The sequence below is a fragment of the Maniola jurtina genome, chromosome 3 (assembly GCF_905333055.1).
Source record: "Maniola jurtina chromosome 3, ilManJurt1.1, whole genome shotgun sequence".
Lineage (NCBI taxonomy): Eukaryota > Metazoa > Arthropoda > Insecta > Lepidoptera > Nymphalidae > Maniola > Maniola jurtina.
In genome coordinates, this window is record NC_060031.1 from 12,151,993 (window position 1) to 12,296,171 (window position 144,179).

At 35.5% G+C, this 144,179-nt stretch overlaps 6 protein-coding genes across 11 annotated transcripts in view; 4 read left to right on the forward strand and 2 right to left on the reverse strand.

Moving 5' to 3' along the window:
* Nucleotides 1-24,210: 24,210 nt before the first annotated feature.
* On the reverse strand, nt 24,211-74,730 carry LOC123879619 (laccase-2-like). Of its 2 annotated transcripts, XR_006799047.1 has the most exons (7): nt 74,397-74,730; nt 73,341-73,440; nt 72,182-73,251; nt 54,280-54,459; nt 27,110-27,393; nt 25,578-25,955; nt 24,211-24,226 (listed from the first exon to the last, which is right to left on the reverse strand). XR_006799047.1 is itself a non-coding variant. In XM_045927421.1 (6 exons), exons 1-6 carry the CDS (start codon nt 74,539-74,541, stop codon nt 25,869-25,871), a joined length of 1,866 nt encoding a protein of 621 aa, XP_045783377.1. In that variant the 5' UTR covers nt 74,542-74,730; the 3' UTR covers nt 24,272-25,868. The 2 variants fall into 2 exon arrangements, 1 of the variants encoding a protein (XP_045783377.1); XM_045927421.1 differs by lacking the exon at nt 24,211-24,226 and having other exon boundaries at nt 24,272-25,955.
* Nucleotides 74,731-76,707: 1,977 nt separating this feature from the next.
* Nucleotides 76,708-90,477, forward strand: LOC123880172 (pre-piRNA 3'-exonuclease trimmer-like). The gene is made up of 12 exons (XM_045928146.1): nt 76,708-76,779; nt 76,860-76,994; nt 77,478-77,712; nt 78,688-78,839; nt 79,360-79,495; nt 80,052-80,380; nt 81,213-81,340; nt 82,147-82,289; nt 84,911-84,997; nt 89,035-89,123; nt 89,757-89,855; nt 90,265-90,477. Exons 2-12 carry the CDS (start codon nt 76,867-76,869, stop codon nt 90,326-90,328), a joined length of 1,590 nt encoding a protein of 529 aa, XP_045784102.1. The 5' UTR covers nt 76,708-76,779; nt 76,860-76,866; the 3' UTR covers nt 90,329-90,477.
* Nucleotides 90,478-115,471: 24,994 nt separating this feature from the next.
* LOC123880934 (calcium-transporting ATPase sarcoplasmic/endoplasmic reticulum type) overlaps nt 115,472-144,179 on the forward strand; it is a 41,710-nt gene continuing 13,002 nt past the window's right edge. For 3 of the 5 annotated variants that reach the window (XM_045929361.1, XM_045929362.1, XM_045929358.1), the window contains exons 1-2: nt 115,472-115,641; nt 124,856-125,000. In XM_045929361.1, coding sequence (XP_045785317.1) covers nt 124,883-125,000 — 118 coding nt within the window. In that variant the 5' untranslated portion in view covers nt 115,472-115,641; nt 124,856-124,882. Of the gene's footprint in view, nt 115,642-123,700; nt 123,835-124,301; nt 124,467-124,855; nt 125,001-144,179 lie in introns of those variants that run through there. The other 2 variants (XM_045929359.1, XM_045929360.1) reach the window with 2 other exon arrangements.
* LOC123880948 (protein ANTAGONIST OF LIKE HETEROCHROMATIN PROTEIN 1-like) lies at nt 134,934-136,648 on the forward strand. Its single transcript, XM_045929390.1, has 2 exons — nt 134,934-135,188; nt 135,728-136,648. Exons 1-2 carry the CDS (start codon nt 134,934-134,936, stop codon nt 136,544-136,546), a joined length of 1,074 nt encoding a protein of 357 aa, XP_045785346.1. The 3' UTR covers nt 136,547-136,648.
* LOC123880952 lies at nt 135,190-137,313 on the reverse strand. Its single transcript, XM_045929396.1, has 3 exons — nt 137,073-137,313; nt 136,645-136,736; nt 135,190-135,705 (listed from the first exon to the last, which is right to left on the reverse strand). Exons 1-3 carry the CDS (start codon nt 137,311-137,313, stop codon nt 135,211-135,213), a joined length of 828 nt encoding a protein of 275 aa, XP_045785352.1. The 3' UTR covers nt 135,190-135,210.
* The window catches only part of LOC123880957, a 25,072-nt gene continuing 21,207 nt past the window's right edge, over nt 140,315-144,179 (forward strand). The window contains exons 1-2 of the mRNA XM_045929403.1: nt 140,315-140,321; nt 140,777-140,778. The gene's annotated coding sequence lies outside the window, so the exon portion shown is untranslated. The remainder of the gene's footprint in view (nt 140,322-140,776; nt 140,779-144,179) is intronic.

The window sequence follows — 144,179 nt, forward strand, 5'->3', positions numbered from 1 at the left end:
AATTTGTTGGTTTACGCGCAAAATTATATTGTTTACTTTCTGAGAAAAAAACTATCAGTAAAGCAAAGGGTATCACGAAGCCTGTGACAAAAAAATTAAACTTTGAGAAATATAAGAAAGCCTTATTTTGCAATGAAAATATAAGAGATGATATGTTTGTCATACGATCAAAAAATCATCAGGTTTTTACTCAGAAAATTAATAAATTAGTATTAAATAGTGATGATAATAAAAGGCAAATAATGGAAAATGATTTTAAAACTTTGCCTTGGGGGCATTACAGCACGATTCTTTAGTAAAAATATTATGCTAAGTACCTATGTATTTTACAAATTTTTATGTGTCTAATTTTAATATTAGTTTTAATGGTAATTTAGCATTTAATAAATTTGATTAAGTTTACCACAGTGTTTTATTTCAAATAAAATCACAACATATTTTATATTCCCTTTATTAATTCAACCAATTATTTACATTACTTCATAAACTTAGTACTTAACATAAGATTAACGTATTATAAAAACTTACTACTTAATGGAAAATATTCGGACTACAACTTACTTGCATGATATGAAAATATAAAATATACTTTATACTTTAATTAGAACTCATTTATGCTTTTTATTTTTACAATCGCAAAATAACAATAAAATAATATTAAATTTAACTATTCAGGCACACTTAGCTTTTGTATAATCCTATTAATTAAATCTTCTGTAGCATCCATCATATTGTCATAATTATCACTCACTATGTACTGTACACTCAAATTAGTCTTTGCACTGTTCTCCTGTTCTTTACTATCAATTTCAAGTATTTCAATTTTTATAATGTGGCTTCCCTTTGCTTTATTTTTCCGTATAACAAAAGATGAATCTGGAGCTGGTGAAATCACATGATCTATTTTTGGAAGCTTCTTTTTTAAAGACAATTTATTTTTCTTTTTTATGGTTTTCAAACTGGTGTTATTTTCAAGTGTTTCATTATTTTTTTGCTCACGTAAAGCTTTCAATCTATTCTCTTCTTCTCTTTCTAAAATAGCATCCAAGTCTTGAGCTCCATAAAATGGATTATTCATACTTGTGTTTCTTTCGTCATCCGTGAAATAAAAGTCCGACATGATGCTGTAACAAAATACAAAATTTTATAAATATAACAATAAAACAACATTTATAAAAATATCAATAAACAAATTCTAAAATAGAAAAGAATACAGTCAAAATATTATATAAGTAATTTTTTTCACTAACCAGAAGCGAGTGAGTTCCTTGCGTGAGAAGATCTGGGAATGAAAATTGTTTAGTAACAAATCTATGGAGTCAAGTTTTCAAAACAATTGTATATACTTGTATGACATTCGTCCGCATTATGCAATCTCTAGCGACATGTTAGAACCTGTTTAGTATTAAGTTCTTACGAATTTCAATTTCATACTATTATCACAAGGTTTAAATTAAAATGTATACCTACATTTTAATATAATCATCGACAAATAATAGTGCGCTAGACAAGTGCGAAGTGAAACACGAATGTGATACCTACAAGCAATACCTTAAAATTTAAATCAACTAGCAATAATATGAAGTTATTTAATAAGTTGCATTTTTAAAATTATCATCAATCAGTAATATGAAGTTGATAAAACAGGCTGAATCATTAAAAATAAATTATATAGATGTTGAAACACCACCACCATGCTTTAGCCGACATAGTAAACTTCTACCAAACATAATTCGATGCATAATTTGCGGACCCTCCAACTGTGGGAAAACAAATATTATGATAAACTTATTATTGCACGAAAATGGACTTAAATTCCAAAATGTTTATATTTACTCAAAGTCCACTTTTCAATCTAAATATTGTTTCCTACAAAAAGTTTTTCAAAATACTCCAGATGTTAAATTTATTATGTTCAAAAATAGTGAAGAAGTTATTTCGCCAACTGAAGCCTTAAGAAATTCTATTTTCATTTTTGACGACGTGACTTGTGAAAATCAAGTTAATATTCGAAATTATTTTTCGATGGGCAGACACAAACAAATTGATTGCTTTTACTTGACCCAAACATATTCAAAAATTCCTAAGCAATTAATACGTGACAATGTTAACTTTTTAATTATTTTCAAGCAAGATGATATAAACTTAAAACATATATATAAGGAACATGTTAATTCTGATATGAGCTGGCATGTCTTTAAACAATTGTGTGCAAGTATTTGGAAAGATCCGTTTATGTTTTTATCAATCAACAAAGATTGCGAACTAAATAACGGTCGGTACAGAAAAACATTTGACATATTCGTGAAATTCGACTAACAATTTTACAATTATATACCACATACGAGACACAAATTTAGTCAGTCAAATGAGAGCACTGGTAAGAATACCTACCCATATTTAATTTAAAAATGGAAGCCGTTGTAAAGAAACAATTAATTAAATCAATTGAAACCATCAAAAAGAAAGCAAAACAAATGCGTGAAGAAGAAGATGATTTAGAACTAAAAAGGCGCAAACTTTTTAAATCCATAACGGATCCATTAGAATCCATAGTATTGCAAAAAAAAGAAAATAAAAACAATAGTCACCATGATTTACCAGATACATGTTCACCTTCAACTTCTGATAAAATTAAAAACATAGAAAATGATGATAAAAATTATGTAACACCAAAACCAATAACTTCTACCCAAAATTTTGAAGAAATCGAAGAATTCTATACTCCATCTCCAACGCCTGAAAAAAGCAATGAAATCTATAATTTGAATGTACCTTTTGGTGTACGTAATGAAAATAGTAATTTAATGATTGGAAATACAAAAGTAACATTTTCAGATGGTGATGCTCATAGCAAAAATATGATGGCTAAAATAGGAAATAGATCCTATGAAGTAACCCCAGGTTTGGCAGAATTATTATTTCAGAGTAAACCAGATGTAAAGATTGTATCTGATCAAGATAAATTAGTATATAAAGATATTTTATGCAATACTAGTGCACATAGGAGAGATTATAACCCTACGAATCAGATTAAAGGCGATAAAGGGACAAAATATACTAAAATTGTGAAACCTCTCTTTACTGATAGTGAATTAAAAGAAAAAAAACAAGGTGGTTTTATGCCAACTCTTAAAACTTTGAAAAAAAATACAGATTTCATATACTGGGATGATCCGAATGAGTTAGTAGATAGATTGAAAATTTTAATTGCTTCAAAAGATGCTGGCAACACTAGTCATGACAATGAGATTATATCAATAATTGAAGAACTTAAAGAAGCTGGTATAATAAAATAAGTATATAAAAATAAAACCTGGTTACATTTTTGCTTAGTTCTATAAACACTGTTGAACATGAATGTCAACAAGTTTGGTCATCATGTACACAAGAAACTGAAAATGGATAGCTCTGCCTTAGAAAATATCTTTGATGCTCAACATAAAATCATCAAACATGTTGGTACACCCATTGACCCAAACGACTGTGCTACTAAACTATATGTTGACAAATTCTTAGATGGGCTCTATATACGATTAAAAACAGTAGAGGAAACATTGTTGCAGTTAAAATCAGAAATAAATAGTCTAAAAAGGAATATAGAAGGTGTAAGTCGTAAATTCAAAAAATGAGCAAAGATAGTGTAGTAAATGAAATACATAAAAATGTTAGGAAAAATTTTCCTCGAAGACATGTTATACTTAAAGACATTGATGATGTATGGCAGGCCGATTTAGTTGATATGCAATCATTCTCAAAAGATAATTCACAATATAAATATATTTTAACAGTCATCGATGCTTTTTCAAAGTATGCATGGGCATATCCGCTTAAACTTAAAAATAAAGAAACTGTGACTGAAGCATTTAGTAAGTTACTAGAAAAAGGTCGTGTTCCCAAAAATCTACAAACTGATTTAGGAACAGAATTTTATAATAGTTGTTTCAAAAAATTATTACAAAAATACGGTATAAATCATTATTCCACTTATTCCACTAAAAAGGCGTCAATAGTAGAAAGATTTATAAGAACGTTGAAAACTAAAATGTACAAGCAATTTAGCTTGCAAGGGAATTACAAATGGAATGATGGAACCCTCGAGCACATCATGAAAAAATATAACTCCACATTTCACAGAACAATTGGTACAGCTCCAGATAAAGTTAATGAAAAGAATAAACAAAATATACTAAAAAGATACAGACTACTACAATTATCAGCACCATCGCAGAAACGTTCAAAATTCAAAATTGGAGATTATGTAAGAATAAGCAAATACAAAGGAACTTTTGACAAAGGATATACTCCCAACTGGTCAACTGAAATTTTTAATATAGCTCAAGTTCAAAACACTCATCCAATTACTTACCTTCTAAAAGATGCAAGACAGCGACCTATTTTAGGATCATTCTATACTGAAGAATTACAAAAAACAAAACATCCTGATATATATCTTATTGAAAAGGTTTTAAAAACAAAAGGAAATAAATTATATGTCAAATGGTTAGGTCTGCCGCCTAGTGAAAACAGTTGGATAGATAAACTAAATCTTTTATAAACACATTTTATGTTAACAACTTTCAGTCTCTTATTATCTACGATACTGAGCAGAGTTCTCTTTTATTAAAAATGGAGAAACAACCATCCAAGCGTAAAATGACTTTGAGAAGAAAATCTAACAATTTGAAAACAAGTAATTCTGGTGCTGGTTTTAAGAAAAGCTTTAAGGATATTGTATCTCGCGCGAAAAAACATATCCATAAATTGAAACCTAAATGCAAAAAAGCTGCAATCGAATTAGCTCTTGCTGCTGCTAAGGAATTAGCAGCGACATCTTCAGTTAATGTACCGCGTATAATACCCATACCAAAGACAGGTGGGGTTTTGCCACTAGTCCCCATATTTGCAGGATTGTCTGCCGCGGGCAGCTTAGCGGGTGGTACTGCTAGTATAGTGAAAGCAGTCAATGCTATTAATTTAATGAAAAAAAAATTTCAAGAACTAAAGAGACATAACGAGAAGATGGAAACATTGTGTATCGGAAAAGGATTATTTATAAAGCCCTATGGTAATGGTTTGGGAATATACACAGCAAAGGAAAAAAACTGATTCGGCGGCTACATAATCGTGCTCTAAGTAACTTGGATATTCTAAAAATTTCAAAAAATATTCCTTATTTCAGAGGTGTATTTATGAGAAATGAACTTCCAAAATATCCTTTTAAAAAAGAGTGTGGTATCATCAACTTAGATAGCTCTGAAAATCCTGGAACTCATTGGGTAGCCTATGCAAAAATAAATAATTACATTGAATACTTTGATAGTTATGGTAATTTGAAACCGCCTAAAGAATTTGTAAAATATGTGGGAGCGAATATTAATTATAATTATGACAATTATCAAGGATCTAATTCTTATAACTGTGGCCATCTATGTATCAAATTTCTTATTAATTTTTGGAATAAAAATTGAAAATAAATAGATGATACAAAAATATGTAAGCTCATTTAACCATCATGTCTATTACACTCACGATCGTGGGTGAAAAATCTATTCTAGAATCATTTTACGCCCCTCCTCTTATTTTGGAAGACGAATATGAGTGTGGCTTAGTATATTTTTCTGCATTTAATTCAATTCCAAATGTAGACTATAATAATAATGTGTTTGAATATGGAGAAGAGAAAAAAAGAATTCTTATTCAACCAGGTGCTTACGATTTACAAGATTTGTATGAATACCTAAAAGAAAGAGTTGAAAATTGTGAATTACAAATAAAATCTAACATCAATACAATGACATGCTCTTTGTACTGTACTGAAACTATAAACTTTAATTCAGAAAATAGTATTGGACCTATGCTAGGTTTTTCTAACGAAAAACTAAAAGCAAATAAATGGCATGAATCTACAGAATCCGTTAACATTCTACCACTGTCTGTCATAAGGATCGAATGTGATCTTGTACAGAGTTCGTACACTAACGGTTCTCCTTCACATATTATTTATGAGTTTGTGCCAAACATTCCTCCAGGTCATAGATTTATAGAATCTCCAAGTAATGTGATATATTTTCCGGTCAAAAGAAAGATAATTTCATCAATAACAATAAAAATTTTGGATTTGGAAGGCAATAATATAAATTTTAAGGGCGAAACTATTGTTTTGTGTCTTCATTTGAAAAAGTCAAAATGATCGTATTTAACAAAAGTAATTATTATAAAGAGTATAACCCAACTATTAAGAAAGTTATTACCAAGGAAAGTGTAAAACAAAGAAGACGTGTTAGAGTATATAAAAAAATTCATCAGAGTAATAAACAATTTCTTAAAGCCCTCGGCTTCAAAGTATGAGCCTCCTTCAGATCAACGAATTACCTGAATTCGATAACTCTATCGAGAGTTATGAGGTTCATACATATAATCCATACAATAACAGTTTCAATGAAAATGATGAAATTCGGATACCTATTCACCAGCAAGATATTTACGTGTTACCATCAGCCAGTTCCATTTACATTGAAGGAAAAGTTTCGGTGACTCATAAAGATCAAGCTGGCAAAGTTCAAAAGAAAAGTGTTGACTTCAGTAATAATGCAATTGCATTTCTTTTTCAAGATATCCGATACGAAATGAATGGTGTTGAAATCGATCGTATTAGAAATGCTGGAATAACTACAACCATAAAATCTTTCATTTCAATGAATAGCGGTGACAGTAAAGCGGCTGCTGCTTGGGGTTGGAATATAGACGGATTTAAAAATCAAAATGGAAATTTTAATGCTTTGATACCCTTAAATAAGATTTTAGGTTTTGCTGAAGACTACAATAAAATAATAATAAACTGTAAACATGAACTCATACTTAACAGAGGTAGTACTAACATAAATAGTGTTGTCATGGGTAGCGATGATATTGTAGACATTGATATACAGAGAATCCAATGGCGAGTACCACATATTAAAGTATCAGATCAGCAAAGATTAATACTTTTAAGGAAATTAGAAAAAGATAATCCCGTACAAATAGCATTTAGAAATTGGGATTTGTATGAATATCCATTATTGCCAAAAACTACCAAACATTCATGGGCGTTAAAGACTGCTTCTCAATTAGAAAAACCTCGATATGTTATATTTGGTTTGCAAACTAATAGAAAAAATGTTAAAAACAGAGACAGCACAATATTCGATCATTGTACATTAACCAATGTCACATTATTCCTGAATTCCCACTATTATCCGTATGATGCTTTAAATCTCAAGTTTGAGGAAAATAAATACAGTATATTATACGACATGTACACCAAGTTTCGTCAGTCGTTTTACAACCTTCCTATTGATCCACTGCTTGATCTTCATACATTTAAAGAAATAGCGCCTTTATTTGTCATAGATTGTTCCAGACAAAATGAAAATTTAAAAACTGGTCCAGTTGATGTTCGTCTGGAAATAGAAACGTCTCAGGAAATTCCAAGCAATACCAGCGCTTACTGTTTAATCATAAACGATCGTCTTGTGGAGTATAGGCCGCTGAGTAACATTGTTCGAAAACTATCATGAAAATTATTGTGGACGTTCAAGGTTTTAAAAATGATCAAAATTACTTTCTGCCTAAAGAGATTGCTATAGTGTATAGTGATCGAGTTCAAGTTTTGTTAATAAAACCACCATATCCCTATGAATGGCTAACAGACACAGAAAAGAAACAAGTTAAATGGATTGAAAAGAATAGAAAAATATTATGGAGCGAGGGAATCGTGCCTTACGAGACCTATAAATACCATCTAATAGATATTTTAAAAAATAATGATATTTATTGTAAAGGCCTTGAAAAGCAGTTATGGTTAAAAGATATATTAAGTAATCCTAACGTACATAATTTAGAAGATAAAGGATGTCCTCGTTTATTAACATTGTATGAGTTGTATAATTCACATTCTGACATATATAGTTGTGTTTATCATCCGACCATCTGTGCGCTGAAAAATGTAACTTGTTTAAAAAAGTGGTGTATGAATAATAAAGTTTTAGATGATTAAATATGCTTGTTTAATTTCCATATACCTGCTTCTTTTATTTAATTTACTGATTATACTCGTATTGAAAACACAATATTTGGTGTAGGTTGTTATAGCCAAATAGTTGTTTTTCATGTTGTAAAAATATTACATTTGAAGAGTAATTTTAAAATTCAAGGTTTCTTAGTACCTATCTAGTTTTATCAACATATTTGCTCGTGCAAATAGAATGAATATTTCGTTCTTAAACCATGTGAATAGTTTGTTCAAAATACGGATAGTTGATTAATTTTTGCTTGGATTTAGCTACACTCCATTTATTTAATGTGTTGTTGAGGACAGTAGTTTAGAATTGGGGAATTCTGTATCAAAATTGGTGGCGATTTTGGATCACGGCGAGCGAAGCGAGCGAGCGTAGCGAGAGTGATCCAAAATCCCCACCAATTTTGATACAGAATCCCCAATTCAACACTACTATCACCACATTTGCCATGCAATGGCGTTGTAAACATATTTTACCCAACATTAAATAAAACAAACAAACTTCATTACATTGTCGACAATACGAGTACATATTAATAATCATATTATTTAATGTTGAAACGTTAATTAAGAGGAATTCGCTCGACGGTCGCCGGTAAATTTGATATTATTAAGTATATTATTTACATTTTACTGAATTACCGCTATGCTTTAACCTAAATCCTTAACATTACTTTGTAATCCGAGCTATCGAAAGGTAAGTAAGTACACAGACAATGTTTTAAGCAAAAAGGTTGCACATCACACAATGTAATTTAATACTCTCGCTCAGATTTTTACCCAAACCCGAACATAAAATGATGTCAATCATACTGTATGAGTTTTTCAGATTATTCATAACAGATAAAATACGTAAAATTATTAGATTGCTTGAGACGAAACTTTAGCAGTTTTAATGGTCAGACTTAAATACTGCTCCACTTTTTCCCTATACCTATAGATTGAATGTGAGTGTAATTTTACAGAAGAATGGAAGGATATTATAAGAAATAAAACACATGAAAAAGAATTGTAGCGCGTTGGGAAAGAATTGGAAAAAGATGCTCCAAAATATTAAAAAGAGGGATTAGAGTAATTGGGTTTTACACTTGATCCTAAGTATGACTTACTACATTTCATTATCCAGAGCAAGACACAAGACAGAGGGAGCGTGGGACGAACAAGGACATGACTGGCTGAAGAATCTGTTCAATCTTTACTGCAGTTGAGCTGCAGTGCCCAAAGTTCAAGTTATCAATATACCTTCGATAGAAAAGCTTAAAAGGCACCAAAAAAGATCTATCGAGCAGTAGAAACATCTTGATCCGAATTTCCAAAGGCTACTGCCTATTTTTTATCCCAACACTTTGCATAAGCTTTTCATTCATATAGGTATCTCTCAAATATCATATTTCCACATTGTGAGGCTCAGTAAAATACAACAATACGGACCTTTGCCATTATACTTTTTATTCAGTTAGGCCTACGTCGATACTCATAATAAGACCAGGGCCCATGCGTCCGTACTCCGTAGGGATCAATTTAGATAAGTAGGTCCTGAGAACGCGTTGGGCCACTTTAACGTCACAGGGAATTTTGTATTAAATTCAAAACGAAGAAAGAGGTACTCCATTCTGGTGGATCTTTTATATAATATCACTTCGATTGGCAACGTAATTTACGAAACAATATGAAAGCTGATTTTTACAGAGTAAAAAGGCATAAGAGATTACCCGATAAGAAATGATTTTTTTTTATCAAATCGACTTATAGATAGGTAGGTATAATACTTACGCAATATTTGGTATCTGAAAGATGTTTCAGTAATTAAGCTCAAATTCCATATTTCTATTGATTCTTTTTAGTTACTTACTAAAAAGTTGGTTAGGTCTTAGTTAGGAGGTAGATACCACAATAGTGCAATAGGTAGTTGAAACCCCATTATCACTTCAGTCCACTCCTTGACCGTTGAGACAAATGCTCTAATTTAGAACCTACCTTGCTGAAGCGATTGGCTTACTCTATAGATATCTACAACAAGTTCTAAAGGTAAACCACAGAAAATCAGAGACGTAAGTCCATTACTTCAGCAACATGGCAGGTTTCCACGCGAACTTGGCATTACGGTTTATTATACAAATTAGCGAATTTCGTTAGAGCTTACTAACTTTTACTCTTATTTCGTTTGGAAACCTAAACTAAACCTACAGACTGTTCGAATAGCTTCTAATTTATTCTTTATCTAATAGATGCTAAGCGTTGTCTGCGAGTTTGTCCGCAAATATATCTATTTTTTGGGCTAACATATTTCACACAGTAGAATGTATTAAGAGAAGAAAATAAAAACAACGATCAACTTGGGAAAAAATATTTATTATGGTAATGAACACGGTGACTCCGTTCATGTGGATTTAAAATTTTAAAAATCCCGTTGACACTTTGATTTCCCCAGATAAAATGAAGATCCTATGTCAAATATCTTCAAGATCAACGGCAAAGCGGTTGAGCTGTGAATGAGATAACCTAGACAGACACACAGACACTTACACTTTCGCATTTGTAATATTTGTACGTATTGAACAGGGGATTGAAGGAATTTAACAAGCCTACTGGCAAAATTTTCTCAAATTGGTATTTGATATCCGAGAGCAGTTTACCTTTACTTTAGATGTGAAAATGCCTAGATTTTGATGAGAATTGGAAAACGTTTCACACACTGGCAACCTAAATCTAATAAAGATATAAGCGCCTGTAAAAGTAAGCCAAGCTAGGTAGGTACATCTACATAAAAGAAATTATTTGATTTGTAAGAAATATGAAAAGAACAATGTACCAACGAATATCGTCGGCATATAGGTGTAAATTAGAGTAATTTTTGTGTTACCAAAATAAAATTATTATTTAAACGGAGGAGGTAACTGATACTTGTATCACTTTTTTAGGGTTCCGTAGCCAAATGGCAAAAAATGGAACCCTTATGGATTCGTCATGTCTGTCTGTCTGTCTGTCCGTCCGTATGTCACAGCCACTTTTTTCCGAAACTATAAGAACTATACTGTTGAAACTTGATAAGTAGATGTATTCTGTGAACTGCATTAAGATTTCCACACAAAATAGAAAAAAAAACAATAAATTTTGGGGGTTCCCTATACTTAGAACTGAAACTCTAAAATTTTTTTTCATCAAACCCATTCGTGTGGGATATCTATGGATAGGTCTTCAAAAATGATATTGAGGTTTCTAATACAATTTTTTTTTAACTGAATAGTTTGCGCGAGCGACACTTCCAAAGTAACTTCTAAAATAAGAGAATGATAAAACTAAACAAAAAAAAATATATGATGTACATTACCATGCAAACTTCCACCGAAAATTGGTTTGAACGAGATCTAGTAAGTAGGTTTTTTTAATACGTCATAAATCGTAAACCGCAATTTACCTTTCATTATAATGTTTACTTATCAATCACTTAATTAAAAAAAAATACAATATTATTAAAACATCGATGAAAGCTACAACGAACTACAAGAACTTTTATATGATGTTACTTGCTGCTACGGAACCCTTCATGGGCGAGTCCGACTCGCACTTGGCTTTTTTACATTAAAATGATTGCCTAGCGCCGTTAAATAAACATGTTATTACGTTGTTGCCATAGAAAACTTCGTCTAAAACTTCACCCGCGTAATTACCCTGACTTTCGAGGTTAATATACACCCTGCTTGATACGTATAGCCCTCTGAATAATAGATTTGGGAGTCCTGTCTTAATTACGAAAATAATGTAGAGAGTTCTCGGACCTTCTCTGTATTACGTAGTAATAGTTAGTATTCTGTGATATTACCGTCATAATTAAGTCATGAAAGGAACTGAATATTCTGAACTAATTTGAGGAAGAAAATGCGTTGCTCGATTATATTCCTGTTGGGGATGTCATATTAAAGAAAAGATAAGTTATAGTCACAGTCATTTATTGTTCATATAATCACAATAATTCAAATTCATTTTTTTATAATGACATGTCATAATTTTTCTTAGAAATATACAATACTATTATACAATATTACTTAGATATTCTTCGTAAATATAATTAGGCAAGCTTATTCGCGTGGAGAGGTCCCGGGTTCGCGAACTGGGTCGGGCCAAAGAAGTAAGCGCAGAGTGGAGTGGATCCGAGATGCGGCCTCTTTCTTGAAAACAACTCGTTTTAACTCTGTAAAGTTTGAGCAAAGTCAAATTATAGTATAGTTTTCTTTTGACCCAAGCCATTTACCTTTCTTACTTCACGATCGTCTCCCCTCCTCGCTCAGTAAGTAATACATATTGTGATCATTTTAGCGGAAGGAAAAGGGATAATTGTATCAACAGAGCCTGCGATAAAACAGACGCCTAAGCCGAAGCAAGTCATAATGTATCATAAAGAACCGAGGGACATAAGTCTCTTAATAATAAGGACATTATTTTTATAGGAAAGGAAATTGTGATGACAATATGTTCTAAACACGTCGTATTTTTGTAATGTATTTCAGAGACAAGTGTAAACTAAAACTTTGTAACACCCCCGACAAGGGAAGGTTACTGTAACTAGAAAAGAGCTGATAACTTTCAAACGGCTAAACCGATTTTCTTGGATTATAGCTAAGAACACTCTCGATCAAGCCACCTTTCAAACAAAAAAAAAAACTAAATTAAAATCGATACACAGATACACACGGCAAACTTATAACACCCCTCTTTTTGGGTCGGGGGTTTAAAACAAGAGTTCATTGTTTATTAATTATGAAAATATCAACGTTGCTTTTGTTTTGCCCTGCTTATTTCGAATTTTAAAGCCGCATTACTTCCTTTCGCTTCTCCGACTTGTGATTTTCTTGGTATTGTGTTTTCCAAATATTTTGATATATACTTTTCTATGTTTTTTTAAAACTGACGATGGATTTCTCACGGATGGACTTCAACTTTACCCTTTTTCTATTTCGAAACGATAATGTACGGACTTTAGCTGAAAATGTGCCAACCTTACGAGTACTTACTCGTACGTTACTCAATGGTCTGTTTGCTCAGCATCAACAATTGGACGAATTTAACATTAGTCTTAATGAATTTTGGTAAATTATGTGATTTCTGACTCGGTATACAATTTGGCATCGTCGCTTTAAGCATGCATGGCTTATATAATATGATTATGGCCTACCTAATGTCCACATAAACCGTGTAGTCAAATCATTTATCAACATCGATTAATTTCAATATACCTACAAGCGAAAGTAAGCAAACGAATCCTCAGACAAACTTAGCTAAGAAATAACCGCTTATACTAAAAAAGGGAAAACAAATAATACCGCTCCGTCGTTCGTTGGTAAGAAAATAGAGGCTTAAGTTTCTTTGAGGCCGCTTGTGCCATAATGAGCTCAGGGGAAAACGATTTTATTATTTTTATACGAGAGGGAAATACTGAGAGAAATACTATCGAAAAGCCCAATTACATAGGGTTGAGTTAACAGCTTGTTTATTTCCTACTGAGACAAAAATAACTAGGTTTATAAATGATTTTCAATTCAAAAATAAACTCGCAGGCTTAGAATTCAAAACATCAAACCACTAGACACGTGAATGAGTAATCGCCATAATTTTATAGCGAAGTAATTGCCGATCGATACAGAGCTTCCTGAATAAAACATGTTATGAGGAAGAAGTGTCTTATTTATGACCCATATACGGTACGATAACGGTCGTTATTAGTAAGTATCGTTAGTATAGACTGTAGAGATGTGGGTCCTAATCCTGGAAATTAAAAAGTTTGAAACTCTCTATTGCTATTATTATATTACAGGCATTTTATCTTGTCAGTTACAAACACTGAAATTACCATGTCTACTGCAGCTAAAAGAAGATTTGAGAGAAAAACGATATTCTATTGTAATTTACGAAACATATCTCTTCTCTTCTCCTCCAACCTCCGCTATGGTGAATACCAGATCTGATTCACCACTGTACTCAGAGTCAAAATCAATTAGTACAAATCGGATAGAATTAATGAAAAGTAGATAGGTACTACTAGATAGTCTAAATAAAAAATAGCACGTGAGTTAAATGACATCCAGAGGAATCTCTAGTAGTGTGACTGATCTAATTAATCAAAAAAGGAGATAGGTATTTATAGATTGTCGATAAATTATTCACAGTGAGACACTTACTTCACACTATTAATTTTTATTGAGCGACCTATTATTTCGTTTATCTTGAAAAATAAAATAAACCCACAATGGCAATAGCAAGTCAATATAGGTTCGAGTAAGTAACTGCGTTGTTTTGTTCGAGTTGAGAATAAAGAAAGATTGATGTCTTCAAGTCTTTGATAGTGAAATTAATTTACGCAATTTGTTCGTTTTTGTTTGTCGATAAATTTAATGAGGCTTGAATTTAGATAATTACCTATATTGATGTGGTTGCATTTGTCTTCGTCAATCATGTGCTATAGAAAGTTCATTTAGAATTTCGATGCTATGCATAATATCATTGAACACTAACTAGAAAAAAATTGCAACTAGGAACAAACAGTGGCAGATCTAGGTTGCTAGGTGTAGCAACTATGAACGGGTGCAAACCTAACTTTGTCGCTGACCCTACACTTTTTCTACATAATCATTTATTTAGATAAAGGGCTATTCACACAATCCATAAATGATCTGTTTTTGATTCGGTATGAGGATATAAAACATGCCACATAACACGCCACAAAATTCTAATTACAGTGACATAGGTGTATATACTATATAGGCATAATTACAGTATTTATCTAATATCGCTCGGTACTAACAAAGTGCTGGTGTTGTGTTGTTACTAGTACATCCACACTAATCACAGGTGTAATTAATTTAAGGCGCTCTTACACGTCGATAAGAGTTCTACGATTATTAACTTTCATTTTGAAAAACTTTCAGATATCAGGACGAGAATAAAGTACTAAATAGAAACTAGAAATAGAGTTATCAACTCAGCGCACTATTACAGTAATAGGTAGGTAGTATAATTTAAATCCGGCAAAAAATAAAATTAGGGAATCTATCCATACATAAAATATCAATAAATAAAATAGGGAATTAGGGAATCGGGCAATAAATAATTACCCACCTATTTTATATAATTAATTATAAAAACTTATACCATTTAAATTCTAAAACAAATATTAACTACTAGGCATTACAATATTTTAGTCTGTAGTTGTACCTACCTCTATTGGCACTGTAAAAAAGTTATCTCTAGGCTTTTGATCCCACTTCTGCACTCGATAGGTACCCATACTTATATCAGACAAGAAACATTTTACGAAAAGTTTAAATAATATAAGTACATATTTTAGTTTCACTACGGAACGGTACGGAATACTAGTTACCATAATATACCATAATGACCGCGTTCGTCTCATTTCGTTCGTCGCTAATAAGGGGGTGCTGTTATGTCACAGGTGTAATTAAAGTTCCCACGTAGGTACTGTACCTTTAAGGGGCCCTTACACTATCCCACCCCTGTTCTAAATAAGATTGTAACATCTTTTAAGTGGCATGAAAGTTGGTGTAAATCTGTAATTTTATAAAGTCAGCTAAATGATGAGATTTGAAAACTCCAACATAACTATGGCTAGGAACAGGTTTCAATTGTTATGTTGCTAATCACAGGTCTAATATGACTCGGGTCATCATCATCATCATGATCAATCTATTTCCGGCCCACAACTGAGCTCAGGACCCTCGGCTCTCAGAATAAGGCTTAGTCCAAAGTCCATTAAGCATGCTTATACAAATAGTGCGTATTGGAAAACTTCACAAACGCGCATAACTCCGAAAATTTAGAGGTCCCCGTACCCCCGACCTCTCGAGTAGGAGGCAGACGTCTTAACCACGAGGCTATAACGGCTCTTACATAATATAATATTACATAATTATATCAACCTAACTTTGTCTATCATAGAAAGTCTGTAAGTAGGCTAATAATGATTACTCCTATTCACCTTGCAATCGATATAAATCGGTTTTATTACAGAGAATTTATATTAGGAGTAAAAGCAGTAAAATCTATCACAACTAAGTTAATTATGATAAAATTCCACTTTCCCTTACCCAGTTTCGAAACCCGATGTAATTCTGTAGATTTCCAAGTCTTCATACAAAAGATGGTACCTACCTGCCTATAGCGAAAATGTTGATTTCAGAGCGTTTCGACCTATGAAAACATTTTGCGTGATACGAAATTGAAAGATAACATCGTTTATAGTCAAAATTAAAAATTAATTTTGGCTATCCGAAGTTATCCACACCACGCAAAATGTAAAACCGAATATGTAATTTTTACTCCAGCTATATTTTTATTTGAGGTGACAGCTTTTTTTTTGTCGGGGGGAAATCTTCTCAATATACCCGATTTCTTTGAGGAGTGATCGGGTTATGTGGGATTTCTACCCACTAAAACCCCCTCGGTGGCCATCGTCATCGCCGGCGGAGTTCCCAGAGCCTCTTAATATGCGGCTCTGGGAACTCCGCCGGCGAACGTGCGCCGCTACCTCTCGTACGCGATGCCCAGTTGGCTCATCCTGGAGGATGCACTCCACTGGCCTCATGCACTTTACATGTATGCACGAGAGGTGATAGCCTATTAGTTAAGACGTCAGCCTTCAATTCGGGAGGTCGGGGGTTCAATCACGGGCACCTCTAAGTTTTCAGTGCATTTTAAGCAATTCATCAACAATATCACTTGCTTTAGCGTTGAAGGGAACATTGTGAGGGAACCTGAATGGCTGAGAGTTCTCCATAGTGTTCGCAAAGGCGTGTGAAGTCTGCCAATACGCATTTGACCTAAGCCATTCTCATTCTGAGAGCTGAGCATCCCGAGCTGAGTATACCTGCTTGGATAAGTTTTGATACTATCCACAATTCCACAAACCAATACTAGAATAATTGAATAAATTAAAATCCTAGCGTTATCTTGAAACGTTTTGATAAAACTTCTCTCAAATGGGTACTTCCTCTTAATGATTATACAGCTTGAATAATGCTTTGAATATTTAAAATGGAAAGTAAAGGTCACTACACACTATTGATGTTAATGCATCATATTGTCATGTCTCTCCTTATGAATATGCATGTAACGACTGTACACAATGAAGCAGTGTTTCTGTTGCGCTGAATTAAACGAGTGACAATAGTATTGATCGATTTAGATAAAACTTTCACACGCAGGTAGAAAACCTTGAAAAATATGCAAGGAGTGACTTAGGCAACTCACCAACTAAAGAAAACTAAAAACCAAGCGCTTGATGTTCCAGAAGAAAGCTAATTAACTAAATATTCTTTTTCTTAGCGCTTAGACCACTTTTTTGACCAAATAACAATTATTTTTTTAATAAAGAATACTAGTCCTGCTAATCATGACTAATACTCCCCTTTCCCCTCCAATTAAGCGTAAAGCTTGTGCCAGGAGTGGGTACGACAATATTGCAACGGGTGGGGTTTGAACCGCCGACCTTTCGGAATTCAGTCCGCTCCTGAACCGTTGAGCTTCTTCTTCTTCTCTCTGGGCTGGTTTCCGCACTTAAAAACCGTTGAGCTATCGAGGCTCTATGTAACGAAGTCGGTATGTAACTTATCGATAGGTTATGAATACTTAGATTGATTTTGAGTTTTAGTCATTATCTAGTAGGTAAGTTGGCTACCTAGTTTCCGTTGAGGCTGACCACCGCGCCGCCGCCATGAATGAAATTCGGTTACAAGGAACTTACATAATATAAGTTTTCGTAATCGGTTACGTTGTATATTCTCTACATTTAGAGCAAAATGGCCAAATCGCGTGTTGGACACTAACCGACTAACCCATTGAAAGCGTCAATTACATGTCTGTACCTGTACTTAAACAAGCTTAATTCCTAGTAATTAACTTTAAATTCATATTAATAATTATGCAGAGTCATGTCGCGATTTAAAACCTAACAATGATACTTACCTACCTGACCTGGTAATGTTATGATACATACCACTTATAGTTCTTAATTATATGACCACCACTGTATATAATTTTTAATATTTACCTGTAGCTATGCCCTTGATTTACATTGGTAGTAAGTGATGATGCAGTCTAAGATAGAAGCGGACAACTCGGAATGGATATGACAGTTTCTAAAACCCATACATGCCTTACTTACCGGTCTCTACACGGCAACGTACCGAAACGCTAAATCGCTTGCCGGCACGGCTTGGCCGGTAGGCTGCAGGTACCTAGCCACGGCCGTAGCCTCCCACCAGAAACACATACCGAATAGAACTTATCTATAGTATACATAAAGGAGAAACTGACTGACTGACATATCTATTTTAATAAACTTTCTAGTAGGCAACAGACAACAGTAGTACTTACGTACGTAATAAAACAATCCTCTATGAGCACCTATAGATACTTGAAAAAATCTCAGTTATTTGTTGCTTAGATAGGTTGGTACCTACTTAATAACTTTACTAGTATTGTAAAGTGGTAATTGATGTCCGCAACTTCCATTGCACTTAATAAAAGAGAAAGTATTTTCCAAATCAAATAACTGATTTGATATGGGATGGTAGTACTTACCTACCCTATACCCGTCTTCAGCCCGGCTAGCATGGGCAGTAGATAAAAATTATATCCCCCGATTAAATCCAGTGATGTCATAGAAATCAGTGGATATAATTTTTATCTACTGCCCATGCTAGCCGGGCAGGATGCAAGAATTATCTCTGTATCAAATGCATAATGCATGCGACTTTATCCACGTGGAGTTAGGTTGCTAAAAATCCCATGGGAAAATTTTTGGGACAAAAAGTAGCTTATGCCCGTCCTTGGAATGCAAGCTATCTCTGTACCAAATTTCGACAGGAAAAAGTAGCAGGCAGACAGACAGGCAGACACACTTTCGCATTATATACGAGTAATAACCAACAATATAAATATAATAATAATCAACAAACAATGTCCAAAGAGATCATACATATCGATAAAACCTTGAACAATTTGAATTGTGAATAGAAAAGTTCTACACCAAAGGATTCATTTGAATGTGAACAATGGAAAGGGCAGGTACTAAAAATTTATTAGAGCATCGGGGCCAGGAACCGTACTATATCGCGGTTACAGGTCACGTATACCGAATTTATACATTCCCCGTCCACATACAAACACATTTGCACGCAAATGTCTGTTGTAGCGCTAGTGTTTCAAAATACGCGTAAAGCCTGAATTTAGAGTGAATTCCGTATACTCTATCTATGAAAGACGTGTGAAATAACTTGGAACTCAAAGATTTTGATAGATACATAGATTGACGAAGTGGTGGAGCCATTGGCAGGTACTTTTCATCTATACTTAATATTATAAATGCGAAAGTGTGTCTGTCTGTCTGTCTGTCTGTCTGCTACGTTTTCACGGCCCAACCGCTGGACCGATTTTAATGAAATTTGGTACAGACTTAGGATACATCCCGGGGAAGGACATAGGCTACTTTTTATCCCAGAAAATCAAAGAGTTCCTACGGGATTTAAAAATCGAAATCCACGCGGGCGAAGCCGCGGGCATTCCCTAGTTCGTTATAAGTGGGAGATCCCAAGCTCTATACGGGCTAAATAATTACAGTGTTACGTCTTGTCTCGTGCCTCTATAAAGAAGATAGACTCTGCCGGGGTCGTGTCTAGCCGCCATGCTGATGAAGAAGGTAAAACGTAAGATATTAAAAAAATAAAATTAATCGAAGCGCCAGTATAATGCTAGATACTTTTATAAAACAATCAATACAAATAAATAAATAAATAATAAGTGTAATTTTTATACATAAAATATCTTAATTTAAATCAAGTAGGTATTTTTGAGATAGATACAAATTTTTATCTTAAAAAAATATTAAACCAGTTCTAGCATTGTTTTCAATGTCGGCAACGCTCTTTGCGTCGAACTGTTTATTTATTTTTAAATAAAAATAGCGAGCAAACGAGCAGGTGGGTCACCTGTACCCTCAGTATGAGATTTTACTTCTCACCGATTTTGATAGTATTCGAGAGTCGAAACAAAATAGCGTCAAAGTAAAATGGACTTAAAAATTCTTGATTAAAGTCAAAAATCCAGTACCATTGATTTTAATTTCGCAACGTGACCGCTTGGAGCGCTGGCTGTAAATATATGTACAAACTTGAGCATTAATACAAGGTAGTTAAGGGCCATTTTACTTTAACGTTAAAGTGTTTCGACTCTCAAATACTATCAACGTTGGGGATAAGTAAAATCTTATACTAAGGGTACTGATGTTAAGTGATTACCGCCGCCCATGAATATTTACAGTAATATTTACAGTAATAAAAATAGCGAGCAAACGAGCAGGTGGGTCACCTGATGTTAAGTGATTACCGCCGCCCATGAATATTTACAGTACCAGAGAAACCGCCAATGCGTTTCCGGCCTTTCAGGAATTTGTTGGTTCGCCCCTTGTATAACCCCATGTTGTAATCTAATGGAAACAAAGCAGAAGGTATTGTGAGATTTTAGTTCAGACATAAAATAAGTTCAATGTTACATCTAGCAATAATGTCAATAATAAGGGTATATGTATTATGTATAAAACCGATCTCTGGGAGACTATTTTCAGTAGATATCTTCACAAGTTTTTGGTAAGTAAAAATATATCGTAAAGGGCTAAAAGGAAAGGGACAAAGATCAAGACATCGTGTCACGTAAAGGATGTCGGTACTTCTTCGGCGTCATGTTAGGGATGTAGACCCTCGTCAACTTTTAAAAATATACTCACCTCTTTAGTGCCTCTATACCTTCCAACTCCTTCATATTTTATTTTTGGGGACGCTTATTTTTCTATAACCAGGATATTATCGTTAGTAAGTCGTTTAGTTAGAAAAAAGTCCTGTTGTGAAATTGAATTGTTAAATGGTATTGAGTTATTTTAAGCTGATCTGTAGGTAAACAAAAATGTGGAAGGGAGAAAGAGTTTATGGAAGAAAGAGTTGAAGTCGAAAGCGAAAGAGAGAGCCAGGGTCTGACAAGGATGAAAGTGGCTACATCACAAAGAGCAAATATCATTATTTACCTACTTATTTAGTTAGTCACTGTCCCGATACCAAAAAACTGAAACATAAGAAAAAGACGTACAAAAAAGCAATGGATGACTTCGGTCGCAGGATCGTCTACCGGTAAAGCCGCTAAGCGGTAAGCGTTGTGGTACGATGTCACGTAGGGGTAACTTATAGGGGTTGGAAACTGGTTGGCTGAACTGGTTGGGTTTACTGCCTCACCATGGGTTAGCTCGGTTCGATCTTAGGCTACCTACAGCATCACTCTTACCAAGACCAACATCGTATCCGAGCTGCAGTTTTGCCGCCGGATTTCAGTCCAATTATGCAGATAATCTGTATAGACCCTAATCGAACCTAGGATATGTGAAGCGGTGTTCGCATTTCTGCGCCTGAGGGGTCTCGAACTGACTTAACAGCTAGACACTTTCATCCGGGAAAAGTTATAGGCCAAAGTTAGTAAGATATTTTACAACTTTTTGATTGTTTGTTGATACAACGCAGATTGATGTAATTATCACTTGAGATTGAGTTTTCGTTTATCTTTTTATCTTGGCGCTTTGAATCATTGGTGTTAAGTGAAGCCATTAAAAACACAAAATGATTATCAAGTATACTAGCGTTGTGCTTCGTATCTGTTTCTACATGGTGGCCCTCGGGGCCTCGAATTTATTTTAATGAATATCTTTAGACTGCATCATCACTTGCCAGCAGGTTTAATTGTAGCCAAGCGCTAGTGTATAAAAGACTTTTTACTTGTACGTGGTCTTCACTTTAGGACTTTCCGACTGCCACTGCAACTTACTGGTTTGGGTTATGTCAGTGATCTTTGTTCTCCTGCAGATGGTTCAGCAAAGTGTGACACCCACCAGCAGGATGGATTGACGACATAGAGAAGAAAGTGGCAGGCCTTAAAAGCTAAAAATCAAACGCAATGCATTTTCGAATATAATAGCGAAATATTACAATTACAAACAGAATCAACATGACCTTTGCATTATTACACGCAGAATGCAGATGTACTTACCAACAATATAAAAAATGAAATCATTGATCAAGCGCCTTTTATAAGTGAAAGCAAGCCACAGGCGTTTTAAACAAGTTTCGTTTTGGCAGTGTAAACTTTATATTACTTACCATGCCTACTTGCGAAACGTTAATGGACAATCATTAAATTGGAACCGGTCGAGTGCAAATGTGCATCATGAAAAGAGGTTCCGTACCATTTTACCACAAGGTTTATAAGACGTGACAAGCTTATACAACTCCAAAAGGAAAATAAATAAATTGATTAGCTGACGAGGAACGGTGCAGATAATTGCACAATATACCTAAAATTTTATAAGAGGAGCAAAAAACTGAATTTAATAACATAAAAGGCGCTTAGCAAAAGCAAAAGCTGTTTTCTTTAGAGTCAGTTATTAGCAGCAGATATAGATTTTATATCTATCATTTTGTTATTATTATTAGATAGCACGTGGGAGATCATAATTTTATCCTGAGGACCCCAAAAACTACAAGTTCTCAAAAGTGCCATCATTAACATGCCATTATTCATGTTTCAGCGAAAAAGACCTGTGGCCTAGTTAGTTTACGAGCGTAATCTTTTAAAATATGCACTGTTGTTAAACATTGTAATCTATACATATAATAAAATTGTAGAAAAGTGGTGTCTGTACAATGGAAATATATTAAAAAAAAAGTAGCAGGGGTTGTTATTATATCGGTGCCGAATTGTGTTTATTTCATGTCAATCGGTTCATAAATAAAAAAGTTATGTCAATTTAAAGAATCATGGCGAACATTTTTAACGTACAGAGTACGTACTACACGCCTCGCGCCTGAGCGTCCGTGGCTATATAAAGCACGCTGAAAGTCTATTCCACGCGAACGAAGTCGCGGGCACAGCTAGTATATTAATACTTATTGTGTACGATTATTTTATTGAAATATATGAAGATCGTAGGTTCCAAATTAACTTATTCAGGCTGGTTGTTCTTTAGGCCGTAACTTTCAAGCTAGATTACAATTATTAACAGTTGCCTATTATCAAAATTGTTGAGAATTCGGTGTGAATTATTGCTCCTTGTATTAAGGTGTTAAATCTCTGTATAAGGGGCTACGGGCGCGTTAACACCATGCCCTGAGGACCAATAGATTATAAGGAGCCTACCTATTGTTAGGATAACTTTATCCTTTTCCGAGGCAAAAATGTTTATCTCTGATTCTTTCTATGCCCTGAAATAAAATGAAAAATTCTAATACTAAATTATTTTTGAAGCAAAAAGTTTCAATGTAAAGAGATACATAACGATTTCCTTAAGTTTGACCTTTCACCTTTTCGTTAACACGAACACAAAGGTGTAAACGGGCGGTCTGGTTGAGTAATATTTACATTAATTTTTTTTTAATTTTAGTTTTTATATATTTTCTATTATGTTGAACATAACATACTGTAACGTTTTATTTTTACGTCGAAACTATATGCTCATATGAAATAAAATTCGAATTTATTGTAAAACTCGATGGAAAGTGCAATGCTCTCAATATAGGAATCAAGTACAAGAAGTCTAAAATAAGTTTTAAAAAACTGTTCCGTTATAGATACTTTCACATTGAATCAATGATGGTACCTGGTCAATCTATGGTCTTGCCTTTTGTATTGTATTTCATTACACTGTGGCATTACCTACTTGAAACCTAAGTCGTTGTTTTAGTCGCTGTCCAAATGTACAAAGTATCGACTCAATTGGATGAATACCTACTGATAACAATACAAATAGCTTACTGATATAGGTAGGACAAGATTGAGGTTTAACAGGGCTCTCTCCGTCACTTACGCCATACAATCGTAATTCTAATTTCATTTGAATATTAAGCAACCAAAGTCATTTTGCAGAACATATGTGCCTGTGGTGTTTTAGATTTTTAAGACCGCGTAATTTTGAAACCGAATATTTTAACAGAAATCTGGAAAACCACAGGCACAGATTTTAGTTTCTAGAATATGTCTGCAAAATTTCATGGACTTTGGTTGGTTAATATTCAAATGAAATTGGAACTACGTGTGTATGGAGCGAGTGACGGAGAGACCCCTCTTAAGGGTGGTACCTACCAGGAAATTGGGAAATAAAAGGCTTGCTTGGAAAAAATATGAATATATTTACATCAATAGAATCAATCCAGTTCTATAGTCTTCAATTTCGTACAAAATAATGTTTCCAATAGCTACCTGTTTCCATTACCCCTATACAGTATACAGCTTCTGAAATTGCTAGTTAATAATATTGTCAATGCTATCCTAATCCAAATGGATTATCACATAATCCTATTAAGATATTATGAACATTTACAATAACTATTTGTCATGATATTGCTATTAACCCCGTTGGATACTTCAGTTACATTTATTTAAATAAACTTGTATAAACCTTCGTTTCAAAAAGTAGGTACCCCAGTTTGATGAACTTCGCCTTTCCAAAACCAGACTTTTAAGTACCTATATTGTTGTAAGGCTTGGTCTTCACTCGCGTGCGAATCGCGGCGTGAAAGCCCTTGAATATCTTGTGAACCGCGAACGCGAGCAAAACAACCATCCACACTAACTCTATTAGTATTTAGGTTTATTATATACACCACCTCCCAGGAGCCACTGTCCATTTGTTCGTTTCCTCCCTAGCATTAAAGTTGTCTGGAAGAGATCGGCTATTTAGCGATTAGACCGCCTTTTTGTACCTACATTTTAAGATTTCTTTTTGTGTTTTGTGGTTCAATAAAGTATATACATTCATACATACATACTAACGGTTTTGCGCCACTTATGAACAACAGCCAAAAAGTAGCAAGGCGTAAACTTTAAAAGCCTGGACAATCAGTGAACATGAAGGTAGTAACATCAGATTTTACAAGGAACTGTATGAAGTGTAGGTATGCCATACTGCAGAGTTGCTGGTGTTACAATTCCTAGGAGCCACGTCATGAAAATATACGCCGCGATGGCCCATAGACAGCCCCATGAACGGTGCAAAACAGCCATTTCATTTATACAACTTTGAGGTTACTCGTTAATTTACGGAACTTAAGATTCGCACCGTTCACGAACTTTTGTGCCGAGACTCGCACGTGAATGCATAAGAAGTGAAGTCTTGACCATTTAATGTTAATGTTTTAATTACTATAGTACTTAATTATTTTTATTTTTTACAGTACAGTACACAGTGTTTATAAACATGCATACAAATCTGTAAATTAGCTATTTATGAATAATTCATGTGTCTAGTATATGTAGTATTATTACAAGAATACTAAACTATTAAGATTGCTTTGTTCCGCCAGAAAATATGTACTAGAATTACATAAATGGAAGTAACATTATTTTAATTAACTGAAAATGGCATCCTCAATCAGAAACTCATATTATACTGAGCATACTTATCTACTTCACGAACATTAAAAGTAACTTTAGCGATTGTCAAAAATCTCGTAAAAATGTGAACCTTGAACTCAGTAACAATTAACTCAGTTCAAAAACAGTCAGACCAACAAAATACGTGTTAAAATAAAGTTCACAGGACTATAAAATAAAAGTGATATTAAAAACAAAATATGCACAATTTATACCTAGATTACCTAGATATCTTATCAAAACTTGGTTACTATCGAAGCAATCACATAATCATATCACATACCAATAAATAAACCGAGCTTAACAGTAATGGTAACATATCAGTCTAGACGAATTATATCAAGAAATATTCAGGCCCTACATAGGAACCACATTTAGGAAAGTCTACCGGCGCTTGCACAAAGTCCCTCTGCTCACCGACCTATGGACAAAGAAAAACATTGACTTATTATTATTACTTCGTAGAAAAACCAGTATTTTTAAAAAGAATTTATTTGCATAATGTATAAAACACTACAGCATAGTAGGTTAAAAAAATAACATTACTAATCGGGTTTAGTAAAATACCTATTTACACACAATGGAAATTTGTTATTTGCGACGCAATCACTTGTGTTTTAGGGTCCCGTACCCGAAAGGTGGCAAAGGGACCTTATTACTAAGCATCCGCTGTCCGTCAGCGGGATGTGAGTGTTTATTTCTTTTGCCGCTATAACAACATATTATAATAAATCCCAAGAATTCCAAAATGGCCACCACGCAAATTTAAAAAATGTAAAAAGTAGTAGGATAGTATTATATTTTGTAAGGAATGGAACCCTTCGTGTGTGAGGACGTTTCGCACTTGAGAGGTTTTCCTGAACTAAGCCATTACAAAATAAGTCGTCGTTTTTAACCCCCGGCCCAAAAATAGGGGTGTTATAAGTTTGACGTGTCTGTCTGTGTATCTATCTGTGGCATTGTAGCTCCTAAACTAATGAACCGATATTAATTTTTTTATTTGAAAGGTGGCTTCGTCGAGAGTGTTTTTAGCTATAATCCAAGAAAATCGGTTCAGCCATTTGAAAGTTATCAGCTCTTTTCTAGTTACTGTAACCTTCACTTGTCGGAGGTGTTTTAAATTTTTAATTTACACTTGTTCATGAAAGTTTTGTGAAAAAGGACATATACAAACGTCTTTTTCTTTTTCAGTTTTTGGGTCCTTGCCCGTCGTCTGGACGTTCGTCCTTATTTCTTCGTATTATTAGACCTAAATATATCTTCAGATCATCAGGGCACATTTTCAAAATGGAGACGAATTACTTTTACAAATCAACTGAAACTCAGCTACATGAAACAACAGATAATAACAACATTTGGTTGCATTTGTAATGAATATAAACAAAACACAACTCCAAAAACAAAAATCCAATTTATCCAATTATAACCGTATCTTTAACTAAATATAGCTGAGTTTTAGTTATCTAAAAGTCCATTCGACTGTGTTCTGCAAGTGTGCCCTGAGAGAACAATATACATGTAATTGGTACCATTGTTATATCGCCATAAAACAATTACAGAGAAACATATACTAACCTTTAGTACAAAATCTAATCCTCTCGTCCAGTGGGCTGATCTTTCATCCCTCATCATCCAATACCCTGGATTATCAGCTTTAAACCGTAAAGCTACTGCACCAAACTTAGGTACCACTATAGTGTCTTTTTTTACTGGGTCTTCGAGATTTTTGTTCGGGAATAGTATCCCCTCTTCATGCATCTTGATCATGGTTTCTTTGTCCATGCTCTTGTTGAACTGTCGGATGCCAACTACGTAGAAGCTGTAGCCATGTAGGTGGAAAATATGGTCAGATTCACCTCCTGTAAACAAAAAAGTACTTGCTGAGATATTTTTAGGAACAAGCCATTTAATTTTTACCATATAGATATAATTTTTGGGTTTAAACATAAGTAGGTACATCGCTTAGTAAAATTTTGAATGATTAAATAGGTACCCAGTGTAAATCGCGTAAGTAACGATCTAAGTAAGGAAAATATTGAGATGGGGAAGACGCATACCCCTAGTCAGGTTGTCCACGGTCGATAGCGATGATAAAGCCCTTTAGCAACTAGATGTCAAAAGTTTACGTATAAGGAGGTCCAACTCCTATTGAAATGGACCTGGGCAAAAAGGCCTAAGTTGGGAAAATGTACCTATAAAATTATAGATCGATGAACTCAAAAATTTAAACTCTTTCTTCATAGAAAAAGGATAATAGGTCTGTATGTCAAGAAATTGAGGCACCTATCCAGGCATAGGTTTTCATACGAGTAAAATAATAAACAACAAAAATTTTTGTTTATGACTAGTAAACATTTTGTCTAGTGAGGCAATAACCATTACGATAGTAATATACTGTGGTAAAGTTGCATGTCATACTACTTAATATCAAGAGAAACTTAAATGTCTTATTACCTAGTCCAGCCTACTTTCTGAGAGCTACAATAACCTACAAACACATAATATTTACTGTATACTATGGAAAATTGCTATTACTATTTGACTAAGCATTTCCTTTATTGTGAAATCTTTCTTTACAATGCCTTGTGGTTTGCCTCATTCTTCGTCTCTTAATGTTTTCTTTGAAACGCAAAACAAGATTTACTCTAGAGTGTCTAAAGTCATCAATCATCTCAAGTCATCAGGCATCAATACTTAAATTGTAAGTATAACCCGAAATACTTACGAAAAATACAACCACAATTTAGAACCTTAATTTACCATAGTGCCCTATTTTGCATCCTCTACGTTAATATTATTTTATACTACCTGTAGTAATCTATATTATAATATACTAAACTTATTTATTTTGTGACCAAGATTCAAAGAATCATCATCCACACTATAAATCCGTATGTTTATTTATCATTTATTTAGTAACGCCTCAAAAACTCAAGCGTTCCGAACAAAAATAGGCACAGGGTTGGCTTACATCCTGCAGTAAATTTTTATCATATAAGGTTCCGACGATGAAGTACTAAAACCACGCTGACGAAGTCGTCGACAAAATCTAGGTAAGTAATAATTATGCTATTAGGCCTCTACGACTTGTGGTAACGAGGAAATGTTACAATCGGAATTAAAATGTGATGCAATTGACATGCTTCGAGGTTTTACGCCAGTTACACAAAATGCTCGTTTCTAGAAATACCGCAATATTTGTGGAGGCCAACCTTTTCTACCTGTGTATGTTGTATTTGTTATGGATGTACATAGAAATAAATAGGGAAAAAAATCGTCCTATAATAAACTGGTGTAGTGGACCTAAAGTGTTTGGAATAGCGATTTCGTAACGAAAAGCGCAGTGCACAGCGCTAAGACTGGCAGCTAGGGGATCAGACCAAATCAAAGAAATTGCAGAGAACCGCTAGATACAAGCGACATAAAAGTGCGATGAGTGCAAGACCCTACAGCAGACGTCAGTCCAGCAGTAGACATCCCAGTAGACGATGACGAATGTTTTTCACGCACCCTACTACGTACGTTACGTTACGTACGTACCTTACTTTATGGTATTCCATACTTCCAGGAATCTTCACGAAATAAGTGAAGTAAGAAGAAACGTATCTACAACAGCTGTCAAAATTTTCAACTCAATCGGATACGTTTATAAATGGCATAATATTGTATATCAAATCTTTGAAAAGAGCAACTGCCGAGTTTCTTGCTGGTTCTTCTCGGTAGGAAAGGTATTCCGAACCAATGGTAGATGCTTTTGACGATTCAAAAGAACTTGTAAAAGTCTAAAGTCTAAGTGTAAAGAATATAAATATTTTGAATTTGAATTTGAATTATGATACGCGACGAACTAATGAACGAACGCACAAAAATACCTATGTAGTATGTATTTTTATAACATTATGGATAATAATCTAAAATTGAATTGAATAAAAAGAAAAATAAATACGGGGAAAAATATCTTTTTTGTGCTTTTTGTGTTTAACTATAATATAATAATATTAACTATTATGTAAAAGTAAATAAAGCTGAGTTTCAGTTCTTATATTTTAAAAGGCTGCTTCAAAGTTAGTAGGTAGGTACATAATAATTCAATACCTCAAATCCACTTTGTGAGGTGCCCTGACAGGCCTCCAAAATGTTAAATTGCGTGATTAATTGTAAATATTTAAAACAGTACACAATTCCACCTCAGTTAACGACGTCGTTTGGGGCATTTACATTAATTTAAATAATAAATGTTTCAAATAAAATAAAACCTGACCAATACCTTGTGCAGATGGAGTGGGAAATGGGTTTTTTCCACAAAATGAGGTCAATATAAAACCTTTTAAAAAGCTCACAATCAATTTTATATTCTACATAATTTTTTTTAAGGTAAAACTTATATAGACGAGTAGGGGATTTATTTATGGATAAGAACTTCAAGGTCGCGTCACCGACATGCGACAATAGTGCTGGGAGTGCCGGTAGATGTATAAACTTTTTTTTATTCATATAAGTACAAGTTTAGTTAGCCTTTGACTGCAATCTCACTAATGTTAATAGTTTTAATTTACAAATTACGATACTCTACAATTAATTGGGTAATCTACTGTTATTTCATAGTTTTAAAGTTTCACTTTTGTCGGTTTTCTTAACTGAAAGCCAATTTTTTTTTATTGGCGTGGTAGGTATCATCGATTAGGTTAGGACATTCATTAGACTACAATGCAACTTTCTAGCTTAGACTAATAATAATTCTATGCTTTCTAGCAAATGAGATTGTACCCACGTCATTAACACCACATTATTAATAGAAGTGTATCTGTGTATCTGTCTGTGGCATCGTAGCTCTTAAACTAATGAACCGATTTTAATTTAGTTTTTTTTTGTTTGAAAGGTGGCTTGATCGAGATCGTTCTTAGCTATAATCTAAAAAAATCGGTTCAGCCGTTTGGAAGTTATCAGCTCTTTTAATCAAATTTTTAGTTTACATTTGTTGGTTAGCTGATAGTGTAATTTGAATTTTTGGTCTTTCGCAAAAAGTATTAAAATAATGACACACTTAATATATGGAGAGAAAGCAAACTGAAATCAATACGGAAATCTTCGATTACAAGAAATTTAATATTTATAATTTTGCACCTAGTCATAGATAGTCGGCTGTTAGAAACCACATCCGTGTTAGATTTGTGTAACGGAAACTGTATCGATCTAGATTTTAGAGGATAGAATAAAATTTACTTACAAAAGCAAATGGATCTTATTATACAATATGCAAATATTATTACACAACTAAGTACAGGATGATACAAAATATTCTAAAAACACGAAATAATCCGATATTTCGTGTTTTTAGAATATTTTGTATAAAGACCTAAGTAGGTAGCGTCTTAAAGAGAAAAGTTTAATTTTTAATGTGTTGAAAACGATTTCCTTTCCTTTTAGTTAAAGGACATGTGTGTTAGTGGAAACGCGTACTTAAGGAGTAATTTTCTTAGAAGCATAAAAGCTCTATCTCAGCAATAACCGTTATAACGCGAAAGGATAATGTGCAGTAAACACGGCACCCGATTCTTTAACTATTACTCGAAGAATTTCTAGTGTTGCAACCAGAGAAATCTAAATAAGTTTATAGAAATGGCATCTCTGCTCTCTTTTACCGACACAGCCCCCCAATTGTCTAAGAAAAACGTATTCATGGTTATCGTAATCGCTAACAATTTCTGCCCCTTGATTGGCTGTGAAAAAAGGTAACGTCGAATCAACCAATCAAAGGGCAGAATTCGCTGTCGTTAACAGAGCTCTCTCCGTCACTTACTCCATACAATCGTAGTTCCCATTTCATTTGAATATTAAGCAACCAAAGTCCATGAAATTTTGCAGACATAGTCTAGAAACTAATATCTGTGTCTGTGGTGTTTTAGATTTTTCTAAAAATATGTAGTTTTAAAATTACAGGGGCTCAAAGATTTGTATTTTTCTTTAAAAAAAGGCCCAACTTTGTGCTCGTTTTTCTAGACAACGAAGCAATTTAATGAAATTTGGAAAAACCACAGACCTAGAAAATTTAATGAATATTATGTAGTAAAAAAAATATCGTTATATATTTTATATTGTTATAATTATGTGGGAACTACGAAAACCAGAAATTACACCCAGAAATCTTGAAAATTTCGTGCTGTCTCGATTTGTGCAAGCGGGGTGGTGAAGTGCGGGGGACGACACGTGAAACTGACAGAAACGGACAGTCTAAACACACGGGCCACATTTAGACTGCACCCGACTCCAAACTTGTCGATAGGTCTAACTAAATACATTTCAACTTGCGTTAGACGTATGCGTTACCTACTCAGACGTTGCCTGTAGATAAAAATATGTCTCATGTTTGCTGGCAATAGCGCATGCATCAAACCCTGCAAGTTGCAACTCTCTTGCAACCTATTCCTCACGCAATACGCACAGCTTTAAGGGGACGGTATATTCCAGGTATAATTTCAAATCTAGAGATGGCGATACACATTGTATCGGCATCTCTCTTAGACGCCCCTGAACCGGTTGCGCATCGCCACAGTGTAGATTATTATTTTCACATCGCTCCTGCATTTAATCATTACGTCACCCCACTTCAGTGTTTACGATGGAGTAAAAAGTCAAGTTATGTATAAGTTTAAAATTCAAAGTTATAGTGATAAAAAATATTTATTATGAAATAATTAAAAATTTATTTAAAAAAATTAATCTGTAGGTATCATCAGAATCGATTACATTCGACTTCGCTGGGTTACTTTATTGTAATATATAACATCTATAAAAAATATGTGTACAAGTTAAATATTGTTTTATATACTACTAGAGGATCCCTGCGGCTTCGCCTGCGTTGATTTCGGTTTTTTTGAATCCCGTAGGAACTCTTCATTTTTCCGGGATAAAAAGTAGCCTATGTCCTTCTCCGGGATGTATTCCAAGTCTGTACCAAATTTCATTAAAATCGGTTCAGTGGTTGGGCCGTGAAAACGTAGCAGACAGACAGACACACTTTCGCATTTATAATATTTAATGCACACTGTTGCCAAGTTACTATCATTAGTTAGTAAACAGTCACTGATAAAAAAAAAACAACAATATTATAATGTACTTTTATTGTTTTGTCAACAACGAGAAATAATGAATGAGATCTATTTACAATCATGCTAATAGGTGTCTTTTTCAACCTGTATGCTTATTATAGTAGGAGATTTAACATTTCACCAACTTTCATAGAATAAGATCACACACACACAGTAACATTAAATTAAAATGGGCCTAAATAACCTTGACTTAAGGTCCTAAATTCAATTACACCGATTTTAATTTCTGGTTCTGTCTGACTGGCTATACATGAATGGATTAATTTGAGCTATAAAACAAGGCGGTTAAGGTCTATTTTACGTTAACGTTCTCATTATAAACCCCTATCTGCCAGTTTTGGTCATTACTATGGTGACCATTACATTTGGCCTTGAAAGAAGATACTTCACATGGATAAAAGATTATAGCATGGACAAGTCCAAGTTTCTGAAATTTTCACTTATTGATAATGATAATACTGTCATTCCTAATTACTTACATTTATAGGTAAATCTTATATTTTCTATATCTTATTGCTATTATAGATGCTGAGATTATAGAAATTACACTCAACTGAAATTCAATGAAAATATAGTTAGCACGGACATTACACAAGTAACTATTTATTGCATTTCACTAATTACCGAGATCGTAAAATCCTATTTTTTCATATTATCAAAACGTTTACAGTAAAAAAATATCACACGCGCTAGGCGTGCAAAAACACCTGAAAGAGATTATATGCACCTGCAGCCATAACAGGATAACATTATAATATATTTCGTGTTGTATAAAAAGCTGTTTTGTTTATAATCCTTGTTTTTGTTTATTCAATATGGTTACAGTCAAACCGGCCCGCTCGGAGCTAATAGCCATAAAAGTTAACTAATTAGGTGAAATATTCCAAAAGAGCATAAGTAGGTATGTACACATTCAATACGCTAACTTAACTGTTTACGTTAAGGTTCAAAGTCAAAGCGCTGGAGAAATGTTTTTATATGATACTGAACAAAGTCAAGACAGAGATTAAAATATTTTATAGCTTTTTTGTTATATTCAGATTCGGGCCATTGATTCAAATTTTAAATTTGTAGTAATTATTTTCTCTAATTCAGAAGCTGAGCTCTTTTTCTGGATGCCTCTCATTAGGCATCCAGAAAAAGAGGTCATTACCTTTTCGCTAAAAGACAATTTTACGTTGACTGACATGAAAGCAAAGTGCCTAGTAAGCCAATAGACAATTCAGCTAGATGACATCAAAGCAGATTACCCAGTCAGCAGAGAGTCAACTTAGCTGTACGCCATAAAAACAGAATGCACAAGTAGCAAAACGTCTGGAAATGTGAATAGTCTGTATGATTAGAACACCTCATTAGCCAGACGTCAAATTACATAGTTGGATGACATAAACGCTGAATGAGATAGTATCTAAAACGTCTGGAAAAGTAAATAGTCTAAATGGTCTGTTGCTTGCTCCTTTTTTAATTTTTAACCAACTTCCAAAAAGAAGGTGGTTCTCAATTCAGCCTGTTTTTTTACCCCATTGCGGCAAAGCCTAAAGGAAGAGTTATGATTTTAGCAGTCTGTATATGTATGTGTGTGTGTTTGTATCCAGATTCTGTGTGTTCCACCGTAGCGCCGAAACTACTGGGCTGATTTTGATGAATGAGGTGTAAATCCGGGTAACATAGGCTACATTTTATACGAAAAAAATTGACCTAACGGATGTAATATGAAAAAAAGTGGGGGTGAAAAGGTACTAGCACTAACTAACAATTGTGCCAGGACTGGTCCTGATGGGATTTTGAAGTTTGAAAAGGTGCAGTTGGTTCTCTATATAACGTAGACCCGCACTAAGACAGGATTTTGAGAAATTTGATCTGTAAATTGACCAAATTATCATACAACAATACTACTTCTCACGAACCTATAAAAGCTACAAACAAACGATTTCAGTAGTTACATTTTATTACTGTTCTTACCTTTCGATTCAAAACAAGAAAAATTGATACACTGATTTGGCATTCCAAAACGAAGCAACTCTCGTCCTAATAACAATTTAATGTATACTTTAAGAATAACTACATAAGGTAAGTTTTACAACGAATATTTTAACATCGATATTTTAATGTTAGTATACGTGAGTGAGAACACAAAAGCCACAAAGATCCTTTGTATTGACAAAGGCAAACACAATAGGATCTTTCATTTCTTGTAAATTGAACTAGTTTTATGAGAAAAAGTATTAAGTACGTATGAAATTTTGTTTTGCACATTTTCAACTTTTAAGCTGTGACAATAAGGTCTAAGTTGAAGGAATATTTAATAGTATGATTATTTTTTTGATCTATAAAACATTTATGACACTGCAATTTTTAGTCAAACTTATTATTGACTACTTAGTGACGTATATACATAAAAAAACCAGCCAAGTGCGAGTCAGACTCGCGCACCAAGTTTCCGTATCCGTACTCAGGTATTTTTCCGACATTTTGCAAGATAAATCAAAAACTATTATGCTTAAAAATAAATTAAAATCAGTTTTAGAATGTTCAGGTAAAACCCTTTTATATGATACCCCACTTGGTATAGTTATCTTACTTTGAAAATTGAAACACATTGTTTTTTAATGAACCCATAAATTCATGGTTTTTGCCAATTTTCATGATTCTAGGTCAACGGGAAGTACCCTATAGGTTTTCCTGACAGACACAACACACATGGACAAAACAGACTGACAGGCGGACAGATAGACAGACATACAGTTAGATAGACAGACAAACAGACAGCAAATTGATCCTATAAGCGTTCCGCTTTTCTTTTTGAGGTACGGAACCCTAATAAATGATATCATTGCATAGCAAGTGAAGAAACTAAAAATTATAACACCTTGGATAAACATCTCGGACTTGAAAGTGGATGTCATTTTCATAATAATCATGATCATCATCATCATCATTATGAGCCCGTGGATGTCCACTGTTGGACATGGGCCTTCCCTAAAGAGCGCCAGCCGCTTTATATCATCAGTCCATCGTGCTGGAGGACGTCCTACACTACGCTTGCTTATACGCGGTCTCCTCTCATCCTATTTTCATAATAATTAGTACTTTCCCCTAAAAACCTTTAAATTGATATCAATAAAGTTTTTTTTCCATCTTATCTTCTAATACTTATGCATTTTACAAGTTTGGTTTTTGATCTTTGAGCTACCGGGATAGAGCACTCAGATTAATTAATTTTTATTTTCAAATTATAAGTCCTGGTCTATAATGACCTAATATTAGCTTCACTACACTGCAATGTACTGTTTACTGCATTCTTTTTAAAATAATTACTTTTTTAATGTAATAAATGCACAATATAAACTTATCTTAAAATCTAGAAAAATCCTAAATAAAAATACTTTATAACATAGTACTGAATTTACTACTCTATGGCATTCTGTACAATTACAGTATGACAAAATGCTTATGAAACCCGAAACAGGTCCTGCCGCGCTGAGGCGACGGGTATGACTGACAAGATAACGTAATTACGGCCCATAAGACTCAACAATAGGGTCGAAAATTCTTTGTACTCGCTCTGTACGCGATTTGAAGAGAATAAGCGAGGAAGCGTGAAATCAAATAATTTAGAATATAATTTGAAATATAGCACTTACTGTGAAATGATCGGACCGAATTATTTATTTGATTGTTTTACACCTATGGTGAAAGTTACGTCTTTAAGAGCTTTGTCATTAAAGAGAAAAACCCAAAAGTCTAAGGTTTTAGACCAAACTTCTGATTTTTTTTCTATCGAGGAAAGTTTGTCCAATCATGTTTTAATCGGACCAAATCCAAGGGGATATAATGAAAAATATTATATATTAATTTCAAATTTTTCGATCCATGCGTTCCTAACTTAATTCCATTTTAGTAAACTTTAGTATCGACGAAAACGGAGACCGCCGCGTTAATATTATAATTTTTGACAATGTATACTATATGTAATGCCATATCACAGGTCACTCTCTGATTTATTGCTAACAATTTACTTCCAAATGCAAAGAAATCTAAGTGTGTTGAATTCACACTGCCCAATACCAGGACCTTAAATGACATAAATTCATTGATAAATAATCATATGTTGAAAATAAAGGAGAACCCCGTGTTTCTCAGTATAATGTTAGATGCAAAGCTTCTATGGAACACCCACATATCAACACTTGATGGTAAACTCAGCTCTGCTGCTTACACTGTTAGAAAAATTCGACAGGTACTGACGTGGAAACTGCAAAAATTGTATATTTTGACTATTTTCACTGTATTATGTCTTACAGACTCTTGCTATGAGATAAAGCGGTAGATATTGAGAAAAAAATGTATTACAGAAAAGGACAGGACGTGCAATTTATAATTTAAAACCGCGCGCTGCCATACATTAAAAATATAAGGATATAAGTACCTTATCTATTATCTTATAGTAGCTTCTAAACATATTTACAACTAGCTAATGCCCGCAGCTTCGCTCGCGTGGATTTAGGTTTTTAAAAATCCCGATCCTTTCATTTCCCAGAACAAAAGTTGCCTCTCCGTAATAGCCCGTCCCCGGGATGCAACTTGTTTCTGTATCACGTAAGAATATTTAAACGGATGATCCTTTTCAAATCCCGAGAGATCACCAGGATTTAGGAATGCAATTTCTTACAGCATCAGGGTTGAGGTCAACGACAAAGTGTTTACTTGGTATAGATACCTTCAATATCAATTAATAATCGACACTTTTTAAATCCCATTAGCTTTAGTAGTCAGGTCCCCTGCAACATCAGGATTGAGGAGTTGGAATCCAAATTTTTTATTGAACAATGTCGCAAACTTTCTTTATCGATTAAAAAAACTACCCAAAATTACGCAGTTAGGTTACCTGCCAAATTTCATGGTTTTGAGTCAACGGGAAGTACCCTAGAGGTTTTCTTGACACACACGACAGACAGAGAGATAGACAACAAAGTGATCCTATAAGAGTTCCGTTTTTCATTTTGAGGTACGAAACCCTAGAAAACGTAGGAACGGCATTCCGAACCAGTGGTAAATTTTTCTGACCATCCAAAAACACTTTGAAGTTTACCTAAAAGTTTACAGGAATAAAAATTTATCATTGTATTCCATTCCATTTCATTCTATTCCATTCTGTTCAAAGATAAATAGATAATAAAAATATTTGTCACCGAAACAATAATTTACGATACGAGTACATCGACCAATATCAATTTTACTGATGACAATCTGACTATTACCAAAGTGAAAGACTACTATAATATCTATTATATACGACTAACATAATATGTATTATAAATTGTGTGCCGTTTGCATTCTCACTAGGTTCTCATTAAGTTTGTTTTATTTGGTTAAACTTTCTGGCATTTATATTGTTATGACGTTTAATTGGCAAACAGTCTGTTTATTGGCTGAAACTCAAAAATTCAGCCAATCACAACAAAGAAAATATTGTAATAATGATTGATGCAGCTTTCTGTAATTGAAAACAAAATATTTGACATTAACTTGAATGTGACAGTGTTTTCCGAATAGGGTTGCCAGAGGCCCCGTATTTTACTGGTTACCCCGTATGTCAGGATAGAGAAACCGGTAATTATGAAAATAAAATACGGGGCAAATAAAACTAAATATTTTTAGGGTTCCGTAACTCAAAAGCAAAAAGAACTCTTATAGGATCACTTCGTTGTCTATCAGTCTGTCTGTCTTTCCGTCTGTCCGTCTGTCCATCTGTCCTTCTATCCGTCTGTCATGTGTTCATGAACAAATATTAGTATTTTCAATTTTCAAAGTAAGATAACTACATATATCAAGTGGGTTATCATATGAAAGGGCTTTACCTGTTCATTCTAAAACAGATTTTTATTTATTTTTATGCATATTTTTTTTAATGCATAACAGTTTTTGATTTCTCGTGTAAAATGTCGAAAAAAATACCCGAATCGGAACCCTCGGTGCGTGAGTCTGACTCGCACTTGGCTGGCGAAACCGAACACTGACGTTATGTCCAGTAGAAAGAATATTTTCCTTTTGCGGCAATGCGTAGCCGAAACCCACTCGATATTGATCATGGTCGTAGCCAAGGCGGCGGGGCTTGGTTTGAGGATGTTAGCCTTTTTTTATACAAGTTAGCCCGTGACTTTAATCTTTTCTAGTGGTAAGTGATGATGCAGTCTAATTTCTTGGCCGTTAGGGCCATACTAACCATATAACTAGCCATGACCGAAGCCTCCCACCAGACCAGAAATTTTGAAATGGCGACTGCGCCTGGGAAGCCGTCAAAAACCTAAGCCTAAAATAATACTTACACTATTTCTTGCATTTGCTTACCAATTTTTTTTTGGAAATATATCAAACATTTCGCGCTCACTTCACTCGCGCTTTGAATTTGTATTACTTGGTGTAAGCCCCGCAATTTCGTTTGCATGAATTTAGAGTTTTAAAAATTCCGTGGGGGATTTTCCGGGCTAAAAAGTTTATGTCTGGGATGCAAGTTACCTCTGAAGTACCAAAATTTTGGTAAAGAAGATGGGCCGTGAAAGGGTAACAAATAGATAGGCAAATAGATATACTGTCGTATTTGTAATATTAGTATGGATAGGGAGCTTTAAAAATAAAATCTTGCTATGGCTAAACTCGTTTCCCTTTCACTTTAATTCTTTCTGTAATTGAACCAAAAACACTTACGCTCACTGCGCTCGCGCTTTTTTATTGTTGTATTTTATCTCATTGTCAAATTGAAAGGCGATATTCCACTAACCAGGTAATTAGCCCATAAAGTTGAGCGAATGTTTTTTTCCTCATGACAGGATTCAGTTCCGGCCCTGATAAAACCTCTCCCGAAATCGATTCCTGGCTACGGCCATAGTATTGATACTGTGAAGGTGGAATTACAAGTTAAATGTAAATTTAAGTTAAAATGCAAAGATTGTATGCATGAAATGTATAACATTTTGCTTTACAAAACTAGAGTTTTTAAAAGCTATTTAAATAAATAAATCTTTTATTTAAAATCACATTGCAAACACAGTTCACCAATCAAGACACGGCAACATACAGAGAAAAAATACAAAACTTACAAATAAACTGAAATATCTAAATAGGCTTTCCATGCATTTCAGAGAGAACCACCGCCTATTTCTTCAAATACTTCAAATTTTTAAATTTCTTCAAATCTAAACCCCGTATTTTTGATGGTGGTAGCCTGTAAATCAAAAAGAGGCAGGTGGCAACCCTACTTGCCACATGACATTACAGAATGAAAAATTGTTTTCATTACTCGGTAAGCCTACTGCCATAGTTTCACAGAAAGTGTGACGGTAGTTGTGACCTCTGATTGGTCGACTCTCTTTCACTATTTGCTAAAATTGATGATTGCAACAACAATTTTTTCTTTTTTGTAATCAAAAACAGAACACGGACGTCATACAGGTTGACTAATTGCAATCATTTCTGACCGGCTAACATTGTTCCGCTAGTGGCTCAAACTCACTGTCGCAGCAAGAACATGGTAAATTCAGCCAATCACAGCAATTAGAATTGGTTATCACAAATGCACCGATCTAGGAACCGAGAATACACGAACCAGGGCAGATAGAGATGAGAACAATAATATCATACGTAGGAAATCGACGGGGGATCGTTGACAATGATAATACGTTTTTCTTACACAATCGGGGGGCAGGTGTCGCCAATTACCAGCAAATCACTCATTTAAAAAAATTCTATGGAATACTTCCAAAACACACTGGAACACTATGCAAATATGTAAATCCGTATTTACAATAACGGGCACTGTTGCTTTAAAACACATAAGCGGCGATAATAATGTACCTTTACCATTTCTAGAGCTGTTCTGAATTTTGTAGTTCAACTAAGGACTTTTTAAACAATAAAAGCATTTAAATTATGTTAACTATTTTGCTCCATTAGTAAATTACTAGAATGCTAGAATTTAATTTTCTAATTTAGCCTTTAATTTACTCCGTGTGGATTTAAGTTTAAAATAAAATCCCTTGGAAAGCCTTAATTTTTCTTGGATAAAAAATTGATTTAATTAATTTTAAAGTAACTCTTTAGGTGTTTGATTATATATCAATGCAAAAAATTCACGATGCATGATCCGTTGCTCAGTCACTGAAGAACAAAGTAATAAACAAACACACTTTGGATTTTTACACTTTGGTTACCTATATGACAAATGTGAAAGTGTGTTTGTTTGTTGGTTTATTGGTTTGTTCCTCAATCACGTCGCGACGGAGCAACAGATCGACGTAATTTTTTAGGCTACCTGTGCGTAGTGTTGCGAAATTAAAAATATGCTTTTAAAAAATGCTTTTCATATTATACAATCGAAGATTATGTAAATGATAAAAAGTCTCGATTTGCAGCTCGCTCCAGTAAAGCGGATGCAATTACTTAATTAGATATACAAGACGTGTTAGCAACACTGGCTAAAATACTGTTTATTATCAGCAACACTGACCAAATTACTATTGCTAGCAACACTGGCTAAAATACTGTTTATTATCAGCAACACTGACCAAATTACTATTGCTAGCAACACTGGCTAAAATACTGTTTATTACCAGCAACACTGACCAAATTACTATATATAACGAGAGTCGGGCCAGCCCGCGCAGTCAGTGTATTTTTGTACTCCAATCGAGAAGGTGTGAAGTGGAATATTGTCGAGTGTTAAGTGTTAAAGTGGCAAATTGTAAAGACAAGTGGTAAAGTATAAGAAATACAGCATTAATTATGAGTAAGTTATGTTTTATTTCACTACTATTAAATAATAATAAAATTAAAATCCTGAGATCACAAAATGTAGGTATCTGTTGGCGCGATCTGAGCTAGCGCCAACATTTCAGAAGTGGGTAGAATTAACGCAAAATCCACTAAGATATACAACATTTAAACTTTAAAATTTCTTTTTATCAAAATAAAATAAAATGAAACACACATTTTGTGATTATTTCATTTTGTGATACTAGTTACCAACAAATAAGAACCGTAAACTTGTCATTTATTTTTAAAATACCCATATTTTGTTAAATTGAAATTGATGCTAGTCACGTGACAAATAAAATACCGCATGCTATTCGTTTTTGTTTCAAGTTTTCTTCTTCTGCAGTGATAAGGCGATGCTAACAGGAGGTTGATGAATCATCAAGGCAAATCCTTGATATAATTGACTTCTTGTGGGTATTGCATAAACATTAAAATTAATTCTCATTAGTTTCTCTGAGTGACTTACTCGTACGTCCTCACGGTGATAGTCAAGGAGAATATAGTCGCGTAATGATCAGAAAAATATCAATATCTGTATTTATAATTGAATAAAACTAATATGTTCCACATGCATAGAACCTCATATTTTTTTCGAACTTTTATTGCCTCCCGTATCTGGTATGGCTTACAGCGAACCCTCCCGAACAAGATGGTGTCTACGTCTCAATCCACCGAGATGGTGCGGCATCGCGGAAGGAGGCGAAACGCTCCAGGATCTCGGTGGCCGCGCCAGCCGGCGCTCACGCAGCCGTTGCTCGGGCAGCCGCGCCAGCCGACGCTCACGCAGCCGGCGCACACAGCCGGCGCCCACACAGCCGGTGCTCGCAGCCGGCGTCCACACGGCCGGCGGTCGCAGCCGCGCCAGCCGGTGCTCACGCAGTCGACGCTCGGGCAGGCGCGCCAGCCGGCGCCCGTGCAGCCGGCGCCCACACAGGTGGTGCTTGCAGTCGCGCCAGCCGGCGCTCACGCAGCCGGCGCTCGGGCAGCCGCGCCAGCCGGCGCCCTTGCAGCCGGCGCCAACACAGCCGGCGCTCGCAGCCGCGCCGGCCGGCGCTCACGCAGTCGACGCTCGGGTAAGCCGTACCAGCCGGCGCCCATGCAGCCGGTGCTCGCGCAGCAGCGACAGCCGGCGCCCGCACAGCCAGCGCTCGGGTGGCCGCGCTAGCTGGCGCTCACGCAGCCATTGCTCGGGCGGCCGCGCCAGCCGGCACTCACGCAGTCGGCAGTTGGGCAGCCGTGCCAGACGGTGCCCGTGCAGCCGGCGATCGCAAAAATGAGTATTTTCAAATATTTTTACGAAACTTTTAGGTGCCTTGAAACCTAGGATACGCTCAGATACTCATCTAGTGGGTGAGAATGGCAAGCTAAATTGTTAACTGCATTTCTTTCTGACGAAAATTACGATCGGATGCCATGATAACCGATGATAGCTAACCTTTCCCAATTTGGGGATTCGCTGGAGACATTCTACTAGGGTAAAATTGCTTTAATAAATATTTGTCATATGGATTATGACACAAACTGAAGTAAACCATTAAAAGCGCAGTCCTCAGTTAAAACTATAAATATGCAGTCCAAACAGAGCCTGAAGAGCTCTCGTAGTTGTAAATATAAGCTCGAGGGTCACAAACAGACGGGTCGAGGGTCTTGACAGAGCCTTAGTCCAATAAAAAAAAAAAAAAAAAAACGAATGTGTCACGAACTTTGTGTGAGTGTGTGGCAAGTGTGACGTTGCCACGGAACCAAGCAGTACTAGTTCAAGCTACTAGCTTATTTTTTATTATTTCTCTTGCATTCATGTCTTACGAGTAAATCATAAAATGTTACAACATGAAGCCCCGTCAGGGCGTTCCACAGTATAACATTGGTAATTATAATATGTTACAAGTATTATTTCAATTCTATTAAGTGTTAACATTATTGAAAATCATAAAGTATGAATAACAATTAGTAAATAATCATAAAGTATGACTGACAATTAGTAAGGAACAAGAAGTAAATAAATGAAAATAAAATATGACTTATAAATAAACGTTATAGGAGCGGTCATATCGTTAATCAAAAAAGAACTTAAGTATAAAAAAAAAAGTGCATACATACAAAATCACTATCGTATTATACCCGGTCAGTCAAAGAGAAAAAAAATAACGGTTATGATAGTTTCAATTAATAATCACTTATCGTTTTTTTTTTATATTAACATCATAAGACTGTCAGAATAAATCAAATTTCGTTCAAGGCTTTCATTGATTTTGGCAGCGAATATTGCATAATTAGATATTACGATTTAAATAAAATCCGTAGTAACTAATATACTGACAAAGATTTGAGAATACTGTGGTACACACAGTAAAATAGTTATATTTGCACCCGTCCAGTGTCGCGTAACACACACAAGCATATATATAGCACACGTAAATATTGAAGTTACAACTACTAAGAACGCCCACATATGTAAACAAAACCAGTTTAGTCAATGCGCATCACGTTGCATTGGTTAAGTTGGAAAGAATTCTTAATAAATAGAGCAATGAGGATAATATTAATCACTCTACGGATTTAAGGTATCGTCATTCGGGCTAACACGCTTTGCACTTGTGGTGTAACAGGTAGGCCCACGATTAGAGGTTATGAGTTCAAATCTCTCTTGTACATTGTCTTTGATGTTTTGTTATTCGTAGTTTAAAAAAAAAAAAAACAAAAATGCTAATGTCAGCATCGATAAAATGTCTCAAAAAAAAAACCAATAGAACAGCTGTTAACAAATTAATAGTAAGGGAGTTAGCTTCCATACTGGAATTGAGATCCCTGTTCTTTTCACTAAAGCTAATAAAAGTGCCATATTTACAAGTTAATCGAACAGTTACAGTTATAGACATATTTCTTTCTTTTGTACTTTTTATTATTTGAATAATTACATAGGTCTAAAGACCTAAAAACAAAATCAGTTCTTATACATATTAAACTTATTTAACATATTATAAACTAAAAGTAAGAAGATAAAAAAAAAAGGGGTGTACGTACTCTTCGATAATATTTATAAATTGCTTATGCAGTTTTGCAATACATATGAATTTTATTGAAATGGATGAGCTTTACATTTTATTAACAATATTAACTAAATGAGCCGTTGGTGTCATGAATTAACATGATTAAATGAATGAATTAATGAATTAAATAAATAAAATCTCTATTGTTTCTAATGTTGCACCTAAAAATTAGTTTGAGCTTCTGATGACCAAACTAAGCTTTATTTAACACTGATGCACTATCTATAACTAGAATTAAAATAAAAAATAAAAAATATTTTTGAATAATTTAAATGTAGGCTTAACCTTTTTATAACTCTAGTTTTTATCTTTTTTTTAATCTTAAAATAAATAAACCCGTGTTATAGGTAACAGTGCTCTCGCCTTACAGACTAGAACTAGAACAATAAAGAAATTACACAGATAATTTAATTCAAGATTAGGTGACGTTAGACTGTGTACATTTTAATACACACACCTACATATATACAAACTAGATCACTTTTCTGGAGAGCCCCTCTCTGTTAGTATGAGATATGAGGATCTCTAATCTCATTAACAATAATTGTGAAATATTTCTGGCTGGACAGTCACTAAAGTGGAACCATTGTATAACCGTTATACAGTTCACCCTTGCAGACAAATATACAAATTTACTTTATGGCAAAACATAACTAATCTTCCTTCATAATATAATTAAGGTTAATTAAATAAACACATATAATACAAAATACAAAAATATTTATTTCAGTAAAAAAAAAAAAAAAAACAAGTTCAAATATATTTTAAATATAACATAGAAATTGGGACCGTCCCAGTAAGTAACTGGTATTAAACTAGTACTTGTGGCGGGCGACCCCGCTCTTCCATAACATATTCTGTTATAATTGAAATAAATAAGTAGTTTCTAATAGTAATAAATTATATAGAATAATATATAGAATCTCTTTAATTTTCAATCTATATTTTAAAAATTTGGGTATACTGCTCTTACCAATATCATTAAGTGTCGTGTGACCTCACTAATGGGTAGGTTTTGTCCAAACAAAACAAATATATTTGCAACATCGTTAGATTTTTCATAGTTGTTAGACTTGTTTACGTAGAAGAGACACAAAATCACGGCATACAAAATTAAGTCGTAATTTCACAGAATTCCGTCTTAAGTAGGTGCGATATAACGGTATTTAAATAGTTTTTGTAATGATTTTGAATTGTCAAAATAATATAAAATTATAAATTTATCTGATGAAGGTAGTTAGATAAAATCGATATTTGGCTTATTCGATCTCATACAATCTATTACTAGAAGGCCAACAACATAAACTTTAAACAAAGAACTTTCATAAACATGGGAGTTTTGAAGGTTTTAGTTTAGTCTCCATCTGAGATTCGGAGCGATATCGCATATTTTCGGTATTTGTATTGTGAACTGGATAATTAGATGTTGTGATAGCAATCACGCTCTAATTAAATTATTAATTTTGCCATTAATTTTTAAAAATTAAAACTCTTGAATAAACTCTTCGCATTGAACCTGTGTTTACGTAGGTTTTGGGAGGACATTTCGATAATTCGATAGTATTTAAATAATACCTGCTTTTCTGAGTGACGCTTATAATAAGTTTATATTATTGGTTGAGGGCAGCTCACTTCTTATGCTAAATGCGTGAGATGTGTATTATATACTTTTACGTATAAGTTTCACTTATATGTGCGGGTTAAGGAATTTACAGTTATATCGTTGGTAATATCACACGTGGATGCGTGTTGGTATGCCTTGCAAACTTTTGTTGTTTGTACATCCTTATGCAAATAATATTAAACACAAGAAAAAAGTGTTATATATGCCCGTTACAGACTTTGAAACCATCCAACCAATGAGCCTAAAATCAGTGTCATTAGAAAGTTAATAATGCGAAGATTGTCGTAGACTACTAAACCAATGCGTTAGGCACATTTCTTCTAGCATAGTACCATACGCTAGGTTATACGCTGGTGTGTTGTAAAAGCACTGCGTTTGTATTAAAGTTGACGAAACAAAAGTAGAACTGTTCAAAGTGTTGCACATTACAATCGTATACCAGTCATGGTAGGACAGTCCTCAACGGAACAGTCTCATATTGTTATTTAGGATATATGATAGATTGCATATGTCGCAGGACAGTAGTGAAGCTATTTTCAATAGACCACATGAACACTGCTTAATGTCTTCCAGTGAATCCTCAGAAAGGGACCCGTAATTGGCTAAACATCTAATTGAAATAAATATCACAACAGTTGATGAATTAACAATTAAAACGTAATCGATTTCATTCGAATCGGATAGTAATTGCATACAAAAGATAGTTCACAATCATATAAAATGCTAAGTAACTAATGGATATGGTTATAGGTTATGGACAACCCTGGTCCTAAATGAAAATAAAAGGGTCATTCAAAAATATTTTCGTGTTGGAAATAAATGACAATAAGATTAAAGTTTTGTTAAATTTTATAAATGTAACACCAAATAAAAGAGAAAGAACTAGATTTTTATCAATGGAAAACAACCATTTTTAAATGGCAATCACTAACTTTAAATTCGCTTAATCTGGAGCTAAAATTTCAATCATCAAAATTAACTTTGCAGTAACGGATCGTAAATTTGCCTTTCCAGATAGCCTCATAAGAAAAAGTCAGTGAGGGTTAACCCTGGACTCCTCGGTGGCTAATTAACGTCGTCTCAATTACGCTCTTACTGTAGAATTCGAGTCAGTTGACAGGGTTATCGGGATTTATTTCCTGTACGGCAACAGCTTTATTAGGATGCAAGTGTAATGCCTTGTAATAATCGGCAGAACTGTAATTTATTCAAATTTAGAGTTTTTGGGACCAAACGCATTATAGTCTTATATTAGCTGAGACAGATGGACATATAGTAGACGGTTTTCCCCGTTCTTGAAGTTCTTATGCAACCCGGTTTTTTTTGGCCGGCATTGTTTTTCCAGTCCCCTCTTGTGGACCCAATTGAATTTTCACTTAGAACATTTTTTTTACCAACATTAAATTAAAATATTTTATTGAGACGCCCAGTATTTAAAAAAAATCCTGATCCTTGTAAAAAAAAAAAAAAAACCTGTAGACCTTTCCTCACCCTCTTGTAACCTGCGTATGACAGACTACAGACAAAACAGAAACGAAAATATTTCTGAATCACCCTTTAAGGGACAGCCCTGGTCCTAGAATAAAATATGCTGGGACAACCCTGGTCCAATATTTATTTTAAGGACCACCATGGTCTGTGACTATGTTTATAGTTAAGATAGAATTTGTTAATTTGAAATTATTAATTAGAGGCCTGGTGGCATACGAACAACGTTGGTCTTAGCATTTAACATTGGACAACCTGGTCCAATATTTATTTCGAGGACAACCATGGTCCATGATTACGTAAATACTTAAAATAGAATTTGTTTATTTGAAATTATTAATTATATTTATAGAAAGTTAGAAATTATTAGTGACACAATAACGTAAATCTGCCATGTTCTGTTGCTTGTCGCTCGAGGTCGACGACCCAATTTGGATGGCCGACTGTTAGCAACACTGGCTAAAATACTGTTTATTATCAGCAACACTGACCAAATTACTATTGCTAGCAACACTGGCTAAAATACTGTTTATTATCAGCAACACTGACCAAATTACTATTGCTAGCAACACTGGCTAAAATACTGTTTATTACCAGCAACACTGACCAAATTACTATATATAACGAGAGTCGGGCCAGCCCGCGCAGTCAGTGTATTTTTGTACTCCAATCGAGAAGGTGTGAAGTGGAATATTGTCGAGTGTTAAGTGTTAAAGTGGCAAATTGTAAAGACAAGTGGTAAAGTATAAGAAATACAGCATTAATTATGAGTAAGTTATGTTTTATTTCACTACTATTAAATAATAATAAAATTAAAATCCTGAGATCACAAAATGTAGGTATCTGTTGGCGCGATCTGAGCTAGCGCCAACAGACGTAATACTGTAAATTGATTTTATTTGAAAGTTCCTCTTGCGGGTTCTTGGTTCGGTAGGGAGGGCATTCCGAACCAGTGTGTAAATGGCAATAGGGGAGGGTACGGCTGGATTGCCATTTCACAGCACAGTACGAAGCGGACGAAGCGTCAGTATCGTCTAGTGCCGGCTTTAGTCCTTAACATTTCTTATCTTTTGCATTTATCAGCTACCCCATAAACCTACATTTAGTGACAGGTCTTCAGAATTCAATAACTCCAAGATCGAAACGAGAGTCACGTGATTTGTGTACCACATAAATAATGTTGCAATCAACGTCTTGAGAAAGTAACCGATTGATGATCGTGATTGGCTGTCATACCTACTTGTCAAACATTATTTGATAGTTCCAGAGCTGGTGCGCAATTTTCTCAAAGCCTTTCATCCAATTTTACATTTTTCCATTCTAGATGCCTGTAGCGTCCACTGCTGGACATAGGCCTTTCCAAGAGTGCGCCACCAAACACGGTCCTCCGCCTTTCTCATCCACCCGCTCCTCGCTACCTTCTTCAGACCTCCAACCCGCTGGACGGATGACCAATTGTACATGTTAAATAGAATTATTTAACACTAGTTTATGCCCGCGACTTCGTCCGCGTGGACAGCACCAATTTAAAACTCCTGAGTGGTTTAATTTTCAAGAAGCCTTTCTAAGCGGATGTCTACGTCATAATTAGCTATCTGCATGCCAATTTTCAGCCCGATCCGTCCAGTAGTTTGAACTTTGCGTTGATAGAATATCAGTCACTTAGCTTCTCCTTTTATAATATGAAGTTTTCTCACATAATAAAAATATTTTATGCCATAGTCCACCACACTGGCTGTCCCGAGTGCGGATTGGCAGGCAGAATTTACCATTTGGTAAGAAGAAATTATTGTACAACTATTTTTTTAAATGTAGCATAAATATTATTTTTTATAGACTCATTCTATAGGTACTTAAATAATTGAATTTTTTTAGGTTAAGTATACAATATCGTAAAATGAATTTACTAAACTGATATAAGAAACTTTGTGCAATTGGTAACGTGCTCTTAGTTTATAAGCATAAACAAAATGAATAAGTACTCATATAGGCTTGAATGCGTGTTTTATTTAGTTAAGATTGTAACAACATACTTAAGAGATTAAATCGTACCATGCATTTAAAAAAAACAAAATGGCATGAATGGGTGTTTTGTTTAGATAATATTATATCAACATACTTAAGAGATTAAATCCTACAATGTATTAAAAAAAAATGAAATGGCATGGATGGGTGTTTTATTTAGTTAAGAGGGCTCTCTCCGTCACTCGTTTCATACAATCGTAGTTCCAATTTCATTTGAATACTAAGCAACCAAAGTCCATGAAATGCAGACATATTCTAGAAAATAATATCTATGTCTGTGATTTTCCAGATTTCTGTTAAAATATTCGGTTTCAAAGTTACGCAGTCTTAACAAATTTCATACAAATCTTTGAGCCCCTGTAATCTTAAAACTACATATTTTTAGAAAAATCTAAAACACCACAGACACAGATATTAGTTTCTAGAATATCTCTGCAAAATTTCATGGACTTTGGTTGCTTAATATTCAAATGAAATTGGAACTACGATTGTATGAAACGAGTGACGGAGAGAGCCCTGTTAAGGTTGTACTAACATACCTACTCATGAGGTAAAATCCTCCCAGGTATTAAAAAAGCAAAATGTGTTCACACAGCCGTAGACAGCGTATTCGAAATTTAAGCAGAAGAAAAAAGATACCAATATACCTAGCAGATACCCACCTCAATATTATTTTCCTTGAAACTTTGCTAATATTTTAACCAAACGCTTTGTAGAGAAAGCAACCGAACTATAATACAGCTTATTTAAGTTTAATATACATACCAAAACGCGTTCATCCTATGCGGTTTAGCCCTGTACAAAATACCCCAGAATTTCGCATTATTAAGTGAATCTATTCTACACGAGACTTCGTACTAAAAGCCAATGTGAATGTTTAAGAGGGGTCTCTCCGTCACTCGCTCCATACAAACGTAGTTCCAATTTCATTTGAATATTATGCAACCAAAGTTCATGAAATTTTGCAGACATATTCTAGAAACTAAAATTTATGCTTATTGTTTTCCAGATTTCCGTTAAAATATTCGGTTTCAAAGTTACGCGGTTTTAAAAATTCACATACAAATCTTTGAGCCCTTGTAATTTTAAAACTACATATTTTTAGAAAAATCTAAAACACCACAGGCACAGATATTAGTTTCTAGAATGTCTGCAAAATTTCATGGACTTTGGTTGCTTGATATTCAAACGAAATTAGGACTACGGTTGTATGGAGTAAGTGACGGAGAGCGCCCTGTTAATACTTAGTCTAAGTAATAATAATAAACGTAGATGTTTATGCCGCTATTTACCTCAGAGGCCTGTTAATTTACTTTTATGAGTGTTTCACCGAGATTGGATATCTAAACCCTTTTCGAGCGGGTTGATATTGATTACTTTGATATTTGATTGGCTTCCAAATAGCCCATCCCTCATGAAGCTTATACGAATTTTATTACTCTATGAATATAACTTCAATTTATTTTTATCTATACTAATATTTGCCAGCGACATTTTATTACTAACTAGAGGATGCCCGCGGCTTCGCCCGCGTGGATTTAGATTTTTCGAAATCCCGTGGGAACTCTTTGATTTTCCGGGATAAAAAGTAGCCTATGTGCTAATCCAGGATATTATCTATCTCCATTCCAAATTTCAGCCAAATCCGTCCAGTAGTTTTTGCGTGAAGGAGTAACAAACATACACACACACACACACGCACACACACATACAAACTTTTGACTTTATAATATTAGTGTGATTTTTACTAACAATACAACTACTGAATTTGTAACTATATACTCTGAATATTGTAACCTCTTCATAAAAGCAAATGCTTACTATTGAACCCTCAAAATAAGCTTTCAAAACTCCCACCTAAAAGTGGGAAAACTCCTTCGAAAGCTCCCGAGCGCGCCCCATACAAAGGAAGTTTGATCTTATTTTAATAGATTTGTATGAAGTTTCAAAGATTTGTATGGAAAACTTGAGCTTGTGTAAGTTAGAAACTACCTATGTACATATTTTTACACAAAAATCTAGTTAGAGTCTAGTTATTTTAATGTGGTCTTCCAAAATTACTATACCAATGTTATGGTTCCGGATTCAACCATGACTCGGACAAGTCGGTTCATCTGTAAACAGCTTAAATCTAGTCTAGAAATCTCAAAGCAGCCTGTGTTCACCTTTCGGAACGGCAATAAATATTAGTAAATTTCCTGTATCCGTATAAGGCACCGGAACCTCGCACTCGCAAGAATGTAAACATATTTAACGCGTTTCCTATCCATTTCTAGCGATTTCTGAACTCTGCTGGCGTTGTTTTCATTTGTACTAAGTAAGTATGTGAATATTTATTTAAAGTTTAAACATGATTTAAACACCTTCCGTTGACTTAAGAGTCGGTTTGTCTAGAATAGGCAGCTCACAGACGAGCTTTTAAGTGGTTTTTACGACTAGGTAGTTGAAATTACCTAAAGGTAAAACTACCGTTTAAGTTCCGTAATCTTTACGATTAGGAAATTACCTAAAAGTATATTTTTTTTTGTGTTACGCTGATAATAATACATAATTAATATAATCTTTCGACGGAGATTTTTGTTATTTATTTTACCGTACTGGTTTTAATTTTACATAAAACAGGTTTTATCAAAGGTTTATATAGTCAAAAAATACGTCAGTTTTATTAGACACTTTGCTACTCGTACATTTAATATATTAAATTCGTTAAGTTTTTCTGCGTGATGGGCTGAATAAAAATCTTCCTATCAACTTTTTATATCGGCTGTTACTGACTATAATATTATAATAAATTATGATATTAAGGAGGATTATATGATGTAGAATCAAAGAGGATTTAAAAATAAGAAATATTAGGCGCATTACACATTGCCTATTTGTACATGCGCACGCGAATTACGCAAATGTACAATGTACGCAGGTATTACAATAAAATATGCGCCTCTTCAAGTATCATTCAAGTCTTTGATGAGTCTTAGCTTAAGTGGAAGACATATGTTATACCCAGCTTTCCAAGGAAAGTTAAATCTCTTAAGCTTAAGAGGAATCTTATTCGCAAAGGAACACTACACTTTATTTAAGCGAAAGCGCAAACTCATTTGCTACGTGGTAGTGCCATCTTGCTTTTAACCAACTTTTAACATATTGTATTCATCTCCAAGGAATTGTTAATTAAGTAAGTTAAGTTGGTCTTAAATAAGTTAGGTAGGTATATCTATTTTTATTATAGTAGGTATGTATGTACAAGTTTTATATGATATTTCTTAGCGAACAGCCTGCGCTTACTTAATTCCAATCTATTCATCATACAAAAAACTTGTCCTGATTTATATATTTATTGTTAGATTTTATTCTATCAACGCACAGCCTAAACACTGGGGTCAGACAAGTGAAAAGGCTTTTTTCTGCCTAATAAAAATAGGTAGACCAGATAAAGCTAATATTCAAAGCCCTTTAGACAGTAGGCACTGTATAATAGCTAAGGTATATTGTAATGAATGTATCCTAAGGTGCTAAAATGACGACCTCGCGCCACGATGAAAGGCACAGCGTTGGCAGACCCCTCATTAGAACAGACAACATCAAACCAATCGCAATGAAGCCGCTGAATTTAGGAGGACCGTGGCGTGTGGAATCCTCAATGAGTCCTATGTGAGCAGTGGACATGGATAATGGATGAACAAGTGTAAATTAAAAATTTATAACACCCCCGACGATCCAAAGTATTTGAGTTTTCCAAAACATCATTTTCAAATAAATAATTATGGCAACGTCCATCTTGACAGCTTGACATTTGTCTATTGACATAATAATTTATGAACCTAACGGTTATCTAACCTTCTTTTCTACAAGAAAACTAGAAAAGAGCTGATAACTCTTAAACGGCTGAACCAATTTTTTTAGATTATAGCTAAGAACACTCTCCATCAAGCCACCTTTCAAACAAAAAAAAGTAAATTAAAATCGGTTCATTCGTTTAGGCGCTACGATGCCACAGACAGATACACAGATACACAGACACACAGATACACAGATACACACGTCAAACTTATAACACCCCTCTTTTTGGGTCGGGGGTTAAAAATAAAACGTAATATATAAGCTAAATGTTTGATTAACTTACATATTTACATAAATGTGTTTGCATCAATAGACGAAAGCAAACATTTACGAAATTCCCACGCCTCTGTCCAAAGCAAATGTTGGGAAAGCTTTCGACACCCGTGTGCTAATAAATTCGGCAAACACTAAGGACGCATTAAGTTAATAAAGTTATTAAACTAGTCGGTCGCCCTAGCTGCGTCTGAAGTTTTTTTTGAAAAAATGACAGTTAAGTTATTTACCACCGCAATCAATTTCACCCTAACCATCTGGGTACCTTGCCTGGTGCACTGCGACCGCCCGTTGTGCCAGATCCTTTTTTCCACGCACATGCAAACTGTGGAACCAACTCCCATCGGCAGTGTTCCCACTAGATTACAACGTGGGGCTATTCAAGGGGAGGACAAATTCCTGAAAGGCCGGCAATGCATCGGGGCACCTCTGGTGCTGCAAATGTTCATGGGCCACGGTAATCACTTAACATCAGGTGATTCGCCTGGTTTCTGGCTATTTTATTATTAAAAAAAAAATTACCCTGATCCAACATGACGAGTTCCACAGTGGAGTGAAGAGGCACATGTTTGACATGAACACACTCCTCGCCAAGTCCAGACTCCTTAGGGCACATCGATTCAGGAGTCACATCAGCGCCTTGCGTCAGTAGTGGCGACGCGGGGTACGTGAAGCGGTGCCCGTCAGTCTGACCCCAGCTTTCTGTGGAACAAAATTTACTCCGTTATAAACATAACTAACTAATCTATGTAAAGCCAGATGAGAGAAAAAAAAGAAGATAACTAATACAAACCAAAAAAAAAAAAAAAATTGTCCAATCAAATTGAATTACATGTAAATCTGCGAATGATTTTTTACCAGAAATGGGATATAGTAAACAGGGTATAAAAAGTAGTACTTTTGAACTGAGCTGGTATAAGTAGGTAGGTACTTAATTCAAAAGTTCAGATCTTTGTCAGCTTTAAATATCCGCCAACTATTACATTTTAGTTAGATCTTCTTAAGTTTTTTAAGATATTGTAAGAAAATTGCAGTCAAAATTTCTGAAGTTGAATGCCTATAACATTGATATTTTATCAAAATCGATTCAGATAAACAGAAAATCAAAGAATTTTCACGGGAATTCTAAAAACCTACCTAAAGGCCGATTCACACCAATTGCGTATGCAGCACGTACACGTGGCGCGTGTGTAGAGACGCGCGTGAATCCGTAGACATAACTACACGCATTACGTCTACGTGAACGTTCACGCCTTGCGTTGCGGTATACCATGTTTCATACAGTTTACGTAGTACGTGTACGCTTACGCAGGCTGTGTGAACGCGCTGTTAATCCACGCGGGCAAGTCACTAGTCTTTGTATACATTTTAGTAATTTTAAGTTTAAACCGAGTAGTCACTTTACAAAGATCTTACTTTACTACCCACTAAACAGCTCTAGGTTAGAAAGGGATAATATAAGTTTATAGCACTATCCGCAAATGGCTAAACACTGTAAGTACGTCTACTGCAGCAAATAGATTGTCTAAACCACTTCATAAGGGACCGTCCACATTGCGCTTTATGTATACGTATGTATGTACCATATACCATATTTTCTATTTATAATTATAGTATTATTTTGTAACTATACTATTTGCCTTTTAGGTTATAATGTGGTAAGGTTTAGGTTATAATTAAACAACTTTTGTGCCAATAATAATTGATATTGTCTGTCGAAACGAATTCCAAAGCACAGTAAATTAAACTGTAATGCTATGTATTGCAAATATGTCTATTTACATTATCCTCGTAAGTAACTATTCTAAAGGGGAGAATAATTAAAGTTTACAGCTTACACAACTTCGCAAATGGTATAGAAACAGTGCTGTTATTAATGGCGCATTAAAACAGTGTTCTGTTGTTGGGTCTTACTACAAAATTCCGCAAGCATTAAAAATAGATTAAGATGCCATTTGTTAACTGTTTTAAATAACTGACTTAGGTCAGGGTCCCTACCAACTTGATACTGCCTTACTTGATCAATATTACGACTAGATATCTACCTAAGTCTATTTATTCCATACGTCTTCTGAGTATCCTAAGTAATTTTAAAAACGTCCCGGCTCACTGACTGACTCATCAACGCCCAGCCTAACCCCTTGGGCCTAGAAAACTGAAATGCTCAGAGGTTCTCTTTATAACGTAGACAATGAATAAGGTTGGATTTTCCGATATTCCCAAGAGGATTTATATATTTGGCTATAGGCCGCTAGTACCTATGTCATATTATATAGTACATACTTATATAACATGCTTTTGTTAGTTCGTTATAAACAATAATAAAGAGACTTATATTAATTAATATCGGATGCAGATTTTGTCTATTCATTAGGCATTTTACGAGGAAACATAAAACAGTCTAGTGACAAAATATAATATGAAAGGCGAATCAAGTCGGTAAATGTGAATAGACCCTAAGTGAGACACCTGCGATAGCTAACTGGATGCAGTATTATAGCTATATTAAACCGTATTTCACTAGCTTTGCGACGCTACATTGTTCATTAGTTTAGTTAAAACTTATATCATGAACAATAATTAATTATTAAAAAATAAATGTCGACGATGTATAAATATCTATCATCATCATCATTATCAACCACCGCCGGCTCACTACTGAGCACAGATCTCCTCTCAGAATGAGAATGGTTTGGCCACAGTTCACCACGCTAGCCAAGCACGGATTACTTGATGAAAAACTTAATATTCGCATAATATAGGTAAATGTTCTAGTATTAGTACTATGAAGAAATGGCCGTGAGAAGCCTGACGACGGAATAGTTCGAAGCAACTAGGCTTAGATACATTTGCAAATAAAATTATTATAAGTATTTCTTTTTTTTATTTGTACCAGAAAGTTATAACAATAAAGAGAAAAGGAAAGAAAAAGTGGACAGGGAAGCACTTATCTCTTTAGGAGAACTCTACCAGTGACCCTTCTTGATTATATTACCTACTAGAGGATGCCCGCGACTTCGTCCGCGTGGATTTAAGTTTTTGAAGATCCCGTGGGAACTGTTTGGTTTTCCAGGATAAAAAGTTATTTATGTCAACAACATGGACGTAAGCTACCTCGGTACCAAATTCCATACAAATCGGTTCAGCGGATGGGTCTTTAGAAATCTCGTGGGAACTCTTTGGTTTTCCGGGATAAAAAAAGCCTATGTCCGTCCCCGGGATATAAACTAACTCTGTACCAAATTTCGTCAAAATCGGTTAAACTGTTAGGCGTGAAAAGGTAGCAGACAGACAGACAGACACACTTTCGCATTTATAATATTAGTATGGATGTTCTATATATCTATATATTCTATATTAATTTTAGCCGTATTATAATATTTATTACTGTGACAACGTCTCATTAAATCGATCAAGTAACAAGAAACGATACAAGAAATTACGGAGAACAGTTTTCCTCAATAATGTATTTCCTATTTCCTTTTCTTTTGCAAGCTACGTAAATAAATATTCATGAAGGTCCAATTTCATTTCCACGATAAACCTCTATATACCTATTAAGTAATTGAATTGGAAAAACCGAAATTACCAGCCTACAACAGGTGAAAAGCACCTGTGAAAAATGTAATGCAAAGATAAATAAATGCACATTTAAATAAAATCTGGCTCTATTCATGGTAAGTACAAGTGTAAATTAAAAATTTATAACACCCCCGACAAGTGAAGGTTACAATAACTACAAAAGAGCTGATAACTTTCAAACGTCTGAACCGATTTTCTTGGATTATAGCTAAGAACACTCTCGATCAAGCCACCTTTCAAAAAAAACTAAATTAAAATCGGTTCATTAGTTTAGGAGCTACGATGCCACGGACAGATACACAGATACACGCGTCAAACTTATAACACCCCTCTTTTTGGGTCGGAGGTTATAAACAGTCATAAATTAAAATAAATGACAAGTAAAAATCTAACTAAAAGTTTAATTTTACCTATGCTTGTCCCGAGACACACAAGTACAGATTCCGAAATCCGAGACTCATAAACTTAGTCTTTGCTAATTGCACTGTGATAACAAGAAACTACGGGTTACCATGAGTGTGCAACTTGATGCTTTTGAACTCTCGTCTGGTTGTTTCACTAGCAAGTCTCTCGCTACAAATAAGAGCCCTAACACACTGGAACGCCATGGTGACGTCACTGACTACGTAGCCATGGTTACCACTGGCTACCTACCGTAGCCAAATAAATAGCATAACCAAAAGGTCATTGAGCATAACACAACAGTAGCGAACACAAACACGTGGGTGTCCATCATCCTGGTGAACCATTGGCCACTGAGTTAGGTAGGCGCAACTTACTTATATACAAAATACTGGCAACTTGGCTACGCGTCACCAGGTCGCCAGAATATTCACGTAGGGGCCGGTCAGTTGTGGCTACGCTTCCAAAATGGCGACGGCACCAAACGTAGCCAAGTGAGTTAACTTTAACTTTAACATTTCAATACGAATTGTTTGAATATATAGCCGGCAACGTCGCTATGGTGTCCCAGTGTGTTAGCGCTCTATACACTCAAAAGCACAGCAGCTTGTTAATTAATAAACTGTTGCTTAATTAAGTTGAAGTTATATAGAAGTAAACTAAACTACTATTTTCTCTTTATTTTCGTCTATAAGTTAGTCGGTTTGTTTGTTAATTATGTAGTTATATCACAAGTTATATCGTTCCCTCCTTTGTCATGGCTCAATGGTTAGCGCTATGGTTTTGTAAACGAGAGGTATCATGATGTCAAGTCTGGGTCTGGTAAGGAGGCTTCAAGTGTGCGGTCATTAGAGAAGTGCATTTGTAATGAGCTTCATACAAACGTAGTTTCGTTGTAATTTGAATATTAACCAAGTAAACAGTAACACATTCTAGTATCTAAGTATCTGTATCTGTTGTTTCCCAGATATCATTAAAATACTTATTAATTCCATCATTTTAAAGCTACATGGCCACAAAGAAATACATACAAATCTTCGAACCTGTTTAATTTTAAAACTAGAAAATAATAATTTAGACTAACTTCTCATCAAATAAAAATAAAATAAAATTCGTAGTGCGGATCGGAGCTTGTCGTATTCAATTTTTAACCCCCGAAAATGTTGATGAAAAATACCCGAGTACGGAACCCTCAGTGCGCGAGTCTGACTCGCACTTGGCCGCTTTTTTTTGGTATTAGGACACGCCGGGTATCCGGTAGTATTCCATATCATCTTATGCGCGGCAACCGATCAATTTTGAATCTAATCCAATCCCCATACCTATATTTCATTAATTTCATGAGTAAAGTGATTTACGTTAAATCCAAACCGATCCAAGGTATCGCAGATACCTCAATATGCATTGAACGCTCGTCCGGGCCCTTTATTACCATTCATACATATTTATAAGGGGCAGATTTGTCCTAATCTAATTGTGGTACTTTCGCCTGTCAAATGCTTATGTTTTATGCGTATTATTCATCATGTATACAAACAAACTGTTACATTTAATATTAGAAAAACATTTTTAACATTTGTGAAAATCTGTATTATTACTTTCTGAATAAAATTATATTAGAAAAATTCATGGATGTAGGCAGTAATAAGTAATTCTTGTCCAAGTTTGAAGTAAAGGAATAAAGCTTGAATATGCCTGGGTGACATCATATAACCAAAGTGGAATAAACCGAATTACCATCTCAATATTATTTCACTTGGAAATTAACACAGCAGTGGAGCTGTTAGTGATAGAAATTTATTAACAACTAGCTGTTGCCCGCGACTCCAACCGCGTGTTTCATCGTTTGAGAGTATGAAGATTATGGAAGAAAATATTCTTTATAATTAATCACTTACTTTTCTCCACGACTTCGCGTGCGATAAATATATAACTCATAGCCAAGAACTTGGGGATAATAATAATTTAGCTAACTATTACTAAATAGTGATAGAATTTTTGAAATCTGATTAGTAGTTTCGGAGATTACCTACCACATCCAAACTTACAAATTTATCTCTTTATAATATTATTAGGTATTGCTGGAATTTTGGTGGTGAAGATCTGATGAATATATTTGGAGATGGAGAACAGAACTCCTCAATGGATAACATAAAATAGAAAATAAGAAAGAAGAATATAAAAAAATCTGTCTCTTTATAAAAACGACGGATTTCGATTGTGACCACAAGTCGCCTTGTATATGGGGCCCATAAAAAGTGACTTTACTTCTTTAGCAATCGATGGTGTTACGAAACGTAGAGACATCGTGGGGCAATCAAGTGCTATTACTGCGGTTGCACCAGCGCGAGTGCCGATATTATCTCTCGACTCATTACTTTGCTTTCTTTACGAGTAGGTATGCCCGCTTTAATGTACCGTGTTATTAGCTTTAATACATACAATCTAAAATTAAGTAGATGTAGATAGCGCTTTTTTTTTCAAGTTTATTAATATCAGTGATACAAGTAAGGCCACACTAAAGTTAACGTCAGTGCCCAACAACGCCATAATTATCGCGATAATCAACGCGTTAAACTGAGTAGCCACACTGGACCGGTTAACTTCTAATGCCAATTTAATTGGGGTCAAAATTGTCTAACTCCAAACTCCTTTGAGAACATTATGGAAAACTCTCAGGCATGCATGTTTCCTCACGATGTTTTCCTTCACCGTTAAAGCAAGTGATGTTTACGCATCCAAAAAATTAAGAGGTGCGTGCGTACCCAGCATCTAACCTCCGACCTGCCGTATAGGAGGCTGACGTTATGAAGATACAAATCGAGCTGAAAGTAAATTCAAAGCAAAAGACCACGGTAGGTACACAAATGGATTTTAGAGGCGTTATACACATTTAGGCGCTCCGCCCACGTCAGACTTATTGTAGGTCCGATATAATCGGGCCACCGACTTTTATTATAGATTTTTTGACCGATTTTTGTATGACGTGTGCGTTTCAACATTGCATTATGTCAATTTTTACCGACCAAAAATCGCCCAACGATTGTCGGACGTGGGCGGAGTGCCTTATGTAGTCAGTGAACAAGTAGAGGATAAAGCTCATATATTTTATAGAAATAAAAATATAGGCATAGGAATTTGTTTCAAATAGCATTGACTTTGAGGAAAAGCAAAATAAGTAATTTTTTGAAGTTTTAGATTTAAAATGTAATTCACGATTCGTAAATGTGAGTTCAAGATCGTTCAATTTTTTCTGCTGTAATTGATAGAGGTTGTAAAAAATAGTGATACCTATACGCTCTTCCTAACGCATGCGTTTAAGGTTAATGGTTTTCAATATATTCCAAGAGTTCTTTATTATTTTGAGACTCAGAAAATGAATGGTAGGTATAATTAACAGAGTCAGTGCTATCATCTCTCAACCGTCCAGTGAAATTAAACCGACCAACCTCAATTTTTATTGAGGCTTACATTACCTACTACAAAAAAAAAAACTATGGACTAATCCAAACAAATATTATGAATGTGAAAGTATATCTTAGTTTGTTAAGTTTTTCGACGTATCCGCTTAACCAATTCTGATATAAAAAAATTTCAAAAGAAAAATAAAACCGACTTCAAAAACCAAAAACACTGTAAGCGCCCTCTAGTTACTTAAGTTATTATTATATATTTAATTACGCTATCATACATACACACATACAAACACTCACGCACACATAAAATTCCATCCTATTACCCGCTCTCACACCCCGCTCCTGTCAGTTACCTTTGAACCGGCGTTTACGCACGTCGAGTCTGAAACCCGCTAACTGCGTGACGCCCGCTGTACAAAACGCCACGCGCCGCTTGTGTAAAAAACTCATATAACGCTAAATTAATCACGCAAAACCCGCTATTAAACTGTAAAAACGCTACGCTAAATAAATAAGTTAAATCACATAAACTTTAAAATTAAGTGAAGTGTTCTGCGAATCTGTGCTTCGAAGAAACTATCCACGGAATACGAGAAAGGGAAGACTCCAAACCACCGGTGACCTATCCTGCCTAAATCCAGGTATTTATCCTACATTTTCTCTGGTCCTATCGCACCGTATCCAATTTCTCTTCCTAGAATCGTATTCATATATAATTCAACACTAAACACGCTATTTATTGTATATTTCAATATTCATTGCAATAGAATTACGTTCGGAACATAGGTACCGCCGCTAACAAAAATATACAAAAATCTTATATAATTACGCATATTTATGTTTAGATCCACGCATTACATTATATTAACGCATTATATATAATTATTTATGTATATTTTTCAATATTTAAAGATTAAAACTTTTTATATCTACCTACAACAAACTCATTATAAAAATTATATCGAAATAATTATTCGCCTGTATTGAGTCTTATTCGCTTGAAATAACGTTTATTATCGCATATCAGAAATCAGAATGTCGAAATCTAACGAAACTATTGTTAGATTAGAGGCTAAGAAAGAATTCTTGTTTTTATCAATTCAACAAATATATGATTTAAGTCTGAAGGTGAGTGATCCTGTGAACAAAACGAATTTCTTGTCTCGCGTTCAAAGTTTAGAAAAATTACGTCAAGATTTCGCGATAGTTATAGACGATTTAATTTCAGCCTATTTGAAACATGACCCTGTTTATACGCCGAACTATGCCCCGCTAGGCGCATTTGACACATTATACTGTCAAATTCAATATACTCTAAATGAAATTAAAAGTGAATCCGCTGTGTCACAGTTTGACAACCAATACAGTTTGTTAAATAAAAAATTACCTCCACTGAATTTAAAAACATTTGATGGCTGTCCGTCAAAATGGACTGTCTTTTACGAAAACTTTTTAAACTTAATACATAACAACAATAGACTCACTGACGTACAGAAAGTCCAATACTTAGTTAGTTGCTTGACTGATAAGGCGCTTTTGGTTTGTTCTGGTATACCACCTACTTCGGAGAATTATCTTATTATATGGAACGCATTATTAGAGAAATATCAAGATACTAGAGTGCAAGCTACTCAACACATAGATACGATTTTAAATTGCAAACAAAATCAACCGCTCGAATCTTTTGTTGATCAATTTTGCTCCGCGCAAGCGGCACTGCAACGCCTAGAAATACCAGATTTATCAGACTTTATGATTACGCACATAGCACTCTCAAAGTTAAGTAAAGATGTTGTCACATTATTTGAACAAAATCATAAACACATTAAAATACCTACTTTTTCCGATTTAAATAATTTCTTAAAAGAACAATTAAAAATACAAACTTTACGCTCCGCTCAAGTTAATACTCACACTCCAAATAAAAAACCTAATTCATATAAACCTAAATCGCAAACTCAGACTTATACTAGTACAGTCAGCAACAACAATAATTATAATTTAAATTCTCAAAATACTCAACGTAAGTGCATAATCTGTAAAAATCAAGACGCTCATCCGCTTTACAAGTGTGAGGTTTTTAAAAATCAAGACGCTAAAACTAAGCTAGACATAGTGAGAAAAAATAGATTTTGTGAGTTCTGCCTAGGATTTCATTTAAAATTCCGCTGTAAGAGCCAGGGTCGATGTGGGAACTGTGCATCTAGCTCACATCACAGTCTGTTATGTAGCTCTTTTTCTAAGCCTAGGTATGAACCCGGGACCTCACAGTCACATGCCACCGCTTACTCACCGAACCGCTATGGTGCTAACAACAATAACACTCCGATACAGATGCCACCGCAGAATGATAAATCTAGTGATTTGCCAAAGATTACAGCACCACCTCCCGCACCTCACGCTCCGCCAACCAATCCTACAGAATTAGCACTTTCGGTGACTACCTCTTCACGCAATTATTCACAAGATACAACTGTACTTTTACCTACCGCGAAAGTAAATGTATGTAGTAACAATACGCAATACGCTATCCGTTTATTTTTAGATACAGGTTCAATGACTAATTTTATATCAAAAGAATGTTGTCAACGCTTAAATTTGAAAATTAAATTCGCTCCGTCAGTTGTAAAAGGCATTGGTCAAACAGAAAGCACATCACTGGGATTTGTAACATTTAAAATTTATTCTCGCTTTGACTCACGCTGTTCTTATACTATTACCGCTAGGGTGATAGACACAATTACCGACCACTTACCAAACGCTCGTATCGATGTTTCCCAGTTAACTCATTTACACGCATTGCCATTGGCTGACGACGATTATCATACTCCAGGGCCGATCGATTGCCTAATCGGTAATGAACTGTTCCCCTTCTTGCTTGGGTGTGACAGAGTGGTCTCGCCTCGTTCGTCTGTAGTCGCGGTTCAAAGCACGCTAGGCTACATACTGATGGGGAGAGCAGACTGCGCAGCTCACAACTCGACTCACCGCTCAAACGATTTTAAAACTTTTTTATGTCACACAGACTCTCCGTCACTTGATGAAATTACTGAACGCTTTTGGTCATTAGAAAATGTACCTAATAAAATTCACATAAGCCCAGATGATGAGGCATGTGAACGCATCTTTAAAGATACTTACTCACGCGATGAAACAGGCCGATATACTGTTCACTTACCCTTTAAAGATGATCCCGCTAAACTCGGTGACTCATACTCGATCGCCAAACTCCGCTTTCTTCAATTAGAGAAGAAATTAAACGCTAATCCCGCTCTTCGTAAAGATTATAACGCAACCATTCAGTCATACATAGACAAAGGTTATCTTACGAAAGTAGACAACCCTTCACGCGATATAAATTGTTATTATATTCCGCACAGAGCTGTTTATCGCCCTGATAAGCAGACTTCGAAAACTCGTATCGTTCTAAACGCTTCAAGTCGAACTACCTCCGGAAAATCGCTTAACGATTTATTATATGTAGGTCCTAACTTACAAAATAACATATTTGAACTCTTAATAAATTTACGCTTATTCTCAATCGCAGTAACCGCAGATATTGAAAAACATTATTTTCAATTAAATTTAACGCCCGCGCATCACGCTTTTCAAAGAATTCTTTTTAGATTTGACACTGAGCAATCTATTGACACTTATAACTTCACCGTAGTATCATTTGGAGTATCTAGTTCACCTTATCTCGCTATGAGAGTCGTGCGTCAGCTAGCTGAAGACAGCATTGACAGGTACCCGCTCGCAGCTAATGAAGCTACTCATCACATGTACATGGACGATTACATAAACTCAATCGATGGTTTTGAGAAAGCCAAAGCAACTTATCATGAAATGGTCGATATGTTCAACTCAGGTGGTTTCAATTTAACCAAATGGATCTCCAATGACACTAAATTTCTAAATGAAGTTCCTAGCTCTCATAAAAATCCGCACGCAATTAATTTTGATTCAGATGCTCAAGACGTTACAAAAATAGTAGGAATGCAGTGGCATCCTAAACTCGACACTTTTACTTTTAAAATCAACGCTAATGAGAGTCCACGCGATTATACAAAACGCTTAATTCTTTCAATTACCGCGCGCCTGTTCGATCCAATCGGTCTAATAGGTCCTGTTACCGCTTTTATGAAACTTCTCGTCCAAGAATGTTGGAAATTAAATCTCGACTGGGATACTCCAGTACCCAGCTCAATCGCTCAACAGTTTGAACAATTTTGTAATGAACTACCACATTTAGAACAAATCAAAATTCCACGCTACGTAGGGATGAACTCTGAATCCCATGTAACGCTCATAGGTTTTTCTGACGCTAGTGAAAAATGCTATGGAGCCGCCGTTTACATACGCGTAAGTTCAGATGAACATTCTTCTGGATCTATTCATTTGCTCGCTTCAAAATCTAGAGTCGCACCGCTTAAGAAAACATCACTCGCTCGACTCGAGCTTTGCGCATCTCTTCTATTAGCCAGTTTAATTGATTTGATACGTGAAACTCTTAGCAAGCGCTGCAAAATAAATAACATTTACGCATTTTCGGACTCTACAGTAGCTCTTTCATGGCTGCATTCTCCCGCATATAAATACCATACATTCGTTGCCAATAGGATTACCGAAATTAATTCAAAGTTATCTGCTGAACATTGGTATCATATAAAAGGACGCGAAAATCCTGCGGACATTATATCTCGTCCAGTCACGCCGAAAGAATTATTAGAACGCAAACTTTGGTTTAACGCTCCTCAGTGGACAACGCATCCTATATCGCGATGGCCTATAACGCCTTTTCAAGTAAACGCTCATAATGAAAATTTTGAAGAAGCAAAAATTACTGTTCTAGCAGTTGAAACTTCTGTTTCCGACACTCAACATCCGATTGATATCTTAGCCGAACGCTGTTCTAGCTGGTCTAAATTATTGCGCACCATTGTTTACATGTTAAGATTCTCTAAACGCTTAAAATCACGCGGTTCTATTACAGTTTCAGATCTAGAATTTGCAGAAACTTATATAATTCGCTATGTTCAAAATAAACATTTTTCTCAAGATATTCACGCTCTCAAAAATAATAAACCTTGCTCGAAATCGATCTTAAAACTTAACCCATTTCTCGCAGACGACATCATCAGAGTTGGTGGTCGTTTAAGCAATTCGCAATTAAATTTTGGTCAAAAACATCCAATAATCTTACCTTCTAAAGACCGCATCACTCAACTAATAGTTGATTATTATCATATCACTAATTTGCATACAGGACCCGCGTTATTACTCGCTTTACTCAGACAGAAGTTCTGGATCATTGCTGCCAGAAACTTGGTTCGACAACGTGTACACAAATGCAATATTTGTTTTCGCACCAACCCTCAATCTACTTTTCCACAAATGGGAGAGTTACCCGCTTTTAGAGTAGCGCAAGTTAAAGCCTTCGTTCACACCGCTGTGGACTACATGGGACCTTTCTTTGTAACTCACATTCGCCGCCGAGGTATTAAAAGTCATAAAGCGTACGTCTGCATATTTACATGCATGACTACCAAGGCAGTACACCTAGAATTAGTCTCAGATCTTAGTTCTGACTTATTTCTTGCAGCTTTTTTAAGACTAAGCGCACGCAAAGGCCCTGTAAGTCTAATATACAGCGATGGAGCTACTACATTTTTTGGAGCTAAACGCAAATTAGATGAACTTTACACTCTCATACAGTCCAATGCTCATAAAAATTTCATTGAAAATCGCCTCGCAGAACATCGTATTCAATTTAAACATAGCCCGCCTTACGGCCCGCATTTTAATGGTCTTAGCGAAATTAACGTTCGTTGTGTAAAAACGCATTTATACAAGGTAGTAGGGACACAAATCCTTACTTATGAAGAATTAAATACAATTATAATTCAAATCGAAAACTTATTAAATAGTAGACCATTATGTATTTTAAGCTCTGATCCGTCAGATCTTTCCGCACTTACGCCCAATCATTTTCTTAATCTCACTCCCGCAAAATATTTACCTGTCGAGGATTTAACGGATATTCCTGACAGCCGCTTATCCCGCTATCAATTGTTAACTAAAATTACTTGTTCTTTCTGGAAACGCTGGAGCCAAGAATATTTGACTTCTTTACAACACAGACAAAAGTGGAATACTCCATCCAACCCTGTGAGTCTTGGAGCTGTTGTTGTAATCAAAGACTCCAACGTTCATCCTCTTTGCTGGCCTCTAGGAGTTATAGAAGAACTCTATCCAGGGAAAGACAGTATAATTCGAGCAGTCAAAGTTAGAACGCGTTCCGGAAGCTACATCAGACCTGTAGTTCGGATATGCCCTCTACCTTCTCAATAGGCTGCTATTAACTCTATTTAAACGCTTTTAACGCTATAATTTTTATCTCTCTGTCTTGCAATTCGTTCTGTTTAGAGGATTACCTCTAGGCGGGGGAAGTTGTAAGCGCCCTCTAGTTACTTAAGTTATTATTATATATTTAATTACGCTATCATACATACACACATACAAACACTCACGCACACATAAAATTCCATCCTATTACCCGCTCTCACACCCCGCTCCTGTCAGTTACCTTTGAACCGGCGTTTACGCACGTCGAGTCTGAAACCCGCTAACTGCGTGACGCCCGCTGTACAAAACGCCACGCGCCGCTTGTGTAAAAAACTCATATAACGCTAAATTAATCACGCAAAACCCGCTATTAAACTGTAAAAACGCTACGCTAAATAAATAAGTTAAATCACATAAACTTTAAAATTAAGTGAAGTGTTCTGCGAATCTGTGCTTCGAAGAAACTATCCACGGAATACGAGAAAGGGAAGACTCCAAACCACCGGTGACCTATCCTGCCTAAATCCAGGTATTTATCCTACAAACACTAAAAAGTAGAAAATAATTTTTGTTTAGCTACACATGTAATGTACCTAGGTATGAAGTCGAGCGAGCATATTAAAACAAAATTAGAAATCCAAGAGTGAAGCTCGCCCGACTTCATACCTAGGTACATTACATGTGTAGCTAAACAAAAATTATTTTCTACTTTTTAGTGTTTTTGGTTTTTGAAGTCGGTTTTATTTTTCTTTTGAAAATTTTTTATTTCACAATTTTTAGTGGCCCCACTGTACTATAATATGCTATGCCCAGTTAAAACCCTACTGTTTACTAAGCTATTACAGTGATCGCGAGCAATTTGCTCTTATCCATTGAGGAGTTCTGTTCTCCATCTCCGAAGATATTCATCAGATCTTCACCAAATTTATATGGGACCACCTGCACAGTATACCCTTTCAAACAAAAAAAAATTTTTCAAATTGGTCCAGGGGTCTTTGAGTAATCGGGGAACATACATAAAAAAAAAAAAAAAGATCCCGACGCATTGAGAACCTCCTCCTTTTTTGGAAGTCGGTTAAAAAGGCACACAGATAGCGTACCTACATCCTGGAGCTTACTTTTTATTTCGGAAATCAAAGAGTTTTCGAGGGATTTTTAAAAAGCTACGTTCACATGGAAGGAGGCGCTGGCACTGGCATCATCTTCTAGTTCTAAGTAGGTAGTATATGTAAGTAATCATTTCATTTCTAAGTTTACATTAATAAAATTGTTATATTGTGATATTTTATTGCGGAGTAGGAGAATAGACATTATCCTATTTTATACTAGTTTGTATTTGTCTTACTAAGTAATTGTAGTAGCTACCATTCTCGTGTTGAGTTAGAGAATAATAATTATTTTTTACGTCAAGACGCCAACAATTTTTTTTAACAAAGCCGCTACTGTACCTACTTACACGTAGTCCTATTTATAAAGTTAATTGTTTATTAACGACTTATGTTATTATCATGTGATTAATTTTTTGTATAGCAAAATTACTTCCCTCGCAATTAAGAGTCTCAATAGCTCAACGGGCAACGGACTGAATTCCGAAACGTCGGCAGTTCAAACCCCGCCCATTGTAATATTGTCGTAGGTCCTACTCCGACTTACAGTTAGTACAAGAAAACTGTGGTAGGTACAAGCTTTACGCATAGTTGGGGGCGAATGGGGAATATCAGCACAGATATTAGTCATGTTAATATGGCTAATATTCTCTTATAAAAGAGAAAAAACAATCACGAGGTCCTTCATTCGAATCCAGTTAGGAGACTTTATACCTAATAACTTAGTTTTTTTTTTTAATGAATAAGTTTTTAAATAGAAGAAGTTTTTCAACTTAGATGTTTCTTTCATTGGCTGATTTGATTCTAATGGCCAATGGGACTCTTGGGCCACAGCTATGTATTTCTGAGTTCGTAATCCCGATCATCAAATTGGGTAAACCATGGATCTTCAAGAGATTAAAATGCCCTCTATCACCAAGACATGACAAAAAATATGAGACGCTAACTTGGCTAAAAGTCGAAACAAAATGTTTTATAATTACATTTTCACTAGCAAGCAGCAAAGCATATCTTGTTTATGATTTGCATTTTTATTACTTAACTTAAAACCTTCATAAAGTTTCCTAATAAAGTTTTGATATACCTACCTACTCAACGCTGAATGCTGACCTTATTATGCCTAGCTACTAAAACTCCATACTATAAAGATTAAATTAAAGGCAAAATGAATTAACCTAATACCTATACCTAAATAGGAGTCAGTTTTACCTTTATTAGTTTTATTGAATTCTTTTGAATTTTAACTTTAATTTTATGTTGGTAAATTAGACTAATGTAAAGTAAGCGAAAATCATCATATGCACTGATGACCTCGAGATGGCCCGAGGTCATCAATACACCGGTGTACAGATAACCTTATCTTATCGGGGCCATCGATTTACAGGGCTGGAATTCGTCCTATACACCTACTAGAAGCTCCGATACGCTGTTTCTATGGGTGTTCGACAGTTATTCGTTTATTTTTAACCGACTTCAAAAAAGGGAGGAGGTTCTCAATTCGTCGGAATCTTTTTGCATAAATACTGAAGTAAATAATGTGTGAAACAATGTCGACAGTAGTTATAATTACATAGGTATATAAGTAGAGTAGCTATATTTATTCGACCTTGGCAAGGATGCTATTATTACAGAGTAGAAAAACCGGTTCAAAAGCAAATGTGAACTGATTCAGTACACTGGTTAAGTCGGTTAGGTGCCTGGGTATGAATGAAAAAAAAAACTGATTTGCACTTTACATTTGCATATAAACTATAAAGATAATTCTTAAAAATTAAATGCTTAGTAGGTACGGTCGGCCTCAGAATTCGAGTAGCTATTCCGCGAAACTATTGCATCAAAAACCTGTCGCACTTATGACCTTTTTCTATACACACACCACATGTGCATAACCATGCCAAACGAGTAATATGATCATTAAAGTGCTGAACGACTTACGGCCTTTAACTGTAAGTAGATGCATATTTATACCTAATCTGCATTCTAATTTATAACTACTCTTCTAAAAGTTCTAAATAATAACTACTCATTGCGGAAGAGCCGTAGACCCAAGAGAGCTCTACACGATGAGGCAGCCACATAGCTCAATCAAACAAACGACCTTTATGTACCTACTAGAGGATGCCCGCGTCTTTGTCCGCGTGGATTTAGATTTTTAAAGATCCCGTGGGAACTGTTTGATTTTCCGGGATAAAAAGTAGCCTATGTCCGTCCCCGCGATATAAGCTAACCCTGTACCCGTCAGAATCGGTTAAACTGTTGGGCCGTGAAAAGGTAGCAGACAGACAGGCAGGCAGACACACATTCGCATCTATAATATTAGTATGGATGGATAGAGACGATAAGATGCCTCAGTCGGATAACGGTTATCACTTTTTGCTAACAAAAAGAAAATTGTTTTTAAAGCCCCTCCTCACTTTAATGATGAATAGAGCTGTGTGAACTTTACGGAACTTAATTTCGTACGTTTTTAGGGTTCCATTCCAAAATGGTGAAAAAAGAACTGTATGGGGCGATCCTCCGTCCGGCCGTCCATTACACCTGTTTATTTCTGTAACAACTTTAAAAACCGGCTAAGTGCGAGTCAGACTTGCGCACCGAGGGTTCCGTGCTCGGGTAATTTTTCCGACATTTTGCACGATAAATCAAAAACTATTGTGCGTAAAAATGAATAAAAATCTGTTGTAGAATATACAGGTAAAACCCTTTCATATGATACCCCACTTGGTAGGTATAGTTATCTTACTTTTAAAACTGAAACACATTTTTTTTAATGGTATAACCACAAATTCACGGTTTTCGGATTTATTCCTTTACTTGTGCTATAAGACCTACCTACTTGCCATATTTCATGATTTTAGGTCAACGGGAAGTAGCCTATAGGTTTTCTTGACAGACACGACGGGCGGACGGACAGACAGACAGACAACAAAGTGATCCTATAAGAGTTCTGTTTTTCCTTTTGAGGTACGAAACCCTAAAAAGTATATTTTTAATTAATGCTATCCCAACGGAAGCTTGCAAAGCGAACTACGATAAAAAAAAGGTGAAATTCGACATAATTTGAGTTGATAGAAAATGTAAAATTGACAAGAAAAATAAAAAAAATTAAGACGGTAAATTATTTTAACTTAATAACCCTTTATGTTTTGACATCCTACAGAACCCTCGTTGGACGAGTCTAGCTCGTGTTTAATCGTCTTTTCAGCTTTACAATTTTTTAATTCAACTGTTTTGTCAGAGGCACCATTTACTCTCGCTAATGACACTTAAGGTTAAAGACATCTCTGTAAGATACTAAAGTCTGTACTAAATGGCAATTAACGCTAAGATATTCGATTGTTAATATAACTCGTACCTATTTGTCAATTTTAACAGCACAAAAATTAACACGTTCGTTAAAAGGTAGGTACATAATTAGCTTTCAAGAAAGTGATACTACCGTGTTTTATTTTATTCGCTGAATAAAACCAAGTAACGTCTATTAAAACAATGGTCTCATATTTTAAGATTACGTACGGGTTGTTAGTTATTATGCAGTTACTTTCTATGATCTACGTGTATAATTATACTCACCGACACGTTTCGCTGAAATCTGCCTCGTGGAATAATTAAAAGGCACATAAATTATTTCCCCGGTCGCTTTTGTAAGTTCTGCAGGGAGTTTTTCTGCGGCGTGGACTTCGTCCAAACACAGTACATCGACACTGGCACACTTATCACTAAACACTGTTGTAAACTCACGGTTCACTGCCTCATTGTCATCCTCATCTTTCACTAAAACGTTATCTTTACTTTTATACACCAGTTCAGCTTCTCCTTCCAAAGCTTCTTGACAAGATTTATTGGCGACTACTCTAATTTTGTATACACCAATCGATCTTTTAGCGTCCAAAATGAAATCGACTCGTTCACCTCTTCCTATCTCAATCGATCTAACTACCTCTGGTTGCACTGCATGTCCATCGAGTGTTACTAAATTAAGAGCATGTTGTTCAATAAAAAAGTTAACTGGGCAACTTTTGAAGCCTCCTCCATAAGCCAACCGAAATCTATATTTTTTGCCGTACTCCACTGTGAATTTTGATAGAGGAGCGTCAGAAGATTCTGGGGTGTTCCCTTTGCCATTTATTAGAAGCGATTCAGCATCGGGAATTTTAGACGTAACACCTGCAAGTGGACCCATGGAATGTCCCCATTCTGCTATGAAAATAGTATGATCGGTAGCATCAATGTCGTAAAGTTTTCTCAGTGGATCCAGTCGTGGTGATTGGCGCACAATAAATGCTCCTGCAAGACCATCAGCAGCATCTGCGGCTGAATGCGCGTGATACATGTGCGTTCCGACTGCGGAAGCGCGAAACTTGTACTGGAATGTGGTGTATGCGGGTTGAGGACATTGGGTAAGCATAGGTGCTCCATCCATAAACGGGGTTTCTTTTTGGGGCTGACCGCGCCAGTGTATTGAGAGGGCATGTGCTGGCGCCCGGTGTACCACGTCTACAACTAGGATGTCGTTATGACAGACGTGTAGAGCGGGAGCGGGAAGCTCTCTGTTCGCTGAGAGTACGCCACGCTCTCGACCGTCTGCTGTGATGCACATTGGCGGACAATCTTTTCCATCTTCCGCACAACTGTTACACGATCTGTAACAAGGAGACAACATCATCAGTATCGCGTATTGTTATTTTAATTTACTCGATTAATTGTTATTTAAATTGATTGTTAGACTCACTTGCTGTATGTCTTATAAACTTCGATAACAAGTTTGACTCGACAAATCATGGGCCAGTCCAGTTCATGGCATTCCCGATCACAGTTTTCGAAGTACTCTTCTGCAAAATAAAAACGAGAAAACACGAATAATTCCAAATAAACATATAATTAGGCAGCGGATTTCATAATTTATACAAGCTAAATAAGAAAAAAATCAATTTTTCTATAAGGAAAATGTTTTACTCGAGCAGGGTACTGAAAACACTTAAGGCTAAGATGCTTTAAGGTTAAGACGGGTAATTTCCATTTCCGGGTCAGGCGATGTTGCGTTGCCCAATTAATGCTTATAGGTACCTACTTAAAGACTGAAGGTAAAAATTAACTGAACCAGAGGGGAAAGTATTGAAAACAGGTGTCCAATGTAATTACGTAACATTATAGAATCTATCTAAGTATCTTCTCTCATATTACTCATAAGTAGGTATAATAAATAAGCACCTATCTAAGTGATAATCTTGTGATCCCATATTAGGTAAGTACCTATATCAAGTAGGTAGGTAATTTTCGTCTTAGGTAAGATCTTCATCATCATCATTATCGTCATCAACCTATCGCTGTTTCACTACTGAGCACGGGTCTCCTCTCAGAATGAGAAGGGTTTGGCCATAACCACTACGCTGGCTAAGTTCGGATCAGCAGACTTCACACACCTTTGAGAACATTATGGAGAACTCTCAGGCATTCAGGTTTCCTCACGATGTTTTCCTTCACTGTTAAGTAAGTGACATTTAATTGCTTAAAACTAAACGCACTTATCTCCGAAAAGTTAGAGATGCGTGCCCGGAACTGAACCCTGGACCTCTCGACTAGGAGGCCACCTAGGCCATCATGTGGCTATCATATAAGGCACTATTAAGTATTAAGAATTGTGACTAAGTTTTTATTGCGGACACATTTTTTGGATTTGAATTCGAACCTATTCCTTCAAATATGTAATATGACTTTGCTCAAAAACTTTTTACTATTTACAAACTTAGTTTTACTTATTTATTGAAATGACATACAAGAACCGTACCTGGCATTGGCGTGAAATAAACAACAACAATCACACTGGCCATTATAACTGACAACACTAGTATCCTTTGGAAGGACATGAGCATGTAATTAGGTTTCCATATCACATCAACACTGGAGTCCACCATCTTCTTATTTGATTCCATGTTAAAAAAAAAATTAGAACGTGCGAGTCGAGCCCACGCGGTCACGGCTTTGGTTACAACATTTTATTTTGTTTTGAAACTAGGTACGTTTTGTAAGAAGTCGTTAGTTTTAAATTAAATATTATACCTAAGTATATACGCGACCACGCGAGTCTACTATCAAGTGGCGACTGGAAGAATGGAAACAATATTGCCGCGTGTTGTAAGACTTGTAACAGAATGCAGCTTCATACCTACTCGCGGACTCGAATTCGGAAGTACGAGTAAATTGCAGAGCCTGAGATTGAACTGAGAACTCTCACTGCAGCGTTATGTAATTTTATATTACGACACGACGAATATTAAATGTCGGACGCTAATGATATTATTGTTGCTTCGGAGGCCTACTTTTTGATAATGAAGCATGTCTAGTTCTTAATCGACTATTTTACTACAACTATACATCTTACGACCCTAGTGCGGAAAAAGATGGACCCCTATTAAGATGTGGACGTATCGCAGGATGCTCCGCATAAGCTGGATGGCTAATAGAATCGTCTGAACCGTTGTTTTTATTAGGGTTCCATGCCCAAAGAGTCGGAGTAATGTCACTCTGCTGTCTGTATGTCTGTCTGCGTGCGACTTTTGCTCGATTTGACGAGGCAAGTATGTACCTAAGCAGGTAGGTAGGTTAACTAGGTAGGTGCCTGCTTAGTGGAACTGTACCTTTCAATTTGACAGTAAGAATACAACAATGAACAGCAGCGCGAGCTAAATTTTTTTGGACCTCTATTTTCGTAAACGAAATTAGTTACAAACTTGAACTTTTGGTAGTTAATGTAGAACGTTGACCTAAAACCGAATATTATATTATAATAAAGTATTATGTACCCTAATAGACCGAGGCCCAACTTGCCGGTTTTGAATAAATAGAGAGAAACCATCTAAGCCGTTGGCAGATACCATATAGAGGGTTAGGTAGGTATAGTATATGTCCTTAAAATCCGGTCAAGTGCGAGTCGGACTCGCACACGAAGGATTCGTATAAATATATATAAATATATAAATATATAAAGTATCGTCATACAATTTTTTTTTTGTGATGTAAGCACAATTAACGGTTTTCGGTTTTTGCCTTTACTTGTGCTATTTCAGACCTACCTACCTGCCCAAACTTCATGATTCTAGGTCAACGGGAAGTAGGTAACTAGGTACTTCCAGTTGACCTAGAATCATGAAGTTTAGGCTTCTTCTACTTATATACTTCTAGGCTTACACTATAGGCTTCTTGACAGACACGACAGACATACAGACAGACAACAAAGTGATCCTATTATTATAATTATAAGGGTTATTTTTCCTTTTGAGTTACGGATCCCTAAAAAGGACAGAAAATAGCATCTAAATACTAGCCAAACTTCTAAATCACCATCTGTAATTTACTGTTTCACAATGAAGACGCTAGTGCGGTATTGCCATAGAAATATACATTTCACCACGTCCGTCTTTGCAGCCGACCAACGTCCTTGGCCCGCTCTAGATATTATGTGTGTACCAGTATGTATCTACATATTTAATGTAAGTAGGTAGGTAGATATGTGCTTATGTAATCATACGACATTGCGTGTAGGTAAGCTAATTTGCCAATTGATATTTTATTAGGTATGTCTGAAAACTGAAAAATAGAAAAAAAAATTGAAAAATTTTGTCTCTGTTTTGGTCGCGCCGTAGTAAGTGCTAGAGCGATGCATATTTTTTGATTTTTTGAGAGTGTAGGGTGTAGGCGGCATCATGAGTCCACGAGCGCTTTGCTGCACGGTGGGTTACTTCATACGTACTAACCACAGAACATTATTACCCTAGGCGGGGTACTAACTGGCAGGAACGTGTGTACCTACTGTGTAGAGATAGAGAAGTAGGCGATTTCATCACCACCATCACTCTCCCGTTATTGCCTCTGATATTAGGGCCGTGTGTAGACTGTTTAAGGAGCATGGATTAGGGGAGACTAGCATAATAGTTATCTGTGATTATCGAATGGTTAGGATTTAGGAATGATAGGAGTTAGTTATCAATTTCGAGCTTGACGCTATTGACGCCATAGATAATGCATTATAGATTGTCGCTGACACTTGGCAGTTGAGTGACATTTACTTTGACAAATCAAAATGACAATTGACATGACAGGGTTGAGGGTGCCAACTGCCACTGCCAAAAATAATAATATCACAAAATTCACAAAAATAACGGGCTTTTGTGGTAAAATTTTAATTCTTTATTGGTTTTATCTAAGCAAAATCACTAATCTTATTTTAGTTACGAGAAATCTTACGTTACAGTTAAAAAATGGAAATCACCAAAAAGAACTTTAGTGAGCAGCTGGAAAACATAACCAAAAACTTGAAACGCTCATGTTTTGTTGGATTTGATGCCGAATTCACCGCTATATTGTCAGGGGACTGCTTTAAATATAGGTATGGTTATCATCCAGATATTTTAAATAACATTATTGTGTAAAAATAATAAAAGTCCAATACCTATTGAGCCTAAACCAACATAATATTATCATCACCTTTTAGAACAGACCTAAACTACGACTGGTTTCTCACACAGTACATGCTGGTAAGGAAAAGGTGGTCTTCCGATTTCTCCAAAGCTTGTGCGTCAGTGCTTCAGACCAGCAGTATCATCATCACTCTTTACAAAATAAATAAAATATCTTTTATTGAACTTATTACATCTAGAAACTTATAGAAAAGATTTATAATTGACTGCCGTCTCCTTAAAGTGTGGTGGAAACATGGATAGATATAGATCGGACATTCCCACATTTTTCTGATAACTCAAAAACTTTTTTGTAGTTAAGCTTTTAAGAACGTTACAGCAGTGTGTTGCAGATTAAGTATTTAAAAATTTCATTACATTCAAAATACAGATACTGCTTGTTTGAATTTCAGGTTATTTGACACAAACAAAGAAAGATATGACCTAATAAAGGATGAAGTGAGCAAAATGATAATGACTCAAGTTGGCCTGACCATGTTCCAATATGACCGTGATCATGACAGCTATATTGCAGTGGGGTACACATTCCACCTGTGTCCCCAAGTTGTTGCAGACATTGATCAGATGTTCATATTCCAAGCATCTACTCTGAAGTTTCTTTGCAGATACAATTTCAATTTTAATAAGGTAAAAATATAAAAACTGGTGAAAGGCATCAGCTTCCTAGTTGGTCCGGAATTGATTCTGGGCATGCACCTCTATTTTTTTGGTTGTTGTAAGCTATCACACTAATATTATAAAGGCGAAAGTTTGTATGTGTGTGTGTGTGTGTGTGTGTGTGTGTGTGTGTGTGTGTGTGTATGTTTGTTACTCTTTCACGCAATAACTACTGAATGGATTTGGCTGAAATTTGGAATGGAGATAGATGATATCCTGGATTAGCACATAGGCTACTTTTTATCCCGGAAAATCGAAGAGTTCCTACGGGATTTAAAAAAAACCGAAATCTACGCGGGCGAAGCCGCCAGCATCTTCTAGTTAAGTAATATAGCTTTGACAGTGTAGGAAACAGTGTGAGGAATCCTGCATGCCTGAGAGTTCCCCATTATATTCTCAAAGGTGTGTGAAGTCTGTCAATCAGCACTTGACCCACGTCGTGAACTATGATCAAACCCTTCGCATTCTCAGACCCATACTCAGTAGTGAGCCGGCAATGGGTTTATGATAATGCTAATGAAAGAAAATATATCACTACCCACATATTATAAATGCAAAACTCTTTGTTTACTGGTTTATCCTTTAATCACACTGCAACAGATCGATGTGATTTTTTGCATGGATTTAAACCTATTTAAGGCTCCTTTTTAAAACCTCAAATCTCAATCCACACAAATGAAATATTTTCTTATGTAGGTTAGTTTTTTTATATTGCTTAGTTTCTTATAATAAATGGCTATTTCTGGACATCAGTTTGGCTAAGTCCTACTACTAGATTATTAGAATGATGATAGATGATTTACTGCAGAGATTTGACAGATATATTTAACTATGTCTAATCTTCTTATTATTCTCAAATTGGTATATTGCTATTTGTTTGCTACTTGTACCATTTTTTTTACTTAGATTCAAATATTTTTACTTAGATTCAAATATCTTTTTCAGTTTATATATGATGGCCTGCCCTATTTAAGTAAAGTAGAGGAAGCACATATAAGACAACAACTGAAAGACAAAACACTAGTTGGTAGTCTAATACATGCACTCACAATGGAAGATGAAAGGAAACTACAGAAATACTGCTCCGAGGTTTCAAAGTAAGATTTCTACTCTAAGTTCTTTCAACATAGATGATTTAATTAGACATAGGAAAAATTATACTATGCTATATCATATCTGTCATAAATCGTAATTATTTTTTATTTGAATGTGTACAATCAAGTAGGTACAATTTAACGTTTGAGATTGGATGGATTGAATGAAAAATTGAACTTCTATAATTTTTCTGTATTAGGGGCATTTTTACCCAACTTTAGCAAAGCCCAAATGGATGGTTATGCATTGATCTGTATGTATGTATGTCCATTCCCATGTTCCCTCATAACTACTCAACAGATCAACCGATTTTGATAAATTATACTTCATCTTAATGATGCGAGTGTCTTGTTTAAAAAAAAGACACTTGTTTAAAACAATGCCAACCATTAGAGTTAGCATTGTTTTCGGAATGCTAAATTGTTTGATATTCCGTCTTTGCGGGTAGGGTGGTAACTGGCCACAACTGATGTTTTTGTTTTTAAATGTGAGAATAATAAGTGTTTTTCTTTTCTATTTTAGATGGCTAACAGGAAAAGACGAGGAAACAATGTATCTAGATATTGAGTGTCCAATAATGCGGTACATAGTTCACAACGAGATAAGGCAACGGTTCACAGACGTACTTACCACTGATAGCTTAGGTAATAGCAATAAGGTAATTTGTGCTAGATGACGATACTTGTCAATGCTAATATTATAAAGAGGTAAAGTTTGTAAGTTTGTTTGTAAGAAATAATCTCTGGAACTACTGAACCGATTTTGAAAATTCTTTCACTAGTAAAAAGTTACATTATTCCTGAGTGACATAGTTAGGTGATTTTTTTTAATTAGAGATCCCTACGAAAATTGTAATAAGATACCCTTGGCAAAGCCGGGGCAGGTCGCTTGTCACACTAATATTATAAAGGCGAAAGTTTGTATGTGTGTGTGTGTGTGTGTATGTTTGTTACTTCTTCACGCAAAAACCACTGGACGGATTTGGCTGAAATTCAGAATGGAGATAGACAATAACCTGGATTAGCACATAGGCTACTTTTTATCCCAGAAAATCAAAGAGTTCCCACGGGATTTCGAAAAACCTAAATCCACAATCCACGCGAACGAAGTCGCGGGCATCAGCTAGTATTACATATTTCGCATTTATAGTATGGAATATAGATTAGGTATAATATTTATATTACAGAAGCCTGATGAGTGATATTTTATTTCAGGTTCTAATATACAGAGATAAATATGTAGAAGGTGCCAACAGCGCACCCATGGCTATTTTAGAAGATAACCTAATGAGCTGTTTATTGGGATTTTCACAAATCATCGATTTACTTGCAACACACCAAAAACCTATAATTGGCCATAATAACTTTTTGGACCTGGTACTTCTCCACAATCAATTTATAGGTCCTTTGCCTAAGAAATATTGTACATTCAAGAAAAATATTAATAGTTTATTTCCCATCATATTTGATACTAAGTACATTTCTCATGAAATGAGAAAGAGGCTGACTTTCGATGAAGTATGGAAATCAAATGCACTGCAAGAGTAAGCTATATTATTTTATTTATTACTAGATGACGCTCGTAACTTTGTTCTCGTGGATGTAGGTTTTTAGAAATCCTGTGGGATCTTCAACTATATCTATGTGCAAAATCATGTCAATGCTTTGCTTCGTGTGGAGTGATTGGCGGACAATGCAAGTAACAAATATAATTTAGAGCCTCAATAGCTCAACCGGTAAAGAAGTGGACTGAAAACCGAAAGGACGACGGTTCAAACCCCGCCCGTTGCACTATTGTCATACCTGCTCCTAGCACAAGTCTGACGCTTAGTTGGAGAGGAAAAGGGAATATTAGTCATTTTAACATGGCTAATATTCTTTTTTTTTTTAAAAATCCACAATAATAATATGGGTAATGAATGGTCGTAGGTGGTACTTTTAACTACATTATGTAAAAAAAAAAATTTTTAAATGAATTCATTTGCAAATGAAGTTTTATCTTGATGGCTTCATTGTGATTCTCGCTGAAGTCATCATAAATATTGGTCCTATTTATGAAACTTCTAGTCCAAAGTATAGACCTATATTTAGTTTTCTCAATCTAAATTTAATATATGAAAATTTAAGATTGTGTGTTTGTTTGTTCTATCCATATCTATATCTATCTTTATATATCTGTATCTATGCGTTCGCGTATAATCCGATCGAGTTGAAACTTTGTATAGCACGCGCTTGAAGATTTCTGGCATAGTATTATCAAGGTACAATAGGTGGCGTGCGAGTCACATTGCAGCATATGCTGCGCAAACCTTACAAGCTATGTAATTATGTAAATCTCGCATATTTTATCGTAATGTTCAAATATTTTTATTGCAGTTTATATGAGTTTTTCTCTGAGGGCAAATGTAAAAAACTGGAAAGTGGAGTTAATTTCATAAAACTGAGTACACCATTCAATGTCAAACAATCCTATCACGAAGCTGGATGGGATTCATATTGTTCAGGTAAGAATCTTTTCGAAAACACACTACTGGAACCACACATACATAGCATTAGACCTGCAACTCATACAGTTGGAATATTATAGTGGAGTGGAGTCTTGCTGATATCTACTTAAACTTAACTTTATGGTCTTTGGCAAATGGTTGAAATTTGTATACTGAAAATTCACGAAACACGCGCGCCTGAACTTGCCGCGTGGCACCGCTTCTGTGCCAAAGTAAATAAAGTTTGGTTTGAGTATTGACTGAAAAGGCATTGCGCCTCGATTTTGTGCCTTAGTTTTTAACTACTAGTTCGACGTTAGGAAAAATGGTCTGCTAGTTTTAAACTCAACCTCATCATAGATTTATTTGTGTTCAACGCCGGATATAGATCTTTTCGAAGGCATGCCACCATACGGTCCTCTGCCTTTTTCACCAAGCTCCTCTTAGCAGCTCTGAACCGTGACATATTTTGAACTAGATGATACCCGCGACTTCGTCCGCGTGGATTTAGGTTTTTAAAAATCCCATGGGAACTCTTTGCTTTTCCGGGATAAAAAATTGCATATGTCAATTTCCGGAACGCAAGCTACCTCTGTACGAAATTTCATATAAATCTGTTTAATGGTTGGGTCTTTGAGAATGCGGGAACTCTTCGATTTCGCTAACTCTGTATCAAACACCAAAATCGGTAAATCTGTTGGACCGTGAAAAGTTAGCAGACGGACAGACACTTTCGCATTTTCATTATTAGTATGGATTAGTAGACATACATTTGTAAAAATTCCTGTCTCCTATTATCATAATATCATGATGATATGTTTTAGGATACTGTTTTATCCGGATGAGTCACTGGGCAGCGTGTGATAATAGCGGCAAGTATAGACCGGTGGGCCCCAGCGAAAAATTAGCAGCTTTAGCTCCCTACTGCAATAAAGTCAACGTCATACGTGGGGCTATACCTTTTATGGTAAAATATGTTTCTTGCTTATATGTTTAGAATACTGTTTCGTCTGGATGGATTTCAGTCCTCAGAAGCAGCTTGTGATAAATGCGGTAAGTAAAGACTGGTAGATCCTAGCAAAAACTCAAGGCCATAGCTCCATACTGCAACAAAGTCATAGGCGGGGCTGTGCTTTTTATGGTAAACTAGAGGGTGCCCGCGACTTCGTCCACGTGAATTTAGGCTTTTAAAGATCCCGTGGGAGCTGTTTGATTTTACGGTATAAAAAGTTGCCTATGTCCGTCCCCGGGATATAAGCTGACCCTATACAAAATTTCGTCAGAATCGGTTAAACTGTTGGGCCGTGAAAAGGTAGCAGACAGACAGACATATAGACACACTTTCTCATTATTAAAGTATGGATATATCTCTGGCTGTTTAGAATACTGTTTCATCTACATGCGTTTCAGTCTTCAGAGCAGCTTGGATAAATGCACAAGAAAAGACCGGTAGGTCCTAACTCGAGGCCATAGCTCGATACTGCAACAAAGCCATGTACGGAATTGTGCCTTTCATGGTAAGTACCTCTTCATCTGGATGGATCTCAGAACAGCGGCAAGGTTTTGGCCCCAGCGAGAAACTTGCGGCGTTAGCTCCTTACTGCAAAGGTAACGTAATACGCGCAGAGTGTGCCGTTCATGGTAAGTATTATCTTACTAGTTTAGGATACTAATTCATCCGGATGGCTCTCTGAGCAGCTTGTCAAAAAAGCGCCAAGTATAGATCCGTGGATCCCAGCGAGAAACTCGCGGTGTTAGCTCCCTACTGCAACCAAGTCAACGTAATGCGCGGGGGGTGTGCCTTTCACGGTAAGTAGGGTACCTCTTACTAGTTTAGAATACTGTTTCATCCGGATGAGTATCAGGCTGAGAATAGAGCGCACATTGTCTTTGCTCAGACAATGCTTAAAACGAGACAGCGTTATACTTCTGGCATAAGTCTGTCTCGTTTTAACTGGAATTTAAGTCTAAGCAAAGTCAAAATGCGGTCTATAAATCTCACCCTCAGAACAGCGGCAAGTATAGGCGGGTGTGCCCCAGCGAGAAACCCGGGGTGTTAGGTCCTTATTGCAACAAAGTTAACGTCACACGCGGGATTATGTCTTTCATGGTATATCTTACTATTAACTTTATAGTACTTTTTCATCCCATCCCGGTGGGTTTCTGGGTATAACTTCTCAGAACCACGGCAAGTGTAAACTGGTTGGTTTCAGCCAGTAAGCGGTGTTAGCTCCTTTTTGTAACATACGCGATGCTGTGCCTTTCATGGTAAATATCTCATACTAATATGACGTTTAGGATACTTTCACCTGGATGGGTTATTGCCCAACATGGGGTAGCAGCAATAAATTCTGTGGGCTCATTTTTTGATTTCCTTGATTAGTTATCTTCGGACTATCCGTTCAATGTTTATGGTTTAAATGTGATTTACATCAAATCAATAGTAAAACAGATTCAATTAAAAAGGTACAAAAAAATCTTTTGATTTGTTTTAGTGAACTGAGAGTTTACTAACATAAATATTTTTTTATTGTTAATAACACCAGTGTTTTATTTATTTTTATTTTTGTGTCTATCTTGGATAATGTATCTTTAATAATAGAAAGAATTTCTGGAGTCGATCCAAAAGTTTTCGAGTTTCCCCACTTACATTATAAACAAACAAATTCACACTCCGATCTTATAATATTCACGTAAATATGTAAACTATACAATACAAGCTATTTACTTAAAAGATAGAGAGGCTAAATGGGGACGTATTCATACAAACTACTTTAATATCCACTAGTAATAAAACTTGGTCTATCATATTAAATGCCAATTTTGGCAAGTTTTTGGTGCACAAAATTGCAGAAGTTGACTTGCTGTAAAGTCATCTGTTAATGTCTAAATTTTTGAAAGTTTTGGTGTATAAAACTTGCAGAAGTATACTTGCTGCTAGTGTTTACAGAGTGCAAGAGACTAACCAAAGCTAACTTCTGCAAGTTTTACCTCTAGTGAATAGTTAACTAAACAAATTAATGTCAAATCGAGTGACGAGTTTGTATGCTCAAAAATTCACTCAAGGCTCTGTAAGACTGTTCGTACGGCAGCGGTGCGATATGTAGTTATCATAATATTAACAATACTTTACCGTGCAATTCAAAAAACATTCATTCAACTACAGGTCCTTGGTAAGCGGTCGGTACTGCATATACCAAATATACTGATACTGCGCCACTTTCGCGCTGCATAAATCAGATACATCTCTAGCCTGTGTCTGGCGTTTAAAAGTAGTGTATTGAAGTAGTGTAGTGATGTGTATTGAACGCAGTGCACATATGAAACGCACAGATCGAACTACTACTATCGAAATATCGTGTGCGCCCAAACGCATTGCGTAATGCTATACATGTGTTGCGTTTATACGCACCAAGGAACCTCTACCTTTACTAGTTTCTTACACTTGAGACAAAAAGAGTTCAATGGCCTCTTTTTCAATATGTACATATAAAATCAGTTATCCTGTCTACAAATAATATATCATCAAAATATCTCCAAGCGTCGATATCATTAAGATTTTGATGTCAAAATAAAGTTCTATTTCAGAATCTCGTGGACGTCGACCCGCCGCGACATCGCCCGGAATTACTTCACATAAAATCTATGAAGGAACGAATCATTAACGTCGGGAAGGTAATTATGAATTCAAGTATCTATAATTTTATGTATTTCTAGCTTTTCCTGTAGTTTCGCCTTCGCGTCGTTTTGAATATCTTATTAGTTGACCGGCCCCGTCTTCTCTCGGATAAAAGCTCTGAAAACAAAAAAAAATTTAGCACTGGAAAAAATTAAAAAATTTCTAGTATTGGTCTACATAATTAATAAAACCAATTATACAAAATCTTTTCTCTGTCTATCTATTACTCTGCCAATCTGCACTTGTCCAATGTGGTAGTGTGACCTAAACCTTCATATTCTGAGAAACCCATGTTCATTGACATGTAAGTCAGTTCCTCTTACATATTAAAAAAATTATACTAACAAGCGTAAATTAAAAATTTATAACACCCCCGACAAGTGAAGGTTACAGTAACTAGAAAAGAGCTGATAACTTTCAAACGGCTGAACCGATTTTTTTGGATTATAGCTATGAACACTCGATCAAGCCACCTTTCAAACACATAAAAACTAAATTAAAATCGGTTCATTAGTTTAGGAGCTACGATGCCACAGACAGATACACAGATACACACGTCAAACTTATAACACCCCTCTTTTTGGGTCGGGGGTTAAAAAGAAGATTGTTGTCTGTATAATAAACCAATATAAAAACATGAGGTGATTTTCGTGTATGATATTTTTGCACGAAACTCGTAAGCTTAAATAATTAGGAGCTTAATTGACGTGGGATTATATTTAGTTGATCCGGGCACTCAGTTTATTTATGCAGTAACCATTGGCCTTCAAGTGACAAAAGGGACGTTAGTTTTGCAATGTTATAAATCGGTACGACGCCGTGTACAAACTGTTAAGGGGTATGGGATGGGTATATGGCAGCATTAAACCCATACATACCCCTCATCGATTACGCTAAATTTCTTGGTGCTTTGCCGGTAGGATGGTAACTAGCCACGGCAGAAGCCTCCCAAACCATACTTAAACAAGTGTAAATTAAAAATTTATAACATCCCCGACAAATGAAGGTTACAGTAACTAGAAAAGAGCTGATAACTTTCAAACGGCTGAACCAATTTTTTTGGATTATAGCTAAGAACACTCGATCAAGCCACACTTCAAACAAAAAAAAAACTAAATTAAAATCGGTTCATTCGTTTTGGTGCTACGATGCCACAGACAGATACACAGATACACAGGTCAAACTTATAACACCCCTCTTTTTGGGTCGGGGGTTAAAAAATTGACTGGTCTAAATCTAGTGCTATCCTTGTCCAGAGGGAGCAATGTTAAAAGGTATCGCAATACATTTAGACCTGTGAATTTAGTATAGAGATTATATATAATAAGTCTACTATACTTTCCAAATATGCAATATTTAACGTAAACAAATAACCTCCTTTATGCTTTGTTAAAAATACAAGGTTCACTTATGAATTTAGCCTCTAGCGCCAAAAAAAGTCGAAATTTTGTTATGGCTGTTATTACCTTCTCTAATACATTAATGCTTGATTTAAATAATGCCCTAATAATAGCAAAAAATACGTTGAGAGTACATACACAGGTCCATACCAACTCTTAAAAAATTTAGGAAACTTGAAAAATGAAGTTAGAAGACAAAATGGGCATTGTTGTTGCAATATAAACAGGCGGGAAGTTACATAAGGAGCTCAAAGAAACTCTATTTACGTCCCGTATAGTAAACACAGTCGCCCGCGTCGTATCCTCTGAGCCAAAATTAGAGTATATGTTAGGGAACAGTTATGGTTGTAATAATTGTCACATGGCAGAATGCGCGACCGTTTTCCAACTACGCATTCCGTGTTATTTTCGCTGTTGCGTCCTGACAGTGTGTATAATATCCTCAATTTATTGTTATCTTCGTTTTTAACGTTAAATAATCGAATTTTGTCTCAAAAGGTCTCAAGCTTTTCGTTTTAGGGGTCTTAATCCACTCAATTCAATCGATCCACCTGTATGCGTCCATTGGCAGGCATAAACCTTTTCGAGAGCACGCTACTAAATATGGTTCTCCATCTTCCTCATCCACCTTTCGTCCCGCCACGTCTCCCTCAACCTGCTAATCGATTGTAGAATGACAGCTACAATGTCACGATCGCAAGCACCTCTGATTGGTTGACGCTCGCTCACTTTTGGCTACAATGCATTGTTGCAACAAGAATACCATAAATTCAGCCAATCACATCAATTTCGATTGTAATAATGATTGATGCAGGTTTTCCGGAATCTACCTTCTTGGCTTATAGGTTTGCGATTGACTGCAATCACACCAAACAGGAGATTATGCAGGCTAAGGTAAGCGTGCCTGCCCAGAAGGTGCCTATTCACTCTTCTTTTGAAGGTACCAATATTATAGCTAGCGCAAAAACGGATGCCGGAAGGGCATTCCATATTCTAGCACTGCGTATTAGAAACGAGGAAGCAAATCGCTTCGTACGAGTCAAGGTACGAGTCCGTAGGATTTCGACTATGTAGATGTGCAGACATTGGCCTATAGGTCGGCCTACACTGCACTTGCCTGTACGCGGTCTCTACTAGAACACGTCTACCCCCTAGGCCGTCGATTCTACACTCACTGGCCACTGCCTCTTCTGCCTCTTCACCTTAAACTGGGCCTTACTAAAACTTCCAAAACATTTCTGTTGTAAACTGCCGCAACAGTTACAACTAATACAATGTTGGTTAATCACCACCTAAATCTGTCAACCGTAATGCTGTCTACTCATTTGTGCTCTCCAAAAAACGTTGAATATATCTGCGATTCAATCAAGCTTTAACCAATAGATAGAAGTTCGCATAATTTAAATGTCTGGCGACATAATGTGGTTTTATAAATGCTTTCAATGTCTTAACAGAAGCTATGGCGATATAGCTAGTTTATAAAAATAAGCCAAAATAGTGTGTGACTTGTGCCAATTTAGAAAAGTTCGTTGTTTCATAAATCTGGTGTCACGGGACCTTTTCTTTGACATAGAACTATCGGCGTCCTATAATTTTTTTTAAAGATATAAGAATTGGCGCATTCACCCTTCCTACAAAACATATAGAGTGGCGTGTGTGACAAGCACTGGCACAGTGTATCAGTACCCATCACCCAAGTACAGCTAATACCGCGTTTGGCAGACGTCCAAACGCACACACGCAAGTCAACCCACACGCACACGCATCCACCGCGTGCATACTTCCCCCGGCTAGTTAAAACGGATTGATAATACCCAAGTGTCACTGGATCTTTATTTTAGCCTTGGTAAAGTTTTTGTAGCACGCCAGCCGTTTGATTTTTTAAATGTAAGAAAACCCATTTTTCATGCCTCTGTCAAGGTTGATTTAAGGTTAAGATATAAATACAATGCGGCGACAATGTCGCGTAACCGTTTGCTGATTTGGCGCTACAGCCGGCGTTAGTATGCGCTTGATGTTCTAGTGCTCAGTGATAGCTCATTAATCTGCTATGGCGATTTGTCTTTTTAATTGTCCATATTTGTAACTAATCAATTGCGGTCGCATTTAGATTTTGTATTTGGCAAACGTCTCGAACGGTGACCATAGTAAGCGCTATCTTCATACTACAGGTGTCTTTGTGACATTGAAATCGTTGGAGGAAGAGTAAGAACCCTGAAAACTGAAACTTGTATACGTTTTCCAAACTTACTTCAAGATTCCTGACGCAATAAGTAATTGAGAAAAAACTTATTTTTAACGCATTGAGTAGCAAAATACAATTTACTAAATGATGCCGCGACTACGTTTGCGTAGCTATCGATTTTTTTTAAATCCCGTAGAGACTTTGATTTTCCGGGATAAAAAGTAACCTTTGCCCTTCTCCGGAGTGCAAGCTATCTCTGTACCAAATAGAACCTCCTTCCTCCTAGAATGTCCTTCCTTCATCGGAATGCAACCCTGTAACATATCTCTTACCAAATTACGTTAAAATCGGTAAAACGGATGGGCCGTGAAAAGCTAGCAGACAGACACAGTTTCGAATTCATAAGTTAGTAGGATTAACCAATTAACCTCAGCTAATTATTCCCCAGATAACGTCGGTGCTCGCAGGTTTGGGTTCCATAGACGTCAAACCTTACGGAAAGAAAACTGCGCTCATAGCTGCCAGCACACAATACACGTAAGCATGTAATATATTTGCCAGATAGAGTTGATATCACTTGCTTACAAACTTTGGAGTTCGATCACCCTTTGGAAAATAATTTTCTGATCCTAAGACTCCGTAATTTCAAATGTACTTTCTGGCAATGGACTTATTATTTTCTGGCATGTTCCCTGTAACAAGATTGGTTATATTCTAAGCTCACACTGTAAGAGACTACTTAGCAGAGTATAAGAAAAAGAGTGACCCCAAGGCCTTTGATGATTTCGAAAGTAGCTGCATCACTAGACACTGGTCTTCGCATGTATAGCTGCCACTGCCCATCGTACTTGCTAAAAAAGATTCCGACGAATTGAGAACCTCCTCTTTTTTTCGAAGTCGGTTAAAAAGGATTAATAAAAGTGGCTTATGAAGAATTTATCAGTCCTAACAGTACACCACAAAGTGGCAAACTGTTAGGACTAATCTACAACACCTAAACATGCACACAGTTCATGCAATCAACTTATTCTTATTCTTATAAGCTGGTATACTCCCTCCACGATTGCTCTGTCTAGCTTTAGCCGTCCCCAGTTGGTCAACTATTGGTTTTTAGGTTATGCTACAATTTTTCAAACTACATGATAAGGAACATCATATTTTGTTTTCTAGGGCCGATAAGATATTAAACCAGTTCCAGAACGACAGAGAATATAGGATATCACCATTTAACGTCATCAAGCATACTCCCGCAGGCAGAATGGCGATTTGGTAAGATTTTTTTAATGGCTCTTGCATTAAATTTTTCGCAACTACCCCATCTCCCTGCATACTTACTAATATTATAAGTAGCAAACTGTTTGTTGGGTTTTCCTTCAATCAAGCCGGAGTAACGTATCGACTTGATTTTTTGCATAGATTGAGTTACATACCTTGAGAGTGATATAGGCTCCATTTTTTCCTGGGAAAACACGGACGGCATGCCATTTTTCACGCCTTTGTCCTTCAATTCTGCAGCGACGCAACAGATTAACGAATTCACGTAATTTTTCGCATGGATGTAGTTAAAGACCTGGAGAGTGATATAGATTATTTTTGATTCCGATTCCCGATAAAAACAGAGGTCCCGTGGCATTTTTAAAAAAACGTATCGTAATTGTATATTTTCTTTTGTTTACAGGGGAAGTGCATTGTTAACCGGCAGCTTACTACTGTTTTTATTACATAGACGTGTTACTAAATAGTATACACACATGTAAGAAAATCAGCATATAGGTTATATGAAAAATTACTGTATCAAATAATAATGTTATAAGACTGCTCTATGTTTATAGTACAATTATTATTAATAGTCAAATTGAGTGAATACGAAATAAAGATGCCTTAAAGGTTATATGGAATTTTATTTAGTGTAACGAACCCTACGGTTCCTCTGAAGCGAAGCTGAGTGGACCAATCAGAATATTGAGCGATGACGTGTCGAAATTATCACGTCATCTAACAATAATCTGATTTGTCCGTTCCGCCTCGGTGAAAATACATTCTTACTCAGAGCAAAACTGTCAGCCAATCAGAGGTGATAGGAGATCTTCACATTGTAGCTACTGTCAAATGGTACTAGGCAGTTTACAAACAACAGTAAATTTTTTCGTGGTCACATTTCTTGGTGCCAGACAAAACACTATACAGTAGACAAAATATACATTAGAGCTGCCAATATACTCAAGTATTGTTTATTTATGGCAGAGAACCTTTCAAAATGTTTGCTGATTTTCGTGGTGAACTAAAAGTTTCAAGGAAAATTCTGCAAGTTCTTAACGTGTTTTGATCCACTTAAACGACCGATAAAAACCGTTACCACAATGATAAAGGCTATTAACGTAGTTTTATAAACAATTTCTAACAGTCGTGTTCTAATGGAAACCGGAGCTCGATTACGATAAAATCACAGCTACAGTGTGACGATCGCAATCACCACTGGTTGATCTTTTGTAAGACAAAATATTCTTAGTTACAAGAAAGTTGGCGATCTACACAACAGGCTGACAAGACACCGTAACAGGCTTGCGACTCCTACGCTTCGCCTCAGGAAGGTCCAAAAGTCATTTGTGGGAATGGGTATAATCTTTTAGAACAAAATTCCTCAATCAATTTTGAACTTGCCTTTACACAGGTTCATAAAATCTATTAAAACTATGCCCCTGAGAAAAGCATATTATACAATCGAAGATTATGTAAATGATAAAAGAGCGTGGATTTGACCTGCAATTCGCTCCAGCAATGCGCGGGATTTCAATTGCTTTTATTGTATCAAATCTTTGAAAAGAGCAACCGCCGAGTTTCTTGTTGGTTCTTCTCGGTAGAAAAGGCATTCCGAACCAGTGGTAGATGCTTTTGGCAATTCAAAAAAACTTGTAAAAGTCTAATTGAATAAAATTATTTTGTGAATTTTAATTGGCCGACAGTTGCTCATATTGGCTACTAACTATGCATTGTTGCAATCAGACTTGCTGGCAAGTGATGATGCAGTCTAACATGGAACTCGCTTGCCTAGAAGATGCCTATTTACTCTTGAGCTTTAGTACCCATATTAAAAGTATATTTCTGCGGATCACATAGTTCCGCAGAAATCGAGCGAGTTCAAATATTCGCAACATGTTTGCAGTTGTTAAACGCGAATGATTCAATTCCCGGTACAAATTGATTTCACATCGACGTTTCTGCTCGTACTGCTGTTCGATTTGATTATGTAGGTTTATGTACGTTCATATTATTTTCCTTGATTATCTAGACGGGAACCTAAGTAACTACCTACTGCATGATTCTTACTTTGAAAATTGAAACACATTTAAATTTTTTTCAATGATGTACCTAATCACAAATTCACGGTTTTCGGATTTATTCCTTTACTTGTGCTATAAGACCTACCTACCTGCCTTTCATGATTCTAGGTCAACGGGAAGTACCCTATAGGTTTTCTTGACAGGCACGACGGACGGACAGACAGACAGACAGATAACAAAGTGATCATATAAGGGTTCCGTTTTTCCTTTTGAGGTACGGAACCCTAAAAACGGAACTAAATACTAAGAGAGGCATGAAGAACCTACTCAGAGCTGGTGCTAGCAATTTATCTAGACTCTATCTTTTGTTACGTAGAATGTGTAGTAACTGGGTCACATTTCTGACCACTTTTACACTTTAATCTGTACTGACGTCTCCGCAAATAGGACATGCGTCGAGTTATTGCTTCTATTTTCTCCCCGATGCAATTCCAGAGACGTAACTTATAAATAACCATAATATATCGCTATTGCATTATGTGTACTACGTAATTTTTACGTAAAACGTTTACAAGTATAGTTCAATCAAGAATGAACTCATCTTAATTTAACTAATGAAAATTTAATGCTATTTATTTTTTTACTAAAGACACCGTCGAATACTGCATTACGTACGCATAGTGACTGCATCTCTATTGATTTGTCTCTAAATCTTCTGTATAGAGCTTGTAGTAGGTAGGTATGTTGACTTTTGAACATTTCTATACAATCCAAAAGCTAGCCGAAAATAAACTAAACAAAATATATTTATAGAAAAGTATAATAAGAAACAGCAGGATAGAAAAGTAGATAAATAGAAGTAACAGGTAGGAATAAGAAGGTTATGTACGTAGGTACATGGGTCATGATCAATTATCTACCCATCGCCGGCTCACTACTGAGCACGGATGTCCTCTAAGAATGAGAAGGATTTGTCCATAGTCTACAACGCTGGCCAAGTGCGGATTAGCAGACTCAGTGATGCAGGTGTCTTCACGATATTTTTCACCGTAAAAGCAAATGATATTATTTTAATAGCTTAAAACGCCCATAACTTGGAAATATTAAAGGTGCATGCCCGGGATCGAATCCTGGAACCTCGACTAAGGGACCGACGCGACGTGAGGCCCTTCAGGCATCAGCTTTCCCCTCCACTTTTAATATGGGTACCTTCAAGTCAAGAGTTAATAGACAACTTCTAGGCAAGCGGGCTCCATCGTAGGCTGCATCATCACTTGCTAGCAGGTCTATAAATTAAAAAAAGACGTCTTAAGCACTACGTTTTCACCACTTTCTACTTTCTCAGGTTGGAGAGTAACCTACTTATATTAGGTTGGATAGTAACAATACTGTAGAAGTCGCCCTTGGGCGTAGGCTTCTTATAATAATGACGACTTAATTTAATAATTATTATGAATATCTAAAATATTAAAATGTTTTAAATGAATAAGAATGTTGCATGTAATTAATTTAAAAAATAAATGTACTTAATGAATTTAATGGTAGTAGAATAAATGGCTAATTTATTTTTATTTTATTTATTTAGTAACAATATTAAGTATGTTGTCAGGTCACAGTAATAGATTGAGCTTTTAATCTCGTGTTGCACTGCTGTATGTCGTGACATACTCGTGGTATATGCCAGGAGCATATCAGATCGCGGGCCGGACGACTAGCAGCAGCCGCGCTCCCTGTCACAGACGCTTGTCCTTCCCTTGTACCGGACCTATTGTTCGGTACACATCTGTCCCGCTGAAAAATTTGCTCTACAGGATGCTAGAAATTTTCAAAAAAAAAAAATTGGTTGTCTGTAAAGTCGGTTTACTGACGATAGTTGAACGTGACAACAAAGGCCGATTGTGCTTCTTTGTCGCTCGTTCCGCGCTCTCGCTTGCACTTCAAGCCTTACATGGAACGCCTCAGAGCGAGGTAACGCCGCATGAGTCATGTTTTTTCGTGCGTGCAGCCGGCTCTATCGAATTATAAGACGTTGTCACGTCAAAAACTTGCTGTCTCAGACAGTCAATAATTAATTATTATTAACTTTTAAGTATTCCGCTGCATATTTGTGAAATTAGACTTGCCGTTTTCGTTTCCCTTGGAAAATGAATAAACTTTTCCATTACAATAGAACGAGGCCTTAAAACCAACCTATAATGAGAGTGTAAAAGATGCAAATTATCCTAAATCAAAAAACATATCAGAAGTATCGCAATTATTGGGCTTACGGCTAAATAAATGAAATAAATAGGTATTTCTACGGAAACCCTGTTGCTGAATGAACAAGGAATACCTGTGAGAGACAGGTTATCTTTTAAATTATATTTTTTTTTTTCAGAGTCTACGTAGCCGGGTGAAAAAGGAAAACTTAGAGAGACTTTTTAAACACTCTGTATTTAATTTCTTTGGCAGCGTCGTCGTCAAGTGTATTTTGATGTAGGCCGCGTGGGACGCCGCGCTGATCTGAGGCAGGAGGCAGGTGACTGGGCGTCGATTTTTATTGCGCACTTTATTATCAGATATGTTTCCTATTGTTTTATTGACTTGTTTTATGTGAATATTGACGTAGACATTTTTATCTTTATTCTGTTCCTGACTCTACTAGCTGATTCCCGCAAAATCATCCCTCCTGTTTCTTCACCTCGGACAGTAAAAAAATCTAGGGTAAAAATCTGATGACCTGGGATGGGATGGGATCTGGGATGGATCAAGGTCCGTTGATACTTCATTTGTAGACAAGACAAGATTCTTCATTATTATATACAATAGAAAATTATGGTAAGTAGGTAGGTAGGTACCAACTTATTTTATTATTTTTATCTCTAGGTATTTATTTAGAAGTAACTAATCTTCCACGGACCTTAGTGCTAACGATGCGGCGACGCTAGTTTATCAAATTCAAATAGGATTCCTTGCTCAAGCTATAATTAGCCACGTTTTTGTAAAACTGCGCCAGAGATGTCTTCAAAAACATGATTTTATTTAAAATATATTTTTAATTAAAATAAAACAGACAACACTATCGAATTTTTTATAATATTATTATGTAGGCCATACTATGTATAAGTATAGTAGGTAGCTATCACTTAGAGACTACAATAAACAGCTAGAGGCCATCCTACGCGGAAATTCCTATTTCTATCAGGCTATAATAATTTATAGCAAATATAATAGCTACTATATTGATAGGTACATTTATAGGTGAGAATGATTCTTACATTGTAGCAGAGTTTATTGACTATAAAATAGAAATTCTTATCCAGGAGGCCTCTCATCTTGCTTTCCATTAGCCATGGTTGCCAACAAGCGTAAGTCTGTCTTGGGATCACACCATCCTTTCGAGCAGAGTACCTAATAAGAATTAAGATCCCTGAAATGCTACACGAATCTCAATGTGCATTAGCTACAATCAAGTATCAAAACGAATAGCTAACATCTCTCCGCGCAATGTAATGGTATTCCGTATGAAGCTTGCCAAACAATGAGCGCCAAATAAAAGCTTAACGCTGATCCGACATTGGCACGAATCAAAAACCACGTTCACGGTACATTGAATGTTACATACGACCAAGACTATATTTAATCCATAACGAGTGGTCACTACGTCACTTGCGCTGTCTTGATGTCTATCGATTTCGAGGTTAGTGGCAACATTTAGATCCACACGCGTACTGAATGCTTATAGCTCGTCGGAGATAGTATATTGATGACAGGTGCCATTAGATACGTAATTTCAAGGTCTAAGGAACTTGTACGAAAATAATATTTCTATGAAGCATAATGGGTGCTACACACCAAAGCCGTCACTCCTGACGCGGATTATCGTTCGGCAAGATTTTACTGACCGATAGACATTCACTGCTGGACAAAGGTCTCTTGTAGAGACTTCCAAGTTCCACTTGCCACAGTCTTGCGCTGCCTGAATCCAGAGGCTCCCTATGACTCGTTAGATGTCGTCTGTCCGCCTATAGTGGAAGTCTTCCAATGCTGCACTTTCTGGTGTGAGATCGCCATTCTAGCACCTTCGGAGTTCGGACCCCAATTTCTATCGTTTCTCGAACTATTTGCACTGCCCATTGCCACGAGCTATCTCGGTTAGGTACTCTGGTTCTCCTACGGATCTCCTCATTTCTGATTTGATCACGTAGAGAAACTCCAAGCATAGCTCTCTCCATCGCGTATTCAGAGCGCTTGATGTTTCCGACGTCCCCCAAAGCCCTTCAAAAGATCGCTGACAGATCCAGCCCTTAAATTTATAGGATGGCGATACTTAACCACAATGTAACCTAACCAAATAGTTGTACGTTAACGATCCAGCAACACTAATGACATCTACGAGTAACCCAGCACAGGCGGCACTGCCGGCACCCGCTACCAAGGACGTGTCGCCGGCGTCACCGCACCCGATCTATTTCGGCACCGACTAGGCTATTCCTGAAAGCTTAGGTACATTGTTTTATTTCGAGCCACTGTCCACTGGCAAGTACGCGGCTATTAGCGGCCTAATGACCATCAAGACTTCAGTCTTTTATCTTGAAGAATCGCTTTTTAACTAACTGCTCGACATCAAAAGGTTATGTTTTACATATCTTCTTTCAAGACTTCAATTTTTTATACAACGCTAATCTTTCATGAGTATCAGCAAGCCAGCTAAGCCTAATAGGTAAAACGCTGTATTAGTAGAGGTCAATATAGAAACTAAGAGTTGGAGCAAACACATTTTCATATACATAATACCAGAAGGCTAAATATTAAAGAATGCGGCCTTTCAGAAACTTCATAAGACGTCTTGAGCACCAACAAGACTACATAGTTTCATAATGCTTTGTGTGATTTCAGGTTAGCAGGCAATAAAAACCCAACTCACGACAAAAAAGTCTCCAATTAGAAAAAAAATTCAGCATTATTAATTTACTGCAACTACCATTTTGATAGATGTTTGCATAAGTGATGGTATTCTTGACCACAGTGCCTAAATTAGAAATTAATTTTGAATAAGTAGTAAATGGTACATTTTATATTTAGCAAAGTTGCTGGACGTACCAAAATAGCCACGTATTTTTTCGGTGCACCGATAAACAAATTGGCAAACTAATAACGATGAGTGAAAGAAGATATATCGAGACAAGGCATTGTTACCCAGATATAAACGCCTGTGACAATGAGTAATGCGGGAATGCATCTGCGCCGGTCGGCAGCACTGCGTGGCCGCGCCATCAATCATCAACGACACCGAGGAAGGCCCTGCTCCGGCTTTTTTTATACACTACCGACGTACTACTTGGTAATGACACACTTTGTACACTGATACATTCTCAGCCTATTTTTTTTATCTACGAGTAGGTATCTATCGTAGCGAAATGGCATATACCGGGATTTGGCTATATCCCTCGGGGATATGGCGAAACCCCGGGAGATAATAAAACGACAAATCAATGAGACCATTCCACTAAACAAATATAGTGATATCGTAAAAGGCTTGCTACTCAACTACTCAATAAAGAAAGTACCTACTGAATATCGTGATGCACAAAGCCAGCATCTTAGAATGCCTTCGGTGTATCATCACACTGAATATTATAAAGGCGAATGTTTGTATGTGTGTGTGTCACGCAAAAACTGTTGCACAGGTTTGGCTGTGGAATGGAGATAGATTATTTCCTGGATTTACACATATACCTTTTATCCCGTAAAATTGCATAGTTCCCGTGGGATTTGCAAACTTATTCACTTCGGGTAACGCCGCGGGGCGCAGGTAGTGTTACAACTAATAATAATTTTGCGCTTGCTACGTTCATGCTACGCTCGCTCTACGGCGTTTTGTCTCAATTTCTTTTTTTTATTTTTATATTAATTTATTTTTGCAAAATTAGGTTAAATATGCGCACGCGCATAGATACGTACTTGAATCTTATTAACATTTTATTCATATTGTAAATATCTATTCTGTAAAATTTATGGAGAATTCCTTCTTGCAATATGTACTCGTAAAACTAAGTAATTCGTAAATCGCGGGATAAAATCTACCCTTACCTGTTTTTTTATCCGACTGCGGCAAAGCCAAAACGAAGGGTTATGATTTTAGCAGTCTATGTATGTATGTATGTTTGTATCCAGATTCTGTGTTTTCCACCGTAGCGCCTAAACTACTGGGCCGATTTTGATGAATGAGGTGTCAATTGATTCGTTGTAGAGGTCCGGTTGACATTGGCTATATTTAATACAGTTTATTGTAATTTCTTTCGATGTTACATCAAAAAAAAGTGGAGGTCTCCAAATTTTTTTTTTGTATCGAGTGGGATGTCAAATGAAAGAGGAGAAAATTCTGAGCTCATGACTATAAATGTATAACAACATTAAAATATTCCAAGCGACAAAAAACAATTTTGCTCTAATATTTCAGCCTTTATTAGAACAATCGCAGTCGGGTTTTAGTTTTCAAATTTATCTTTCCACCTAGATAAAACATATTTTAAAGTTCGGAATTCTGTAAATACCTGTATAAGTATGCAAACAAACCCTAAGAACAAAATGAGCAGAACTGTATTTATTACGATTAATTTATTTTATTGTTACAATAAATTATGTTCTAACTGTGTTTTGAAACTATATGGCCGCTTGATTGCTCGTCCAAATCGCTCTCAACCCGTTTAGCAGAGGTAATGAAGGTAATAAATCCCCCATTGAGAGTACATGAAGTATTTATAGTTTGTGGCGGTCACCTAAGACCTTGGCGGTAGGTGCCAGCTCGAAAGACTAAGTATGTAACACACACAACGCGTTACGGAAGTCACAAAAACGCGTTCTTATGCGATTCTTATTTGTAACCAGATGATGCTCGCGAATTCGTCAGCGTGGATTAAGGTTTCCTAATCCTCTGATTTCCCAGGACAAGAAGTGGCATGTGTCAAAATCAGTCTAACTATATCCGTACATCCCATTGCTCCGTTGCGGCGCGATTGAAGGACAAATCAACCGACAAACACATTATAGTACTAATAGGATACTTAGGAGGAGTATATTCCTAGCGCGTTCTAAAGAGATTTAGTTAAGTTCACATTTGAATACTAATCAATCAAATTCAATGAAATTTTTTAGACCCGTTTTAGGAACTGATGAATGAAAGAATGAGTTGATTGGTTATTAATTAGTATTCAAATGAGAACAAAACTACATTGGTTTGGAAAGCGCTGGAGAGTGTTCTACGAAAGTTTCTCTTAACTCTATGAAGCAGATCAGACTTCAGAGCAAAAGATCGCGCACATTTGAGGCAACGTAGTTCCTTACACGCTCTGTTGTATTCATACAGTTATTGCATGACAATTTCTAGGTGCTAAGTTGTAGTTGCAGTCACTCGACGCTCCGTCACGCGTTGTGTGTATTTCTAGCTTTAAATTCTACGGTAGTGTGTAAATAAATTAACGAACACATTCACAATCGTCAGCAATAACAATTTACGTCTATGGTAGTGTGCACAAAAGTGTCATTTACGTATTTAATGCTTTCATTAGTGTGTAAAGAGCTTACGATTGCATGCACATAAGAGATGTTAGGTCGGATGCAAACTATCGACTGTTTACCTACTTATCTCCTGAAAACTACGGTTCAAGTCACGCAGCTTAGTGACCTGTGACTTAAGTAACCCACTATTGCATCGCTCGAACGGTAAACGCCGTACATTATAAATAGACTTGCTCACGAGTATCGCATAGCTACTATACTAGTGACTTAAGCAAGTGTTAAGTCTATTAATGCACGCCGTTTTCATATGTTATGTGACCTAAACTGGTGTAATGCTTATTCGTGACTTAAGTAGTCCACTTCTTTATGGTGCAATAATGAACTATACTTAAGTCACGGTTACTTAGGATAAGCATAAGCAGTGTTTTAAAAATATTTTCGTAGTAGGTCTACGAAAAACATTTCTGTTTGCAAACTGTCTATAGGTTCGTAGCAACCCTTAGCTCAACATTTCATGGCAATCAGAAATGTGTTAACGTATACGACATGAACAAATCCAGATGTCAGTGAAATTAGAGTCGATAATGCTGCAGCGTGGGCTGAGAAAACAATCTAGTGTAATTAAAATTTCTTCGAAATATTTTTAACGACCTTCCGTTTAATTTTAGTTCTTGAGCAACTTATATTAACTATTTGCGTACTACACTTTTTTACTAAAAAAATTCTTTGACGCTGCAAGCTTTACCTACTCTCGTATTAAACTCTAGATCTGGATAGAAATGACCCAGGTTACATAGACGTACCTAACGTCTGATCCTGTAAAGAAAGATACATCGTCATGCATCACTCGGTGCAATGTTCCCTCAAGGATAGCTTAATCGATTATAAGTTTTAGAAAATCACGCTCGACAAACAAATTTTCTAAAGAGCATGCTCGAGTTTGCGTCCATACATTTATTAAACATCCTGCTAGAAGCCTATTATAATATAGTAATGGCTTAGGGCCCGCGCAGACGAGAGGCTTTTGTACGCGGAGGACAAAAATCTCCGAAGCATAGATAAAAATGTGTCCGGCGAGAACTTGCCACGGACTCAAGGCACACGATAGATTTATGCGAGTATTGTGTTAGCCGGAATCTCCAGCGCTCGACGCCGACTAAAATCTGCTGTGTGCGTTGACCTGCCTTGGATTGGAACTTCCAATCCTAGGTGGATTTGGAACGTTAAATCTATTATTTTTTTCGAGGACTCCCCCGTACTTTCGTACAATGCGTAGACTGTCGATGTCATCGGGAAACTTTTGTATGGGTACATTTAGACCCTAGTGTCCGATAATAAATAATAATAATCGACGCAGCTGTAAGCGATCTATTTTGACGGACTATAAAGGTACCCCAAAACCTACCGAAACCCCTGAGAGCTATCCCTCGTAACAGGGCTCTCTCCGTCACTCGTTTCCACTCGTTTCATACAATCGTAGTTCCAATTTCATTTGAATGTTAAGAACCCAAAGTCCATGAAATTTTGCAGACATATTCTAGAAACTAATATCTGTGTCTGTGGTGTTTTAGATTTTTCTAAAAATATGTAGTTTTAAAATTACAGGGGCTCAAAGATTTGTATGAAAATTTTAAGACCGCGTAACTTTGAAACCGAATATTTTAACAGAAATCTGGAAAACCACAGACATAGATATTAGTTTCTAGAATATATGTGCAAAATTTCATGGACTTTGGTTGCTTAATATTCAAATGAAATTGGAACTACGATTGTATGAAACGAGTGGAAACGAGTGACGGAGAGAGCCCTCTTTTCTCACAGTTTTCCCCTTTTCCTATCCCACTGGATAGATTTACGAGTATTTGTGCTGATTTTATTGATCATAAATATGCAATTTGATAAAACGTTAATAAAATTATGAATAAGTAAATAAACTATAAGTATATTAACTATCGATCGATTAAATAAATGTCTTCTTTTTATGTGGTGGTATGTTGAAAAATCTCTTTTTTTGCAAAATTTTAATATGCCTATGTTTTCTAATTGTGTTACTGTTTTCTAACCGTGTTTTTCAACTTTACAGCTAACAGAAGTTTGATTCAAAAAACGGCTATAATACACAGACAGACAGGTTTGGACTAAGGGGTTCTTACGAAAATCTAAAAATCGGAAGGTAAACGCCTTCATACAGTTTCTTAAAGACTCGTTTGAAACGTTACTAATAAGCCGCGCTGCCGTCCTTTTTTTTCATTTCATTCTTAGTTGGTCAGTATTTCAGTAACACAAGATTAGCTGGATTAAAAAATGTAACTATTAATAATGCTTAAGTATATAATTTGTTCAGAATTGTCTTTTATCACTGTCAGTAGGTATGTATACGTGCGCCCACATCAAGCGTCTACGTCTCGTTGTGGAACTGTTTAAACTTCAGCAGTTCCATAATAAATCTTTTCTGAAATGTTGTGTCGCTAATTTCCAACAGCTTCTCTCGCGTCTGTAATCTTAATTATCTTTACAGAAAGTTTAATTCTGTTACAAAGATTTGCAAAACATTTTCGTCGCTACTTTTTGTGGAAATCGTTTCAGGAAGGCACTCATTCCCTTATCACCGTTTTTTCCCGTTAGTTTTCACCTTTTTGCAAATAAAGAGATTTATTTTATTATTGTTTACTTTTTACCTATCCTCGTTCTCGTGGCCAAGTACCTATCGGTATTTTAGGTAAATGCGATATATCGTAGTCCCAACCTACCTACAAGATACTTAATCAAAATTCTACACTTTTTTATTATTATAATCGAACTACAGAAAATAACGAAGCCCCAGAAAAACTCTAGTACCATACTTAACGCATATAAAACTCAACATTATTTATTCCAAATCGACTGTGAGGTGATTTATTAACTCTTTAACATCTTTGAATAAATAAGTCGGGTCTATGGCTGAAACATCTAATGATAATTTTGATTTATTAGAACATTGATCCTCGTAAAAGATTTCAACGTTATGAACGCACTTGTCTAAATCTTAAGATATATTTTTGAGTTGTTACAGCATTGATCTTGATGTAATCAATCTTCAGGGATTTGACCCGATTTATTTGTGGAACTACGACCATACATCTCTGAACACAATAATATTTTATGTTGCGTGGAAATACATTTGTAGGTATACATACTTTATTTAAACCTAAAGCGTCACTATATAGAGCATTGGTTTTTAACCCCCGACCCAAAAAGAGGGGTGTTATAAGTTTGACGTGTGTATCTGTGTATCTGTCTGTGGCATCGTAGCTCCTAAACTAATGAACCGATTTTAATTTAGTTTTTCTTGTTTGAAAGGTGGCTTGATCGAGAGTGTTCTTAGCTATACTTAATTTAAGAAAATCGGTTCAGTCGTTTGAAAGTTATCAGCTCTTTTCTAGTTATTGAAATCTTCACTTGTCGGGGGTGTTATAAATTTTTAATTTACTCTTGTAAAGTGTTAGTTTAACAAATTTTGTTTAATATTATTTTAAAATTAGATAAGTAGTGAGTTGCTTATAATTATTATCTTGAAAAAAGTAGTTTCTTCTTTTCCATGTATTACTGAAATAAAAATCAAAAATTAATTGAAGTAGAAAAATAGAAATCGCAATCTCTTTCATAATGCAATTACAGATCCATCAAATAAAAAACTTTTCGAAAATTGATAAAGAAGAACTACTTACTAGCTTGTACACAAATGCCGAGATACGCTTTGAAGTTTATTTCAATAGCTACTCGAATTTTACCAAGTAAAACCTCTTTATTACCCGGCCTGCAGTATGATAGTAGACTTCCGGCTTGCATTCCAATGATCTGCTCGCTACGTGCTCGCTACAGATACAAAGATAAATCAAACGTGGAAGAACAATCCTTTCCACTATTTTCAAGTCTCAATAGCTCAACGGTTAAAAGAGCGGACTGAAATCCGAAAGGTCGCTGGGTCAACTGACAACTCCCACCCGTTACACTCTAGGTTACATTATTGTCAGAGTGAATTATTGTCGTACCTACTCCTAGCACTAGCTTTACGCTAAGTAGGAGGGGAAAGGGGAATATTAGTCATAATATTAACATCATTTATATTCTTTAAAAAGATTAGAACTAAAAATTATCTTCATATTTCTTTCATAAGTACATTGAAATAATGACTACTATCTATATTATAAAATTAGTGTCTACTGTCTAACTATGTTACCGCCAATTTTAGCGATGCCAAATCAATATTGTTAGCGAAAATATTACAAATATTACAATATTATTAGCAAAATGCGAAAAGTTGATTCGTTTCTCAAATTAACTATAGGTAACCTGCAGTCATTAGAATAAATCATCATTTAGAATTAGCCCAAATGTAGCCTAGAATGAAATCTGGGTATGTTAGCCCACTAGTATTTGTAGTCTGCGTTTTTTCTTGTGTTTTTATAAAGCTCGAAGCCAGAAACTCGCCTGAATGAAGTGCCTACGAGGGAGGATCACATTTTGTGACAAGGTGAACTGTAGAGAAAACGAGTGAAACGATCTGCTGCCTCCGTAGCAAAACGAAGGACGAATAGATGAAGCTGAATGAATGATGAAACGAGTCCTCTGACAGCCGATTTGAAAAACCGACACCCTTGGGCCCTCCGCTTAAGAATGAGTCGGGTTTCCTTAGTAAATACTATTTTCTTTTTAACCCCCGACCCAAAAAGAGGGGTGTTATAAGTTTGACGTGTGTATCTGTGTGTCTGTGTATCTGTGTATCTGTGTATCTGTCTGTGGCATCGTAGCGCCTAAACGAATGAACCGATTTGAATTTACTTTTTTTTGTTTGAAAGGTGGCTTGATCGAGAGTGTTCTTAGCTATAATCCAAAAAAATTGGTTCAGCCGTTTAAAAGTTATCAGCTATTTTCTAGTTTTCTTGTAGAAAAGAAGGTTAGATAACCCTTAGGTTCATAATATTCAAGTGTCAATTGACAAATGTCAAGCTGTCAAGATGGACGTTGCCTAGATATACATAATTATTTATTTGAAAATGATTTGTCGGGGGTGTTGAAAATTTTCAATTTACACTTGTTAATATTAGTTTTAGTCAAAAATAGGCGGCTCTGTTACTTTAACGATAATGTACTTTAAGGTGCACATTAACTAGATAAAGTTCGTTAATCTGCTACTTTACTTAAAATTCCGCACTTTTCAAACCCACTAAACTCAAATTATCTAATTAATGCCTACATTAACGATTTCCGTACTCTAGCGCTGACATAAATTCTGGCATCTACTGTAACTAACTATATAGTTGTGAAGTTATTGTCTTTCTTCTTAGTTTTGTATGCGGAAATAATTTTGGCTATCGCTAAATCATGCTGTTGAACAATAAATCTAACATAGATACAAAGACAATGTAGATACACCGAACATCAAGAACACCGTACTCGAAGTCTTATTCAAAACGAGTATTACAAATTGTATGAAGGGCAGCTTTGCCAAAATCTATAACAGTCTGTGATTTTATTAGGAGATTTTCCAAAGTTCCGGGCTCACAGTATTTCTGGATTGGGGAACTCTAAATGCGCGCTGTCATGCACTACCGTGTTGATGGCCTATAAATAAATTTGAACATTATAAGACATGACAAGATAAAATATGTGTACAATGTTGATTTGAATAATAGCAATCACCGCTAATGATCTTCCTTCACAATTTTATGATGTAGCTACTTTGTCCGTTGAAGTTTTCTATTGCAGCTCGTTGGGAAATCTATTGTTTGAAAAGCTCAAGTTAAATTCGGTCAATTTTATGCAACGTTTTTGAATTTTATAAACACTAGCAAGAGTCTAGCTCTAAGGGAAAGATAAAACCGCATTTTTACTTCTATTTTTTATTAAAAACTAGCTGATGCCCGCAGCTTCGCCCGCGTGGATTGGTCAGATCCCCTGCAGTATCAGGATTGAGGAGTTGGACTCCAAATTTTTTATGAAACAATGTCGCAATGTTCCTCTATCGATTAAAAAAGAAATCACGCAAATCGGTTCAGAAATCTCGGAGATTTCGGTGTACATAGGTAGAAAAAGACAACTCCCTTTTTAAAAGTCGGTTACAAAAGTAGCCTATGTTACTCCCTGGTCAATTCTCTACTTGTCTGTGAAAATCCCGTCAAAATCGGTTCAGCCGTTCCCAAGATTAGCCTTTTCAAACAGACAGACAGACAGACAGACAGACAGACAGACAAAAATTTTGAAAACGTGTGATTCAGTTATGGTATCGTTCAAATAACCATATGACCTTAATATGCGGTAGTTATTTCGAAATTACAGACAGACACTCCAATTTTATTTATTAGTATAGACTAGACGATGCCTGCAACTTACTGCACAAGACAGTGGATTTGACATGATCGTCATTTTGCAATTCTGCATCTTAAGGTCTACATTTTCAGAGGATGCTCCGGTGCTGGAGTGAAACGTGCGTCAAGTGTCTTTTGAGTTTTGGAGGATATTACGTATGGTGTTGTGTGGTGGTGCGTATTGCTTGCTTGGTGGCTTGTTCTTCCATATTATGTGTGCGTATGCACCGCCCGCCCTCCCACTGCTAACTGCTGCATGTTGCACCATACAGATTTATCTGTATCAGCGGATTTATTAGCAAATTAAGCTACTCGTTCCTTGAATATATTGAACAAAACAGGAAGAAAATAACAGTATGTCGCTTACCTTCGTCAGCCGCTCGGAATTTTGGTATGGACAAGTGCCAGAGCTTCTTTTCAAATTAATTATTGTTTAACGCGTCTCTAAAACATTCTATTATAACAACACTCAAGCCGTGAGTGGTAGCTATTTTTGGTTCCGCAAAAATTTACGATCGTTTGATTTGGCCTCTTAATATCAGACAAGACGTAACGAAATTATACCTATGTCAATCTCTTTAACGATTTCTTAAACGATTTATATTCTTATACTTCAATGAAATTGTAGGCAGATAGTTAAACAATCGTAAATCATATACCTAAGCTATCGGGTATGTTCAGCAAGTTTTCAAAATGTACCTATTTAGACTAACGTTAACATAAAAAACTAACATTAAACTTTGAAATGAATAAAATCACACTTAAATCAGCTTCCTACTCATCTACCACTGGTTTGGAATGCTCAAAGAATTGAAAAAATAGAGAAGAATCGGCTAGAATTTTGGCGGTTGCTCCCCTTTGCTCCCTTAAAAATTCAATTAAAAACATTAGGTATTATTTTACATAAGACATTTTATGAAGAAATTGCAGATATAAAATAAGTAAATTGATCTCTGCTTAGTTTATGTAAAACGAGTAGGGTTACTTGTTTTACATAAACTAGGTAATATTTGATCATTTCATATAGAGAAGATTGAGCTTCTATTTCAGATGCCATGGCTGTCTTCTTAGACACTTTTTTTTTAACTTATAGACTAGCGCTTGACTGCAATCAGACCTCCTGGCAAATGATGAGGCAGCCTAAGATGGAGCGCGCTTGTCTAGAAGATGTCTATTCTCTTTTGACTTGGGCGATAGTATTACCAGTCCAAAGATTCTAAGCATAGAAGATCTCTTAAGACAAGATTTAAAAAAAATTAACTAATTACTCGTTTCATTAGTGTTATTGCATATAAATTGTGAATGCAATCCGTCATCCGGGTTTCATGCGCGGAAATGTAGTTTTCAGCACGAAGCCAACCGTTTTAATAGCCAAGCCAACTAGAATTCAAATGAAGAGTATTATAATATAAATGGTTGACAAAGATTCTTTGGAATATAACTATATTAATAACTCGACGAATTTTTCAAGTCATATATTCCAAATATTATTACTTCAGGGCGCGATACCCATAGAAACATTCAAGTCAAAAGAAAATATGTATTCAGGCCAGAAAAACGACTGATAAGCTGTTATACCATTATATAATTATTATGATACACCTTTAAAAAATCTCTACAATTATTATAAGTAACACTATATCTAATCGTATGTATAATGAATTTATTAAAAATTCACAAAGTAGATGTGTACTTAAATAAATCATGCCATAAAATATGATCGTAACCTATATCTATGTTTGTTTACTGTACAAATAAATATACGTAGGTACAAAATAATTTTACCGCTAAATATTTCACCGTATGCACAGATTACTTTATCAGATTGTTTATCTTTAGCGAAAAACTAAACTGTTTTAAAATATCGGAATTCCAGTTAAATAATCAATAAAGTTATTTTTAAACGGTAGCTAATAAAACCGATCATGAGCGAATGATAGTTATGGGGCATTAACTGCAACATCTAAGCATAATTATTATTGAAACAAACAGACAGTCCTGGATTTTTATGTAGTGGGTTTACAACTTTATATTTGTTAGTTAACAAGAAAATGCGGTCCAGACTTTCTTGTTCAATTCAAACATTGAATAAATCGGTCCGATGTCTTGTAATACTACAAAAATCTGCAATTATTTTTAAAATAGATGACATAGACATCCACTACAGCTGTTGTATTGAAAGCATTTCTTGTCATCTTGTAGCTAGATATTCGTCCTTGAAATTAGTGCTAGTATAAGTGACGGATACATTTGACGATTCAAAAGTACATCATTTACTAAGCGCTAACCTCAAATAAAAAGTTGAAAACTAAAACCCGACTGTCGACTTAGTAAACGCTGAAATATTATAGTAAAATTGTTTTTCTGTCGCTTGGTATATTGGTGCTGTAGTAGATTTATATTTATGAACTCAGAATTTTCTTCTCTTTCATTTGACATCCCATTCAATACAAAAGGAAAAAAAAAATTTGGAGACCGCGACTTTTTTTTATGTAACATCCGTTGGGTCACCCGGGCCTTTACACCGAATCAATTGACACCTCATTCATCAAAATCAGCATAGTAATTTAGGCGCTACGGTGGAACATACATACATACATAGATTGGTAAAATCATAATCCTTCCTTTTGGCTTTGTCGCAGTCAGGTAAAAAGTGAACTGATTTCATTTAAAATATTTTCAACAGAACGTATAGGTTCCTAACGCATACAGAGCCACGGCATTTCAGCTAGTATTTTACACATATGGCTCACTAAACGCTGCACATGTGGTCACCGACACAAATAGTACCAAATCAATATCCAAAACATAATCACAGACATTTGTTAAAATGATTAAATCAGAGACAGCGGATATATTAACCCAATGTTTATGTTATAAGGATGATTTACTCGGCGAGGTGAAATCACGAATTTTTCTCTTCGCAACGGCCGTGAATGTAGAAAGAACGTGATATATGGGTTCCGGGTAGACTTATTCTTGGGTTTGTACAGTAAATTTGAAATTTATTATGTAAAACATTGATACTAATGATTTAAGTATTACATACCTACTTAATTGGTGTCAGCGTAATCAATAGAATACCTGTAATTTAATATACTTATACTCTACTTATGATGTTAATGGTGATAATATAGTGGTAAATAGACTTTTTTAAACTTGTTGCTTATCAAGTAAGTTTAGAATGTAATAAACTCACTCTAATGAAATAATATCAATTTCTTGCCGTAGAATCTACATATCTCTTTACCGTTTCTGGTGGTAGAGTATAAGAAAAAAATCGAAAATTTACTTCATAACGATCGAAACTGTTCAAAATTATAACGAATCAATATGCTATTTATTTAACATAATCAATAATACATATTAAGTACCTAAGTAGGTATAATTATGTTGTTTAATGTATATGCATGAAAGTTTAATATCCAGTTTAGCTTTTCAGAATTCCAGAAACATTAGGCTTAAATAATAATTGTGCGCAAAGATTTTCTATTATAAAACAACACAAAACACCTGCTCAAAGCTTTTATTTAAACTAATCTTGGTTAGCGGTCTCCTAAAATGTTTGAAGTAGACTTACATCATCATAGAAAAATAATTATCATAATATCGTGATGACCGTACCTTTTAAACTTTTGACAAGGCGAAGATGTTTGGTCTCAGACAAAATTATCAACGAAAGACCACTGAGTAAGTATGCTTACGACATTTACACATTTTTATAATCAAATGTGTAAAATATGTCGCGCTATCTCTCACTCTCATGCCTGAGGGTCGTAATTTTCTTGTGATAATAATGCAGTAATGGCTTACAGGTGTGCTTTAAACATTTGTAGTATAGAGGAATTAAGGTAAGGCTGGAGGTTTGCATTTTCAGTCACCCAGCCAGTGACCAGCCTGGTTCAACGTTGCTTATCCAGCAAAATGAACAGTCGAACGATATGCGCCGCCGCCGCCGTTGCAATTCGGACAAAAACGATTTAAGTACCTCTTCCTACTTAATAATTACTCAGATTACTGACCGTATAGAATTTTTTTAATAAATAAAGTTGAAAACTAGAACCCGACTGCGATCGTCTTAATAAACGCTAAAACATTAGCGTAAAATTGTGCTTCTGTCGCGTGGTATGTTTATTGTTGTTGTATATTTATATTCATGAGCTCAAATTTTTCTCCTCTTTCATTTGACACCCCACTCGACAACTGTGTCGAGTGGGGTGTCAAATGGAATACAATAGGAAAAAAATATTTTGGAGACCTCCACTTTTATCTAGCTTATGTCACCCAGACCTTTACAACGAATCAATTGACACCTCATTCATCAAAATCGGCCCAGTAGTTTAGCCACTACGGTGGAACACACAGAATCTGGATGCAAACATACATACATACACATATACATACATAGACTGCTAAAATCATTACCCTTCCTTTTGGCTTGGCCACAGTCGGGTAAAAAGAATGCCACAGAAAAAGCTATCAAGGTTCCACGTAATTCTAAATTTAAACGACTTGAAAGGTTTCTAACTATAAATATACAATCGTCCTACTAACCCTAACAATTGAACAAAGAAATCGAATTCACTAGCAAAATCATTAATAAGATAGCTATAATAACGGTCTAATAATAGCGATTTGAAGAATTACTTCTGCTGTGTTCAAGAAGTGGATAAACAACGGTTTCAAATTGAAACCCTGTCAAACGCATCACCACGCGTATCGCCCTTCAAAACAATATGACAGTTCTGTTTTCTACATTGATTTTAGAGCCACGTTTTCTTCATAATTACTTGACCTCGACTTTTGTTAGAATTTCTCAAGATACAAATTAGAATAATCGATAATATTACAATTATTAGGAAGAACAAACTTAACTTAAATTTACGTTATACAAACCCTCTAAGTAGCAATTAGGTACTATCGTCAAAAACTGAAGGAATTTATGGTACGATTTTACATTTGTACTCGATACAACCCGCTGACAGACAGACGGTCAGACGGACAGACAGCGGAGGCTTAGTTGCCCAACCCCCCCCCCCCCCCCCCCCCGTCAACTCAAGAGGGGGGGACTATATGCAAACGACCACTGACGTCGGAGGAATCTACAAACGATATTGTACTAATCTAATCTAACATTATAAATATTTTCTTAAGTTTGTAGCAGTTTTAGGTACAGATACCTGTATAACAATCTTACTCTGTCCCGTAATAGTTGGATTCGGTCGAGTTTAAGATCTCTTTTCTGGAATTTGTCGTTCTATCACATCATCCTACTAGGAAATCGATCTAATTTCAAATATCATCGTTTTTTGATCATGAGTATCTCATTTTTCGTCACTCTGTTGGCGAATGTGTGAGATTTTTTTCCACCTGAAGATTAATAGTGGTCTTGACGGACATGTCGTGTGTAATAGTTGCGCACCCTGCAGACCATACCGTTGGCAATCTAGCAGACCGATCGCTCGGTGCCAAAAGGTGCCAAACTTACGTTCACTTACGTGCCTATCTATAAGATACCTACATCCTAACTCGTCTTATCTAGTGTTTTTTCCAAATGAAGTTTTTAGGATTCTGTATCTCGAGAGAAAAGAAACCCTTATAAGATCGTTTCAATAATATACAGCCAGTTTTGATGATAATCTTATTACATAAGTCCAATCTAGTCTATACTAATAAATAAAATTGGAGTGTCTGTCTGTAATTTCGAAATAACTACCTCATATTAAGCTCATATGGTTATTTGAACGATACCATAACCGAATCACACGTTTTTTAAATTTTTGTCTGTCTGTCTGTCTGTCTGTTTGAAAAGGCTAATCTTCGGAACGGCAGAACCGATTTTGACGGGACTTTCACAGACAAGTAGAGGATTCATCAGGGTGTAACATAGGCTACTTTTTTAACCGACTTTCAAAAAAGGAGTTGTGTTTTTCTACCTATGTATACCGAAATCTCCGAGATTTCTGAACCGATTTGAGTAATTTTTTTTTAATCGATAGAAGAACTTTGCGACATTGCCCTATAAAAAATTTAGATTCCAACTCCTCAATCCTGATGCTGCAGGGGATCTGATCACCAAAGTGGATGGGATTTAGAAACTGTCGTCGGTTATAACTTGATATTGAAGGTATATTTACCAAGTAAAGACTTTGTCGCGTGGTACGGATAGACTACTTTTGTCCTGGGAACTCAAAAGTTCCCACGGGATTTCTAAAAACCTAAATCCACGCGGGCGAAGCTGCGGGCATCAGCTAGTTCTACAATAAAAAGAAAATACTGTAAATACTCTTACTGAATTTCATCAAAAACGGTTTAATGATGGCCGTGATAAGGTAACAGACAGACAATTTAGCATTTAGGTATATTATTAGGATGGATACATTAAAAACCATGAGTAGGCTATGATATATCTTCAAAGGTTTGAAACACGTTACAATCTTCTATTACGCTGACTAAGTCGGGGGCATCTGCTAGTAAGCTATAAAATTATCTCAGCGATGCCGATCGTATATAGTGTATACCTACGCGATGAAAATATCTTCGGAGCGTTAACTTAAACAGTTTTCGTTTTGGATGAAAGGAATAGTTTATTTTTTAACGTGCATCGTATTTACCGCGTTATGACATTCATTGACTTAATTAAACTGTACAATTATTGTGAGATATGTCTTGTTTGGTAAATATAATAAACTGGTTTAAATAATTTTACGACTTCACTGATTAATTATCTTTGGAGTCTTAAACATGTGTTGACTTCATGTTGAATTTTTTAGAATAGAATAGACTAGAAATATTTTTTATTCAATGAAACTTTTACAGGTACTTTTTAATAGTCAAACGCATATCTACCCCAGTTCGGAATGCCATACCTAAGTCAACTGACTGTAAAAATAGTAGGTATAAAACAAAGCTGAAATCTGCGTTAGTATCGCTATATTATCTGTCAGTGTGGATTTTTCATTATTTAGAAAGAAAAAAAAATGGGACGAAGTAACGAGCCAATTATTTAAAAAATAAAGAAGTGAGATACAAGCTGTAACAGATTTTGATATTGTATAAGTAAGTAAAATTAACATTGTCTGGCAATCCGAACTTGGTCAGCGTGGTGGACTGTTGGCCAAACCCAACTCATTCTGAGAGGAGGCCGGTATTCAGTTGTTAGCCGGTTGATGATGATAATTATGATGAAGTAAAATATTTACAGAAAACGAGTAGCGAGCCGATCGAGTAGATGCACTTTTACGTCACTAGCTAAAATGCGATGCCGAATTACGTTATTTGTTACGCAGAAAATTCTCCCAGGTATCTACGTAAATATTTTATTATTAATAAAGTAACAAATTCTTACTCACACAGGTTATGAGAAGAGGCGTGCAGTCTCAATCGATTTGCAATAAGATATATTTACCTACTTACCTAAAATATGAAGTAGGTCTGTGCTCATCATAATTTAGCTATTCCTAGTTCCGTATTACTTACCTTGTCTAACATTTATGAAGCAAGTTCTGAAACTTTAGTATGCGAGCATTACAGGCAAAACCTCTGAGAGATTTTATAGACAAGCTTTTCGTATGAAACTGCTAGTCCCTTCTGAGAAGGTTACGATAACATTCAATCAGAGACTGACAGATCGGAAAAACAAAAATCTGTTTTAATCCGCAAAGGAAGTTGCGGGTGGTCTTCAACACCCACTGATTCCATTTGTCAAAACAAAAGTCACGATACAGAGCATTTACGGTTCTATAAATAAGTAGGTACTAATCCCTTAATCTGTTGCCCGCGACTACATCCTCGTTTTTATTCTATTTCTCCACTAACATACAACACTTTCCGTCGCGTCTCGTTTGATGTCCTCTGTACTCCTAGTGGAGGTTTGCTAACGACATCATCATTCTAGTTCCTTGGGACCCCAAAATCTATCAGTTTTTGAACTATATACATTTTTAAACTACCGTGAGTGATTTCCATTATAAGTAGGTACCCATAGGTTGTTACGGCTATACTCACTAAATACATCGACTAAATACGTGAATATAGCCGTAACAACCCATACTTGTATAGGTATAGAGTTCAAAATGTAACAAAAAGCTAAACCTACCTTTGTACTTTATAATTTTTTTCCTCTCTCGTCTGGCTTTACAAAGTTTAGCCTAGTTTGTAGTTATTTGTAACAAGTTAGTTAAACTATACAAGTATGGACCCCGTCTGTGCCGGCGCTCGCCGACATACGCACGGCACCCCCTTTAGAGCGCTTCCAGTCAGTTTTAACAAAAAAAAACACTCCAAAAAGGCAGAGCACGCCCGCCAGCTAACACCAACACAGACGAAGTCCGTACTTTATAATAGTAAATTAGATGCAGACATGACATCATAGGATATACCTAATGGCCCAAGTACTGAAAACCTTTTGGGAGCTGGTATTAGCTGAAAGCTTGTTACATAGTATCTCTGCCTGATTATGAAAAACGAGTGATTTATAGTTGAAATTAGCAGCCCGTGTCGAATTCACCTAGGTTGAACAACATAATATTATATTATAGCCTATGTGAATTTGGAATAATGTACCTTTCAAATAGTGAAAGAATTTTTCAAATAGGTGCAATGCTTGGCTGGTTCCGGACATTACCCGCCTATGTGGAGATTAATGTCTTACCATACAAACTCACTAAATGCACTCTTTCTTTATAATAGTAGATATTATTATACTTAAGCCTTATATCAAGTACCTCTTCTACTTAAATTTTCCCACCAGGTCTCCAACTACAAACACTACACTCTGACGTAATACGCCACCGTTGGAACCCTTATCCGTGAAAACGAGATTCTGTTGTTGAAACTGTTGATATAGTTTCATAAAGTGATACAGAATCCAATAAAACTGTTTGCCTTATTGATTGAGTAACTGTAAATGTGTCTTTTAATACTTTCTAATAACAACTAAAAAGCAAATATTATGAAGGTTTTATTGTGAAGGCAGCATAAAAAACAACTCATAGATTCCACAATTGAATAAGGTGCACAGTTACAATTTACAATTAAAAACCTTTAGACTTACTTAAGTGAATTGCTAAGATAAACGCAGTTAAAAAATTAAAAAGGTAAAACAGTTAAAATATTGTTTAAAGATGATATACACGTTTAAATAATAGCCAAATAAAAAACACGCTTGCAATTAGGTTAATAATTCTATACGGAAACGATTTTTATTTTAAATCGGACATCCTACTACGCCGTAGCTGTTTCGTAGCAGGTTAAGGTAATCTACCATGTCGATTGTTGCATGCCTTATTATTCCTACAATAAAACTAAATACTGGATAAAAGCTAAGCATACATAAATATATTTAACTTTGTCATTTTCTATTTACGTAGGAAATAATTTAAAAGTAAATTAGGTTTTATATGACATTAATGTTTTACCAAAACTTTTGGACGATACTTGTTACTATAATTCATTTTCTTTTCTAAATTTTCTTCCACTGCTTTCATCAGCATTTAAGAAACTGTCTATCACAATAGTTAATGAAGTGCATTTTGTTTTTAATAAATTGTAAATTAAAGGTAACGTCAAGAATTGTCAGTTAGGATGCTATTGTAAATTATCTTGCTGTTATTATGGGACTTGTCGTTGCATTATGGGTCTTATTGCATGGAATTAGAGACGAGTACGTGTGGTGAGGGATGCATGGAGTAGTGTTCTATGTTTGTAAAGAGGTAGCCGCTGGCAGCTCGCCCGCGACCCGGCACGAAGCTTATAAAAGACAGCGGCGTTTAGCTCCCACGCCCGGCGCGCACAATCATAACGCTCTCCTCATGGGACATGGGGTGCGCTAAGCTCATCCGATAGTACAACAAAACAAATTAATTAAATAATTAATGTATTTTCACACGTAAAACCAGTAACTGGGACCAAGTGATAGTGATAACGGTAAGTTAGAGTTTGAATCTGTGAAAGTGTTGCCCAATGGACTGTGAAATGTGGATATGTGACTCCAGTGTTGCGATCAGCCGTCATTGCACCAGGATTAAAGCGTTAAACGGACACTCGTGATGTGTTGAGCGATATTTTCACTGAAAAAGGAAAAGTTCTTAATAAACAGTGGGAAATTACGGGTGCGGATCGGATGCCAGTGTTACCAGAAGTGAAAAGTGCTGGGTTTTAAACACAAAAACCTAGTTTATAAAGTCAACTGGATAATTTTATACCGATCAAGGATCAATTTAGTTGATATCAGACCTGTGCTAAGACGGGGCATGGTAGAAATAATTGTAGCATTGTATGAAAGACCCTATAAAATATAAAGACCCTATAAAAGATGCGCCTGTGCCTCGTTTGGTCGCAAATGTTTGTCGCGGCACGGTACGACCCTTGCATGGTATACGAACTAAATCAGACCTTAGTTTAATAAAGTGATAGAAAACATAATCACATGTGAGTTAAAGCTATATAAAATCTTTAATGTGGTTAATTCTTTCGTACTCTATCTCTAATTCAATATTCCATCTCTTAAACTAAAATGGCAGGTCTAAACGTATTGTTACCTTTTTCATAGAAAAAGATGGCTGTAGATCTGGGTCTGTCAATTTAGTTAAGTTTAAAGATTGTGTTTAACAAAATTTGCCAAAATGATTTATGTATGAGCAAGGACTTTCAGTCTGTACCTTATCATGAATGGAATTTAATCACCTTGGATTTTTAGATTCATTCAAACAATCATTAATTCAATCAATTCAAATTTTTAACAATTTAATTATACCAGTGAAATAACTGTATCATTTTATTAATATAATCACTTATTTATTTCTTGAAATACTGGCAACTCCGTAACGCTTTTAAAGAAGGAATATTAAAGTAATAAGTACTTGTATATATTATACAAGAGTGAATCGATAAAAGGATCCATATTAGTCTGTCGTCGATCCTAAATTATATAAGCAACGGTATGTTGGTAATTTCATAGCCGCAAATACGTCTGTCGCCACCTCTTAGCACAACATATCACATGATGACGCAAATTTGGCAGGCTCCTTGCGCCAAAAATTCACTGGCTTTAATATTTAATCAAAGATTAGAACATTGCCTACCTGTTACGCTAAATTCTCATTAAAGAAGGGAACATATAAATAAAACAACTGGTCAATAGCCTGTCAAAAGAAGCCTATAGTATGGTCCCGTAGAAAAACTGCCACTTTGGGGCTTATTTCGTACGAGGTTAGTTTTTTTCGAGAAACTGATTAAAAAATTTGATAATGATTCAGAGTCGCTTTGCCCCACTGGTGGGTCTAAAGCATACCACCATGTACTCGTAAAATATTCAACGAGGTCCACTCGAGATCATTTGCCAAAAATCTTTTTTTTGATTCTCACTTTTCATGTTATTTTTAAATTATTAACATACTCTACGCTACATAGCGGTAACAAGTTTCAATGACTGTGATAATTTTTTTCTTTTTATTTTAGTTTACAAACAGACTACTAAATGTCTACAAGGGTTCCTTGTTTTATTATGGAACCCTTAAATATTTATGCTAAAATAAATATGTAGAAGGTAGGAGTATATCCATCTTTTTTATTGAAAATTTTATAGTACAAGTGTAAATTAAAAATTTATAACACCCCCGACAAAAGTGAAGGTTACAGTAACTAGAAAAGAGCTGATAACTTTCAAATGGCTGAACCAATTTTCTTGGGTTATAGCTAAAAAACTCTCGATCAAGCCACCTTTCAAACAAAAAAAACTAAATTAAAATCGGTTCATTAGTTTAGGAGCTACGATGCCACAGACAGATACACAGATACACACGTCAAACTTATAACACCCCTCGTTTTGGGTTGGGGGTTAAAAACATAATAACAAGCCTATACATATACTTACCTAATATTTTATGAACTGTGCAGGAAATTAGCTACAGTTAAAAATGTGATTTACCTACCTATCTATCTATATGAATCCAAATAAATGTTTTCGCATCAGATCAATTCCTTACAGTGAAAATTCCTCCAAGGAAAAATTTGTTACTTGTAACGAGTATTTATTCATCCAAGCTTGTAACATTATTATATAATTACTACTTGCAATAACAAGTATGCGTATTTAGGTGCTTTGAAATTATGTTTAGCCTGGTTATCGTCATTTAAGAGATATAATAGTGTTTGTAATTTAAATACACTTAAAGGCACTTCTATTTAGCTATAATAGCATTTAATGTAATGATATTTATTAACATAAACATACACAAAGTATCTTACTAATTTTATGGCTCTTCGTGTAAAAATATAAGAGAAAATCAATACAATTTAAAAACTATAACATAATTTACGACGCTCGCGATTAAAGCTTCCTATCGCGATAAAATTTTACGCATAATACTCCACAAATACGTTAAATCAAGATGTTATTTTTTACGATCGGCTGTTAAAATATTCCGACTCACAAACCAGGAAATTGAATGTGTTATGAACAAAGTAACTAATGTTCTACATACGTCAATTCAACAACATAAACTCGGATGATTTAATGGACTAAGAGCCAGCGAGGGCCAGGCCTCCGTTGTTTTATAAAAGCTGAAAGTTAATCTGCGTGTTGTCCCCAACACAGCGACGATCAGCGACTAAGACGATTGGATCATGGTGGCTTTGGGAAGTCGTCGTAAGATTTTTTTACCTTTGTTATGTATTATCTTCCAAAACCACCATGATCCTAACTTCATTGTCGCTGATCGTAACCTTCCTGCGTTAGGGATAATACGCAGAGAAACTTTCAGCTTTTATAAAATAACGAAGGTCTGGCACTCGCTGGCTCTCTCTCTATAATATTACATGTAACATAGTATATGATGCTTGAATTTTTAAAATCAACACATAAGACAGACGTGTACAATTTTCTTTTGAAAGTAAACGTCACCAACTAGCTTTATTCAAATCCTGAAATGCCTGAAGAAAACAGCTTTTTTTGGTTCCGTAGTTAGTAAAATAAGGAACTTATAGTTTTCGGTCAAACTAATAACTACTAGGCTGAAAAATGTAATTAGGCTTACCTTCCTGAACATGAAAAGTGAGTTGGATAAAACCTTTCGAATAATATCGTTTTAAATAGGTTTTTTTTAAATCATTATGAGATGCTTTGACAGTTTTGGAAAAACTACCGTTTAAGCCTGCCAAAGTTTTTAGCACTTAGTATGGCTACAGAACTCTACCTTATGCGTGTTTGACACGCACTTGACCAGTTTTTATTTTATGAGATCACAGTTTCCAACAAGATTGACGCCTCAATCGTATGATATTTCAACTGAACGGGTGTTTATTCGTTTCTGATATAATAAAATAGATTTTCGCGTGCATTAATAAATAATCTAGAAATGTTAACCCTTCTTTGGAACATTGGCGAAGGCTAATTATACGCCGAGTCATGTACCTAGAACATGTCTTACAAATCCCTTGGGCCGCCAAAAGACAAGTCCAACCTGCCAAAGCAGATGGTTACGACACACTCAAGTACCTACTATAATTCTATTTCGATTATTACCTTCGCCTGTTTATTTCTAGATGACGAATAGCCTTACGCGTATGCTCCGATAACTGTATCATGCGTACGCATTCGCGTACATTGGCTCGTTACATTATCTTGGAATTTTAAAAGCTTGTTTTATAAGTAGTCTTTCTGTATCTTCCTGACTTCTATTACTCATGAGATACAGCTCTCAGTAGTTCATCGTGGTTGATATAACCGGTAGATTTATTTCTTACCTACACTTGTTACTGAGTAAAGGTGAAATCCATATCATCGTCGATGTGAAACCGATAACTGCAATAATTGGTCAATATTATGTTTTTTTAATAAGTAATATATTTATATTAACAACTTACATACCTACCAAGTATGATAATAAAATATACAAATTCACTGCAATATGATTGTCCATTACAGGTGCTCTTATGAGAAAAACTTAAGTAAAGTAATACAGACCAAATGTTTTGATGCAAAAATGTCAATAGCGTGATTTCCCATCTTTCTGATGAAACTTGGAAGGTCAGGACAATTTCTTAACTCATAGACTGTTAGTGAATTCTAGTCAGTAGTTAGTGATGTTAGCATCAAACACAAAATTGGCCAGTTCTTGCAGATACAATAACATTATTGTGTAACATAATATAGAGCGACGATACCGGAAAATTCATTGTACATATCATCAAGAAAATTTTGGCAAAATTATTGAAAATAAAAATCGAAACGGGTAGAAAAAATTGGCAAAATGCAGAATGTCCTTGGACTATGTTCTGCTTTATCTAATGAAGTCATTTTCATGCATAATGAAATGAAGAAAAGTAAGATATTTGCTAACCAGTGAAGTAGATTTGGGTTAGACAGAACTTTTAGGGGGGGGGGGGGGGGGGGTTTCCTTAAGATACCCGATCCCTTATTTTGCCCGCAACTCTAGTACTCTGGGTTAGTATAGCATATAGCTATCTGAACAGTGAAATAATTTTCAGAATCTGATCATTAGTTCCGGAGATTACCTCCTACATCCAAACTTAAAAACTTTCAAACTTAAAAACTTCACCTCTTTAAATTAGTCATTAGTATAGATACACAAACTTTAAAAGTGATCTACAAAACATTTAAGGAAAATAATATTCTATATAGGCATGCAAATAAGTATAATTATTATTTATATTGCTAAAATTACTCACCTACATAGAGGTTAATACATACTGAGTTTTATTAAGCTCACGTAATTACATACATATTATTATTAGCTATTACACCGTACACGTTATCAAAACAAACAAGCATTTTTCAAATTGCTGTCTGTCAATCTGACTGTCTGTCTGTCCGTGCGAAATGGTTGAGCCGATATCGACAGAAATTAGACAAGCAGACAATTCCTTCCGTACCAATGCAAGAAGTGATATCAGTCGGTTTTATCGTGGAAAAACAAAGGGTTCCTAATACTTTGCGGATATAGCTGGCAACAAAAGCTAGATATACTTAAAGTCTGTGATATTATCGTAAATTAACTCTCAACTGATCAAAAACATTACTTACGATAAATTTTTGACTCGAAAAATCGTAAAACCTCCCCCACAGAGACAATTTATTGTGTACATGTTGTACCATTTCACGTCTATTTGATGTTTTTTTGGAAATTTACGAAATGATAGCATTACGAAAATATAAATGCGGCAGTTATCTGTTCCCGCGCGTATGTATTTTATTTTATACCTACATTTTTATTCCAGACACCGAAATAGATGTTAACATTGGCATTCAGCTGTTTCTCGGTGATTTTCTATTTTCACTCTCGGGATAAATCCCAAGTTCTTAAACGCAAGGCTGACATCCCCGCCCTGATAAGCGTTCAAGATCATTTTTTTTTTGCCGTTTACTTTTCCTGTAGCACATTGTAAACATAAATGGCATTTGTGACTTATCCATAAATTTACAGTTTTTCTCTTATTTCTTTCGGAAAATTGAAATGAACTTTCCGACGCTGATTTTTTCAATAAAAAAATGATAATAAGTAAGATGAAAATCACGTCTAATGCTCTCCTGTCCCATCCAGTAGGTTAAAAAGAGTTCTGCAATTATAGACGAGTGTATAAATCTACCTACTCGAGACACACAATCTAACTAGGCAGGTCCAATAGAAAGAGGTTAGCATTCGGGAAACTTCGAGATACCTTCCATTATCCAAATTCCTCAGTGTTTGAAGACCAAAATCTTTAAACAGTGCGTGTTGCCAGTGATGAATCCGAGGCATGGTCAATAACTATGGGCCTCATAGATCAGCCACTTAGCGGGCGATAGAGAGAGCTACCTATGCTTGGAGTTTGAGAAGTAGAAATGAGAACATCCATAAGAAAACCAGAGTAACCGACAAAGCTTAACGGGTTGGCAAGCTGAAGTAGCATTAGGCAGGGCACATAGTTTGAAAAACTGATAGACGTTGGGGTCCAAAGTGATGGAATGGCGCCCTTGTAACGGAAAGCGCAGCGTTGGGCATCATCTCGTATTGTTTAAAATAAATACAATATTAAGTATGTCGTGAGCATATTATAATTTCAGTGTTGTTATTGAGTATATGTGTATCTCTTGATTACCTACAGATACACAACAATTCCTAGTGACTTTTTACATGTTTGTTTCTCTAAAATGTAAAGTTCATTGACTGTTTTATTCATTGACAAATTTTCCAAGCAAACTCTTTACATACCACGTTGAACTACTTGAAGCTCGTAGACTAGCTCGCTGTCACTGACACTGTCCTTTTTATCCTTCAGATAATTTCCGAGCACGGCTCTTTCCATGATACCACGCTTGACGCTGAGTTATACTTGAGGTTTATGGACTAGCCTCGCTGTTACTCGTAGTGTCCACGTTTCAGCATCATAAGCCATTACATATGTTATGGTATCAGAATTGTGTAATTTATAAATTATGTGTTATGGTTGTCGTGGTGTGATTTATTTCGAGACATAGATCATTGTCAAAGGCCAGCGCGTCTTGCCAGCAGCACAAATGTCGAACTGTCGGCTCATTTCCAATGTACTAGTCATACATACTGCACTGATGTGCTAATTAATATAACTACCCGACTACGACACACTTAAGGGTGGTTAGAATTATTATATAGTATGTTTATTTGTTAGTATATATGTAGGTACCTACGTAAGTTCTTTATGTTTCCTCTTATCTTCCAAACTACTCCATACATTTTGAATGACGTAGAGACTAGAGATGCTTCCAAGATTCATGACGTCAAGAAGAATCTAACATGGCGGACATCACCAACGTCACCAACAATACATTTTGACAAATGTCAACGTTTCGTTTGCTTTCGCATGACCTACGCGCGTCCATGGAATAAAGAAGTAGGTACCTTGAAAGTTCGTACAAAGAATTATTACCTTATTATTACCTATTCGTTAGGCGTGTCATAAATGTTAGGTGACGCCTGCAAATAAGAATAGGTACTTACCTACCTTCACAAACTCTCTCTGTTATGTTAAATGATACTATTTAATAGGTATGTACCTCTAAAGTGTCAGTAAATATTTCGTTATCCACCTACTTCTAGGACACAAAAGTACCATTTTTATGTAGCAATACCGCATAAATTAAAAATAATTAGGCACCAGACACACTTACTGCCCCTTTATATTGAAAACGCAGCACTTGCAAAATAACGGTTTGGAGAAACTGCACTTTTCCTTAGCACAGCTAAAATTTTCATGCAAGTACTGCCAAAATCTTTAGCAAAAAACATACTTTCGATGAAAATTTCCCTGAAAATTATTTTTTGTCGTGTCGGAAAGCTCCTTGGGAGTCCAATTTTGTAAAAAACTGTGAAACTCAAAACTGTCGATTACTGTAAATAGAGGTACGAGTCTACCTGAGCATGTTTTTCGCACAGGTACAACATGGGTACAAGTTACAACCGATTAGCCGACTAGGTAAGCTAACGGCAAAACCCATGTCTGGGCAACATTTTATGTCCATTAAAGTTGCACACATTGACTTTACCAACTTTATTTATTAAAATATAATAGCACCTTCTTAATCTGTGTGTCTGTAAGTAAATAGGTATTTAAAGCAAAAATTTAACAAAAATCATCCGTAAAATCTAATAGAACTGAATCAAGGTAAGGGTCACGCAGACCCTGGCCCTGAGCCCAGTTATTCTAGGTCGAGTACGTTTTCTCAATGGCTTTTTAACGGCCTTAAAAAATAAGATTCTATCTGCGAAATTATTTTATATGAAGAGGAAGTTTTAAATTGTTGTTTTACCTGTTTGAATTTGAATGTTAAGACAAAAAGCGCACATTGTAATGTACCGGGAGCTCACCCGGGCAGCGGCCGCTATAAAAAGATCAACATAGGACGGCCGACGACGGCGACCGCGCGACATGCAACCCTGGAAAGCGACTCGACTGTGCCGTCGAGTACTGTTGCCAAAATAATTAAAGAAATCTCCGTTGATGTCCCTCCGCCGCGCCCGCGCCGCTCTAAAATCGTCGCTCTTTGCCCGGGAGTCGATTCACGGGGCGCGGCGGGAAAACATCTCCCGCGTCACTTTTATTTCTTCTTTCCTTCCCGACGCTGTCGAATAAAATATTTCAGTAAGTTCATACTACCTCTAAAAGGTATAAACCGCGAGTGTACCAATATTCACTGTGAAATTAAGTGTCATAAAAGTTACACCGAGGACTGTGAAATATGTGGTGAAAAGTGTTACATAATGTGAAGAAAATTTTGTCGCTATCTCTCAATTTTATTTTTAAAAATACCGCACTTTTTAGGCGCCTAAAGAATAAAAATAGCACTGCATCACGTGGTTATCTTTCGGCCTATAGTAAAGCACCACATTTATTCACTACCATAAATTATATTTGTTGTGTTTGAGTATTTTCAAATTTACATAGCAACAATTATGCTAAAATTATTCATATAAATGTATTCGCCCAATTTATTATAGCATAAAATAATAGAAACGTAATAAAAAGATCATCGTTTGTTAACATTGGTTTTGACCTGGATAACAGGTGGCGCTAGCAACGAATTTATTTTACGTCAGTCTTGGAAAAAATGACGGCTGGATTGGATACGTGTTGGTGTAGTTTATGATATTTACGAGAAAAAGTATTAGCTTAGTACAAAATATAGTTTATAATAAAGTAAAGAACTCAGACAATTTATGTTAAGTGAATTAATTAATAAGAGACCTTTTGCTCATGTAATAATAAAGTTCACGGTGAGTGTGCAGTGTTCTGATCAGACGGTGCTTAGAGTAGGTAAAGGAGGAAATAGCTAGTTAACGGCCTTCCAAAATTGTGTGCCCTATTTACTAAAGCGTCTCAACTTCAAGTTGTAACCATGAAGATGTTTTAACAATCATTAGAAGAAAAAGTGGTTAAAGTAGTACTCCTATAAAAATGAATAGTTTCGAGGTTAACTTAGGCTTCTGCGTAATGAATGACGTTAGATTATTGTAATATAAAGATCTTTATTAATTATTACGATTCATTCCTAACGAAAAACAATCGCAAACTAAATTTATCAGGTTGTAGGTAGTTAAAACATAACCTCTGCGATTCATGATGACTTGTCATTTTATAACCTATATCCTTTCTTGTATTTTAGAACTGACGGCAACGTAGAAAATTCACCATGGAGGACGCTCACTCGAAATCCGTGGATGAAGTCTTAGGATATTTTGGCACAGACCCAGACAAAGGCCTCACTCCAGACCAAGTCAAAAGAAATCAAGACAAATATGGGCCAAATGGTAAGTAGCTTTGTTTATAAGGCCAAGATTCCACTAGCAATAAAGCTTGCTTGAAGTCAGCTCTGGCAGGTCACTTGTATATCACTTGTAACATGTAAACACTTGCTGCAAGTCAATCACTGCAAGTTTAAGTTCAGAACTTTAGTTCTACACAGGATGACATGAGAATGATAACTGACTTCTGCAAGTTTTAATGCAGGTAAATTATTGTTGATAAACTATTCAGAGCAGGGCAGACTTTTTGAAATTCTTACAACTTTTAGGTATTACTTTCTTACAACTTAGGTATTACATTCCTAAAATTACCAAGCAACAGCTTTTCCATATTATGTACTCATAGCAAAGATTTTTTTAATTTAAATACAAGTTAGCCCTTGACTGTGATCTTTTGATAATGTTATACTATGTATTTATATGTCTGTTAAGATGTATGATACTAAATAAATACGAAAGACATCTCAAGGTACACTTTAATTATTTTTTTAACATACTTTAAAACCAAATTGAAGTTGTTTCAATTGTAAAAAAAACACTCAAACAAAACAACACTAAAAACAAAGGTCATTGACTGTGTATTTTGTGTTTAGAGATATAAAGTATTTATATATAATATACTTTAATATACAGCAGGTTAAATAATTCATACAAAGTAATTTTTTACAACAAATTGATGGCACATTAAAAACATAATAAATCTCTACCCAATTAAAGATAACTGTAACCTTCTGATTTAATTTATAATCTTTAAATAATATAATTAGTAAAACACTACTATACAATTCAAATATTCTTATTTGAATCATATACATACTTAGAATTTCAAATATTACTTAGATACTTAGAATTTCAATTTCTTTATTACACATAAATATATAGAAGTTATTATGTTAAAGCAGCAATTAGTAAATATAAAAAAAAAATTATGCAGAACATATTTTGATCACATACATTTTTTAACTGAAGGCAAACCATTTCTTAGACAATCCATATTGGTTTCCTTTACCGACTGCCTCCACTTATTCAATTAAAACTATAACAAGCATAATCATGAGAAAGTGACTCACAAAAAGCATTGTACCTACCAATAAATTGACAAAAATCATTGCAAGGTGTCTTACTTTTTTGTTTGTATTCATAGAAACCAATAGTTATTTTGTCAATTTTCTCTAAGTGAAAGTTTGCCAATTTTTTGCCAATATTATTAGAATAGCTTGACTGAGGGGCATAACTAAAGTTAAGTTAAAGACTAGGTTTTTAATTACAGGCTACTAGTTTTTATTTATTTATTTATTTATTTAAACAGCTTTATTGCACAAAAAATACAAAGATAATAAATGATACAATTTTAGAAATGCAAAGGGCGACCTTATCACTAAAGTGATCTCTCCCAGGTAACCCGTATGTTCGAAACTACAGAACTATAAGACGAGGATTTTTTATAAAGATGAATACTTAGTAGTTGTAACACAAGAAATAAATCAACAATTTTATAGTAAGGTCATAATAGTATTTACTATTTACATAACACTTAAGTAAATCTTCCAATATGAAATCAATAATGCTAACTGAATTTCCACGCTGGGGATCACCAAATAAATTAAAGCAATTATAATCATAATAAATAATTTATAAAGAAATGTTTTAACAATAGCATATTTATCAGTTCAACCTTATAAAATTTACCATGACATAGAAACTGAAGACCAAATATCAAAGAACTATTCTTCCATATGAATCATATAATTCTAACATACAGACTAAAATGACTAACATGACCAAGTACTTATGATGGAACCTTTACTTAATGACCTAAAACTTTTTATTCAATTGCGAGTTTATTTTATGGAGAGAAGAAAAAGAAGAAAAAAACACCAAGTATCTTACTTTCATTAATTACTTCCTTCAATAAAAAATCGGTTAAGTGCGAGTCGGACTTGCAGACGAAAGGTTATGTATGGTCCGCAAGAAATAACACTTTTTGTAGTGTAACCACAAATTCATGCTATTCAGATTTTTCCCTACTTGTGCTATTTATAAGGCATTTGCCAAATTTCATGATTCTAAATCAACAAAAAGTACACTATAGGATTTGACTCCCTTGGTGTGGGTCTTGAAGATTGACATAACGAGGTGATTATATAAGGGTTCCTTTTTTCTCTGGATATATGGGACCCTAAAAAGTCAACCATAATCATCTATACCTTCTAAATTTTGCCTTGACTTCATCATTCTAATGTGATACTAGATGCTTACTTATATTTATTTTGTTTAAATTGGCTGATGAGTTTCGCTTGTAAACGATAGCAAATTAAGCCAAGGGCACGTGCAGTTTCTTTTTCCTAACAAGATGAACTTGTACTGCTTGATGGGCATTGAAGATATAACTTAAGTCAAAAACTTAGCCAGATAACATGAGAGACATTGATGTACTATGTCTTCAGTTTATCACCATAACATAAAGCTTAAACAGGTTTAAACCAGCTGTATGTCTTTTTTCATACTAAGAATTTTCAATGTATTCTTAGAATAGCATAGATGCCTAGCTAGATTTTGAACTTAGGTACTTTGATTTTGCTCCTACTTTTGAGTTAAGAGTGTGAATGATGTTTGAAATGGAAATTTACTTATTGGTAAATGACACGATAGTCATGTTTGGAGTTTTAACTGACTTATATATTTTGTATTTATTACTAAGTTTCAATCGTTTTTAGTAAATTAATGAAAGCTTAAAGTTTTTTACTTTTATCTTATACTAGAGGATTCCCGCGACTTCGTTCGCGTGGATGAAGGTTTTCGAAGATCCCGTGGGAACTGTTTGGTTTTCCGTGATAAAAAGTTGTCTATGTCAATAACATGGACGCAAGCTACCTCAGTACCTTTCATACAAATCGTTTGAGGAGATGGGTCTTTAGGAATCCCATGGGAACTCTTTGATTTTCCGGGATGAAAAGTAGCCTATGTCCGTCCCCGGATGTAAACTAACTCTGTACCTTTCGTCAGAATCGGTTAAACTGTTGGGCCGTGAAAAGGTAGCAGACAGACAGACAGACACACTTTCGCATTTATAATATTAAGTATGGATGCTGAGTACACAAGTAAAGATTTATTCATATGTGCTTTAGGAGTTATTTTTAGTATTAGTATAGAGGTCGTCGGTGATCGTAGCGCAGGTTCTCGGTGGTGCGTGTCTCTGAACATCGGTCAGGCGCCCTCTCAGGCGTTATGACAACCCCTTATTCCCTCATTTTATAAAAATAGAAAAATATTATTCATTTTGCGGGGCATTGTTCTGATAAGAATCTTAGCTGTCTTATTTGTCTGAGCTTAGTGCGTAAATCTAAATATATATAAGGAAAAGTTGACTGACTGACTGACTTAATTATCAACGCACAGTTCAGTCTACGGGACGGATTGGGCTGAGATTTTGGTTTGCATATCTAGCGGAGTGGAGTGGAGCGGAGATGTGTCTAGTCGACTGATCACATTTTCATAATCTGATAAGCTGATAAGTCTGTTGAACATTTCTCCGCTTGGCTTTAGTTGACCTGCATCCTGATACGAAAGTTGTTATAATATTGAAATAAGTATTGTTTAAAGCTGTTTGTTTTAATACAAAAGGCAACTAAATTGGTTCGTTTGAAACTTATCTACCTCATGGCACAGTCATATTGACTTAGGTTTTTTGGAAACTATAATAATGATTATTTTAAGATACTCTCAAAAAATATGTTGTTAGTTATAGTAGTACACTGAATAATAAATAGATATGAGAAAAAGTAATCTAAAGCTTACCTTCCCAGACTAAAGATATCGTTGTTATCACTTGAGTCATGTAAACAAATTAGCGTACCTACATTTACATACTCACAAAGAAGGTCATTGACATTGTTGTATAGTGAAAAAAGTCGTTAAGTTTGTATTTTTAAATATTTCATCTAAATAAAACAGCGTCGCCGGTAGACCGTAGATAAATAACTAAGTATTAAGAGATTAAGATTTATTTATTTTTTATAGCGGGTGTAGCGACACTATGTTAGTGAACAAACTATAATAATGACCGCCAAACTACCATAGCTTAGGAACCCTAACTTTTGCGTGGTCTGACACGCACTTGACCTACTTATACTATTAATGGTACGGCTCCACTATCGGTATTCGGCAAATTAGTCGAGTTCAGGCTTTTACGATAGTTCGGCATTTGGCAAATTACTGGCCACACTATTCGGGATACGGTGCGGCGAATATTTTGCGTTGCCGATTTTTAAATTAGCTTGGAAAATCAGCCGGCAGACGCGACATTCTGTGACAGCGAATAGTCCTCCCTGTGGTAACGTGTTAGATATAACTCCGAAAAACAAAAAGTTCCTGCGCGTATTTTTTTTTTAATTTATAGACTAGCGCTTAGCTGCAATCAGACCTACTAGCAAGTGATGATGCAGCCTTATATGTAGCGCGCTTGTCTAAAAGTTGCCTATTCACTCTAATCGATAATAAAATTCGATTTTTAAAAAATCTTAATACGCTTATACGTTCGAGTTAGAATGAATGTTCGGAACGATACGATTGGCTGCTGGGTTGCCGTAGACTTTGGCCACACAATTTGCGATATCACGAATCATTTGCTGAATCCTGATAGTGGTGCCGCACCATAGAGATTCATTGGTAATCTCGTGGCGTATACCGAGAAAAAATATTAGTTGATAAGCTCGCTTGGAGTGTATAATTGCGATAACACGCTTTGTTTCAATATATTTGCATAAAACCTTACTTTGCCATTACCTACCGCGTTATTTCTTTCCGTTTTCAGCATGTCCGTCACAACTAAATTAGCATTTTCCTTTATCTCCACCTGTTTATTGTTACGGCTAATGTTAGTGTTGATGACAATCTCAGAATTACCCGGCTAAACTTACGTGTAGCTGAAACATACCAGGTCCAAGACATAAAATTACAAACGTATCTTCCAAACAATAAAGAATCATCAAAATCGATTCACAATTGGCGGACTAATCGCGTAAAAATACAAAAAAGAAAAAACATACAGTCCAATTGGTAATCTCCTACTTTTTTGATGTCGGTTAAAAACTGTGAGAGATCGTCAGGCATCATCGATCTATTTCATACGTAACGCAAATCTCGTATTTTTCGACTTTCCCTTCGTCACACTCGAGCTAGTGTTCCTATTGTTATGTAGACTGATAGTTCTTTACAAAATGAGGTAAATATTATCTAGAATAGGATCAATTTTCATTTCTGTGTTGCAGGAGTGAATTACAGTTATTTGATTGTTATATTCTTTTCAAGATTAAATATCGATCCTTTATAGAGTAGGTACTAGCAGATGCCCGCGTATAGATTTACGCTTTTTAAATCACAGAAACTCATTTTTCGATATAAAAAGTACCTACATATCAATCCAATACCGGATTGTAGATCTAACGGCCGGTTCACACATGTCTCCGTTTTACTGTTCCGTTTTATCGTGTACGGTTTTTTTTCGTCGATGGCGTATGTAGTTGTATGAGCGACTTCACACATGGCACAGTATTCTGTATACAGTAAAAAATATCGTTCCGTAAAAAAATTACATTCCGTTTTGTCATCGAATACTGGTCGGACGGAACGGAAATAGTATACGGATACGTAGAATTTTAACGGATAGATCCATCCTTGTAGAATAGCGGCGGTATAGTGCGAGTTTTCTGTTCACACATCGCATCCAGTAATGACGGATCCGTTGAACGTTATAAGGTGCCTATATGTGAACAGAGCATAAATTTATGACGTATCCGTTAAAAACGTACCAGTAAAACGGACTCCCATGTGTGAACGGGCCGTAACGGCCGGTTCACACATGTCTCCGTTTTACTGTTCCGTTTTATCGTGTACGTTTTTTTTCGTCGATGACGTATGTAGTTGTATGAACGACTTCACACATGGCACAGTATTCTGTATACAGTAAAAAATATCGTTCTGTAAAAAAATGAAATTGCGTTTTATCATCGAATACTGGACGGACGGAACGGAAATATACGGATACGTAGAATTTTAACGGATAGATCCATCTTTGTAGTATAGCGGCGGTATACTGCGAGTTTTGTGTTCACACATCGCATCCAGTAATGACGGATCCGTTGAACGTTATACGGTGCCTATGTGTGAACAGAGCATAAATTTATAACGTATCCGTTAAAAACGTACCAGTAAAACGGACTCCCATGTGTGAACGGGCCGGAGTATCTTTCAGATTTGCTGTGGCCTGACACTCTTTGGTTATTAGCTTTATTAACACAGTTTTTAAGAAGTAATTAAAAGAAGCGTTTCCTCATTTCCTTTCTTATAATTTGCTACCAAAACAGCTATAATGCGGATGAGGTCAAGTCTATGCGATAGGTAATAATATTATCAAAAGTTTAACGGTTCACGAAACTGTACTAATCAGTCATCTCAAGAATTTGCGGTTTGCCTACACCTTTATTCAATAAAATGGCACGTTTAAAAATAGAGGGCTAAAAGGTAGACAAGCGATTGTTTATTTTTCTGGCCTCAAACCACTCGATGAGAGATTAGTTTGCTCCGGCAAAATAATCGCCTGCGCGTCCGAGCTACACGTCACTCCACTTTGAGCTCGGTCACAATACGGAAAACTTCCAACCGAAATAGATTCCTTGAGCAAATTCAGTTCTTGGTAATGAATTTCCATGCTCAAAGTGTCTCTGGTTTATCTATTTATCTATAAACAATAAAATAGTATGTCATTCTTATAGTGCCCTGCCTTGTACTCGTATCTTTTGCATCCAGTGTATTTAATTAGTTAGGTATTCTACAAAGTTTTTTTTATTAAATAAATAATTATATTTATCATTATAGGAAAACTATCATTATACTTTCTATTTTTAATTTTTCAATAATTGGCGTCACAAGTAAATTGACTTAGTTACGACTTCAAAATTAACTCATAAAACAAAAGACCTGTTACATTTAATGTACTCATAAACTTTTTATAACCGTTGTGCTTGTATATTGTTACTTAGGTATTTCCTTATTTAAGTTTGCTTCATTATCTACCTAGTCAATCAATACAGGCAAACTTTGAATTATCAAATAAGGTTCAAGATTAAAATAAAATTCATAATATCTTCATGTGATCTTCACATAAAATTAATCACAATTATTCACAACACACGTTCTTAATCTTCAAAACGGGTGTTATATTAAGCCATGTGGTCTTGTACATCGCTTTAAGTGCGCTTACAAAATGCCTTTGTACCTACCTTTTCTTTTAATATAAATCACTGATCAAAGAAATATCCTGGCCGTGATTTAATAAGAATGTATATATTTTATTTATGTTTGAAAATGAATACTCACTCCAAGATTATATATTATTATTGTACCAATGATAATTTTTATTATTTATGTAACGCCAAATTAAAGTACTAAATTTTTTGATGCTTTACGATGACGTATCAATGAATCTTCCAAATATTTTAATTCATTCCTGCTTTGTTACGATAGCAGTTTACACTAGAAAATGATTTAATTAAAGTGTGATAGCGCCCTTAAATATTGCAAAATATCGGAATATAATCGGGATTTCTTTGGGGTATTATTGTAATACATACCTACGTGCCTACTTAGCAAACTTGGTATTAGCAGGATTAAGTCTATTTTTCAATATAACTACGAATTTCCCATAGGTCAATGATCTTTATAATATGTACCGTACGTAAACAATCTCTGTAATATGTTGCAGTCTTTATCCCTGCTTCGTAATTCCCATTGCTGAATGTCGTGGTCACTTCTATTAATCACATAATGGAAAAAAAATCTTGGGGACAATACTTCATTCTGAAATGTTTTTTTTTATTATTATTAAGTATCACGTTTAAGTTCTCTAAGTACTCTCGTTAAAGTACTTTATGCATACAATTAAAAAGAAAAATAAAACCGACTTCAAAAACGACAAACACTAAAAAGTAAAAAATAACTTTTGTTTAGCTACACGTGTAATGCACCTAGGTATGAAGTCGAGCGAGCATATTAAAACAAAATTAGAAATCCAAGAGTGAAGCTCGCCCGACTTCATACCTAGGTGCATTACACGTGTAGCTAAACAAAAGTTATTTTTTACTTTTTAGTGTTTGTCGTTTTTGAAGTCGGTTTTATTTTTCTTTTGAAAATTTTTTATTTCACAATTTTTAGTGGCCCCACTGTACTATAATATGCTGTGCCCAGTTAAAACCCTACTGTTTACTAAGCTATTACACTGATCGCGAGCAATTTGCTCCTATCCATTGAGGAGTTCTGTTCTTCATCTCCGAAGATATTCATCAGATCTTCACCAAATTTATATGGGACCACCTGCACAGTATATCCTTTCAAACAAAAAAAAAAAATTCCAAATCGGTCCAGGGGTCTTTGAGTAATCGGGGAACATACATAAAAAATATAAAAAAAAAATAAAAAAAAAAAAAAAAAAAGATCCCGACGAATTGAGAACCTCCTCCTTTTTTGGAAGTCGGTTAAAAATGCATTAACTGCAAAAAAAAAATTTTACGCTTACTTTCTTCTTGACCTGAATATTTGTTCTGAACATATAAAGTATGTATGTACCCATAAGCGAGTACATTAAAAACGTCCTACGTAATCGCACTATTGAAATATTATATTATGTTAAGGCGTATTTACATTATATTAGTGATAAGAACTAGTTTTTTATGCTTTGCCAAAGTATAAAAAACCGTGTTCCTTACAGCTACAATTGTTAAGGCTGGAATCATACTTATTTATTTTACACGCCACTCGACCTAATTTTTTAGCAAATTGACTAGAAGGTATAAGCTATTACCTGAAAACCTATTCTCATGTCAGTGGCTTGTTAAGGTAGTTAGTTAGTTAGTTAGTAGTTGCAAGTACGTAAAGTGTATCTCTGTGATAGACGCTGATAAGGATGTTTAAATCCGTAACGAATTTTCGTGGTGTAAAACTAAATTACATAGTCACTGAGATACAGAAATGGTCTACAAAAGACACTGCTCGGTTTGATGTTGGGCGTTTGTGGTGTGTAGAAAATACTACGATTTGATGTGCTTAAAACGCGGCTGGTAGTGTCTGGTCGAATGGCGGTTATGTGTACGTTTCCAGCATAATTATATTTAGCAATGGTAAATACTTATTTATTGGCGTGCGTCACTTGATAACTTAAGTATGGCAGAGGAAACAAGCCTATACTACTTTGCCATAGGAACATAGTATAGTTAGTATGAATACAAAACTTTTTTTGTGACGTGGTTTAATAGCTTACCAGGTTAGTCATGGCTGAGAGCGGCGCGTTGTACCAATGTAATATCAAATGGTAAAGTAACATTTGGTCATTGGGTTGATAACCGAATGGTGACGCAGCTTTCAAGGTGATAAGTTTTGCCGTGCGTTTGAAGGCTGCCATACACCTAACCGACTCACTGATAAATAAAATAATCGTTGCAACATATTATTATCTGTTATGTCAGGCTTCCGTACACAGTTAGGGTGCTCCCTCACCGGGAGCATTCACGTGTACTGTAACATTATAGATTCGTCTTTGAGCATTACATTACATTAATACCTCCCTGACTGACGAGCATTCGCGTGTAATGTAATATATAGATTCGTCTTTGAGCATTACATTACAATTCTACCTCCCTGACTGACGAGTATTTGCGTGTAATGTAATATTGATTCGACTTTGAGCATTTTCAGCATTTCATAGCAAGATGTCAGACGAAGCGGTCGTTGTGCTGAGTGCGGCAATATTAATTCGACATTGTTATTTACGTAAAAAAAAAAACACAGAAGAAACGATATTGGTGTCATGAATTATATCAAAACCGGCAAAATACAGGCGGTTTGGATATTTTAGAAAGAATCAACCGACCCATAAGTAAACTTAAAATGTTTTTAAGAATCTCTTCTTCGGATTTTGAACACTTAATAAATCTCATTGGACCATATGTTAAAAAAGAAGATACTAATTATAGACAAGCAATAACAGTGCAAGAAAGATTAGCTGTTACATTACGATTTTACGCATCTGGTGATTCTTATTCAAGTTTGCAGGTTACTTTTAGAATGTCCAATCAGATTATAAGTTGTATTATCAAAGAAGTGAGTGAAGCTATAATTGGATGTTTAAAAGAAAATATACTGGTGAGTTTATTAATCTAGTTTATTAATCAATCAGATCTCCAAATTCACGCATAAACCCCTCACTTTCTTGGCTATTAATGCTGGCTTCAGGCGAAGAAAGTTGGGCGTCTGCAGTGGATGGAACTGCTGCTGGTGAGGGTGTACTTTGGAGGCCTGATGGTCCAGCATGGTTTGATTCATTACGCGAAAGTTGAGAATCAGGAGTCCAATATCCATGTTGCTGGTACATGTACTCATATTCACCGCGATCGGCACTAAACAAGATATTGGAAATGTGGTGCTGTACACAGGCCCTAGTATTATGAGAGTACGTCTTGAGTTTTTCAGTAATAAATTTCCCAAAAGTAGTGCATTCATCCGATTTAGCAGAAGTAAAGTCTTGCAAAATTTGGAAAGTCGAGTGCATTATATCATCACTTCCATCCACCTTCGCTTTTTTCCGTTGTGGTGCATCAGGATTTTCAGGTGGCTTGTCGCGAGTCTCCTGCAAGTCTTGTGTCCCAGGTTCACAAGGAATCTAAAACAAGGTTTTTTTTCAGTTACCTAGCATACCAGATGGTTGGCTAAATTTGGCTGAAAACTTCAATAACCAGTGGAATTTCCCTCATTGTGTCGGCGCTATAGATGGCAAACATGTAGTCCTGCAAGCCCCATACAGAAGTGGAAGCGATTACTATAATTTTAAAGGTTTTTTTAGTATAGTTCTATTTGCGGCTGTGGATTCAAATTACAATTTAATATATATAAACTGTGGCTGTCAAGGGAGAATCTCTGATGGAGGAGTATTTAATAATTGTAATTTGTATACTAAAATGCAGAATAAATCTTTGAATCTACCACAGCCAAGAGCATTGCCGATGCGGAACAAAGAAATTCCTTATTATTTTATTGGGGATGAAGCTTTCGCATTATCAGAAAATATAATGAAAGTGTATTCAGGACATCATCGTAAAGGAACAAAGGAGAGAATTTATAATTACAGACTTTGTAGAGCACGGAGAGTAGTCGAAAATGTGTTTGGCATTATGTCAGCAGTTTTCAGAGTGTTGCGGAAACCCATGTTATTGCAACCAGAAAATGCTACTTTAGTAGTTAATGCCATAGCACACCTACATAACTTCTTACGAAGAAATCGGCAAAGTAGGGATTTGTACACACCTCCGGGATTTTTCGACAGGGACAATTTAGGAGTAATCACACCAGGATCTTGGAGGGCTGATACCGAAGAAAATACTGGTTTAATGGATTTGGATGAACAACAAGAAGCAGCACAAATAGTTCCTCAAGAGATACGTGAAGAAATTAGTAATTATTGTTCGCAAGAAGGAGCAGTACCATGGCAAAACGAATATGCTTAATGTTTATTAATGTCCTGCTTTATTTAGCCTTGATAGGTTAAAAAATATTTAAAACTTGTGTAAACAGATATTAAATGTAATATACATAATATACTAACTGAATCTGTTGTCTTCCGTGGTTCATATCTGTCCAGTATAAATGATAAAGCTGCATATGCGAACCAGGTACTAGTATATACTTCTTCTGCACCTGAAATATAGATTATGTAATATGTACTGAATTGAAAAATATTCTGACAAAATATAGTATGGTGAAGGCACCTATAGTCCACTTGTTTAGGTATGCGGATGCCCAGTTTTGAAGTGTAATCAACATTGATCAAGATCATTTCTAATCAAGTTTGTTTACATTTTTTCTAAACAAATGGCCTATAGTGAAGGTATCATCAACAAACAAAACGTGCCCTAGGTACCCACGAGTCGTGTGGAATGTGACCTCTCCGCCACTCACACTCACCCCTTGCTTGTCACAGTTATTGTCATGACTAAAGTAGATGTAGGTACATAAATAAAATATGTTACCCACCTTTTCCGGTTCCTGAAGCACTTTTTTTCATTTTGCTCTTTTCTCTTCTAAGAGATGCTAAAAGGCTTGTGATTTTCTTTTGACATTCTTCTACGGTTATTCCAAATTGATCCGATAATTTCACCCAACCGTCTTGTTTTATTATTTTATTAAAGTGTTGAGGATGCTTAGGGTCCCATAATTCCCTGATTTCCCTATATTTTTCTATGAATAATAGAGTCTTCTCTTTGTCCCAAGCCATTACTTAAATTTAGAACTGTCCGTGACGCCAAAAAAATCTCCGAAGCGTCAGAAACACTTTATGACAACGTGCGTTCACTTCACTGTCACGTAGGCTACTGAGCGGGCGGGCGGGGGGCTAGGGGCAGTGAAGCCCCCCGCCCGCCCGCTGAAGCTGTGAAGCGCATTGATGTTACAAGTTGTATCAAGATAATACACATTGTATCATTACAAGGTGCGCATTGTAATGCTCGGTTCTCCTCCTTCACTGATGTATGCCCGTTTTGTATCATTACAAGGTGCGCATTGTAATGCTCGGTTCTCCTCCTTCACTGATGTAATGCTCAAATCTGTAACGTTACATTACACGCGAATGCTCCCGGTGAGGGAGCACCCTTACACACGTTTGGTCTTATCCTTCCGTGTTATCCAAAACGATAATTTATATTCGTATGCTCTCAAATACAACTACGCAGACTAATAAAATTCTAAAGCTACCAAAAAAAAAAACTACCTTAAAAAATCTTTTGCTATCAACTCGGGGTAAAATCATATTCATATGTAGGTGATCTAGATGATGCGAAAAAATTATTCCGTCATTTAACGATAAATAATCTGATTTGTCGACAAAACATATCTCCGCTGGTGGATTCCGGGCCTTATGGTTCGTTATGAATAATACACATTACACACCGAGACATAATTCTATCTTGAAAAAGGGGACCCGCTTTAAATTCTATTACATCATCTATCAACAATCTGACTCATTTACTGAACAGATCTCTGCTTAGATGAAGACAGAGACGTTCTAACGTTAAGATCTAGTGGCTTAGGCGTATCGTAAGATACTGCAGTGCTTTATATCGAGTGGGATGTAGATGTAAAGGTACGTGGCGCCTGAGAATGCTGACGCGTGATGCGATGAGCTCCAGAGTGCCTAGTGACTGAAATACTGTACATATATTATACATATCGAATAGATAGACGCCTGCGGTTTATTTTGGACAATCTTACGTTGGTGTCTTGCGTATAGTTGGCATCTATAACAAGTTAGACGTGAGATTCGTTCACGTTTTGATATCTGTTGAACGCTCCTATACCAGCAAACCATGTAAAATACCTACGTGCCAAAATGCTCCTTATCCTTTTTAGTTATAAAAACATTTTTTTATTTACATATATTATATACAATATTAATATAATACTATACCTACTAACAATATTAACAAAACGTTCCAAGTTTAAAATCATATGGACTAAAGAAGGAGCAAACGTAAAGAACGTAGGTACTTACTTAGAAACATTTTATTTTCAACTATCTTTATGCCCGCGACTTTGTCCGAGTGGACTACACAAATTTTAAACCCCTATATTACCCCTATGGGTAATAACCCACTTAGGGGTTGAATTTTCAAAAATCCTTTCTTAGTAGATGTCTACGTCATAATAGCTATCTGCATGGCAACTTTCAACCCGATCCGTCCAGTAGTTTGAGCTGTGCGTTGATAAATCAGTCAGTCAGTTTTCCCTTTAATATATTTAAAAAAAAAACAGTTGCTCTTGAAATGCACTTTCAATAAAGGAGGAACAAACGTAAAGAATGAATTTGAGAATCTATTTAGGTAAACGGTTATATAACGTTTTGGCTCCAGTAACGTTTTACTGACATTGACCGACTGATGATCACAACAGGAAATTCAAACTTTACGCTTGTTCAGAACTTCGTATGTCATACATTTATCTAATTTACATTTACAAAGTCCTCTATATTAATATTAAGTGTTATAATTTATAATTCAGCAACAGTACTCATTAATATTACTGCAACACAGATTCTTTTATAATTTCCCACATTTTTCAAAAATATACACTTTATCTTTTTAAAATGATCCAAAATAGTTCTCTTCGCTGTGTTAAAATTAAACAACTTTATGCTAATTTTGCTTTGCCTCGGTTTTTGATTGAGTGCCAAATTATATAATATTGTGCCTGTACGATCTTCACCTATAAAATGTTATGACGAAAGTCCTTTACAAAGCTTATAAAAAGATAAATTATTTAGTGCAAATTCCAGATTTTACATGTAGGTATAAAGCGTAAAAAATTAAGTTCTGCGTAATAAATTCGAGATTTATTGCACAAGTTCAACATGCGACTGACGTGGCCAACATTTTACTTACCTACTACTGAGTATTGACGTCATAATATGCTGTTACATTGCATGTGTCGTGTAGGTACGTAGTTTAAGAATTTCATAAATATGAAAATACGATTTCCACTGGTACAGAATTATTATTGTATCTCAGGATTTGTCCTGATTCAGTCCTAATATTATTTCTTTTATTTAATAAATATATTCTGAAATTTGGTTGGAATTTTCTAATTAATCACAAAATTACAGAATTGCATGAAGGCCTATATCGTACAACTAAATAAATTGTTACCCATCAAAAACATAACATGTACAAAAATCCAAGTCTCGCAACCTACCTAGTTCTTCTACCGCAAAAAGTTTTGAGATCTAACATAAAACCAAGTCAGTTAATTTATTCAGTATCTATAATCCCACCAAAAACATTTCATGTAAAAAGGTAGCCAAGACTCACAAGTTCATAATGTTTTCACTGTTAAAAAGTTATGAGATCTCTAGTAGAGCCAAGCCCCTAGCTGAGCTTAGATTTGTGCTGGCCATGGGACCTATCCCAAGTCCAAAGTAATATAGCTCTTAAATGTTCTTGACTGTATCAAATTTATAACAATAAATAACAAATCACTCTACTTACAAGCTCTGATTCTACAAACCCTATATCTTGGTAAAAAAAGTACGGCTTGGCCGTTTACAGTTCGTGGATTTTTTAACTGAAATGACATTTAAGCCCGGAATAGCTTCTGCGACCATCACGAAGTACAATACAAATTAGTAATTGTCGAATAGTTTTACGAACATTAAACGGCCAAGCCGTCCTTTTTTTACCAAGATGTAGGGTTTGTAGAATCAGAGCTTGTAAGTAGAGTGATTTGTTATTTATTGTTATAAATGTGATATAGTCAAGAACATTTAAGAGCTATATTACTTTGGACTTGGGATAGGTCCCATGGCCAGCACAAATCTAAGCTCAGCTAGGGGCTTGGCTCTACTAGAGATCTCATAACTTTTTAACAGTGAAAACATTATGAACTTGTGAGTCTTGGCTACCTTTTTACATGAAATGTTTTTGGTGGGATTATAGATACTGAATAAATTAACTGACTTGGTTTTATGTTAGATCTCAAAACTTTTTGCGGTAGAAGAACTAGGTAGGTTGCGAGACTTGGATTTTTGTACATGTTATGTTTTTGATGGGATCTCATTTCTTTTTGTAGATAGGTAACCATCCTTTTTAGTTCAGATACGGAACCGTATAGTAGGTGGTAGTTTTCAACATTGCCGCCGAGTACAGATCAGCGTCGATGTAAGGGTCCCCACGCTCGTCACAAGTATAAAGTTGTATCCATCCCAGTGCACTACCACATACTCGACTATAGTACGCCTAATATCGTAAGACGACTCAATATTCCCATACATAGAGAATGACAAAGTTTAAAATTTACACCAAAATAATAAAACATCGCTACGCGAACTTTTTGATATTAATTTCACAATTATTTTACTACAGTATTATATTATAAGAAGATAACACCACAATCCGGGAAAATAATACAACTCTTTCGTAGAGTTCTCGAACTCGTCTATTTTACTTAAAACTTGATACTACTAACTAACAATTGAATTATATTTTATGAGTACCAAATGTTCATCAGACACAACCCATGAATGGACCTCGACGTTTAGGGCTGTTAACCATACTTAATAATAAAGTATGTTACCTTATTTCGGGCAAACGTAACGTATGAGAGCAATATTTTTTTTTTTGCCTAATTTCACTTATATTTTTTTAAATTTTTTACTTAAACAAATAAATCTATACTAAAATAAATTTATATCTATGTAAAGACGTAAAGTTTGAAAGTTTTTTGTAGGACGTAATCTCTGGAACTATTGAACAGGTTTTTAAAATGAAAATTTTAATAAGCTACCATCTGCCGAATAACCACAATACATCGTATTTTTGTAAGTTCACTTTTTAACTGCTCTAGTTTACTATTAACGTGAGTTTTCCGCCTCAATATTTTGTATCCTCATACAAGATCTGTTTACAATTAATGTAAATCGGGTGATATTTAAGAAAAGAATATATATTTAATAGGTGGCAACTGTCAACCCTACTGACATACCACATCTGGCAAAATTAACAAATAACTCTAAACGACTGAGTCTGCAAAAAACAATGCATAGCATTCATTGAAAAGAAACAAGCTTTTTTTCCGAAGACCGAATCCATCGAGTGCCAACAGGATCCCTATTACTAAGCCCCCGCCGTCCGTCTGTCCGTCTGTCTGTCAGTGGGCTGTATCTCATGAAATATAGAAGGTAGATAATTGAAATTTTGAAAGATTGTGTATTTATATTGCCGCTATAACAGTAAATAATGAAAATAAAATAAATAAAGGGGGCCTCTATACACGAAATGTGATATTTTTAAAGCGTCTCTTTTGTTTTTTTAAACCAAAATACCTATTTAAAAAGTACATAATTTTCAATTTTGTGCGATGGTATGGAACCCTTTGTGTGCGACTCCGACTCGAGCTTTCTATTGTATATTTCTATTGTAGCGTATAAGTTGCTTTCGAAGTAAATATACCATATTCTGTACCATATTAGTACTATGTAATAAGGTTCATTATTGTCTATTTCAAATATGACATACCTACTCCCACTGCCTACCTGCTCTGTAAAGGGGTCCATTATTATTTTCTATTTTCAAATACACCATATTATTACGATGTAATAGGGTTCATTATTGCCTATTTTCAAATATACCTTTTTATTACTTTGTAATAGGGTTCATTATTGTCTATTTTCAAGTATTATCGCCTAAAAATAGGCGCTTAAGTTATTCGAAATTCACTGCAAATGTAACTTTGTAATCACGCAAGTTTACAATCTTTTTATATAGGTTTACAAAGTTACTTATGCAGTAATAAGTAAAAATAAGTATATCTTGAAAACGGGACTGAAATTCAGGCATTTTTAAATTTTTCCTTGCTTTATACTCTAAACACTAACTGTGTGCAAAATTTGAAACTTGTAGGTCTGCTAGAAGTACCTTAGAATTTTGATGATCGGTGAGTGTGTCACTTACAGAATCAAGGAACTTTGACTTGTAATAGTTCATAAACTACTGGTTCAAATTAAATGTAATTTGGGCATATACCTGGTTTTCCTAAGTCCTCTTGGTCACTGAAAATTCAGACTTCTAGCTTTATCTGCAACGAAGTTACAGGGGGGTCGAAAGTGACACGAATGGGTTCGAGAAAAGGATGGTACGGTGTGCCTCTAGCTCGACTTGGCCGGGGGCACTACCGTGCCCCCAGAACAATAAAGTTGTTTAAATAAATAAATAAATAGTTGTACAACTACAATTTGTATGCATGCGCTACCTCTAAATATCGGATTGGATACCTACTTTAAAAACGCTCCCAAGTATTTTGAAGCCATTAACAGTCATGTCACGTTCTCGGTATACTATAATTATGTAGATGGTCACTAGGAAGCGAGGTTCATTAAAATCGCCGCAACGGGAAGTCATGGATACTTCTAAGCCGCAAATGTACGCAGATGCTGACAAGGCGTTATTGATACGTTGACTAATTGCTTACATTAGACTCGGTGTCGCTGGCGGCCGGACCGGGTACGCAAATAGTCACAATGATTGACTTACCACATGCTGAGAGAACGAAACTAAACTAATGAGGTACAAGTTACAACGCTTCGGGTAAAGCGGCAAATATTGGGTATTAGAATAAAGGCAAAGGGCCCTTCGAGGGAAAAGCGAAATCGATGAAAACTCTATAATTTTTGTAAGATCAAATATTCTTAGTTACAAGAAAATCGGCGACCTACATGATAGACAAAGTGCAAACTAGAAATCGTATAGGCTCGTGACTCCTGCGCTCCGTCTCAAGAGAACGAAAGTCGTTTGTGGGAATGAAGTAATCTTTTGTAATAAAACTGCACGATCAATTTTAAACTTGTCTTTACCCAAGTTTAAAAATCTATTAAAAGTATTCTCCTGAAAAAAAAATATTACACAATCATGATGAAAAGAAAAGTATTTCAAATAGATACAGTCCAAAATGAATAATATGAGGCACAAATCTTACTAACGAATTTGTTGATTCTATAAAAATTCACTGTTTTAAAATCCCTTCAAACTAACTATACAAGTATTTAAGAGGGGTCTGTGGTTTTCCAGATTTCTGTTAAAATATTCGGTTTCAAAGTTACGCGGTCTTAAAAACGAGATGGACAAAATTTGCCCCAGGCTGTACAAATACAAAGATATTATAATAAATTCAGATAAAATATACCATTAATTTTGAATAACTATTTACATATAAAAGCAGTCGCTGAAAATATTTGAAAAAAATAAAAATTTAAATCGATTTTGTCTAAGATTTCCCTTTTTTTACTTTACGGCTCTGGATGGAAGTCTTTTTACGCCTATCACAAACTTAATGTCACAAGGTCACAGAAGCTTAAAAATTGTTTGAGCTATTATTATAATGTTGCCATTCAACTCTTATTTTAAAATAAATACATAGACGCGTATATTATGTAAAATATAAAATTAATAATGTAGCATTACAATATTCACAAAAAGGGTTATTTTCTTGTTTTCTAGTCGGTGGTCAAATTCGATGTTCACTGTCATGTGGCGATTGTTAGTCTGTGTCTTACGTCCTATGCTGTAGTCAAGCTCAAAAGTACTAGGGCCCAGAGCCGTT

What these genes read in the sequence shown, in the direction of transcription:
- LOC123879619 (XM_045927421.1), bottom strand. Translation starts at nt 74,541, where the DNA reads ATGGAATCAAATAAGAAGATGGTGGACTCCAGTGTTGATGTGATATGG. An exon ending in GTTTATAAGACATACAGCAA is followed by an intron (nt 73,252 to 73,340) that starts GTGAGTCTAACA and finishes TCCTTGTTACAG; the next exon opens with ATCGTGTAACAGTTGTGCGG. An exon ending in ACTCGTCATGTTGGATCAGG is followed by an intron (nt 27,394 to 54,279) that starts GTAATTTTTTTT and finishes TTTTGTTTACAG; the next exon opens with GAGGTGAATCTGACCATATT.
- LOC123880172 (XM_045928146.1), top strand. Translation starts at nt 76,867, where the DNA reads ATGGAAATCACCAAAAAGAACTTTAGTGAGCAGCTGGAAAACATAACC. An exon ending in ACAATTTCAATTTTAATAAG is followed by an intron (nt 77,713 to 78,687) that starts GTAAAAATATAA and finishes TATCTTTTTCAG; the next exon opens with TTTATATATGATGGCCTGCC. An exon ending in GCAGGCAGAATGGCGATTTG is followed by an intron (nt 89,856 to 90,264) that starts GTAAGATTTTTT and finishes TTTTGTTTACAG; the next exon opens with GGGAAGTGCATTGTTAACCG.
- LOC123880948 (XM_045929390.1), top strand. Translation starts at nt 134,934, where the DNA reads ATGTTTTTAAGAATCTCTTCTTCGGATTTTGAACACTTAATAAATCTC. An exon ending in GTTTAAAAGAAAATATACTG is followed by an intron (nt 135,189 to 135,727) that starts GTGAGTTTATTA and finishes GTTTTTTTTCAG; the next exon opens with TTACCTAGCATACCAGATGG.
- LOC123880952 (XM_045929396.1), bottom strand. Translation starts at nt 137,313, where the DNA reads ATGGCTTGGGACAAAGAGAAGACTCTATTATTCATAGAAAAATATAGG. An exon ending in TGCTTCAGGAACCGGAAAAG is followed by an intron (nt 136,737 to 137,072) that starts GTGGGTAACATA and finishes TCTATATTTCAG; the next exon opens with GTGCAGAAGAAGTATATACT. An exon ending in CACGGAAGACAACAGATTCA is followed by an intron (nt 135,706 to 136,644) that starts GTTAGTATATTA and finishes ACCTTGTTTTAG; the next exon opens with ATTCCTTGTGAACCTGGGAC.